The sequence below is a fragment of the Dermacentor variabilis genome, unplaced genomic scaffold (assembly GCF_050947875.1).
Source record: "Dermacentor variabilis isolate Ectoservices unplaced genomic scaffold, ASM5094787v1 scaffold_18, whole genome shotgun sequence".
NCBI classification, from domain to species: Eukaryota; Metazoa; Arthropoda; class Arachnida; order Ixodida; family Ixodidae; genus Dermacentor; species Dermacentor variabilis.
The window spans coordinates 5,389,565-5,511,460 of NW_027460346.1; the positions used below are offsets into that span (position 1 = coordinate 5,389,565).

Sequence of the window (121,896 nt, forward strand, 5' to 3'; positions counted from 1 at the left end):
GGTCTGAAAATTAATCTGCAGAAAACTAAAGTAATGTTTAACAGGCTCGGAAGAGAACAGCAGTTTACGATAGGTAGCGAAGTACTGGAAGGGGTAATGGAATACATCTACTTAGGGCAGGTAGTGACCACGGATCCGGATCATGAGACTGAAATAACCAGAAGAATAAGAATGGGCTGGGGTGCGTTTGGCAGGCATTCTCAAATCATGAACAGCAGGTTGCCACTATCCCTCAAAAGGAAAGTGTATAACAGCTGTGTGTTACCAGTACTCACATATGGGGCAGAAACCTGGAGGCTTACGAAAAGGGTTCTGCTGAAATTGAGGACGACGCAACGAGCTATGGAAAGAAGAATGATGGGTGTGACGTTAAGGGATAAGAAAAGAGCAGATTGGGTGAGGCAACAAACGCGGGTAAACGACATCTTAGTTGAAATCAAGAAAAAGAAATGGGCATGGGCCGGACATGTAATGAGGAGGGAAGATAACCGATGGTCACTAAGGGTTACGGACTGGATTCCAAGGGAAGGGATGCGTAGCAGGGGGCGGCAGAAAGTTAGGTGGGCGGATGACATTAAGACGTTTGCAGGGACAACATGGCCACAATTAGTACATGACCGGGGTAGTTGGAGAAGTATGGGAGAGGCCTTTGCCCTGCAGTGGGCGTAACTAGGCTGATGATGATGATGATGATGATGATGATGATGATGATGATGATGATGATGATGCTTAAATTACTGCCTGAGCGCGTCTTCTGCCATGATATGAGCGCCCGGGACGAAAAAAAAGCCGCTCATGGAGCTTGCGGCGGTATCAGACCAAAAAAAAAAAAACAATCTGGGATTTTAAGAGCCAGAACCGCGATACGATTATGAAGCACGCCGTAGTAGGGGACTCAGGATTAATTTTCACCACCTGGGATCCTTTAAAATGCACCTTAATTTAAATAAACCGGTGTTTTGCATTTCGCCCCCGTCGAAATGCGTCCGCTTCACACGGTCGGGCGGTCTCGGTCCAGATTTCTTCATCATCGCCGTTCACCTCAACGCTTCGGTGGGCTCCGCTTTTTAATATTTGCCTAAAATTAAACACCGCGCATTCGCAGCAAAGCGCCAGTGGTCCCACTTATCACCAGATGCAAACATATGGGCTGTTGCACCCCCGCTTACCCGTACGTAAGCGCCAACTCTCCGTTGCGCATAGCGCCAGATTGTTCGCCGAGCACAGCTGTTCACTTTCTGTTAAACTGTGGCAGAGAAGGACTCTGACTGTGGGAAGTATCTTATAACGAGATCAAAAGAATGAAATTTTATTGCAAAGGGCTGCTACCGTAGAATACTTAATGACAAAGAAAAGGAAATTGAGCTGCCCCGTGCGCTTAAGATTTCTCTGCAAAGCGATGCCATTTCTCAATGAGATTTAGGTAGGATTAATGCAAGGCAAACTTCGCTACTAAATGTCTTCGGTGCGGCTTTTAGCAACGGATAAAGGCGAACGTGAAGTGTTAGGACCTTGAAACTAGCTGTGTTAGGACCTTGCACAGTTGAAACTAGCTGTATTGTAATTAGGCAATTGCCTTAGCAAGCAGTCGTTTAGAAGAGTCAGTAAGTCCAGAACTTATTCACGCTGCTCGTGGTTCCGACGCAGAAACTACGGGACTAGGTATTTTGGTTCTTAATGCGCAACTATTTACAATATGTTAAAATGCTGCAATCACCGGTCCTGATATTCTTATCATGGTCGAAAAATGAAAAAAAAAACTTTAAAATTCGATTAAGAAAAGAAATAAAACGTGTTGATGCAAAAAAAAACATGCAAACACGATCATTTATTTATCATGTAAATAAGTGGAGCGAAATACAGACATCACAGAGGCGTCCGGTCACGAATGGTCCACCATTCACAATGCAAATTTGTTAAAAGCACGACATTGATAAATAACAATAAAGAAATAACATCAAACGTGAGAGATATGCATTGGGGGGCAGGAAACAAACACCACCAAACGAATAGCATTAAATACAGAATGCATAATCGATTGTTTCTATAAACAAGAAAGTGTAAAACATAAGCATTTCATAACACATGGCAAAACAACTCTCAAATGAACACAAGTAGCCACATCACAAATACAGCAATTTTTTTTAATGGTTTGTTAGAGATACCACCATTCTACTTCTTCAGCTGTTACTTGCAACACGTGTTCGGCATCGTTGTCCCACCCCGCCACATCAACTGAACAGCCCAGCACTCCAAAAATAGCGCGGCACATGTACAGAACGCACCCGATCACTCGGCTCGCCTCGCACTGCACACGCGTTTCGGTACGCGAACGATGCCCCATGGATGCCCTCTGTGGCACAGTGGCGCCGCGTCGCGGCACCTTTGGGCAGCTTATGAACCTCTCCCATAGCATGACGGCGGAGTTTCGTGACCATAAAAACATGGACGGACTCTGGTGAGACGTATCGTGCAGGCAATCACTCGATCGGTGGTTTCTGAAGGTGCTCTACAAATTTGCGCAGCATACTTGGGGTCCTCAGCCAATAATGAAAAAAGTTGGGTAATTAACCTATTTATTAGTGAGTTACGGGGAAAAGAAACAGAAATGTCTGAGTTACTATAGGCCAGTGCGAATAGTATGTATTCGGTTCAATTCACTTCCGACACGCCTTTCATGTTTAAGACCTTGGCTCAAGTTACGTGGGACCCCTTGTATATTTATGGCCTCTGCAGGCAAGTGACGATGTTTCCATCCCTAATAAATGTTGTAAATTATTAGAAGTGTTCTTTTATAGAGTCGTTAGCTTTGCTTACTGGAAAGGCAAGCGATACTGAGACACAAATCATTCACGTGCATTTCACACGTCGTTCATAAAATACTCTGCCGAAGGGCTCACTAATGTCTTCAGGTTTTTTTTCAAAGTCAAAAAAGTACGCAAAGCATTTTGAAGCGAGGGGAACATACAGCAACATATTCATTTTCTAGACGTAAGCTATTCATACCTTTATAAATAATTGTTAATTGGCTTCTTCCTTCTCTTTAAAAATGCAATAAACTTTCTGCTGTGTATATTGTTAAGTATATTGTGTATCTCCTTGGTGTTTACAGTGGAAATTTAAACCAATGTGGAAGTGAGAAAATACGGATGAGGCAGCCGCCGCTGGTACTTCTAATGCGCTTGTTCTTCTGTTGCCAGGATTTCAGAAGCAAAGCAAAGTGTGAATTAAAATCCGTGCACGTTCGCGCCAACAGTGATGCAGTAAGCTATTAGCCACAATAAAATTTTAAGTGAAAAGATCGAGGCAACCGAAAAGAAACCTCAAATGGTGTGGGTGACAAAAATTCTGGCAATGACATGGTAGATGGAGGTGGGGGGGGGGGGGGGGGAGCTAGGCTTCGGCATCGTGGGGGCGGCGGCTCTGCCCCCCCCCCACCCCGGAAAACTCCGGAGGGCGCTCTGTTCTACACGCCCCCCCCCCCCCCCCCCCCGTCGTCGGCGCCTATGCATGGACAAGTTTCGGCACTCCCGGTTTAGCCAGAACCAAGCAGACAATTTTTTTTGTTCAAAGGTATAGCTTTACAGAACCTCATATACGCAGCTGTTTGGGCAAAGGCTTCTGATATTTTCTTTTTGGTTTTCGGTGGCCCAACTTTGGAAATATCTTACAAAGTTACTATTCTACCTAATGTGAACAGAAATATTATTGCAGCGAACTGATTTTCAGTTCTAATTAGAGTGGTTGTTGTTTCAGAGAAGCTCCGAGTGGACATTGACATCACTAGGCCGTCCCCGAGCAGCTGGTACTCACCTGTGCGAATGGTCCCCAAGAAAAGACTGAGGGCTCTGCGGAGGTTACCACGCGCTTAATCTGGCAACAATTCATGATTGTTACATTTTGCTGCGTGACTGCTATAGTAGGTACTGACTGCAGAGAACACAAAAAACACTCACGAGACGAAGTGCACGGTGTCTAGAAGCACTGAAGTTGAGGCACGGTGAATATTAATCTACAGTGCAGAAAAAGGTGGTGAAGTTGATCCTATGTATAGTTAAAAAAATCGTAGGATAGATGCGCCCTTTGGCGACACATGGGCGGTATGGCAGGGTTGAGGCTAACATTAGATGGTCCAATCAATATGTGGTGGCTGTAATAGTGCAGCACATGCCAAACAATTGCAGATGCAAGGCAGTTTATGCAAAGCTGGCTCATGCTGTATCAGCCGTAATTTTTCATCAAAGGCAAATCGTGTGCATCTATCTGGGCTCGTTGAGACAGCAGAGAGATTGAGTAGGATAGTTTTATGTCAGAGGGTAATCGTGTACATTTTATGTGCGCTATTGAAAGACAACCGAAAGATTGAATAAATAATAATGATGAGAAATACAGTCTCAGTATCTAGCAAGTTCTTATTCCACATTTTTCATCAATCTTTAATGCAAGTCAGATACCATCTTAAAGGACGCTGACAAAAACTTGGCTTATTACTACCGACCGATGTTACTAACGTGCATATGTTGTAAAATGATGGAACATATTATTGCATCTCACGTTTACCATCATCTAGAATCGAAGAACTTCTTTTTTCATAATCAACATGGTTTCGGAGAGGTTTGTCGTGCGGAACGCGACTGCTTGAATTTACGACAAATTTACATTTTAACGTGGGCTCAAACCTTCAAACTAACAGCATCTTTCTGGATTTTTCGAAAGCTTTTGACCGCGTAGCCTATTGTCGCCTGTTTTTGAAGCTATCATCATTACAACTTGATTCACTAACTCTATCCTGGCTTCGAAATTTTCTTTATAACAGGAAGCAGTTTACTTTCGCTAACAGCTTCTCCTCGCCCCCATCAGATGTTCCATCCGGGGTAGCACAAGGAAGCGTTCTTGGTCCCTTATTCTTTCTGATATACATTAATGGCATACCCAATAAATCATCATCATGCATGCGCATTTTCGCTGACGACTGCATTATCTATCGCTCTATTACAGCTGATCCTCCAAAATGATCCTAACCAAATTACTAATTGGTGTGACACCTGGCTAATCGCTCTAAATTCATCAAAATGTGACGTGATGTCCTTCACCCACAAACGCACTAACTTGGACTATTCCTACTGTGTTAAAAATGTACCATTATCTCGGACCTCATAATTTAAATATGTAAGTGTAAATCTTTCAAGAAACCTCTCCTGGACTTCTCACTGGGTTACCTGCGACGTAACCTTCGAAACTCACCTACACTTGTCCGCAAACTGGCATTTCAAGCATTTGTTCGTCCTCGGCATGAGTTCGCCACTGCAGTCTGGTCTCCCCACCAAAATTACTTAATTAACATGCTGAAATCAATCCAAAATAGAGCCGCACGTTTCATTTCCCGGAATTATGACAACCGTTCTAGCATAACTCAAATAAAGATTCACCTTTCACTTCAGCTGCTAAGTAATCGTCGCGACATAGCCCTTTTGTGATTATTTCTTAAATACGCCCACCACACTAACCAACGCTCCCCTACATCTAGAAACGTGATCGCACACGTCGCACAGATTACACAGGCATCGCAGTTTCACGCGCATCTATGGTAAAAGACAAGCATTTAACTTGCCTGCAATCCCACGTGCCATTCGACTCTGGAATAGTCTCCCCGATAACACAGTCGCGGAAACTGACCGCGAAAAAGTCAGGCACTCACTCAACTCCCTTAACCCTTGTTAACCATTGATATCGCACTGACTGTTTCGTGGTAGTTTTCCTACCTTTTTTTTGCATTGTAATACGTTTGTTACAAACTTGTAGAGAAGCTTTTTATTCTACTCACTGTATACAGCTGTATGTAGCTAATATGTTTCTCTAATTTCTAGGTTGTACACTTCGCTGGTGTTTTTTTTTCTCATATTGTTACTAAATTGTACGTGCTTACTTGATCCTATGCCCCCCTTACTCAATCCCCACGTAGGGGCTTTGTGAGGTTTTTTACAAGTAAATAAATAAATAAGTAAATAAACTACTTCATGCTGTTGGCGACTAAATTGATCCCGATAACGTGCTCGAAGGGCTGGGCTGGAAATAATTAGCGATACATGTATTCCAGCCTATTTAGTTTCTTATTGTAAGACATATGGACTGAATCAGGGTGTTGACCCGGTCTAGACGATACGTGTTGTAGTTGAAACAGCACAAAAACACAGGATAAGTCAAGACCAAGGATGGCAAAGCACTGCTCGAAAGCTATGGTTATTGTGTGCTGCTCGTGGTACTCTAGCTGCTGCTGTTATTGCACTTTTTAAATATGTGAACATTTTTAGTGGGCTTCGAGCATGAAGCTTTCTGTGGTGTAAGTATCTCTGTAGCTGTCTATATATGTTTACATCTAACCATTTTCCCGCCTACCTGGGTCGGTAAGTGACAATGTGTGTATACGTGCTGCTGTTGAACGAACCTCTTTCGTACTGACATAGGTGACAGTAGATGCGGGACTGGGTAGGTAGGTACCACTGTTCGAAAAAAATTTTTGATGCTCACTTGGAACACTGGGTATGTGCCACTCAGTCTGTGCTGGTCTTCAGTAAATCTCTTTGGTGTCAACTTGGATTCTGGTATGTACCAGTGGGTGCGTGTCGCTCTTTTATGAGCATCTTTGACGCCAACATGGGTAACGAGGTGTGTGCCACTTGGGAATGTGCAGCTCTACAATGATGAAAAACATCCTTTAATTTCTCCCATGCGGAGCAGAATCGAACCTCGTCGCGACGTTGCTCAAGAACAGCAACCCGACGCTTCAGGAGGCCGCGCCATAACTGCACTGGATACGTGCCGCTTTTCAATGAACGTCTGTCACGGCAACGCTTTAATGTGTCGGATCTATAGCTCCTGTTGGCTTGCACTCTGTGCCGAGTTGGTTATTGGCATCGGGTAGTTTTCGTCAGTTTGCTGATTACTGTATTTACTCCTTTTTAGAGCGCAGCTGTTAGGCGGCTATTCGTGCGTTGAGCGTCGGCGCGCCGTCGGCAGGGTACCGTGAGATGGAAAGGGTTACGTTCGTCCGCGGCGTCAGTGCTGCAGTCAGCCCACAATACCAGCGCATGTGACGGCTATCGCTGCGTCTGCAAGGGCTGATGGCATGCGGCTATAAGTAACGCTCGACGTGAGGCTCCCTTGGCTGTTGTTGCCGCTGACGCTGGTGGCACGATTTCCCCGCGACTAAGTGCCGCATCGTCGTTCGTAGAACGAAAGCGTGAGAACAAAAGCGTATCGCCATGGCGACGGTGGGTACAAGATGGCGCCAGAGTAGCGCGCGCCGTCTGTATGGAAACAAACGCTGCATGAGCAGCGGTCTGTCTGCGGCGGCTGCTATGAATCGCGCCCATGCGTCACCCACACGCGTGTCGCGATCTCCCGATTAGCATGTGCTCTTAGAAAGTGTACGCAGGAGTCGATATCGAACCAGCTTATTTTTACTTAATATCTACAGTGCACCTAAATCGCGACGAGACAACTTCCGACATCTTTTTTCGGTCGCCAGCAAACAAGCCCGAAAATTGATTATTCTGGGAGATTACAATGCGTCCCACCCAGCCTAGGGGTACCAGACAGAAACTCCAAAAGGCCGCCGTCTAGCCCATGCCATAAGCCTTCATCGATTCCCTCTGCTGACAGAACCTGACGCACCAACCTGAACGGGTAACAGCGTAAGCAGGGATACTTGCCCCGACCTATCTATCGTCAAAGGGTTGACTCAATGCTCCTGGAACAATCTAGCGAAGAACCTAGAATCTAGTGGAACATTATAGCCACAGGAGTCCAACTGGTGGTCATACGCACCCAACAACTGCAATTAAGGTAACCAACTGGGACGCTTTCCGGCGCAACAGAACCAAGTCTCAACAACACATCACACCATCTCTACATGAGTGGATATAACAGCTACAAGAAAACTTAGCGCTGCCACCACACAACTCACTGCAAAAACGCAGACACAGGATGTTGACAGACATCTGCTCCACCTCTGGGATGCCCGAAGAGGCCTGACCAAACGATGCAAGAGGCAGCGGCACAGCCATAAGCTGAAACATGAAATTGTCCGGATCACAGCGGAAGCGGAAGAATACGCCACCCACCTCACTAATAACAATTGGCGCAACCTGTGCAGCCATCTTAATGGCAAACTATGTACATAGTAAACGTGGTCCCTCCGCAGAGCACTGCTCAACCCAACGCACACAACACGGTTCGCACTATCATCCACAAAGTACAAATGGATGATGACGCTCTCCTTCAAAGACTGCAACAACGACATATTACTACAGGTCACCGACCAGAGTACGAAGACTATCCCCACGAGGAAGGAACCCTATTGGACGGTGATATTACAGAGACAGAATTGATGGCAGCCCTACACGGCATAAGACGTAACACGGCGCCCGAAGCAGGCGGCATTCATTATGCACTACTACGATACCTCGGCGATCAGGCCGTACGACAACTCACTGCATATTACAACGACAAGTGGAAAACGGAACGCTTCCACAGAAATGGCGACACGCCGATATTACCTTAATTTCGAAACCCGGGAAACCATTGTCTCTCCAAAATCTCAAACCCGTTTCCCTGACTTCGTGTATCGGCAAACACTTCTAGCACGTAGTTCTTATGTGCTTCGTGCCTTACCTCGAAGCGAACCAATTCTTCCTTATTCGGCTATCGACCAGGTCTGTCTGCACAGGACATAGTCGATCCTACAACTTAAGGAGGATATTGTGGATGGTCCAAGTACAGCTGAAACAAGAGCAATTCTGGCGTTGGACCTGTGGCGCTGGACTTCGACAACGTCTCACATGACATCATTCTAAACAATCTTGTATCCTCCCGATGTGAAAAACAAATCTACGATTATGTCCGAGCCTTTTTGTCTGACTGCACGGGCACCATCAGCCTAGGTGAGATTCTTTCAGATATTGTTACGTGAAACGACACGAGGCGTGACTATTTACAGTGTATTTACAATGAGGTACACAGCAGCAACCAAGATGGTGGACAGCCTGCACACCAGACAGGCCTGTCTTCATCGTCGTCTGCACCAAGCAGGATGTCGCTCTCCGAATGAGCTGGCTTCGTAACATTAACCCCGGCGGTAAGAGCGCCGTCTCGGTGCACGTTTAACAGTGATTTCAGGAGGGCGGTATGCTTTCAGTCTGCTGACTTGAACTATGTCACTGGGAGCGATCGTAGGTGGCACATTGAGCGAGAGGGGAACAATCTCATAGGTGATGAACGTGACCTGGCGGACGATCCGGTAAGAGCCCATGTACCGGATTACAACTCTGACAAGTCAGCACGACGGAATGGACACCACATTAGAACTAAGGCACTGGTGTAATGTTTGGGGTTGGGCATGAAATAGACGGTAGCTGGCCCATGCCGTCGTTCCAACTCATTCACGCTGAGGACGTTGCTGAAGGGAGAGACTTGTTCTCATCGAGAACGAGGAATATGGGATTTATTTACAGTATCTACATGGAGAACTTTACAGTTCATCAGTCTAGCATGATTGAAAGAGGAATGCATACTCAACAGCCACGCCACGGCTGCTTATAAACACTCTGTCCTCCCTGGATCCCTAGGTAAGGGAAAACGGCCGTTCAACCGTCGACCAATTCGGAGCGTCCAAAGTCATCTTAACCGACCCGCCGTTGAGGGGGAGGGTTTACACACTCACTTCCGCACAGGTTTCACTAACCACACCGACGTGAGAGGGTTTTTGCAGACACGGGTCTTGCCCTGCGCAGGCACCTCTTGGTCCCAAAGTTGACCCCGCAGACAGTGGCCGCCGCCGCGTCTCTCCATTGACTGACGACTTCTAAGATCCGTGAGACGGCGCCGCAAAACACCTTCTTCTAGGAGTTCCAACGCTTCAAACAACCCGTGACAATGACGGCGAATCCACTAACAATACCTGGTCCGCCGACTGCGTGTATACATCCCGGCGCCGTTCGGTTCGGGACTGTCGTATTGTCGTCCTTAGAAAACGAGTCGCCGGCGTAGACATGGTGCCGCCGTTCGGATGCGGACTGTCGTATTGTCGTCCTTAGAAAGCGAGTCGCCGCAGTAGACATGGTGGTGCCGTTCGGTTGGGGACTGTCGCTTCCCCGATGATCGCCAGCTTCCGCAGGTCGAACGTAACAGCTCCTCCATGGCCCGGAAAATCTCGGCTGGTCAGAGCTCATAACCGCTGGGCAGGAAGAGAATGGCTGGTGGCAAGGGGAGGGGATTCCTTGGCTTGCAGCGACCAGCTGTGAAATGATGACACCGCTTCAAAACCTCCAACAAGGATAGGCAACTGCGAAATGAACGCCACAACACGGCTCTGCGCCAAGATGACGTATCTTAGATCTCACTTTAGACCTGCTAGGCTTCAAAAAAAAAAAAACATAAGTGCGGAGACAACAAATGCTGCTCTTCGCTACGCCACTTTTTGAAGGAATATCGTGCTGACAAATTGAGCACTCATGGAGGTAATCCTGCTTAGTGAGAGGGGATCTTCTTGGCTTAAAAAAATTAACAATAAAAACCCCAAAATTTAGGTGGGGTCCCTTAACGCAGAATTCAAATTAGCCTGCTCAAACCATCCGCATTGCTATGCAACTTTCCCTCCTTATATCTAACGGAGAAGTTGTACTCTTGGAGAGTGAGGCTCCATCGGAGCAAGCGGCCATTTTTGTGTGACATTTGATTGAGCCACCTCAGAGGGGTCGGTCTAAAAGATGAACCTCGCTGCGTACAAGTAACACGACAAGTTCTGGGCTGCCCAAACTAAACAAGCACATTCTTTCTCTGAAGAGATGTAGGCTTCCTCTCTTAAAGTTAGTTTACTGCTAGCGGAGAGGATAGAATGTTCCTCATTATCGTCGCCGGCATGACTAAGTGCCATCCCCATACCTCGTCGCTTGCGTCGCACTGAACTATGAATTCCTTTGCGTAGTCCGGTGCGCGAAGCACAAGAGAAGAAACCAATAACACCCGCCGTGGTTGCTCAGTGGCTATGGTGTTGGGCTGCTGAGCACGTGGTCGCAGGATCGAATCCCGGCCGCGGCGGCCGCATTTGGTTGGGGGCGAAATGCGAAAACGCCCGTGTACTTAGATTTATGTGCACGTTAAAGAACCGCAGGTGGTCCAAATTTCCGGAGTCCTCCACTACGCCGTGCCTCATAATCAGAGAGTGGTTTTGGCACGTTAAACCCCATAATTTAATTTTAAGAAAGCAATAGTGTTTTCACATTTTGGAAAGCGTTCTCTTTGTCCTTATCCCAGTGCACGCTATTCGATGCTCCATTTCGGAGGGCGTCCATTAAAGGACTCGCCATTTGCGAGTAATTCGGAATGTACCGTTGCTAGTACTCCACAAGTCCCAATAAATGAATGTATGTCTGTTTTTGCGCGTGGCTGCGAAAATTCTCCAATCGTAGTTGTATTAAGCTCGGCCGGCCGTCTCGTGCCCTGGCCGACAACATGGCCCAGATAATTAACCTGCGAACAGCCAAACCTACACTTTTCCGCCTTCATCGTTAAGCCGGCTTCCCTCAACCGTGAGAACACCTGTTTAAGGTGCGATAAGTGCTGTTCCCAGCTGTCCAAAAAAATTGCTACATCATCAATATATGGCAAGGCGAGCTCCTACAAGTCTTTTAGGACAATATCCATTAACTTTCCGTTGAGGGAGACGGTTTACACACTCACTTCCGCATAGGTTTCACCAACCACACCGAGGTGAGAGGGTTTTCGCAGACACGGGTCTTGCCCTGAGCAGGCGCCTCTTGGTCCCAGAGTTGACCCCGCAGACAGTGGCCGCCGCGTCTGTATATTGACGGACGACTGATAAGACCCGCGAGACGGCGCCGCAAAGTACCTTCTTCCAGGAGTTCCATCGCTTCAAACAAACCGTGACTGTGACATCGAATCCACTAACAATACCTGGTCCACCGACTGCGTGTATACATCCCGGCGCCGTTCGGTTGGGGACTGTCGTATTGTCGTCCTTAGAAAGCGAGTCACCACAGTAGACATTGTGGCGCCGTTCGGTTTTGGACTGTCGCTTCCGCGAAGATCGCCAGCCTCAGCAGGTCGAACGTAACACCGGGGGAGAAACAAATGTCGTGATGCCGGCTGTCATAAAGGCACTTCTGGGTTGCTTGCGAGGCCGACAGCTGAGTGCGGGTGATCTGGCGCGCGTCATCAGCACGAGCGATGGCATCACGTGCATATTCGCTAGGCGGCGCTGTAGCACCCAGACGGAGGGTGTCCAGTGGTAACGTCGGTTTACGACGATAGAGCATATAAAAAGATTAATAACCGGTGGTGTCTTGACGCGATGAATTGTAGGTGAATGTTACATAAGGTAGCGCGAGGTCCCAGTCACGGCGGTCAGATGAAATATACATTGAGAACATCTCCGTGAGGGCGCTATTTAGGCGCTCGGTGAGGCCATTTGTTTGGGGATGGCAGGAAGCGGCCCAATTGTGCTGGATTGAGGAGGAGCGCAAAATATCGTCGATTACACGGGATAAAAATTTGCGGCCTCGATCTGTGAGAAATTGACGAGGGGCGCCGTAGTGTAGAATAACATCGTGTAGTAAAAAAAATGGCAATGTCAGTAGCAGTGCTGATGGGGAGCGCTCGAGTGATTGCATACCTGGTCGCATAAACTATAGCAACGGCGACACACTTGTTGCCGGATTTGGACTTAGGAAAAGGACCGAGAACGTTTAAACCAACACGGAAGAATGATTCGGTCGGGATGGAGAGCGGTTTAGGCAGTCCAGCAGGGACTTCGGCAGGTCGTTTCCGACGTTGGCATTTGTCGCAGGAGGTCACGCAACGTAGCACAGACCGGGCGAGACCACGCCAAAAGAAGCGGCGCCGGACATGGTCGCACGTGCGCGATACGCCAAGGTGACCAGCAGTTGGTTCGCCGTGAAGCTCATGCAGGATCGCGGAACGCAGATGTTTAGGTACAACGACAAGCAGCTCAGGGCCACCTTGCTGAACGTTACGACGGTAAAGTGAGCCATTTATGAGGACGAACATGCGCAGTGACACGTTGTAGATGTCGATTCGAGACGGTCAATGAGCGATCGCACGGAAGCATCACAACCTTATTTTTCACCAATCTGGAGAAACTTAGACATAGACATGATGCAGAGAGTAGGCTCGATGTATGATATATCTGGTGGGTCAACAGGATAGCGGGACAAGCAGTCCGCGTCCAGATAGAGGTGGCCAGACTGGTAGGCAACGGAGTAAAAATACTTCTGAAGGCGCAGCGCCCAACGACCGAGTCGTCCCTGCAGTCGTTTAGTGAAGAAAGCCAACACAGAGCGTGATTGTCTGTGACAACAAGGAAAGGTCGGCCATACAAGTAAGGGCGGAATTTCGAAACCGCGCAGACAAGGGCAAGGCATTCCCATTCTGTAATAGAGTAGCTGCGTTCAGATTTCGAATGGAGACGACTGGCGTTCGCAATAACACGCTCAATAATCAATTAATATAAAAGTGGTTAACGGCAACTGAATGAAACCAACGACATATGGTCTGCCGTCATGTGGCGTTCCTTAGGATATTTTTCATATGGCGCTTAACTAGTTACATAAATAAGATCAATTATGCAAAAATATTAATATTCCTTTTAGGGCGCGAAGTGCGTTTCCTTACGTTGTAGAGGGCATTCCAGAACGACAGATCCTTTTTTTTTTGTGTGGGAACGCACACGCTGCGTGGTGATATTTTCCCGGCGTTTAAAGAAAGCCCGGAAAATATGAAACAAAACCACGTGACTGCCCTCGTGCGCTATTCTATAGCGGCGTGCTCCACCGTGCGTTGAACATGTTGCTTAGTGGGGAACACGGCACTTCCTTTCCGTGCCTAGACCTATACATCAGGGGGGGGGGGCAAGGGGGAACACTTGCCCTCTTCCCCCACAGAGTATGTGATTTGCCCCCACCCCACCACTTTTGAAAACAGGCACTTTCGGCTGCACGCTGGAATGTCCAACAAACCTACAACTGCAGCTAAATATGCTTTCCCAATTGAGTGACTACATAAGTAGTGCTTTTCTTTGCTGCGAGGATTGTTATTGAGGATTGTTATTTTTGTCTTCTCGGGAGGCTGTGTAGCGGACGACAAGCGGGATTCCCCATATACGCTTGCGTTGTCAAGAACGCTGGGAGCTGGGCAGTAACCGCCCTAAGAAACTGCCAGCTTGCGCAACTTGCATCATGTCCAGTTTTTTGGGAACACTATATCGGTATTTGAAAACACAATCAGCTTTCTGCCATTTACATGCGGGTGAGGGGTAGATCCAGATAAAGTATTATAATCAGCCCCGTCCTATGTCTGGTGTGCCGTACGGCATTATAATCAGCCCCGTCCTATGTATGGTGTGCCGTACGGCATGAAATCGGCAGATTATCAAACGCTGGAATTATTTAATCTGTGTGCACACCTAGTCTACACAGTGTTGCAGCACCAGCATCTTATCACGATAAAAAATCTAATTAAACCTCTTACAGGTGTAACTGTGGAATTTCATTGTGTAATCTCGGCTTATTGTAGATATGCTCGCGAGAATGACCTTGCCTGGTCGAACGTGCGAGCCATTTCGATCCCAAAAGAACTCTAACATTTTCTAAATTTTCTTCTAAAGGCATATGTCACTTCTGACTCTGGTTATTTTAATTTCAGGCTGTTTCTAAATAGAGACGACACTATTGCTTGTTTCCAGGCAGGAGCATGAAAAACAGATATTTCGCATTTTGAAAAAAAAAATGAGGGCCACTTTTTGGGCGCGTGTACCGAAAATTTGCGCTGTGTAGATTGCTGATGTGATGTGAAAACTGTTGCTGAATAGTCGCTTTCTCCAAATTTTTATGCACTATGCATGGACGGCCTTTGGGTGTTTTCCTCCCGTACGCTCGGTAAAATATGCGAGGCACGGTGTTTATATTTATTCGAAGTACTAGGCAATATTCTGAGTGACGAGCTATATGTTTATTCCGTGTAGGTTCATCGCAAGCTTTGTAGAAAGTTACTAATTCAAGCGTTGCAGAGTGTTTAGAAATCGAAGTGTTTCCCAGACTCCTAAAACAACAGCACGAGTGAAGGTTGAAATTCCGTGAAAATAACGAGAATTTTAAACAAAATCCGTTGCGGTATACTCACTTTCTTGCTTTAAATGCAAGTGTTGGGAAGAATGAGCTGCTCATCGCCGTCGTCCGGCACTTTATCGGCGCGCCAAGGGGCGAGTATGAGATAAACGGGATGATGTTCTGAACGGGCGTTTTAAGAAGGCGTGTCCTGAATGGGAGAAATAAAAGAAAGTGTGAAGAAGGCAAAGACGAGAAGTTACGCGCCGTGGAGCAAGCGATGGGAGAGACAAAGTTTGTTTTAAGGTGGTTACGCTGATATGTCTTGAATATTGTGACGCAATGAAGCGAGCAGAGCGGTTTTCTATGGCTTCTAAGTCATCGGCGAGATAAGCTTGTGAGGGATGCCAGATGGATGATGCGTACTCAAGTTTTGGTCGCACATACGTTAAATATGCTAGTTTTTTTTTATTTCAGACGATGCAGATTTTAAGTTACGTCGTAAATACCCTAGTGTACGTGAAGCTTCGCAGCGTATTGTTTGGATATATGTTTCACCCATGAAAGTGATGGCGTCATTTGAACTCCTAAATATTTGTTCCAAATATATGTTCCAAATGAGTGAGTTAAATGCGCATTTTCCAGTAGAATACGCATGCAAGTGGTCAATAGGGTTATTATTCTGTTTTATGAGCAGAGTGAAACTTAGACGGCTGGGCTGGCATAACTACAACTGAGGTCAAATTTTTGCCAAAATAATGGGAACAATACGCCAAGTTTAGGTGCGATTGTAAATGCATGTTGATCAAATACAGCGTATAAAAAATTGTAAGCAGGTGTTGGAAAGTACCACGCTGCTGCTCTTAGCTAGCTTTTCCAATGTCCCAAGAGAACTCTGCGTTTCAGATATTTTAAACTTTGAAGGAATAGGCAGCATTTTAAGTGCAATGTTTAGCGCAGTTTTAACGTTTCTGGCTTATTTAGAGGCGTTACGAATAATTACTGATCCCTCATATTTAAATTTTTATTTTTTCCACGCGTGATATTTCAGGTTCGCCTGGTGCCCTCACTGAACTAAAGGAGGTAGCTTCCGTATGCTTGCTGACTGTAAGGACACTATAATGGGTGTTCTGGAGGTAAAGTTTGAAGGTGATAGGTAATTGGGGCTCTCGCAATAAATTACGCATGCAAGCTCTCTAGAGTGTTGTGAGTGCATCTAACGAGCGGGGCAGAAGTCAGCCCGCTGTCCTGAGAGAACATTAAAAGCCACCAAGACCAAATTTAGGGAAAATTGGTCGTACGCTATGGAAACTCTCTGTGCGAAGTTGAATACGGTTGCATAAAACACAAAGTTTAAAAAAAATGCTTATTGAAGCGTTAGAGCGTGTGATATGGCCGCTATCAGTTATGCTTCCCAGTTTCCCGACATAGCTGTAGATGACAACAGGTGTACATTTCATGGAAAGGGGGATGGGGATCATGGTAATTTTGCAATGTTCGACAAAATTTTTATATTCCTGGGCCAGTTAGAAGTGTTGCAAATAATTACCGAGCCATTGATTTTCTTCCTGTGTTTTCAGGCGTCATAACAAGTTCCGACTTGGTTTCAGCGATGTCCTCGGTGAACTAAACAAAACATTTTGGTTATATTTGGCGAATATAAAGGGCGCGCTATGGGCAATATGTGAATAAACTTCATAGACAGCGGACTGATTATGACATTTGTAGTAAATTACACATGCAGGCGACCCGGAGCTTTAGGAATGTGTTTTGCGAGCAAGGAACTTATCTCGTTGCCCTGAGAGAACTCTGAACGTATCCAGCTTTTCTGGACACGAGTGTTTAGTTCGCGTGAGTGCCACCACGTGGCGCACTGACCTTAAACTTTTCAAGCTTCCCGCGGTGACGCGTGGTGACGTCAACAAAACAAAAATAATATAATTAAAAGCTATCCCTGCGCGTTGAACTTCGCCACAATGCTGGTTCCGCCGGCGTTATCAGTGTTCTTGATTAAGCGTAGGCGATCGTCGCCTGGAAATGACGTATCATTCTATGAGCGTTTCGTCGCGATGAGCGATGATTGATTCTGGGCTTTTGATACGGTTCCTCTTTTTTTCTTTTCCTTTTTTCTTTTTAATGCAACGAAGTAAACAAGCTAGGGTAACCGTCAGAAACACTTCGTGGCAGCCTTTCTTCAGTCGGCACACATTCTTAATATCCGAACATCGCACAGCGTTTACGAGAGGTGCCGTCGTGGGCAGCTTTTGCTTTTGACCTATCGATTTCGTTAAGGTGCCCCCAATTATTTCCCCAGCGACTTTGCTATCCGCACTCATGGGCTACCGCAGCAGCTGCAAATCGAGATGTGCATAAGTATTAAGACATATACATGGATATGTTGGTTCTGCACGTTGACGCAAATGTCACCACACAAGAGTCGAGCAAACTGCCTGTGTGTCGTCGTCCGTTAACATGCTATGGCCGAAGCTGCTCGCATTATAACGCCACATTTACTGGCCGCCAGTAAATGTGGCGGCCAGTAAATACACCCTTGGGTGTACACCCTTGGGTATGACACACACAGTACTTACAGTTAGTTGGCAAAGTAGTCTCCTAGTTGTCGCGGTTATTCACATGCGTGAAGGAAGACCGCTATTTAAAATTATTGTGTGCGGGAAATCCCGCATATAAATTATATATGCGGGATTTGTTCTCAATATTGCCTACCATGTTGCCGTTTCGCCTTTATAATATAGCGGCAATGTAGACTAGCAGGTATCAAACGCCATGAAGGCTACCCACATACTCAAAGACCTCGCGCACAACTCCTGACACTTACTTGTATCCAAGAGTTGTGCCAAGGACATCCTTAACGAATGTTACACAATACATTATGGGGTTTTACGTGCCAAAACCACGATCTCATTATGAGGCACGCCGTAGTGGGGAATTCCGGAAGAATTTGGACCATGCACTTGGGATTATTGAACGTGCGCCTAACCCTAAGTGCACGGGTGTTTCCCATTTCACACCCCTCGAAATACGGCTGCCATGGCTGGGATTCGATCCTGCGACCTCGTGATTAGCAGCAGAACCCACTAAAAGCTAAGCAACTACGGAGGGGAAGGAATGTTGGCAGCTCGAGGAAGGTGACAGTCGGCACGTGAGACAACTTGTTCCCATTCTCATTGCGCGAGAATCGGTACCAGTCGTCGAAGAATGACGCCGTAGAGTGCACTGTCTTTAATGTGATGGAGTCCGCGTCCAATATTTCAAACCCGAATCACACTACAACGACTGACGCTCTGGCATCTCGCTTATACGTGCAGTCGCCTGACAGCTGCCGGGCGCTGGCATCGGCCACAGGACCTACGTACTTGACCTCTCTTCAACACTTGCCGATATTCTCGCCTCATTTCGCACCATCGCGTTTCTGCTGAACTGCCTCAACAGCCAATTTATTTGTGCCAAAATTTGGCCACCCTGTCAACATTAGGGTTTCATATTTTTAGGTCATCTTTTATATTTAGACTAAAGATGTCCTGAAATTTCCAGTGGTATCACCTTCCCCAAAATGCCCGCATTTTTGTTCGTATTTTGGAGGATTTGTAATAGACGTTGACTCCATTGCATGGCCCCCTGATCACCCTGCTCAAAAAGTCATTTTATTTCTCAGACATTTTATTTCTCAAGTTATTTTATTTCTCTTCTTGCCGTTCAACCTCTGATTTTCCTGTCACTTGTATCCCATTTTGACGACTACAAGCTCACGGAAGTTTGCAACGATATAATAGCCATGGGATTGAAGCCGTTTAAATGAATTCTACCGTGGACACGACAACCGCTTTTGCTCACTGTGCATGCAAATATTGTACTAATGAGCGCCATCCTTAAGCAGAGGGCACGGCACTTGTCAAGCTGGCAGGATAGCTAAACCACCGCTCCTACCTTTGCAGGCATGGCCGTGGATTATTGTCGTGATTTCTTCGAGCAACGTACACGAGCAGTCTACACCCTTGCTGAATCATCTGGGAAACAAGGCATCTGACAGCTCATTAGACGATCTTCGGTGGACGACGGTGACGTCAGCAACCATAAGCCTACTAAAGAACCGACGCGACGATGGGCACAGCAGAAGGCACGGTACTTGTCAAGCTGGCAGGATGGCTAAACCACCGCTCCTACCTTTGCACTTTGGTGTGCAAACGCATGCAGTTTGTTGCAAAAACGACAACAGATTCTTGATTGTCGTGCCGCGCCCTCGCATGTGTTTGTCTATTGTGGTGGACTGTTGGTCGACAGTATTGCTGTTGTTAACTTCAGGGGATGTAGAGGAAAACCCGGGCCCGAAGACTGCTGAATGGTTACAACAAATATTGGATAATCGGAAAGAACCTGATGACAAGATGAACACGATTAGAATAGAAGTCACTGAACTTAATATGAAGGCTGCAAGAGTGAACAGGCATCTCATGACCGTGCAGGAAATGCAAAAGAAAATTGAGAGACTAGAAAACATAGTTCAACAACAAGCTGAACGACTAGTGGATTATGAAAATAGAAGCAGAAGAAATCTACTAGTTTTCGGTGTTCCCGAGGCCAGAACTGAGGCGGAAACAGATTTGCGGAAAGTTGTCGTAGATAACATTCTCAGAAGCTTGTTGGGGGTAGAAACTAAATCGATAGAAAGAATTCATCGCATTGGTAAACAAAGACAAAACCGGGTAAGACCAGTAGTTGTGAAGTTCATAGATTATCGCGAAAAAGAAAAAGTGATGCGCAACTGTAAAAAACTAAAGGGCGCTTCTTTCAGTATCAATAATGACTACTCAAAAGGGACCGTTGATCTGAGAAAGACATTATGGGAAAGTAGTGCGCTGGACCGAGCTTAGGGGGCACGGGTATCACTGGTGTAAACTAAAGATAAATGGACGCATGTTTGTTTGGGATCAAGAGCAAAATGAACGGCGTCTGTACAAAAGCCGGAGTGACAAGATCGATAAAGACGAAACAACTCCAACAGCAAGTGCGCATGACGGACATGAATCCTTTGACTTGGATGATTCTGCCAGCAGTTCAAGAAAACCGCCCCACTCATAGCTACGAATCCTTGTGCAAAATGCCCGTAGCATCGTTCCGAAAAAAAATTAAATTATGGGGTTTTACGTGCCAAAACCACTTTCTGATTATGAGGCACGCCGTAGTGGAGGACTCCGGAAATTTCGACCACCTGGGGTTCATTAACGTGCACCTAAATCTAAGCACACAGGTGTTTTCGCATTTCGCCCCCATCGAAATGCGGCCGCCATGACCGGGATTCGATCCCGCGACCTCGTGCTCAGCAGCCCAACACCATAGCCACTGAGCAACCACGGCGGGTCATCATTACTAAAGTCACAGAACTAGAATATATTCTACTGGTGCTTAGTCCCCATGTAATATTACTTACAGAAACATGGCTGCGTGAGGGAATACGCAGTGATTGCATTGTTCCTTCCGGGTACAAATTCTTTAGGTGGGACAGAGATTCACGAGGTGGTGGTGCTGCCATCATAGTTAAAAATTTCGTCCAAACTTCTACGATTGAATGTAATGTTCCCGAAAGTGTATGGTGTAAGCTTACATTCGAAAACAGAATGTACTTCATTGGCGTAGTATGCAGACTACCTGCGTCTTCACCAGCGTTTCTGGATCTGCTAAGCGAATTCTTGGTTGACCATGTTAACAGGAACACGAGGTTGATAATGGCTGGAGACCTTAATTTGCCGCACATTAACTGGCAAAGTTTATTGCCCGGCGAGACAGAAACAGTTAGCTCAGAAAAGCTCTTGGAAATAAAATTTTGTCATGGCTTGGAACAAACTGTACAAGAACCAACTAGGGTTACAGAAAAGTCAAAGTCATTATTGTATCTTGTTTTCCTATCGCACAACATAATAGAATATGCATTAGATATATTGGAGGGCATATCAGATCATAAAATGTTGTCTTTAAACATACAGACCAGTGTGTGCAGTGTAGGGAGACCGTTTCTTCCGGTAAAAGTAAAAGACTTTAAAAATGCAGATGACACCGCCCATCATCGATTTTTTTAGAATTACAGTTTAGTTACTTCGAGCAGGCATCGAAGTGCGAGTCTGTGGAGCAACTGTGGCAAAGATTTAAAAGTAGCATCATAGCTTGCGTCAAGCGCTTTGTTCCAAGTCGCATTAAGAAAACGCGCAAACGAAACCCCTGGATAACACGCAGCATTATCCATATGAAACGGAAAATCAAAAGACTACGAAAACAGAAAGTGAGAGCGATGGAAGTTGCAGCTATAAAAATTGAGATGAAAGAAGCTCTTGTGAAATTGAAAATACAGTTCTTTGATCACACGCTTTCCAACTTTCTTAAAAGTTCACCACACAAATTTTTGCGTTACTTCAGTGAAAGAAAGGAAAAAAATTAAACAGCTCGTACATGAAGGAAAAGTCCTGACACGAGTTGAAGACTTAGCAGATACTTTCAATCGCTTCTTTCAGTCTGTTTATACAGCAGACAAAAGTGATAAGATAGGCAAATACATGAACGGCGACATGAGGACCGCAATGGAACCAATTATTAACAGCAGTGAAGGTATTTTATAATTGCTGCTTGAAGTAGACGCGAAGAAGGGAAGCGGACCGGATGGTCTACGAACTGAATTTTTGAAACGATATGCCGAATGGGTTTCCTTTTACTTAGAAATAATATTTGCGAAGTCAACTGAAACTCATTCACTTCTAAAAGACTGGCGCAATGCAATAGTAATCCCTGTTTTTAAAGGGGTGGAGACATCAGAATTTTCGTTCATGCATTTGTTGTTTCAAACGTTGCGTCATGCTTCAGGGAGCACGATACACACAGCGGGATTCATATATAGCCGATAAATAATTTAATAATAGCATTATTATACCGAGCGATTTCGGTTTCTGGGCTCCGGGTGATGCTATGACGTCACAGAGGAGGAAACGCAACATGGCTTGGTCACGTGGCCCACAAAAAATAGTGACGTAAAACTATGCTGCGTCGTCTGCTCGCGCATACGCGTGCTCTGCCAGCAGTGGTCAACCACTGGCGATTCGAAGTGCATGTCGCGATGATTATAATTATTGCGAAGAGCGACAACAACGGTAAGAAAATATTGCGGCTTGTGAGAGTCGGTGATTCATTCCGAAGCGCCGTAAGCTTTAGCTTTGAAGTGAACCGGAAAAGGCCTAGCGACGATATCGGCGGCGCCGAACGATCAGAGGCGGTGAAGCTGCCGTCGATGCCAGAGTGACCACTCCTCGGTCGCTGATTGGCCGCTTCGCCGTACGGCTGCCGCACAAATGGGTCCCGGGCCCGTCCTCTCAACGGCAAGGAAATCTCGCCGTTCGCGAGCAAAATCGCCGTCGCATGGGGGCCCGCGAACGGCAAACGGCGTGCGGCGAGTTTCCGTGCCGGTAACGTGGACGGGCCGGTAACGTGGAAAGGCCAAGCGAAGGAGAGTCCGCTCCGAGCTGCCGAACTACGCGACTATGCGAGGAGAGAAGCAGACAACACGAACGCCGCATATCCTGGTCCCTTTCGGAGTCGGCCGGCTCATCTTGTGTTCTAGCTCTAATTAGAACATGACGTCTCCTTGCTCTCCATGCCCGCCAGCCTCCCACGACCGCGCCATCGAGCGTAGCCCTTTTTAGGGCTCCCAAGGGAGCGGGCCTTAGCTTTATTATTTTCGCTACATTCGATGTGTAGCATATCAACTTCGCGCTTCTTCATCATGGAAGCCAACGACACCTCATCCGTCAACATCGGAGCAAGTGACCTTGTCCGTTCCCGGAACTTCGAGGCACTTCTCAAAGAAAGCGGCAGGATTTTACGATCCCGCCAACCCTGCTTATCCTCCACGGTTAAGCGAGCGCGAAAACCTCGAGTTTCAAGCTCCGGCCGTGGACGCGCACCTCCCAGAAGGATCCTGGCTACAACTTCATTTGCAGAAGCGCCAGGAAATCCCACAGCCCATTCTCAGTCTCCTGTTACTGAAGAACCAGCACAAATGCAACCGCCTCAGAGTTTCCCCACTGGTGAACCTCTCAGCATCCCTGAGGCGGAGGACATAACCCCAGTAGTGAGCTTCTACTTTGTCTCACCCGTCACTGCGGAACACCTCACTTCAGAGACGCAACATTCCACCCCTGACTCACGCCTTCCTCTCACTCCAGAGGACGTCCTTCCGGCCTCCTCCAACAGTGACAGGAAGCGCGAAGAAAGCGGGGAAAGTAACGTAACAAGTCCCGGCACATCCACGAGCGGTGCCAGCACATCGCCGGTTTCATCACTTCACGAAACCGCCTCCCCAGAACCATCACCTTCTGCTGACAGTTGCGAACTTACGTCCACCACAACCAGTGACGAAAGCTCGACTTCAACCTACGTCAGTGAAGACACATCATCCCCACTGGCCTCTGAACTTTGCGCCGAGAACGCAACCCATCACGCAGCTAGTCCCGCCACGGAATGCCACGATGGCTTGCACGTAAGATGCGACGAACAAGTATCTTCGCCCTCCTCCAACGCGGCAAGCACTGCAGTGGAAGAAAAAGTGCTGCACATCAGCTCAGCTTGCGATCGTAATTCACCATGTCTCGTGGATTACGAGGCAACAGACTCTTCCGCAAACGCGGGCGACTCACCTCGAGCGCGCCCCGCGAAACGCATCGGAGCGTCGTCTGCTAGCGGCGCCCCCGCGCATGCGTGTGGCTCGTTACGACAGCTCGCGGCGGCCTCCCCCGCTCCGCGCCTCGTCGCCGTGTCGTCTGCTACGGACATTGCCGCGCCGCATGTAAACACGGAAGTCACCGCGCTTCCGTGTTCGTCACTGCTTGCGCGTACGGCGGTCTCCCCTCCACAGGGCTGTCCTCCTCTCAACGGCGCGCCTCCTGCTACTACTAGTCCCGCCTCTGTGCCGGAAAATCTGAATGACAATGACGCTCCCACCCACGCGACTGACTCGGAGCATAATCACGCTGGGGAGCCCCGCCTTTCATACGCCTCTCACCCCGCACAAGCCTACGCGACGGGAAGGAGGGACGCTCCTTTCGGCCGGCCCCTGAAGGCCCAAACAGCTGGCGGTGGCTCTCGCGACGAGCGCAATGGACAGTGTAAACGCAATTCTGTCCTCGGGCCGCTTCGCCCATTGATTCAGGACGCCTTCACGCAGGCCGACTACGACCAGATGCCCTCCTGGGGAGCCGCAAAAAGCAAGCGCACCGTTCTACAAAAACGCGCCCTTGCTCCTTCGATACGGAACGACAGCGACCAAACCTTGATAAAAGAGGTTGCTTCGTCCGTCACAGAACAGGCCCCTACAATCAAGGTCGCCTCCAAAGGGCCCAAACGACGTCGGCGCTTACGGAATTGGGTCCCGCCGGATCAACCTTCTGCTCCGAGAAATGTGGCCGCTGAAACAATCCTCTTCAGACCAAAAGGGAAAACGGCCAACTTCCTCTCCATGACAAGGGATGCCATTGCTACCCAGCTATCCAAGATACCTGGCAGCCAACGCGTACGTGTTAACCACCGGGGCAACGTTGTGGCCGTGGACTGCCTTCCGGGTGCCGACCTCACGCTACTTTTGGCCGTTTCCACTGTCGGCGGAGTCGAGGTGAAATAAAAAATCGCGTCGAGAAACACCTGCACCGGTGTCGTTTTCGGCGTCGACCCTGCCCTCGACTGCGACACCATCGCCCAGAACATCGAATGCGCGGCCCCAGTCGTGGGCTGTTCTCGAAGCGGCCGCAACATAGTGGTAAAGTTCGCCGGAAGTACGGCACCAAGCGAACTCGCCATTTTCAAGCAGCGTCGCCCTGTTCGCGCCCGCCGCCCTCGACCTGTGCAGTGCATCAACTGTGGGAGGTACGGACACGTTACAGCCGCGTGCACTTGGCAGACACGCTGCCTCCGTTGCGGTGGCGCTCATGAGTCGGCACAGCTAGTGCAATGCGGCTCACCCTAAGTGCTCCAACTGCGGCGATCGTCATCTCGCCACTGAGCCTCGCTGCCCCCGCTGGCAGCAAGAGAGAAGGATTGCTGAATTCATGGTCTCCTCTCAGCATCCCGTCAGTCGTCGCGAGGCTGAAAAGGCGGTCAAGAGCGCATCGAGTGTCGCCCCAAAACGCCAACTCGCAGTTCGCTCGAGCGCTGTGACGCAACCGGGGCGCTCTTACAGTCAAGCCCTCACTGGCATGCCTGCCCCACCTCGCGCGCCTCAGCCTACCGAGCCTGCCAACACGGAATCGCAAAAGGATGTCGTGATTGCTGCCCTTGCTGCCGCGGTCAAGGCCCTGCTCGGTTCCGTGACAGCCAACTCGCCAGTCCAGAAATTGTGCACCGCGGCTTTAGCCACTCACGAAGCCCTGTCCCATCATGGCTAATCACATTTTGCCTAGGCCGCGCATACTCCAGTGGAACGTTCGTTCCCTGCGCCGCCGTCACGCGGAATTGGTAGACGAGCTCTTTCTGAACGAATACGACGTTCTCGCCCTACAAGAGACGCATATTCGCGAAGGGGAGCTCTCTCTACCCGGATACTTGTCGTATCACAGTGCCACGAACTGCGAACTCAGCACGTGTACTGCCCACCCGTGCGTCGACCCGTCTCACCCACCGGGTCGCTCCCGTGCTTCGCTGTTTATCCGCACTCAACTGGCACACGTCATTGTGCCCACTTCTAGTGTTCAGTGCACCGGAGTGGAATGCGTGGCCGCCACTGTTCGCGTTGGTTCCGTCGACACCACCGTGGCCAGTGTGTATGTGCACCCTCCTCGAAGATGGGACACTCGCTTCGTAACTCGCCTGTGCAAGCACATTCACGGCGAACACGTCGTTTGCGGTGACTTTAATTCCCATCACACCTCGTGGGGAAGCAGTCACACCGATGCAAACGGGCGCGATCTCCTCGACGCCATTCACGCCGCCGGCCTACTAATAAACACAGGGGAGCCGACTTTCGCAAGAAGAGGTGTGAAACGCAGCGTAATAGACCTCTCTCTCATCTCCAACCGCTGCCAGTACGAATGGCATCGAAAGCCCGACACGCAGGGATCCGACCATTTTCCCATCCTGCTCGAGCCCCTTCTCAACGTGCGCCGACAGGTGCGATCGTACAGTGTAGTGAACTGGCCCCGCTTTCGCGAACTTTGTGCTGCTGTGCCAGTCGCGTCGGACCTTCTTGCGCACATCGCCGATTGTGCCGGTCGTGCGTCCGTGACATGTGAGGTGCCTGTCAACACCCCTGTGCCGGACATCAAACAGCTCAACCTGCGCGCTTCTCGACGCAGAGCTCAGCGAAAGGCTATCGGCACGGATAATCCCGAACATTGGACCGTCTACAATCGGATCGACGCCGTTTGCCGCAGACATTCAAAACATCGCCGCAACGAAAGTTGGGACAGTCTGTGTGTCAGCCTCGATGACCCACGAAACCAATCGCGCTGCTGGCGCATTCTCGGCGCCATGCTGCGTCCCAAAGTGCCACGCTGCCCTGTGCTATCGCTCGCTATTGCTCGTCACATCACTGCGGTTGAAGCTGCTGAACTGCTGGCGGACAACTTCCTTGCCCCAGTGCGAACTATTTCCCACTCTAATCTTGCAGAATTAGCTCCGCCTGAACAGAACAGGTGCGAGCTTTTTGCACCGTTCCTTTTTTTTCCCGACGCAACGCATTAGAGATGAAATCCGCGCCCTGTGCAGCGCTGAATTCACTGTCGGAGAACTCACGCACGTTCTTCAAAGTCGCAAACGGCGCTCTGCACCAGGAAGAGACGGCATAACGTACCAAATGTTACGCAATCTCGACCGCTCGCAGCTCCCACAACTTCTTGAAGAATACAACAAGGTTTGGCGTGCCGGAGCTTTACCACCCTCATGGAAGGAAGCCATCGTTGTCCCCCTTCTCAAGAGAGGCAAACCCTCACGCGAACTCTCCTCCTACCGGCCCGTGTCACTTACATCCGCCGCTGGAAAAGTTTTCGAGGCCATGGCCCTCCGTCGCCTCGAATGGATCTGTGCCGCTTTGGACTTCTTGCCTCCTGAACTCAGTGGCTTTCGACGACAACGATCGACAGCCGACTGCCTCGCCGACGTCATCGCCACCCTCGAGGACGCCATGGCACCACGGAGAAGCAGGGTATCTTGTTTTATTGGACGTGCAGAACGCTTTTGACTCTCTGCCGCACGTTTCAATTGCAAATGCCCTTCGCGCAGTGAGTGTCACTGGCCGCCTCCTCTCCTATGTTGCCGCTTTTTGAATGGTCGCAGTTTCCGTGTACGAATAGGCGGCACATTAAGTGCGCTCCGTCCCGTCACCACCGGAGTCCCCCAAGGCAGCGTACTTAGCCCTTTCTTGTTTAATCTGGATCTCGCTCGCATCAGGGATTTCGTTCCGCGCGCTCTTCCTCACGAGGTCCGCGCATCGCGGTTTATGCTGACGACATTGCCCTTTTCGCCACCGGACCCACTTCCCCCGGCCGGCAGGTTCGAGAAAGCATTCAATGCACCCTCAATGCTGTCGAAGGCTTCCTTTCCGGCATAGGCCTCAATCTTTCGCCCACCAAAACCGAGGCCCTACTCGTACACCCTCGTCTGGGAGCGCGCTTCGAGATTCCTCGACTCAGCCTGCGCGGCGCTTCCCTCCCGTGGGCTCGCAGAGTTCGGTACCTTGGCGTCCTTTTAGACCACCGCCTTAGCTTTAGGCCGGCTGTTACCGCTCTTCGCAAGAGCGCCACCAAAGTTGCCAGTGCCGCGCGCTCGCTCCTCGCTCGAGGCCGCGGCTGCTCTCCGCAACTCGCCCTCAGAGTGTACAATGCGGTCGCGTCCTCGAGAATCCTCTACGGTCTTCCCTCGGCTTCTCTCAAACCTGTTCTGTGGCGGTCACTCGACCTGCAGCACAGAACCGTCATCCGCCAGATTTATGGTCTCCCGCGCACTTCGCCAATAGGTCCCACTCTGGCTGAAGCCAAAGACTTCCCCCTCTCACTCAGAGCGGAAAAGCGCGCCCTAGACCATGTCGAGCGCCTTCAACGCACTCCGCAGGGGCAAAAACTAGTCACGCGCTTTCACTCTCTCCCGCACTCCGGCATGGGACGGCGAGCAATTGACTTTCACTCTCTTGTGAAAATTCCGCCCGCCTGTGGCTGGCTCCCGCCCCTCCCCTATCGTTACCGCCCGCTTGTCATCCGCACGACAGTGCCGGGGGTGAAAAGCAAGCGGGGCACTCCCACTTGCGCGATTCTTCAGGAGGTCGCCGCTACCTTTGATGAGCGACTGGCGGGTCGCGTGTTAGTTTTCACCGACGGCTCCGTTCTTAATGACGGCTCCTCATCCGCGGCATGTGTGGTTCCGGAACTTTCGCTGCATAGCGCGTGCCGCCTCTGCCGCGGCTGTTCTTCAACCCTCGCCGAACTCGCCGCCCTTAATCTGGCTGCAGATCTGCTTATCGAGCGGCTCCCCCCGTCAGTCGCCGTACTCACGGACTCCCACGCGGCGCTACTCACGCTCGCCAAAGCGGAGAGAGGCCCCCTCATCGCGCGACGTCTTTCCTTAAAGTTTAATTACGCGCAAGAAATTGGCTGTGATCTCATTTTCCAATGGGTTCCCTCACACGTCGGAATCGAAGGTAACGAGCAAGCAGATCACCTCGCCAAGGAGGCTCACTCTCGTGTTACGCCTGTTTCCAACTTCGTCTCGCTGTTTGACACTGCACGCCAACTGGTAGCAAATGCAGTCAGAATCAAACATCCGGACTCTCGCGTCGCCGCCGGCGATCCGCCCCGGCCGCTACCAAAACTCGGACTTCCTCGCGCCGATAGGGCCCTTTTGCTCCGCCCTCGCGTCGGTTGCTTTAACACAGCAGAACGGATCTCTCGCCATTCAGGCGTAATTAGTCCTGTTTGCCAGAATTGTACTGCTGGTGTGAACGAAACTCTTAGTCACATCCTTCTCGATTGCGCGGCATAGCTCCGCTCGTGATGACCTAATCGCCTCCTATCGTCGCCTTGGTCTTCCCACAGCCCGCCCCGAGGACTTCCTGTTCCCCAAGGGTTTCGCTGGCTTGCTCAAAAGAGCCTTTCCGGCTCTCATAGATTTCTTTGAGGCCTCAAACCTCTACACGCGGCCATAGGCCCCGTTTTTCGCTTCTTCTTTTATTTTGTTCCCTTCGCGGACTTACGCTCGACTTCTTCCATCTTTATTTCTCGACACTCTTTTATTCCCATTACCCTTCCCCGTGCAGTACTGTTGAGGTGACCTCCTAAGCGAGAGACAGTTACGGTACTGCACTTATCTCTTCTTTTCTCATTCTAAAATCACTTACTACTAGTCGGCCGGCTAGTGTTACACTCAAACGTGTAAAGGCCCGTCCGCAGGGCCACTCGCCGCACGCAGTTTGCCGTTCGCGGGCCGGCGTGCGGCGTTCGTGTTGTCCACTTCTCTCCTCTTGTGTCCGTGTCTGCACGCCTTACCCCTTCTTTGCATTAAGAAAGGATTTCTATATGCCTGTAGCTCGGTCGTAGTGGAGGCTATGCTCGGTTGCTCGGCTCAGCAGGCTCCGTAATCGGCATTTCATCGCTACTCATCATACGTCACGTTGTTGTGCTGGTGTGCTATGACGTCAATATTTTCGTTCCTCCTCTGTGACGTAGTAACTGCCGCGCTAGCGATGGGTCTCGACTACGAGGAGGAGTTTTTAATGACTCTTTGGAGCTGAATTAAAATTATTTTGAAATGTTTGCAGCGTCCAATACCTCGTTCTGGGTGTCCTTGCATACGGAAGCAGCCTACAACATGCTTTCTATAGCCTCAAAATTTGGTGTCCCAACCCCTTTAAAGATGGCCACCGTACGCAAGTAAATAATTACCACCCATATCCTTGACGTCAGTTTGCTGCAAGGCCCTAGCTAGAACACGTTATTGCAAAACATATTATTAGTTTTCTTGACACTAACGAGTTACTTTCCATAATCCAGCATGAATTTAGGAGCGGTCTTTCTACGGTGACACAGTTAACAGAAACACTGCATGATTTCTACTTGAACATGGATGCACACCTACAAACAGACGTAATAAACGTTGATTTTAGGAAAGCTTTCGATAAGGTTTCTTCCCGTAAATTGATTTTTAAGCTGGATAAAATAGGAGTAGGTAAAGAAGTAATACAATGGATACAGACCTATTTATCTATGCGCCAACAGTCTGTAAGGATTGAGGATTGCATTTTAAAGCCATTGCGTGTGTACTCTAGGGTTCCCCAAGGTTCCGTTTTGGGACCAATATTGTTTTTGTTGTTTGTTAATGATATTGGTCCACTAGTTGAACCGCCTGTTAAAATGAAACTTTTTGCCGATGATTGTTTGATTTCTTCCCCAATAGGTTGCGAAGGTGACCAAAATAATCTGAATAGACGTTTACAGGCATTAGATGAGTGGTGTTTAAAATGGGGACATGGAAATAAACTATAGCAAAACAACATTTACGCATATTCGCTCAAGTAGGAGCGAACTTTCCTTCATATACCACATCGGAAACCATCCTCTGAACAATGTAGCTTCTTTCAAATACTTCGGAGTCAGTATTATGCACACATTGCAATGACACACATTGATAATATATGTTCCAAGGCAAACCAAAAACTATACTTTTTAAAGAAAAAACTGGAATGCGCTACACGGGACGTAAAATTAACAGCTTCCAGAACTTTTGTATGACCAGTCTTGGAGTACGCTTGTGTTGTGTGGTCCCCTCATCAGAATGTCCTGAAAGCAAATATAGAAAGCATAAAAGATTGGCAGTCCGTTTAATATGCGGTAAATACCGACGCACGGAGTCTGTTACAGCCTTGTCAGAATCTTGTTAACTAGAGCCTCTGGAGGAACGCAGACGTAAGCATAGGCTAAGGTTTCTTTTTAAAATCATAAGTGGGCGAACAAAAATAAACAAGGATCTATATCTACAACCTCCAGGAAGGAGATGCGATCGTCTAAACAATAGCAGAGCTATTCAACCTTATTTAACACGTACGGATGCTTTTCGTTTCTCCTTTTTTCTTGACACGATTGAAATGTGGAACAGATTGCCTAATGCAGTTGTGAGCAACGAGGGCTCTGCCGAATTTGAAAATGCGTTAGATACTTTCTTTTGCGAGGATGTATACTAAATTTTTGCTACGACCATTTTTGTTGACTTTTCTTTGTATAACTACTGTTCTTTGCTCCTTTTTTTTTCTCGTTGTTGCTGTTGTTAACTACCAAGAGCGCCAGTGAACTTGTATGTTACATAGAAAGAAAATATGTATCATGTATTCTTGACACATCACCCTCCCTGTAATGACCCCAAGAACGGGGTTGACAGTATCAAATAAATAAATAAATAGATAAATAAACGAAATATAAATTGATAGTAAAAAAAATATGCGGATCCAACGTATGTGCGAATCGATGTAACCGAAGTTTTCTATCTTGTTTGTTGTCATTGTCATACGTAATCTCTACAGAGTAGTCAGGCATTTTCTAATGAAATGCTGTCAATGTTTGCCTGATTCCGCCCACCATTGTGATGCAAATAAACGTAACTACAACTCATTTTCTCAGAAATAAGCGCTGAATGAAACGCTGACGTCACGTTGAACAAGTCAACAAGCGCCGCAGTGCTCGATCTTATGATATGCCCCTATTCGCAAGCTTATATTCGTGTTTTCTTATTTTTTTTTTGGGGGGGGGGCGGGGATGGGGGTGCTCTTGCACCCTAGAAACGTCCCTCGGACGCCTATGATGTGCTCGTTTTTATTCTCAAGCACCAAATGTACACTGTCATCGCCACAACTTCATGATGTCCTGTTGACAGGCCACCATGGCGTGTCGCGCAAGTATGACCACGCTGATTCATTTGGGTTAGCATACACTATTTATATGTATTCATCTCATCTATGGGATCGCATGCGCGCGCTGTTGGTTTTAAAGCGCAACCGTGGTAGGGAAACGGAAGGCGATATAAGCATGCGTGTCCATGATACGCACACGACAAACTGCCTTACAATATTTAGAATTGATATATATATACACACACAAAAGCCAATATAGGCTGCTCGACACTATCTCGCGCGTTTTTATAGCGACGTATCAGAACCGACTCGTCGTTCCACAACAACCATTTCCTGAGTGATCGCCAGATATATGCCGAATAACTTCCTGTCATTCAATAAGAATGTCTCTCTTTCATGCAGCCTACCAATTCGCGCTGTTTCGGTTTAGACAAAACAATTTATCATTCGAGGCGCACTTGCCAAGTTTGCCTCCAATTAAAACTGCCTGCGATGCCTATAGTGCAGCTCTTATCTCACTCAACATACACAGCTCTATATACGTGCATCCGGTGCAATGCTTTCCGTTGTATCAGCAATTTCAATGTCATGGCCGATCATGTAAGCAAAAGTAGCTGTTTACTATTTACAATATCCAGAATTGATCAAACGTGAAGTTGTCACCGGCATTCTGAGTGGTTGGAAGGCATAATTTCTTGGAAAAATGGCCGCCAGAGGAGCAGCGTGAACTCGAGCGGCTTTTAAGGCAGTTTTCCTAGTCTATAAAGCCGCTCGAGTTCACGCTGCTCCTCTGGCGGCCATTTTTCCAAGAAATTATGCCTTCCAACCACTCAAAATCGACTGCCGCGGACAACACCAGTCCCTTTCCACATAAGTATGAGGCTCGGAGCAGGAGCTTTGGCGCTTGAAAGTAACCGTTGGCTTGACGAACCAACCGACTGAGCTACCTTTCCGGGCAACATTGAAGGATCACGAGTTCAAATCACATGTTATGTTCCTTTTTTTCCCTTTTTTTTTCTTTCTTTTAATGTATTTTCCTTCCTTTTATCACTGTACGGAAACCCTGCTAAAAAAAAAAATTATATATCCTCAATTATGTGTGGCCACACATGTGCAGGTCATAAATGCCAGGTTCACTAGCCGAGTGCCATCTATGCGGTATAACCGAGCTCAGATTGGTCCACCTTGACTGATCAAATAGGGCACCACTGTAGGTTAAATGAGGCGTACAACTCCTGCGGGACCCGCCGTGGTTGCTCAGTGGTCATGGTGTTAGACTGCTGAGCACGAGGTCGCGGGATCGGACCCCGGCCACGGCGGCCGCATTTCGATGGGGGCGAAATGCGAAAACACCCGTGTACTTAGAATTAGGTGCACGTTAAAGAACCCCAGGTGGTCGAAATTTTCGGAGTCCTCCACTACGGCGTGCATAATCAGAAAGTGGTTTTTGTCACGCAAAACACCATAATTCAATTTTTAATTTAACTCCTACGGGGACGGTAGAGTATCCGTCTCCAGTGCAAGAGGACCGTGATTCACATCCCGGTGCCGCGCAATTCTCCACCGAAAAAAAAAAAACCGTGTGTTGAGAAAATTGCACAAACAGGCCTGGAGTGCGGCCTGATCCCGGTGACCAGAACCGGTAACGCACTCTCTCACCAGAGCAGGATTGGCCACCCTGGTGCAGTACTTGGCCACAACCTCCTATATGAATACAACAATCAAACCCCGGCCCTCAGTCCCCAGCAGCCGCGAAGCAACTGACCACGGCGGCGGTCAGATCTGTAACGCTGCAGAGGGTGCTAAGAATACCTGGCTCCGGACAGGTCGCCATTGGAATCTGAACCTGGCAACGTTTAACGTTAGAACGCTATCTAGTGAGGCGAGTCTAGCAGTGTTATTGCAGGAATTAGAGGGTAGTAAATGGGATATAATAGGGCTCAGTGAGGTTAGGAGGACAAAAGAAGCATATACAGTGCTAAAAAGCGGGCATGTACTGTGTTACCGGGGCTTAGCGGAGAGACGAGAACTAGGAGTCGGATTCCTGATTAATAAGGAAATAGCTGGGAACATACAAGAATTCTATAGCATTAACGAGAGGGTGGCAGGTCTTGTTGTGAAACTTAATAAGAGGTACAAATTGAAGGTGGTACAAGTCTATGCCCCTACATGCAGTCATGATGACCAGGAAGTCGAAAGCTTTTATGAAGACGTGGAATCGGCGATGGGTAAAGTCAAAACAAAATACACTATACTGATGGGCGACTTCAATTCCAGGGTAGGCAAGAAGCAGGCTGGAGACAAGTCAGTGGGCGAATATGGCATAGGCTCTAGGAATAGCAGAGGAGAAATATTAGTAGAGTTTGCAGAACAGAATAATATGCGGATAATGAACACCTTTTTCCGCAAGCGGGTTAGTCGAAAGTGAACATGGAGGAGCCCGAATGGTGAGACTAGAAATGAAATCGACTTCATACTCTGCGCGAACCCTGGCATCATACAAGATGTAGACGTGCTCGGCAAGGTACGCTGCAGTGACCATAGGATGGTAAGAACTCGAATTAGCCTAGACTTGAGGAGGGAACGGAAGAAACTGGTACACAAGAAGCCAATCAATGAGTTAGCGGTAAGAGGGAAACTAGAGGAATTCCGGATCAAGCTACAGAACAGGTATTCGGCTTTAACTCAGAAAGAGGACCTTAGTGTTGAAACAATGAACGACTATCTCATGGGAACCATTAAGGAGTGCGCAATAGAAGTCGGTGGTAACTCCGTTAGACAGGAAACCTGTAAGCTATCGCAGGAGACGAAAGATCTGATCAAGAAACGCCAATGTATGAAAGCCTCTAACCCTACAGCTAGAATAGAACTGGCAGAACTTTCTAAGTTAATCAACAAGCGTAAGACAGCGGACATCAGGAACTATAATATGGATAGAATTGAACAGGCTCTCAGGAACGGAGGAAGCCTAAAAACAGTGAAGAAGAAACTAGGAATAGGCAAGAATCAGATGTGTGCGTTAAGAGACAAAGCCGGCAATATCGTTACTAATATGGATGAGATAGTTCAAGTGGCTGAGGAGTTCTATAGAGATTTATACAGTACCAGTGGCACCCACGACGATAGTGGAAGAGAGAATAGCCTAGAGGAATTCGAAATCCCACAGGTAACGCCAGAAGAAGTAAAGAAAGCCTTAGGAGCTATGCAAAGGGGGAAGGCAGCTGGGGAGGATCAGGTAACAGCAGATTTGTTGAAGGATGGTGGTCAGATTGTTCTAGAGAAACTGGCCACCCTGTATACGCAATGCCTCATAACCTCGAGCGTACCGGAATGTTGGAAGAACGCTAACATAATCCTAATCCATAAGAAAGGGGACGCCAAAGACTTGAAAAATTACAGACCGATCAGCTTACTGTCCGTTGCCTACAAAGTATTTACTAAGGTAATCGCAAATAGAGTCAGGAACACCTTAGACTTCTGTCAACCAAAGGACCAGGCAGGATTCCGTAAAGGCTACTCAACAATAGACCATATTCACACTATCAATCAAGTGATAGAGAAATGTGCAGAATATAACCAACCCTTATATATAGCTTTCATTGATTACGAGAAAGCGTTTGATTCAGTCGAAACCTCAGCAGTCATGGAGGCATTACGGAATCAGGGTGTAGATGAGCCATATGTAAGGATACTGGAAGATATCTATAGCGGCTCCACAGCCACCGTAGTCCTCCACAAAGAAAGCAACAAAATCCCTATAAAGAAAGGCGTCAGACAGGGAGATACGATATCTCCAATGCTATTCACAGCATGTTTACAGGAGGTATTCAGAGGTCTGGAGTGGGAAGAATTGGGGATAAAAGTTGATGGAGAATACCTTAGCAACTTGCAATTCGCTGATGATATTGCCTTGCTTAGTAACTCAGGAGACCAATTGCAATGCATGCTCACTGACCTGGAGAGTGTTGTAATCGCGCCGCTGGCACGAGTTGTTGGGAACTCGGCGCTGACGCCCGTTGTTGCACCTGGGTCGCAAGCCCCAAGGGTAGCGTTGGCCTGGCGGCCTGGGGTACAACTGGAAGCATCCGAAGGTCCCGGCAAAGCATGAGTCGACTGGTAACAACAAAACAACTTGTTTATTCTAACATCGCAAAGAGTTGGCGGTCAGGTCGACCGAAGTAGAGAGACGGGAGAGCACGTTACTCAACAGAAGAAATCGGAGCCCTCTTTTGGCGTCCGGGGGCAGCTGCTTTTATACTCTCGCAGTTGAGGGCAAGAAGGAACCCCTCTATAGACGAGCACGTGACTGTGCCGCTCGGGCACAATGGGATAAGGTGACGCAGCCGTCGTGCCGGCGCCGTTCGGGCACAATGGGGAGGAGAAGGTGGCTCATACTGTCGTGTCGGCGCCGGTCGGGCACAATGGGGAGGAGAAGGTGGCTCACACTGTCGTGTCGGCGCCGGTCGGGCACAATGGGGAGGAGAAGGTGGCTCATACTGTCGTGTCGGCGCCTGTCAGACCCCCTCGCTTCACAGTTGTTGGGAGCTCCTCTCCCCGGCTGCCGCGCTTCGACAAGCGTGGGCACCAATATGCACATACACTCACACACGCACATGAAGACACGTGGCATCGGAACATGCCTGGACGCGCTTGGCGGGGAGGCGTAGCGGCGGCGCCGAACGGGCCAAAATGTCTGCCGCTTTGAACGAAGCCCTGGCGTCTGTTGCATCCTCGCCGGCTTTACCGCGCGTCGTAGGTGAAACGTAACAAGAGGCAAAGCAGAAGGGTGGGTCTGAAAATTAATCTCCAGAAAACTAAAGCATTGTTTAACAGTCTCGGAAGAGAACAGCAGTTTACGATAGGTAGCGAAGCACTGGAAGGGGTAAGGGAATACATCTACTTAGGGCAGGTAGTGACCACGGATCCGGATCATGAGACTGAAATAACCAGAAGAATAAGAATGGGCTGGGGTGCGTTTGGCAGGCATTCTCAAATCATGAACAGCAGGTTGCCACTATCCCTCAAGAGAAAAGTGTATAAAGGCTGTGTGTTACCAGTACTCACATATGGGGCAGAAACCTGGAGGCTTACGAAAAGGGTTCTGCTGAAATTGAGGACGACGCAACGAGCTATGGAAAGAAGAATGATGGGTGTGACGTTAAGGGATAAGAAAAGAGCAGATTGGGTGAGGCAACAAACGCGGGTAAACGACATCTTAGTTGAAATCAAGAAAAAGAAATGGGCATGGGGCGGACATGCAATGAGGAGGGAAGATAACCGGTGGTCACTAAGGGTTACGGACTGGATTCCAAGGGAAGGGATGCGGAGCAGGGGGCGGCAGAAAGTTAGGTGGGCGGATGACATTAAGACGTTTGCAGGGACAACATGGCCACAATTAGTACATGACCGGGGTAGTTGGAGAAGTATGGGAGAGGCCTTTGCCCTGCAGTGGGCGTAACTAGGCTGATGATGATGATGATGACACTATTTCGTGCGTCATACATCGCCACATTCATTTTTCAAACAATGCCAGAGCTTGAAAATGCTGGCCAATTCACTAGGTCCCTTTCCTCTGTTTACTTCCGCAAAGTGTGTGTCTATCGCTGTGGTTACCAAATACGCCCAGTGGTATGCTACCACACAAGCCTTTCTGGCGACCTGAGCAACTGAAGTCGCAGGCTTTCTTCAACGCGGCGTTGACGTTCAATATGGCTATCCATAAGTACTTTTCGCGGGCTTCGGTCATCGCTTTCTCTCCATTGTCGTCTCTTACACTACTCACTCATACGGGACACAACATAAACGCGCAACTACCTTAATGAATTATCAATTACACGCTAGTTGACATGCTGTCTGTACATTTCCGCTGATCACCGGGATAGGAGCTTGGTCGTGTCTTTGTAGACATTATCGGCTCAACAACACTGCTCGTTACTCAGCACTTTTTTGTCGACAGCCCCCCCCCCCCCCCCAGCATACTGTATTTCCTCTGAATATACTTTCGGCTTTAGGTGTGGCCTTGCGCGCCCGCTTATTTTGTTACGCTGAAGGCGACCGTTGTCGTCAGGCTGCCGCCTCATTCTGAGCTTCGCCGTCACCAGAGAGCACAGAAAGTCGTCTTCAAAAACAAACCACCAGGATTCAAACCCGCGCATTTGCAGCATTCTGCATTTGAGAACTGGGCCCGGTTAAATCTGAAATATTTAAATATACGACACATGCTAGCCCGCATTCACATTTACACGCGTCCATGCGCAGGCACACACACACAAAATTGTATACGCACGCACGCACGTTCGCACATACTCACACAAACGCACACACGCAGATACGACACCTGATCGCCCGCATTCACATTTACACGCGTCCACGCGTGCACACACGCTCAAAAATGTGCACGCACACGGGAATGCACGCACATACAAACACGGGTATGCTCACACACGCATACATGCACTTGTGCGCACGCACGTTCAAATACTGACACACAAACACGAGCGCACACACATATGCAAGTACACACGCGCGCATGCTCAAGGTGTCCACACCCATATACACTCCCTCTCCTTCCCTGTTGCCTCACAAAAACATGCGCCTGCCAACAGACTGAATGACGCTCGCTCTGCAATTATCGTTCAAAACTCTAGCTGTAATAAATCGCTTTATGGTTTAAATTTCGCGCTTCTTCAAGTCGATGTGCCCTCTACTGTGAGCGTGCAAGGCCATTTGCTCCTTTCGTGACATCACCGTCAATCCCCGACCAAAACAGTGCTTTAACGCAGCGCCAATGTTCCGACTAAGCGCCATAAATGCATATGTCCTTACAAAAGACCACCCTCATGGCGCAGACAGTTGAAACTTGTTGATACTCGGCTATTATGTTATGTTGTCCAAGGAATAAAATCTGATAATAAAAGTGATGACTTAACAAATGAGCAACCCATTCCGACGTTTTAGGAAGTAAAAATAGAATATATAATATTTGAGGAGCTCTCTCGAAAAAAACAAAACTGAAACCAAATCTTGAGTTTTGTGTTTCGGCCATCTGGTGGAAGACTGTCGAACTCAGTCCTACGTAGCGTTTAAAGAAAAGAAAGCATCACGGCATCGCACTGCTGCCTGCATGACGTGGAGCGATAAGTGCGAGCGATTCAAGGACTTGGCCACGGCTTCGAACGTTTCCGTAAAGGATGCGCTTGGGTTTATACAGGTACCACGTGAACTAGTCCACGACTGTGTTTCAAAAATTGCTTTTGGGAACAGTGTTACGCCATGTGTAGAGAGTCGAGATACGCATCCATCGAAAGCTGAGTCTCCGGACTACATACGCTGCAATGACTTTTATCACAGCTTCCGTTTTCGTCTCGAAAATCGAGTACAAATTTTCGTCGTTCCCATAGGCTTCCATTGTTTAATCTTTAACCGCTCTTTGAACAAAACTCTTGCGTGCCAGAGAGGGATCACTGCATTTGACTCGTGTGGATTGTCTTCCAGAACATGCCTGTCACCTGCCTTTTTCAATAATCCACCTGCAGTTTTTGTTATTCGCGAAAAATCCGCTCGTTCCATTGAAAACGCGATAGTTCGTGACGGGGCGGCTTCGGGCGCTATAGTTGGTACGTGTCCAGAAAAGCTATATATGTTTCCAGCGTTTCGTGATGTGCGTTGGCAAAAACGATAGCGACGTCTATAGAGTTTTACTCTATAGACGTTGCTTAAGCATAGGGCAAAATTGTCGCAGTGTGTGTGTGAATTCCAGCTGCGTTTGGGGCCAGATGTGTCAAAAAAATTCAATTATGTGGTTTAACGTGCCGAAACCACGATCTGATTATGAGGCATGCCATAGTGGAGGACATACGGTAATTTGGACAACCTGGCGTTCTTTAATGGGCACTTAAATCGATGTACCTGGCTGTCTTTCCACTTCGCCCCCATCCAAATGCGGCCGACGTGTCCGGGAGTCGATCTCAAGATCTCGTGCTTAGCAGCCCAAGACTATAGCCACTAAGCAACCACGGCGGGTCGACAGATGTGCCAAAACCGGTGATTGATGATGGTTTCATGCGTTGCGATCTACGCAAACAACGACAGCGCGGCCGTTGCGCCCTGTGCCTTGCAGACGACGAGCGAGAGCCTTGCCGTGGAATGTGCCGACGCTTGCGACGTACCGATTGGGGACGGAACCGTTGCCGACACCGTATGCGTTCATCCTGGAACGTCAAAGACGAACCTTGAAGTCTTTATGATCGACACATTTGGATGGATCCTCTCGCTGGACCCCAATCCCAGTGCCATTGTAGGTGACCTTAACGTCGATGTGTCTCTTCCCGACGGAAAGTGGTCCTTTGCGTTTCTATTGGAAACGTTCGGCCTTCAATATTACACCAAGACCAATGTATCTAGAACGCACCATCGGTCGTGGGTAGGCCTAACGTTCGCTAAGAACATCTCCAATGTCGTCAAAGAGCTCATGGCCGTCTATCATAGCGGCCATAAAGCCACCATTACTGTGGTCACGAAATAAACGTGAATCCAAATAAACATAACGGGAATATTTGTGTTATATATTTGTAGTTTTAATTTATTTCATTTTATTTATAGTTATATACATCTCCGCTGGTCATCCACCATCATAGAGTGGAACGGCTCAGAATCTTTTGCGTATGGACAGCGACGGGGCTATCGCTTTAAAACCCACCGCACCTCTACCCGCTATATGAATATTTGAGGTAAACCATCGCGGTATTAGCGATTACAATCCAACGTTGAAATCCGCCAAGTTTGGCGACGCCATAGAGCACTGCAGCTATCACTTTATAAGTAACTGTTCTTTCAATTCGACGCCAACCTCCGCGCGCGTCCAATAACCCTCGCTTTGCAAGGGCATCCACCGTTGGGTTTGGCTGCCTTTCAAAGAAGCAATGGCATAGCCAATAGGATGCACAAGGCGACAGCTATCGCCTCGAAATTTTTAAAATAGCGGCGCGCATTTACACAAGTAATCAAGTTTTAGTGTAGACCATAATGGCAACTCGTGCCACGTCATATCGGCTCATTGTCTTCCAGCGTGTCTTCACCAAATCTGATAGAGCTATGAGCTTGAGATGCACCACCAACCAACACGAAACCGCAGGTTAGAGGCTACTAGAGATATTCGCGTTAAAAGCGTTTACATCCAGAATTAAGCATTCGCACGAAATAAACGAAGTGCGTGGAATAAAGAAAAACGTAGACGATAGAAACGATACGGCATGCATCCCCCGCCACGTCGGAGTTGCACACCCACCGGCCGTACTTCAGCCGGCCTCATGCTGCTGCCAGCACTGTCATTGCTTGAAGCGCCTGGTGCGTAACCGCGCGAGGCGAGTTTTACCCCTCACCAGAAACCGTCGTGATTCCTGCGCGCTAGGAGTGTATTTTTCCTTTCCTATTAACCACTATCATTAGCAACATCTAAGTGGTGTTGTTATTTGTGGTAGTTGGAGTGCCTTCACCGCAACACTTGAAACAAAGTGGCAGGCCTTCGCGCAACTCTGCGAATCATATACAGATGCACTGTTGAGAGGGACTTATCAGCGTCACTTGGTTTCGATTATGCAAACTACAGGTTTTCCCGCTCAAGTTAATCGAAACGCCAGCCGATATATTCCCAGCGCCAGTGACTTTAAGCAGAACGTCCTTCAAGAACCTTCTACTTCTGAGGCAAGCAAATGTTTGTGAAAATGTTTGGAGTTGAAATTCTTTGTTCTAAAAAAAATCGCAGTTCCGCCAGGAAGCCGAGGCATCGGTTACGATAGCAAATTAGCAGACAGCCATACATAGTAACGATAGCACTTTTATCGGCCCTATCAATTTGCAAGCATTCGCTTGCTAGACACATTAACAAGCATGGTGTCAGCGCGCACAGCAAACATGAACACATGACACTCGACGACCGCGGACACTCGCTGTCGAAACCCTGGCGTGAGCAAGCGCGGCAACAGCAGCGAGCGAAGTCGCCTTCGTGCTGTCTCTCGCTTCAACGCAAACTTAGCGCCGAGAACCCACAACACGCACAAAGCTACGACCCGTCGACAGACTCTGCCCCCAACGCAGAGCGCTCTCAAGACGCGGCCGCGCGACAGCGCGCAGCCGCCTCATGCGCCCTTGCAGCCGGAGTGAAAGCCTCTCCCTCCCCCCTGGTACTTCGCAACGTTGGGTGGCTCGCGCACGACGGAAGACGGCGCGCTTCCTTCCCGCTTTCCCCGCTTTCGCGCGGGCGAGATTGAGCCGCCGATCGCCGGCTCCCCTCGCACGCTTTCACTCGCACATACAGCGTAGGGCGCGCGGTGACGGCGTTATCGCCCTTGGGCTTTATACGGAACATCACTGCCACATGACGGCATAAATGCGCCTGGAGTGTGCATATAATTGCTATCGCAATAATAAAGAAAGAGCCAGATGGAAGACCAGTAGATTTCCTCCCGTGTGACAAACCAAATGTTCAGAGTTTCTTTTTTTCCATTCTTTTTTTGCGAGAGCGGCAGACATGTCGATTCGAGCATACAATTACGAGAAAATGCTAGCACGAGATTGTTAAAAAAGGGGGATGACGCACGGCTGATGTCGTCGTGGCTCTCAACCGAAACAGAGTGATTCAATGATCGCTAGGCACTAGTAGGCTTTGGTCACTAGTGAATAGAAATAACTTTTCCTACTTGGCTATCTGTAGCCTCCAATCGAGCACGCCATCATGAAAACCAATCAGTAATGAGCAAATAAGCAATAATGAGCAAATAACTAAGCTACTATGCATACTTATACTTGTATGCTTATACTATGTATACTTATTGGAGCACAGTAACTAGTTACTAACATGCTATGCTAAGATCCCCCTGTTTTACACACCATAATGTCATTGAAATCAAATGAGATGTCATAAAATGAGTGATTTCACTATGCTTAGTGGGAAGTGGTAGTATTAAGTCAATGAAATGAATCATTTATTTTACTGGTACAAAGTTAACTTTCATCGTGAAAGTCGCCATTGATATCAATCAAAAAGCCATTAAATGGGTGCTTCCTTAGTTAGTGCTGGTAACTGATTACGCCCAATGGTTAGTGATCACTTGTAATACGCTCAGTTCGATGTTCTCGTATTTTCGTATAGCTTAGCGTCATAGATACAAAATGAAATGTCATACAAATGATTCATTTATAGTAAGTAGGACATGGTAAAGTTGATAAAGTAGTTATCATTAGTCCCCTTGTTTATTACTACAATGGTAGCTTTCATTCGTGGACGTCATCATTGCTATAAATCAAAAAGTGATTACGTCAGTATTTATATTGTTACCATTGCTAACGCATAACGCGTATGCATTAGTGATCACTAGTGATCATCATCATACTCCTCATCATCATCATCAGCCTGGCTACGCCTACTGCAGGGCAAAGGCCTCTCCCATACTTCTCCAACTACCCCGGTCATGTACTGATTGTGGCCATGTTGTCCCTGCAAAGTTCTTAATCTAATCCACCCACCTAACTTTCTGCCGCCCCCTGCTACGCTTCCCTTCCCTTGGAATCTAGTCCGTAACCCTTAATGACCATTGGTTATCTTCCCTCCTCATTACATGCCCTGGCCATGCCCATTTTTTTTCTTGATTTCAACTAAGATGTCATTAACTATATTCTTATTAATCAGGAATCCGACTCCTAGTTCTAGTCTCTCCGCTAAGCCCCGGTAGCACAGGACGTGCCCGCTTTTTAGCACTGTATATGCTTCTTTTGGCCTCCTAACTTCACTGAGCCCTACTATATCCCATTTACTGCCCTCTAATTCCTCCAATAGCACTGCTAGACTCGCCTCACTAGATAGCGTTCTATCGTTAAACGTTGCCAGGTTCATATTCCAATGGCGGCCTGTCCGGAGAATTGAACATGCTCTCAGGAACGGAGGAAGCCTAAAAGCAGTGAAGAAGAAACTAGGAATTGGCAAGAATCAGGTGTATTAGTTAAGAGACAAAGCCGGCAATATCATTACTAATATGGATGAGATAGTTCAAGTGGCTGAGGAGTTCTATAGAGATTTATACAGTACCAGTGGCACCCACGACGATAATGGATAAAAAATAGTCTAGAGGAATTCGAAATCCCACAGGCAACGCTGGAAGGCGTAAAGAAAGCCTTGGGAGATATGCAAAAGGGGAAGGCAGCTGGGGAGGATCAGGTAACAGCAGATTTGTTGAAGGATGGTGGACAGATTGTTCTAGAGAAACTGGCCACCCTGAATACGCAATGCCTCATGACCTCGAGCGTACCGTAATCATGGAAGAACGCTAACACAATCCTAATCCATAAGAAAGGGGACGCCAAAGACTTGAACAATTATAGACGGATAAGCTTACTGTCAGTTGCCTACAAACTATTTGCTAAGGTAATCGCAAATAGAATCAGGAACGCCTTAGACTTCTGTCAAGCAAAGGACCAGGCAGGATTCCTTAAGGGCTACTCAACAAGAGACCATATTCACACTATCAATCAGGTGATAGAGAAATGTGCGGAATATAACCAACCCTTATATATAGCTTTCATTGATTAGGAGAAAGCGTTTGAGTCTGTCGAAACCTCAGCAGTCATGGAGGCATTACGGAACCAGGGTGTAGACGAGCCGTATGTAAAAATATTGAAGGATATCTATAGCGGCTCTACAGCCACCGTAGTCATCCATAAAGAAAGCAACAAAATCCCAATAAAGAAAGGCGTCAGGCAGGGAGATACGATCTCTCCAATGCTATTCACAGCGTGTTTACAGGAGGTATTCAGAGACCTGGATTGGGAAAAATTGGGCATAAAAGTTAATGGAGAATACCTTAGTAACTTGCGATTCGCTGATGATATTGCCTTGCTTAGTAACTCAGGGGACCAATTGCAATGCATGCTCACTGACCTGGAGAGGCAAAGCAGAAGAGTGGGTCTAAAATTTAATCTGCAGAAAACTAAAGTAATATTTAACAGTCTCGGAAGGGAACAGCAATTTACAAGAGGTAGCGAGGCACTGGAAGTGGTAAGGGAATACATCTACTTAGGGCAGGTAGTGACGGCGGATCCGGATCATGAGACGGAAATAATCAGAAGAATAAGAATGGGCTGAAGTGCGTTTGGCACGCATTCTCAGATCATGAACAGCAGGTTGCCATTATCCCTCAAGAGAAAAGTGTATGATAGCTGTGTCTTACCATTACTCACCTACGGGTCAGAAACCTGGAGGCTTACGAAAAAGGTTCTACTCAAATTGAGGGCGACGCAACGAGCTATAGAAAGAAGAATGATAGGTGTAACGTTAAGGGATAAGGAAAGAGCAGATTGGGTGAGGGAACAAACGCGAGTTAGTGACATCTTAGTTGAAATCAAGAAAAAGAAATGGGGGGGCATGGGCAGGACATGTAATGAGGAGGGAAGATAACCGATGGTCATTAAGGGTTACGGACTGGATTCCAAGGGAAGGGAAGCGTAGCAGGGGGCGGCAGAAAGTTAGGTTGGCGGATGAGATTAAGAAGTTTGCAGGGACGACATGGCCACAATTAGTACATGACCGGGGTTGTTGGAGAAGTATGGGAGAGGCCTTTGCCCTGCAGTGGGCGTAACCAGGCTGATGATGATGATGATGATGATAATGATGATGATGTCATTAATCGCGCTTGTTCCCTCACCCCAATCTGCTTTTTCTTATCCCTTAACGTTACACCCAACAAAAAGAACGGCGCACATCCAGTAACTTCGTGCTTGGCACTATTGTACGCGTACGTTACAAAAGGCAAGACGGCGTCCCAATTCTTGTGGTCAGCAGCGACATACATTGATAACATGTTGGTAAAGGTTCGATTAGTCCGCTCTGTGAGGCCATTGGTTTGCGGGTGGTAAGGAGTGGAATGACGATATGCAGAACCACAAAGCCGTAAAAGTTCTTGAACGACGTCGGCGGTGAATTGCCGTCCACGGCCACTGATGACAACCCGGGGAGCGCCGTGACGGAGTATGACGTGATGCAACAAAAATGGAGACATCTGCTGCAGTGGCAGATGGAAGTGCCGCCGTTTCCGTGTAGTGAGTAAGGTAATCTACGCATACTATAATCCAGCGGTAGCCAGCTGACGTCTTTGGCAGTGGGCCAAGCAAGTCGATGCCGACTTTTTCAAGGGTAACGTCAGTGGCCTAACTGGTTGCAAATAGCGTGCTGGAGCCGTCGTCGTTTGCTTGTGGCGCTGGCAAACAGTACAGCTGGCGACATACCGTTTCGTTGTTTTCCAGAGCTTGGGCCAGAAAAATCTCTGTCGAAGTAGGTGTAGTGTGCGGGCAAAGCCGAGGTGCCCGGACGTGATATCGGCATGCATGGAACGAAGGACAGCAGCGTGCAGGTTTTCGGGCACAACTAGAAGCAATGGGGGACCATCAGCCGAGTATTTTTTTTTTGTACAGCAAACCGTTACGAAAAGTAAACAGTGTTGTTCCTGCTGGCTCACGTGCAGCTGCCCGACTTTTTAATTTCCATTGACTGCTCTTTTGATGTCTTCGTTCTGGAAACAAAGAAAGCGGTAGAAACGATTGAGAAGTGCTTGTTCCCCTTCAAGCTACTCATGAGTTGCCGGTATTCGCTTTCTTGATCTTCGCCTGAGCTTTCAGGACAGCCACACGTGTTGGTCGTATGAGCCGCGAGCCAACAAGCTACTTTTGCCATATACATCCGCACATTCTAAGCTTGTTAAACGGGCCATGATCAGTTTTTGCTTCAAGAATGCCCTTAGCAAGTCTTGCTGCCATGTAGTGTATGTAAGTTTTGAAAAGCAAACTCGACGTCTGTCACTGGCTGGGTATCCTAAGGTGGTGCAAGTGTCTGTCGCGGAACGCATTTTAAGAGAAGCGCGATCCAGCACGCAGAAGCCAGTTGCCGACGCCCCTTCCGGCAAATGCCCTAAATTAAGTGTTGCACCTTACATGCACGGGATATCCCATAACTCGAAAAAGATGGCCCGAAGGGTAAATGTAAGAGTTGTCTTTTCTTCTCCCAACAAGCTCGGCAAGCTTTGCAAGTTGACGGATCCTAATGCCGTCCCGTCCGATAAGTATACAAAGCATCACCGCAAAAAGTTCGTCGAGTGTTTTCACCGAGTGGTTTACAACCTCCCGCTTTCATGTGGGAAGCAATATATCGGGCAAAGTGGGCGTTGCCTCAATGATCGGCTCCGCGAACACCGCAACAACGTAAAAAGTGGCACAGGTGCGCTCTTGGCGATTCATTGTCGCGATCATGGCTGCAAACCTATAGAGAACGAATGCATGATTGTGTCCCGTGGGAGGACGCAGCTCATCCGTGAAATAACTGAAGCGCAGATGATTGCAAAATTGGGTGATAAATGTGTTAGTATCCCTTCCCTGGCTCTCACCGAAAAAGAACCAAGTTTCTTGGAGGCGGCATCACATGACTCATAACTATATGCTAAACGAATGCGCAGTTAGTCTTCATGTAAGCGCATGCGCAGTCTATACTGCTTCACATGTATAACCCCCCCCCCCCCCCCCGATTCATTGGTACAATAAATTTAGTTCAAAGTTTGCGCTTGGTGCGTCTTCTCTTACGTCCGTGTCTTTTTTGTTGCGCAATAATACTTGAGTAATGGATTACCAACTTGGGGCCCGGAACGCTTCTCTTATGCGCGTCTGAGTTCTCGTGATCGCATAGTATGGAAGCCAATATGTTTTGAGAGAGATTACGAATGCACGAACAATCTGTCGGATTTCTCGTTACTTCACACCACGCGTCCTGCTTGACATGCGACGGAGTGCATGGAGTATTTGCGTGCACGACCATACGGCTCGCCTGTGCCATCTATTGCAGTTGTCATCCAGGTACATTACTAGGTTTGCACGGTTTCTCTGAATTTTATGCAGGGCTTTTGCGCGAGCGAATACAGACACCTCTGTAGCATTCTGCGTACTGTTATTGGAGCTGACATTTAGTGTTGGCAATTTATTCAACACATGAACCCGCCACTCCGCACTCTAGCTCATAAAGGCTTTTAAGGCTATTCAGCAACATCATTTCTTCATTCTTTGCATGAAATGACCTCACAAAGCCTAGTTCTACAGCGGCTGTTCGTACATCTTGCTTAATGTTATTTCGTGTAGCAAATAAAGCCAAATAAGTAGCAAGACAAGTCGTCGAAGTATTGCACACAATATAATGACAAATTTCTTATCAATGATAGGCACGTATGCTACTTCCGTGCCAATACATACCAGCTCTTTCAGATGGTCGCTGAGTGTTGACTATGATGATGATTTCAATACGATAGTACATACCCACAACGAGGAATTAGTCAAGAATCGGCCGGTATATATCGTGCCAGCGAAAACTTGTTCTTCCAGATGATGGACACGTGTTGATGATTATGATTCCCACACTATGGGAAAATGTCCACAACTGGGGATCGGTCAGAAAGCATGTCCGCGTGCTGACATGCGATGATGATTTCTATACTATGCACACACCCGCAACGGGGGATTGGCCAAGAAGTGGGCGGTACATATCGCGCCACTAACTATCTTCTTCAGATGTTGCTCCGTGTTTATGATGAATATGATTTCCATACCACGGCACGTGTCTACTACAGTGAATCGGCCACGATGCGTGCCCACGTGTTGATTATAATCATGATTTCCATACTATTGCTCATAAGAACAACAGGGGATCGGCAAAGAAGCACGTCCACGTGTTGATAATGGTGACGATGATATCCATGAAATGGTACAACGGTGGATTGGCCAAAAAGTGGCAGGCACATCTGAAATAAATAACAAGAAATGGAGACATACTTCTTTTGTATTGTGTGCGTGCATTATTTTAATTAACTCTGTGTAATTCCTCCTTTGTTTATATGCCCATCGCGGTCTAAATCATGGCCGCTTATGTGTATTTTGACCTTGTTGTAATGTGTCGAGTCATTGTGGTGCAACTTGTATTTGTCTTTTATACTGATATGCTCATCGGTGTACAGGACTGTGTGCTGTGGATTTTCGACCCTGTGACGTGGTTTCTTTTCATTTTCCGAAATATCTTTTTTAACTTCTTGTTTCCGCTATGCGAAAAGGCGACTACGTGTTTTTCTTTTATTTTCACTTCAATAAAGAGGAAGAGACATACAAGCCAATATAAGGTCTGTGACATTGCGTATCACGGGTGCGCGAAAGAACAAGCGGGCGCCGGTTTCCCTTTTGTCAAAGACCTAGGGAAAAAAAAGTACAGACTAAGAAAAATTTATTAACCGCTTCACATAGATTCCAACGTGTACGTTGAATGTGCATATTCTTGTTCATTTCTTTCTTCTGCAGGTGGATTTAGGTCTACGAAAAGAGCCAGAACATTGCCGTTAAGCACAGTTTAAAATCCGAAAATGTATTGACGTGTCAAGTGCGTCATCATTGAGAAGTGCAGGAGACAGCCGAATACCATATCGAGGGTTCGATACCCAGCCCCTGTGGCCACATGTCTATGGAGGTGGCGTGAACGCTTCTGTATGCTTAGGGTTAGGCGTACGTTAAGGAACTCCAGCTGTCAAAATTAATTCGGAGTCCTCCACTGTGGTGTCTAGCGCCAGCCTAAATGGGCGTTAAACCTCGTGAATCAACGAATCAGTAGTTCGGGAAACTATCTGCACCACATCCCCAAGAAATGAGTATTTATCACGCAGTGCTCGAGTCCTCAGACGAGCAGTGTAAGTCACGTGATTCAGTTTCGTTGCCCAGATTCTGGATTGCGCTGTTTCGCCACACTACGTCATTCATTGCTGGGCCGCTGAGTTGCCCTCTCTTATGCACTTCTTTTTTTAATATGGTACATCAGTATCGCTCACGATAGCAAAATGACATGGCACTACATGACGCTACCTGAGAAGCAGGCTATAAATACGCGTGTTTCGTGACCCGCCCCACCACATGGCAATCAGACTGCTCCGAGACAGCCAGGAGTGTCCCGTGCGTACTTATCATGAAGAAAGCAGCTGCCCAGAAAATGCCTGGCAAGACGAAGACAGACGGAGTGCGTACGTCTGCAAAGCCTGCTGGCGGGGCTGTCAGCCGTCCAGTACCCAGCCATCCTATCTCGCCTCCGTGCACCAGGTCGCAGAAAGAACGCTTCGAGAAACAGACGGAACACCAGAAGCCACTACCTGAGCGCCGACGACAGCAACAGGGCACCAGCCGCTCAGCCCTGACGAACGTTGGGAACGCGCTACCGCGGACCGGTGGGGCAGCGGCACCGGAACTCGTCGGCGCACCCGTGGCTGAGCCGCTTTCGACATCGGGCGCCAGGGCAACACCTCGCACCGTCGTTTCAGCACTGAAGAAGCAAGCCCTCGCGCCCGCTCGAAACAAGAAGGTTCGGTGAGATCCAGAGAACAAGCGCAAGAGAAACGCTTGAGTAGACGTGGGCGCTTCGTCAGCTGAGGAAAAAAAAAGTTCAACTTTGCGGCGAGGAGACGTCCAGTAGCTGTCTCGCGACGGGGATTTCATTCGTTCTACGGGCGCAACAAGCGTGCAGCTCTTCTGTTGCGGTCATGGTAAGATGAACACAACCGGAGCGACATGGCTTGGTGTCTCTACCCCTTCGTGTGCTCGTATCAACCACTCAAGCTTTTACCTTCTGCACGGATCCGTTTTGAAGACTCGTTATAATATGTGGCTGTGTTTGCGATAATTTTTAGACTCGACGTGATTTTACCCCCTACATTTATGACTTTTAAATAAACCGTCATAAAACAGCTTTACGTTATGGCGTCCGTGATTTGCAGACGGCGCATTCTGCGCTTCCTGCGGTCTTTGAATGAGAACGGAACAGTGGCGTGCAATGGCAACAGCTGGACACGTACGCCGCTTAGCAGAAGAGATATTTTGACAGACGCAATGTACCGCACTGACATACCTTCGTTAATATTATTTGGGAAAAGAAGTTACGCAGATGGGAAGCAAATCGTGGAATCTGTGAAATGAAGCTTTCTTGAAGTGGTTAAGCAAATTATATATACCCAGGTTCATTTCGTTGCTGCGTCTTCGACGTGCAGGTAACTGGCGCGCGCACCCATCTGCTTTCGCGCATCCGTGCTACGCAGTGCGACACGTGCGGTGACCGTCTGGAAGCGTTACTTAGCGTTGGCGCGATAGGATTGTGCGTACGATTGTTCTGCCAAGGATCGATGAACCATTAGGCACGTGATTCATTTTTTTAGTATGAGCTATTCAGCATGACAGCAGCCGCGGTCAGGGAAGTGTGAGCGCGTTCGCAAAGAAAGTTTCGCTTTAGTACGCCGACCCCCCAGGGGTGAAACTCCGCATGGCTGCCATTGAATGTTTTTAAGCAGACAATCTTTTCAACGCTAGCGCCAAAGTCCTCTTCAGTTACGGCCCTAGCAGGAGGGCGATACTTTGGCAAAATCGCGGCGCAGACAATTGTTTACGTCGTCATGGCAAGAGGGACAGCAGCCGCGTGGCACCTCCTCACCCTAGCGCTCTTTTTTTTTTCTTTTTGTTTTTATTATCACGACCCGCTCCGCTCCCTCTCCACCCTTCTCCATGCACCTTCACTTTTGCTTTCTTTTTGCCTGGCGGCGGCGCGTACCTATATCGCGCGCTACCTCGGACATTATTTGTGAACAAGGCGCGTGGTGCGCCATGGGTTCTTTCTGCGTTAGCACACGCGCAGTCTTGTTCATACGTTGAGTATGCAAGCATATGCCAGAACATATAAATTCCACTTCCAACACAACAGATGATTGGCCTCGTTTTATTGACTTCCGTTTCCTAAAACAAATATTTTCGCACAAGTTGGTATGACACGCTCAGAAAATAAAAGTGAAAAATGCATGACATGTACATGACTACTAAACAACACAAAAGTTCAGACAGTGAAATAAAAAAAAAAGTTAAGAAAACGCGGTGGCCGTCTCATGTACACACATAAGAAATTTTTTTTATATAATGCCCTAAAGACCAAAGTATAGAAGAGCTTCTGCTATACTCATTGAGATATTGCACAAAACTGGACGACGTGTATGACATAGAAGAGCAGCTTGGGCTTGTTAGTTTTCCATCCTGGTGTTAACAGCGCAAAACGTAAACGAGAAGAGGACACCACAATGGCAGCGTTTGTGGTGTCGTCTTCTCGTCTCGTGTCTCGTCTACGTTTTGCGCTGTTAACACGAGGGTGTATGACATAGTCATGACAACTAAAGAAAGAGAAAATTCACTAGTAATGGCAAAAACAATGACACGCAAAATACCTAAAAAATAAAATAAAATGCTAAGATTGTTTTATTGACAGCCATACCAAAAAAGAAAACAAGCGCTTACCTATAAACCTGCACTAAAGTATGTGTAATGCGTGACATGTTCATTACTACTGAACAAATTGAAAAAGACATGGCAGAACAAAAATAACGTACTAAAAACGGAAATGTTCATTATCACATTATTTTGCACTTGGCCACAACTTGCGTAACGTTGGCAAGGAGCAGCAGAAGGTATTCAACTTTTGCCGCAGCACATAGAAAACAATCGCAGGAAGGCCTATTCTTCAATCAAAGACCATGTGAAATACGTTAACACGACTTTTCTTTCACCACGAATGCAATTCTTAGCAGTAAAATTATGTCACTTAAGGCGCTAAGTCCGCTCAGTTGACATGACGTGTCATGTCAACACACGGCGCTAAATAGTGTACCGGGCACTATTTTGTGTAATAAACACGAACTGCAAATATATGCATATAGGGCATTTGCAATGCTGAAGCTTTCCAGAAGAAAAAAAAACCGTTTCATGCCTACACATGAAGAATGTTCGCGCGGTTTCCCCATCGGCAATTACTGAGATAATACAGAAACACGAACAACGTTTCAGCTGTTAGTACGTTTGTAGAACGGTGACACATAGAAAAAAGCACTGAGGGCGAAATGGAAAGCTGGGCGAGTTACTTAAGTTGCAGAATGAGACTTGGCACAGAAAAACACAAGTCATAGATCAGGTGACAATGAGGAGGAACATGTATTTGTAAGCTTTCTCTACCGGCGAGAGGGAAGTGCAGCACAATCAATGCGCAACGACATCCGGAGCGTCATGGAGCACACACATGCACAGGTACGTGTTCGTGTACATGCGTCTTACGTCCTTGGGTATGCACGCTCATCTGTTGTCTTTAGGCACCCGGAAGAACCTTGCAGGACTTGCTTTTGAGGTATTCGTGCACCACTGAACGATTCACGAGCGGTGCGAGTCGTGAAACGGGTGAAACATCGCGGAGCACAAGCACACAGCTATCGAGGACCACGAAACTGACGAAACTGCCCACGCCGGTCAACGCATAGCAGCGCACGCTTCCCCATAAAAGCAGATAACGAAAAATGAAACTTTATGCAGCGGGCTAAGCTGGCGCCGGGCGGGCGCGCGCGCGCGGAGACAGTCGAAAGCGAGGGAGTTGCGAGGGAGGGCAAGGGGAGAGGAGTTGTGAGGAGGGGCGAAAGGGCACGGCCTCCTGGATCGGCGCATGCCTGTGCGCGCCAATCTAGGAAGCCGTGCAAAAGAAGCGGAATTGCTTTCCCGCCCTTCTGGTGGATGGCACCAATTACTTCTGCCATCGAAGCGGCGTAGTTTCCGAGGCCGGACCGACCTACAATGACCGGTCAGGCTGCTGATCGGGTATCGAAGACGTAGGAGGCTAATTAGCCTTGCGCGTCGGAAACACTACGGCCCTACAAGGCAGTCATCCCTCGTTCCAGTACAAAACACACCATGTGGGTCATCTACGAAACGTCTTTACATGTAAATGGCTATGCGTTTGGAACCAAATGAGACCAGCAGAAACTATGTAGCTACAGTCTATAGCGCTTGATTCCAGTTGAAATTTCACTTTCAATACTGTCACTTACCGATTTATCAGCTGTCCTGTAAGGTTCAGCTCTTGCGTGAGCGCGTTCGCCATACTTCATCTCTTCACTAATGTTTAATCTGCTGTATGATTCGACCATGATAAACTCATGATCCGTGCTCGGAGAACATTCTCGAATCAATGCTGTCCCCACCAACTGTTGGAACGTATATAAATAACTCATGTTGAAATAACGGATCCAGTCGAGCAACCGCATTCCATTCGCCAACCTTGCCCTCAGTACCGTTGCGGTCTCTGCCGAGTTGTACTTTCAATTGTGCGCAAACATCATCTTGGACGGTCATCGTCCCCTGGCCTTAGTAACTGAATTACTCGTGGCATTAAGGTAATCTTTTTACCAGTTACGACTCGTCAACAAGTTCAGACCTGATAGCAAATTCTGCCTTTATCAAAGAATGGGCGCTATAACGCAAAACTATTCCAAACTTTTCTATTCCAATTCTGCAATCAACCCTCCGCGATTGGTCAAAAACTTTTTCAAAGGATTGGTCAAAAAGCTGTCGCTACCGTCAGCGTGACGTGGCATGGGGGATCACGTGGACACAGCGGCCGCGTCGGCTGCTTCGGAAGCGCCGAAGCGAGCTGAAAACGAAAGTTTTAAATCCCACCTGCGCTGCGGTTCGGATTAAGCGGTGAGGCTTTCTCGCCTTGGGTGTCTGGTTGACAACACTTGAAAGTACTATAATAGGTAGTGGCTGCCTTTGGAGGCGTGCAGCATGGTAGGCTACTGCTCGGTGCCACAGTGCCGGACGTGCGCTAGGGAGCCCGGCGTCAGCCTTATTCACACGTAGCCACAGGACAAGAAGCTGCCTGAAACTTGGCTCGCGAAACTTAGAACCGGCAGACACCCGTCGGCTACAACTCGAATGTGCAGCAAGCACACACGCGAGGAAGATTTCTGCTATACGGCGTCGGGGCTGCGATGTTCGGTGAGTAGCACAAAGCGCGCACTGCCCCGCTAATGTCATGAAGTTTTGGTCAATGAACTTGTTGATGCTAGATACTGGCAAGCTCACAGTAATGGAAAGGGAACCATAAAAAGCACATAAAAAAAGGCATGACATGCTCAAGCTTGTGTAGCACCAAACAATGAAATGTACTGCATTAAATAAACGAAGTAGTGAGTAATTGCTCGCTGAGAAGACCGATAAACATACAATGCGAGGCAACTTGATGAATAATGGTATTTAAACGTCCAAGACCTTAGAAAAGAAATATCCAGTCATCGCGACGGGACATCCCAAGTTGCCGTGTCGAAGTCCGTAGTTATAACGAAATTATTTTTGAACAGCTCTGATAGTTTCCACGCAACACTGGTTGCTTGCGTGCTGTCAAATGCTCATATGCTGCTGCCTAAAGCTCGCGGCACGATGCGAAAACGCGCTCGCAGCGAAAGGGAAACACTGTGAGCGTACATGGATGCAGGCGCGCAGTCGGTCACCGCGAAACCGTGCAATCGCTGCGCTGAGGCATTATTCTGTTATACTCCATTTAGTTATACAGACAGCCTACTAAAAGAACATATTTCACATGCTTTGCTCTCAGCGTTTGCCTACCTTTCACGCAAGAAGCCGGTTCGGGAGACTTCATCGCGGCGGCCGCGCGCAGTGGCGTTCACTGTACGTATTCGGCAAGGAGATAGCGTCTGTAAACGATTCTCTGCTTTCAGTTTGCCCAAGATTATTATTTCGACAGTAAAAAACTTCCCTCGTTCTGAGAGTACTTACAGACATGTCCAGGTGGGCTGCCGCGTGGAGTTTTTATTGAGCGCCGTAAGTCAAACGTGTGAGGAGCAGGCCGCGTGATCCCTCATACTACTCGAGGGAGGCGCTTCCAACAGATGGCGACTCCGCAAGTCCTCGCCCCCAATACCCCTTGCGCAATGTTTACTGTAACGGCATTGATGCAGTAACGTGCGCTTTTTTGTACATTTGATCATTTGGAGTTGTACGCTGTCTTTTGCCGTCTCACTGCTGTCTCATCTATGACTGGGATGTAGGCATCGTCTTGCCTGTATGCAACTGCCCCACCTCGTTAGCAGGTTGTACTGCGTTGTGTACGTGTCTGCAAAATTCCAAAGTTAAGTGTGATCCGTTATTGCGCCTAAATGGCCGACTCCGCGAGCATGGTTACAAGAGCGCACAAGTAAGTGCAATGGAAGCCACGTGGGCACCTAATAGGTTTGCTGAAGACCAGCACAGACTGAGTGGCACATACCCAGTGTTTCATGTCAGCATCAAAAATTTTCTTCGAACTTGCCTACCCAGTCCTGCATCTACTGTGACCTATGTCGGTACGAAAGAGGTTCGTTGAAGAGCAGCACGTATTTACACATTGTCATTTACTCAGTAATCCAAGCTTTCTGAGGGTTGTTTTCGAATCCTGTTCCTTCAGAACAGCAGCCTGATGCACTACCCAATTGGCCACACAACTACCCAGTGACCCAGGTAGGCGGGAAAATGGTTAGATATAAACATACATACATAGCTAGAGAGATACTTACCGCACAGAAAGCTTCATGATCGAAGCCCACTAAAAATGCTAACAGATTTAAAAAGGGCAATAACAGCAGCAGCTAGAGTACCACGAGCAGCACATGATAACCATGGCTTTAGAGCAGTGCTTTATAATCCTTGGTCTTCACTTATCCTTTGTTCTTGCGCTGTTTCAACTCCAACACGTATCGTCTAGATCGTGTCGGCACCCTGATTCAGTCCGTATATATAATAATAAGAAACTAAATAGGCTGGAATACATGTATCGCTAATAATTTCCAGCCCAGTCCTTCGAGCACCTTATCAGGACCAATTCAGTCGCCCACAGCATGAAGTAGTTTATTTATTTGTTTATTTATTTATTTGTAGTATACCTTACAAGGCCCCTACACAGGAATTGAGTAAGGGGAGCATAGAATCAAGTAAGTATCTAACATCTAGTAACAATATGAAAAAAAAAATACTAGCCAAGTGCACAGCCTAATAATTAAAGAAACATATTAGCTACATACAGCTGTATATGAGTGCAATAAAAAGGAACCCTCTAAGTTTGTAACAAACTTATTGCAGTGGAAGAAAAAGATAGGACACATAACAGTGAGTGTGATATCAATGGTTAACAAGGGTTAAGCGAGTTGAGTGAGTGTCTTAATTTTTTGCGGTCACTTTCCGCAACTACGTTATCGGGGAGGCTGTTCCAGGGCCGAATGGCACGTGGAATTGCAGACGAGTTAAATGCTCCTATTTTACCATAGATGGGCAAGAAGCTGTGGTGATTGTATAATCTGTGCGACTTGTGCGATGACGTTAAATAATTAAATATGGGCTTTTACGTGCCAAAACCACTTTCTGATTATGAGGCACGCCGTAGTGGAGGACTCCGGAAATTTGGACCACCTGGGGTTCTTTAACATGCACCTATATCGAAGTACACGGGTGTTTTCGCATTTCGCCCCCACCGAAATGCGGCCGCCGTGGTCGGGATTCGATCCCGCGACCTCGTGTTCAGCAGCCCAACACCATTGCCACTGAGCAACCACGGCAGGTTTGCGCGATGCCGTTTCTAGGTGAAAGGAGCGTTTGTTAGTGTGGTGGGCATATTTATGAAATAATTACAAAAGGGCCATGCCACGACGATTACTTAGCAGCTGAAGTGAAAAATCAATCTTTATTTGAGTTACGCTAGAACGTTAGTCAGGAAAGCTTTAGAAAAATCCAGACAGATGCTGTCAGTTGGAAGGTATGAGTCCATCTCAAGATGTAAATCTGTCGTAAATTCAATCAGTTGCGTTTCGCACGACAAACATCTCCTGAAACTATGTTGATTACGAAAAAAGAAGTTGTTCGATACCAGATTATGGTAAACATGAGATGCAATAATAAGTTCCAACATTTTACAGCATGTGCACGTTAGTGATATCGGTCGGTAGTTCTCAGCCAAGTTTATCAGCGTCTTTGAAGATGGGTATGACTTTCCCTGTTTTTCAATCTTGGGGTATCTGACCTGTCATTAAACATTGATGAAAAATTTGGAATAAAAACTTGCTAGATACTGAGACAGTATTTTCCCCCATGAATATTTATTCAATCTTTCCGCTGTCTTTCAATGGGGGCGCACCGAAAAATGCGCACGATTAGCCTCTGACATAAAACTCTCATACACAATATCTCTGCTCTCTCAACTAGCCAAGAAATATGCACACGATTTGCCTTTGATGAAAAATTACCGCTGCTGCAGCATGAGCCAGCCTTGCATAAACTGCCTTGCATCTGCAATTGTTTGGGATGTTCTGCACTATCACCGCCACCGCATGTTGATTGCACCATCCAATATTAGCCTCAGCCCTGCCATTCCTCCCATGTGTTGCCAAAGGGTGCATCTATCCTACGATTTTTTTTAACTATACATAGGATCAACTTCACCACCTTTTTCTGCACTGTGGATCACGTTCCACAGCGATTCAACTTCAATGCTTCTAAACACCGTGCACTTCGCCTCGTGAGTGTTTCTTTTTTTTTTTTGTTCACTGCAGTCAGTACCAGCTATTGCAGTCACGCAGCAAAATGTAACGATCATGAATTGTTGCCAGATTAAGCGAGTGGTAACCTCGGCAGAGCCCTCAGTCACTAGTTTTCTTGGGGACCATTTGCACAGGTGAGTACCAGCTGCTCGAGGACGGCCTGGCGATGCCAATGTCCACTCGGAGCTTCTCTGAAGCAACCACCATTCTAAGTAGAACTTAAAATCCGTTCGCTGAAATAATAGTTCTGTTTACCTTAGATTGAATAGCAACTTTGTAAGATAATAACAAAGTTGGCCCGCTCAGAACAAAAGAAATATCAGGAACCTTTGCTCAATCAGCTGCGTACATGAGGTTCCATAAAGCTATACCTTTGAACAAAAAAAATTTGTCTGCTTGGATCTGGCTAAACCTGGAGTGCAGAAGTTGGGCCATGCATATGCGCCTACTACGGGGGAGCTCTGGGGCCCGAGCCCCCTCCGGAGTTTACGGTGGGGGGGGGGGGGTGGGGGGGGCTGAGCACCCACCCCGGCGATGCCGAAGCCTACCCCGCCTCCACCTACCATGTCATTGCCAGAATTTCCCCTCGACCTTTTCACTTAAAATTTTATTGTGGCTAATAGCTCACTACATCACTGTTGGCGCGGATGTGCACGGATTTTAATTCATACTTTGCTTTATTTCTGCAAATCCTGACAATAGGAGAACAAGCGCATTAGAAGTACACGGCGGTAATAGTTTTATTAAGTAGTATTAAGTAGTTTTCTAACATCTCGTGTGAACCATGTAGCATCTGTTATGGTTTTAATGGTTATTTTAGGCATACAAGCGAGTTCAATTTCTTTCATTTTATCGCGGAAGACGATCCAGTTCTCATTTGTTGTCCGGGTATTGATGGTGACTTCGAGTATGAGGGCGAACTCATCCAATATTCGGTTCATTTTAGTGGTGCCAGCGCTGGAATAGTTTAGTATCTGCTCTGTGACAGTAGCTTTTGCTTCGAGGGACAGTGGAAGTGTACAGTGAACGAGTCTGTGGTCGCTGATTTCCTGAGGTACACTTGTATGAGCTTTGCCTGGAGTGTTTGTGAATAGCAAATCAAGAGTATGTTCGCCTCTAGTCGGCTCGTGACCAGCTGGACCAAATCGAACGTGCTTATTGTGTGAAGAAAGTGAGAACACTCGTGACGATTGGTCGAAGAGTTCACAGAGGACGTTGTCCAATTTATACCGGGGTAATCAAAATCGCCGCCCAATATTACAATGCATTGTGGATGTACTCTGAACACGAATTCTAATGAGTCATACAAATAATCAATGAAGTCCGACTGGCTGCTAGGGGGGCGGTAACACGCACCTACGATGTACGTGATACCTTTATGTCCAAACATAACATACAGTAGTTCAAGCGGCGCGTCAATGGGCATAGGTGACGACTGATAATCGTTCCGTATAGCGATCATTACACCTCCTCCCCTGCAATCACTCCTATCTTTGCGAAAATCTTTCGAGTTACTCGGGAAGGATAGTTCACCGTTCCGGATATCAGCAGTGAGAGCTGTTTCGGTGCCGATAATAATATCTGCGGTACATGTGTGTATCATACATTTCACTGTGTCTAGTTTAGGAAGAATACTGCGGAGATTTGCGAGCAGCACAGAAAGAGGACGATTTCCGTCTGGCTTTGAATTGCGCGGCGGCCCTTCTCATTTAGCAAGACGCACCTCCTGTACAGCTCGCATGATTACCCTGCCCAAGACTGCGTTGTATTTGAACGCCTTACCATGTAGCTGAAGTTTGTTAAACCTGATTGTGAAGCGTTCGTTTTCCTTGCATGTGGTTTTAGCGAAATCCCTCAGCTTTTTGCGGGACAATTGTACTTTCGGTGAGAAGTCGTCCTCTAGCCATACGTTGGGCTCGACATTCTCTAGTTTGCTGACATTGCGCAGTACTTCTTCCTTCAACTTGAAGTTTAAGAACTTGATGATAATGGGGCGATATTGTGCGGTTCGACGTATACCAATGCGGTGAGCTCGTTCAATGTCGTTATCCTGTAATTGCAAACCTAATTGAGCTGAAATAAAATCTCTTATTTTCCTTTCACTGAATGCGTAGTCCTCTTTCTCTGTCTCTGGTAGACCGTTTATAAACAAGTTGTTACGGCTCGATCTGTTGTTAAGATCATCTGCAACGTCGCCCAGCTCCTCATTTGTCTTTGATACGGAATGCCTTATGTCGTTTATTGTGCCATGGACAGAACCGACATCATCCCCGATTTCGCGGATGACACCAATGTCGCGCTCGATGCTACTAAGTTGCGCTCCTAAGTCTGCGATATTTTTGTTTATTTCGATTAGGGTAGCCGTCGTTTTCTTGAATTTTGCCCGATTGTCATCCATGAACTCTCTGAGGAGGATAAGAACGTCCTCAGTCTTAGGCCCTGGCTTGGCCTCGACATCAACAGCACAAAGGAGGAGCAAGGCAAAGCACAAGGAAGCAAGCGCAAGAGGTCTCGGTAAAAGTACATTGATGCCATTTACATGGTTGGTAGCTAAACATCGGTGTCCTGAGCATGGGCAGAAAGTGCGAGTACGAGCACGATACATGCTGAGATCAATGCCCATGACTCGGGTTTCATTCGCATTAACAAAACACTTCAAACAGCCAAAGGGGATCAACGGCCACTCAAGTACAACGATACTATTCAAAAAGAAATGAATGCCTACCTATAACAAAGCAGAACAGCAGCTTAGTGCTTGTAGCCTGCGGCTGCAAATCCCGGAGATTCCGTGCCGTTCCGCTGTTTTGATACCGATGTGGCCTCGGCAGCAACGCTCGCATCACCAATGAGCGAAGGCAGTGTCACCGGCCGTGACCGTGGCTTGGGCAAGGCAGGAAGCCGGCCAGGGAGCAAGCTAAACACAGAGACAAGCGAAAAAAAATTATTTGGTTGGGTTTGTGGCATTTTTATCTCTTCATTTTTCTATGTTGGTTACATTACTTTCAACTCTAGATCCCCAGTGCTGTACTTGAGTAATTTTTTTCAATACGCAAAGAATAGACATCTGTGTCATTTGCTACTGTGACCAGCCGAAAGCGCGTGACACGTCCAATGTGCGTCGAGCATGATACTCCCATACACCACGAAAGAAAGCAGTGAAAAGGTGGCATCGCTAGCCGCTCACGCGATCAGAGCTATACGTGTTATCCCGTTGTACTTTTATCGTGTGTGTTCTATTAAATGTGTGATTTTGGCACCTGGTATTGATGGTGAAGCATCAAACATAGCCAAGTGCGCGAGTTCACAATTGAATTCTTAATTTGCCGAATTTGGTGCCCCACCCACCCCAACAAAAGGGGAAAAAAAGCAACACATTAAAGGGCCCCTGAAACGGTTCCGACAAATTTTGTAGACGCGTAGGGTACAGCTAAAGTTAATCATTCGCACCAGAATTTGTGTGAAACGTCTCACATTAAGAGAGCTACAGACAATTACAAGTTACCCTCCTCCATAGTCATGCATTTTCGCAACGTTGGGCTGCCTTCTGTGAGTCGCTAGATCCACGCAAGCCTTTATCGCAACTATGGAGAACGGTGCCGACAAATTTTGTAGACGCGTAGGGTACAGCTAAAGTTAATCATTCGCACCAGAATTTGTGTGAAACGTCTCACATTAAGAGAGCTACAGACAATTACAAGTTACCCTCCTCCATAGTCATGCATTTTCGCAACGTTGGGCTGCCTTCTGTGAGTCGCTAGATCCACGCAAGCCTTCATCGCAACTATGGAGAACGGTGCGAGGACTGCGGACACTTCCCGTACAGCGATTCCCATTCAAGGCACTTGCCCTCTCTCAAAAGAGATCGGAGATTGACGTGGCAGAGGATTTCTGTGCCAGATTATCCGGCCAACTCACAGCTACCAACATTCCATCGCCTTCGAGCAGCTGTCCGCCACCACGTGATCACCGGTTGGATCTACCATTCTCGATCCACGAACTTAAGGCAGCATTAGCTTTGTGTAGCCGCACATCAGCGCCAGGACCTGACGGAATTTCCTACCGAGCTCTGTGTCACCTGGGGGAGCGAGCGAGAGGGGTTCTTCTTGAGGTGTACAATGAATCTTGGAGAAATGGCACGCTACCAACAACCTGGAAGACAAGTCGCCTTGTTCCACTGCTAAAGCCTGGCAAGTCGCCGTTGGATCTCTCATCATATCGCCCGATCGCTTTGGCGAGCTGTGTGGGCAAAGTAATGGAGAGGATGGTCCTAGGACGCCTGGAGTGGTACTTGGAGTACCACAACACCTACCCAGATGCCATGGCGGGCTTCCGACGCGGTCGATCATCGATCGATAACGTCGTCGACCTGGTGACCTACATTCAACATGAGAAACGCCGTAAGCGTCTCTGCGCATCCTTATTCCTCGACGTTAAAGGGGCGTATGACAACGTTACGCATGAAGCCATCCTCTCTGCTCTCGCAGAGGTAGGAGTGGGTGGTCGGATGTTTCAATGGATACGGAGCTATCTATCCATGCGATCCTTCTTTGTAAGCACCGAGGAAGGCCATACTTCTCTACATTATAGCTACCGCGGCGTCCCCCAGGGCGGTGTACTTAGCCCCGTGTTATTTAATCTAACACTAATTGCTCTCCTTGAGCACGTGCCAACCACAGTCAGGCTATCAATGTACGCGGATGACATCTGCATATGGACATCTGCAGTAACACGCCTTCAGCTGCGAGCGAGGATTCAGAAAGCCGCGACACAAACTGCTATCTACCTCCGTAATCGAGGCCTGGAAATTTCCTCCGAGAAATGCGCACTTGTGCCATTTACGCGCAAACCCATGGCAAACTACAGTGTAACGATAAATGGCCAAATAATACGACGGGTCCGATCGTACAAGTTTCTAGGTGTCATAATCGACAGGGACTTGTCATGGAGCCCACACATATCTTACGTGAAAAAACGGTTGACAGGCATTTGCCACCTGTTCAAGTTTTTCGCTGGCAAGACCTGGGGAATGTCGCCTAGTGCCATGTTACAACTGTACAGGGTGCTTTTTCTGGGATTTCTGCGATACAGCTTGCCAGCAATAAACAACACAGGCAAAACGAATCTACGCACAATACAAAGTCTTCAGGGTCAAGCGCTCCGGATCTGTCTAGGCCTGCCTCAGAGTGCTTCAACAGTGGCGACGATAGCAATCGCTAGAGACCACCTTGTCAAGACCCACATTGAAATTGAAGTACTCAGGACCCATATAAGGCATCTAGCCAGGACTCCTCATCACCATTTAGCCTCTCTACCAGCGGACAGGCCACACACATCTTTCAGCCAAACGATAACTGCATATGATGAATCATTGCCAGCTTGTTTCACTCCGGCTGCGAGACCTTCGATCCCTCCATGGTGCCTCGCTCAACCAAAAGTCAACCTCGCAATACCTGCTATCTCGAAAAAAGCTGATCTGTCATCACCAGCCCTTAGACAGCTCACGCTACTATATTTGTACGAGAACTACCGTGACTCTACGCATATTTACACTGATGGATCTGTCCTTCCAAGCAGCTCCGCGGCGGCAATCGTCATACCAGCGAAAGCTACAACAATCAAATTTAAGACGACCCACGCGACAACATCGACGGCAGCAGAGCTCGCAGCGCTCTTTACTGCTCTTCATCACATTGGTGATGAACCGCCACACAAATGGACAATATTCTGCGATTCGAAGGCGGCACTGCAGTCTCTACTGTCACCTTTACGACGCGGACCGCACGAACAACTAATATTCCATATTACAGAGACATTACACCATATAAGTGATGCAGGCCACGAAATAACCTTTCAGTGGCTTCCAAGTCACTGCGGGATCAGCGGCAATGAACGGGCGGATCACGCTGCCCGCTCAGCCCATACTGAGGAGTGCCATGTCCCAATTCCCCTTTCTAGAACTGACGCGGCACGGAAGCTCCGCCTACTTGCTCGGCAGTGCACCGCGTCGCAATGGAATGAGCGACATTTAAGAAATCCGCGACTGTACTCACTTGATCCAACATTAAGTCTTCGAGCACCCTCACAGCTTCGCCGTAGAGACGCCACGCTTTTATATCGACTTTGGTTGGGCGTTGCCTTTACTAAAGCCTATGCCTTCCGCATAGGGATGACCGACACCCCAACCTGTGACCACTGCGGCCATGAAGAATCAATTGGTCATATTTTGTGCACCTGCCCGCAGTACAGTCCACAGAGGGCATGCCTTAGCCACGAACTTGAACAACTGGACGACCAACCGCTATCCGAAAAAAGAATTCTGCAACATCGAAAGGACCTACCGTCACAGAAGAAGGCCGTGCAAGCGCTTTTGCGCTTTTTGCGATCTACCGGCCTGTGTGAACGACTTTAACTGGAACGCCTTTTGTGTGTGTGTCTCCAGGTGTGCGCGTTCGTTTTTTTTTGCGTTTTCCTCTCTGTCATCTTTCTAACCCCTATCCCCCATCCCCAGTGTAGGGTAGCAAACCGGAGACTCATATCTGGTTAACCTCCCTGCCTTTCCTCTTCATTCTCTCTCTCTTCTCCTCAACTCGTTCGCCGAGTGATCGGGTCTAAGCTCCGCCTTCACTGATTCTGCGTCATGATGGCACGTCGTGTCGTCGACTTCCGGTTCTCTAGGAGCGAGCGCGCGAAGCCTCTCCAAACTCTCCGCCAGCTGCTTGGCAGTTGACGCCAAGCGAGAGCTATCGAAGCCGCGTGCGTTGCGAGCATTCTGTCGCAGCGCCGAACGTGTCTGGTATTCGGGTAATCACACACTACCTGAATATTTCGACGGAACGGTGGAGGCATAAACTCAAGCTGATGAAGGAACTTGAGCATAGGCCTACCTGATCGGTCTCCACAGTCCAGCCAACCGTTGGCGCGGAGCTTAACCAGCCACACCAAAAGCTAATATTGCTCTAACCAAGTGTAAAACATCTTAAACATTTACAAAGACAACGTGCTAGCGATTACACTCCTGCGAAAAATTTACACCAGCTGCAAAGAATACATTTCATTTCGTTGCTGCTACTGTGTGTGGTTGAGCTCTGTGCCATCAGGTGACTGCACCGTGCAGGCCATTCACATTTGCGCTTCTGCTCATCCCGTGAACGACACGGTCAAACGTCCAGGCCCTCTTCCCTTGCGCTTGCGCTTACCCCACGGAGCAAGAAATATTTAGGAGTGGAAACTCCGCTGTTTGCGGCGACCAGAAAAGGTCACAAGCCCGCGGAGCCGATATCGTGCTGGCGGCGCCTGGCGGCCTGGAAAGAAATTACCGCTGTTGAGAGCGCGCCGGAGTGGCTGGAGCCGCCTGCCCGGGCGCTGCATATTTTTTTTTTTTGGCTGCGGCTTCTACGACGTGCCGCATGGCGCCGCCACTGTATATGGCCCCGTCGGCGCATACAACAATTGTGACTTTATCTGGTCGCCAGCGCTCGCTTGCGCTGACGGGAGTTTCACCTCCTATATGTCTTACTCCGTGGCTTACCCTAATACCGGACTCGCGAAACGCTATTGCGTTAGTAATCTTCAGGTGTAAAGTGACGGCCACAAACGCGCAAATCCTGGCGCCGATCGGATAGCAGCAGTCTGATGCGCTGCAGCCAGTCCGCTCGTCTGCTGCCTTGCAGAGGGGCACGATGTCGCAGCTTGACATATTGCATGTCGCTACGTTTGCAGTCCGCAACTGAACAAAGTCGAATCATGGTGCTCACGAAAAGGCAGGCCATCACTGACCGCGGAGCTCTCGTCAAAATGGAGCACGTTGTAACACAAGCAGACGACGCTTGCTGTGTGCCGGAAGTGCTTAAGCGTAGTGAGAAATTGTTCTTGTGCATTCTCTTTGTTGCTTTCTTTTTATAGAAACAAATTAACTCACCTTCCAACTATTACGAACACCCGCCGCGGTTGTTCAGTGGCTATGGTGTTGGGCTGCTGAGCACGAGGTCGCGGTATCGAATCCCGGCCACGGCGGCCGCATTTCGATGGGGGCGAAAACACCCGTGTATATATATGTAGGCGCACGTTAAAGAACCCCAGGTGGTCGTAATTTCCGGAGTCCTCCACTACGGCGTGCCTCATTATCAGAAAGTGGTTATGGCACGTAAAACCGCATAATTTAATTTTTTTAAACTATTACGAACATAATTTGTTCACCATAAAGGTGGAAAAATTATCTATGACATGTCCTGTGCAGCCAATTGGATAGCTCGCCCTACTGCCGTCAATTGGGTTATTTACGTTATATGGATAGGGGCGGCTGAAAATTCCGCCGAACAGTGTGCTGGGGTCGGCAGCGATGTACATTTTTGAAACCTTATAATAAATTACACGCTTTACGCGGAGCACTTAGGTACGTCAATTAATGATCAGAAGGACCTACTCTAACGACTCCGTACGCTTGTACAAAATCGTCAAAATTGTGTCAGGGTCCCTTTAAGCAAAACGATAGCGGCAAGCAAACATTTCCAACGAAATCCGCGCAGCAGAAAGAGAAGACGCGTAACGGTGCAGAATATTCGCTGACTTGCGGTACGTGCACTAGTATATTGAGCGAAAAAGAGGCGTACGCCAGCGCACGTACGCCGCGTCGCTGTCAGTGCGACCAGAATGTGTGAAAGAACTGCACGAGCAACGTATACGCAATGCACCAAGTAGCAATTCTCGGTATTACTATTCTTTTGTTTTATCAAAATGACTCCCCCCACCATTAGATATTACATATAATATGGTTCTTATAATTTTCACTGATAGCGTTCGTTGCAAGCCGGCTGCCGGAAAGAAGCAAACGCTCACACCCGCATAGCCCTGTAGTATCACTTCCGGAAACTTATTTGAATAATTGTGATACAAAATTTGCAGGACGCACAAGCTTCGCCTTTGGGAGAGGAACGCGATAGCGTCAAGAGATCCCCGACTGCTTGTCAGTTTTCCCGGGAAGCGCAGCTTCCTTGCGCATGCGCGGAGGCGACCGCGATGGTGTTGCAAGGAACCGTGCGCGCCGCGTCCATCTATGAATGGTAGAAACGCTGGAAAAGAGTTCGTGTTTGAGCATCCGCGTAACAGAATTATGTTTCCTGGTATATTAAAACTAAACTCCGACGCTATCGTGTCTGTAGGTTATGTTCAGGCAGTCCTTTACGATTTCAGTGAAGCATTTTACGTTGAGGAATTCAATTAGTTCAGCAAAGCCCCTGCGCCACGGGGAAGGGCTGCGTGGTTGTGGTTCGGAATGATATTTCGCTAAACGGTGTCCGACGCCGGCACCTGATTTTCTGCGACGCGGGGCTCTTAACGCTATCGCGTTAATAATAGAGTGGCATCGTGCTCAAAAGAATTTTAAAAAATATCAGGCGAGATTCCACCCAGAGATTCCAGATGGGAGGGGGAGAGTGAACCACTGTACTAAATACAAGGGAAATATGACGGCTCCTTAGCAAAAAATTTGTCGCTTGGTCGGGCACATTGAATAATCTTGGCAACACTATATGCCAACTATGCCCAATTTGGTCTTTTTAAAATGCATTCAAACTTGTCATTTTAGGTAAATTATGGTCAAAACTCGTTCCTTGACTTAACCAGGACCTGCATCCGCTGCTAAGAGCGCCTGTTTTGTTCTTTTTGTGCCAATTTCGAAGAATTGCTATGTTGACATTGGAAGTCGTGGAGAAGTGCGGTGAATCACTGCTTCGAGATCAAACTCGATAATATGTGATTCCTTGTTGGCTGAGTAGCGTTGAAGTTACATGCGCAGTAAGTTATAGCGCATCCTTTTTAGGCTTGCGAGAAAGCAGGATGCTGGAGAGTAGTGTACGATTTTAATATGTAAGTACAATCAATAAATTTTACAAGGACAGTGAATGATAAATTTATTTCTACTCAGAAAGAAGATAAACGCGAAAAACAAACCATGAACTGTCAATCAATATAGGGCAACTCATAAAAGAAAAAGCGCATGATAATACAATTAGCATGACCTACAATATGGTGCTCATACAGTGCGCCTACAATATAATAGAATACTAATGCATGATAATAAAAATAAGTTAAGCATACCAATGACACTTACGATGAAAAAAAAAGTATTTCAATGCATATGCATTGAAATAATGCATATGCATTATGCAATGATATGCATTATGCAATGCATATGCATTGAAAATGAAAAGTAACCTAGAACAAAAAAGTGTGGGCGAGTATTTAGATTTAGCCGTTTTTCTGGAGCAGGTATGTAAGCGCACTTGAAAATCATTTTTTTTTTTTACGTGCCGTGGTATCTCGTTCCAGACTTTCACTCCATTAAATTGCAGTAGTCGGTCTCCATAAACATTGTTAGTCGGCGGAAGATTGAAATTGTGTAATGTGACGCTTGTAGTTAGGCGGGGATGAAGAAGATTGTTAAATTAAATGTTTGTTGTGTTCAGTGACGCCATGAATGGTAAAATCAGTTTGACGTTGTCTAAAGATGTCAAAGGGTAAAATTTCCATTTCACGAAACAACGGCGCGCTGTGTTGATCATATCCAGTATTGGTTATTAATCTAAGTCTCCGCTTCTGTAGCTTCCGTAAGGGTTCAACGTATGTTTTAAACGTCCATCCCCCTGGATCGAAGCAATATGACAGGTGACTATAAAACAACTCGAAATAAAGAACTCCGAGAATATTACCATTAGAAAAATTTCTATCCATTAGCAACATACTCCACCTAGACTCTAATTTAGCGCGTACTGAGTTGATATTACTTTGTCAATTTGGGTGGCCGTCGAAAATTGCACAAAATATTTGAAATCTGTCATGCGCTCAAGCAGTCAGTTGTTTATTGTTGAGCGAAAATATTCAACACAAAAGTGTGCAAGGGGAGTGAAAAATTGTGTATTTAGTTTTCTTTACGTTAATTGTACATCAATTTCCCTGAAAACCACTTACAAATCTTTTTTTAAGTCTGGGTTTGTGTTATGCATGTTCCAGTTCACATAAGTTGTTAGCAGTAACCATGAGCGCCGTAACGTCTGCGTGTCTCCGCGGAATTTATTATCTTTAGTCGGTCATTCACCGTACACGGTCGACCGATTCTTTACAAGTACCGCGCGAGCGTCGACTGGTCATCCGGTCAGCGCCTTCTGACCGCGCGAAGCAACGAAATGAACAAGAGTAGCGCATGAGCACCAATTTCACTGGAGGCGCAAGTTTCGTCTGCTAGGCCCTTTCCACTAGCAGGACACAGTCTCTGGCATGATTAACTCGGTGCAAGCTCCCCTGATCATCGGAAATAACGGTTTCCAGTGAACTTGGTGCGCACAGGTGCGCATGCGCTACTCTTGCTTATCTCGTCGCTTCGCGCGGTTAGAAGAGGCTGACCGGCCGGCCAGTCGACGCTCGAGTGGTACTGTTAAAAAGTCGGTCGACTGTACAGCGAAAACATCGAGGGTACGCGAACGGATCCCTGCAGTACCCCTCTTTTTATGTTTAGTAAAGATGATGAAGTATTGCGCATTACGACCACTTGTTTGCGACTGCTTATGTAAATATATATAAAGTCGGAAATTTTGACGTGCAAAGCCTAGTGTTTTAACTTCGTTAGCGAAATCCGGTGTTCTACTGTATCGAAAGCTTTCTTTAGGCCAACGAAAACTACGCAGCTGCAAGCAGGTTATTGTTTAATGCCGTGGTAATTTCTTCTGCTAAAGTTAGCACAGCTGATGAAGTGGAGTGATGCTACACTCTAAAAACTAGGAAGGGTATCGCAGGAGTGAAGCTGCCGGTTCACTCTTCAAAGCGTCGTTTTACTCTCGCAAAATGTCGAGGAGAGTGAAATGCATTGTTCACTCTGTCACCAAGGAGAGAGTGAAATGTGCTTTTCACTCTCCCCTTCAGAGAGAGAGAGTGAAAAGACTCTTGCGATATTAGAAAAGAGAGACTCTTGCGGCAATAGAAAACAAAACGTAGCGTAATCTTCTGCTTCAACTGTAGGTGGCTGGCCCCGAACAAGGCAATGTATCATTCATGCACGCTGAGCAAAGAACACATCGTTTTGCTTCTAAGTGAACAGGCCGCCGCAGTTCAACGGAACGCTAGCGAGCGCTCTACTTTTTCACTCGGAGTTGCTCCACCGCGCGCGCGCGCGCTCAAGATCGCGGAACAACACAGCACCGGAGAAAGATGACCGTCCGCCGAGCAGCACAGCAGCAGCCAATGCCTTTCAGCAGCAAAGGCCAGCCAAGGGAGATCGTATGTCAGCCATCTCGCGTTGCCACGAAAACACGACTGTCGTTCGTCATGCCTTGGATATAACAGCAAATCCTCCACGGTAAGTGAATTCTAACTTAGGTGCACATTGTCCGTATATGTCATGCTATCGCCAGGAAGTCGTCGCTGCGCTTAGCCGACGCGATTGACAAAGGACTAGGCATACGCGCTGTGTCTCTCGATGTCAATCGAAAAAGCCAGTCGTCGCGATAACTGCATGTGATTTTATCACTTTGCCGTTGTCCGTAAGAGCTTTAAAAATCGCAAACGCTGCCAGAACTATGGTATGTTCAATAAGACGCCAGGCGAGAGGACGCTTAAAATGGTTAGTTCACCAGCCCGTGATTCCGAGCCTATGCGGAGCGTGATTAGCGTGCGTTTTGTGTGTTTGAATTTATTGAGTTTGGCAGTCTACTGTGTACAGAACGCTGTTGAACTAAGGAATCACATAACAGAAAACGTCATATTTCCGGCAGCATGCTTTTTTTTATAAATAAACCGCGCGCTTGACGGTGTCTCGCGCAGGGGGAATCTGCGACCACTGAAGTTACGTGCAGCACCAGTGCTAGTTAGAAACTTTGCCGCAGGCATTCAGCTGCGTGCTGCAAGAGGTCAGTTGGGCGCGTTATCTTGAACTTACTGAAAAGGCTTGAGGAATCCATGTTTTATGCTGAAAAAAGTATAAACCCCATATAAGCGATCTTGCGCGCGGCAGCTACAAGCGACGCGACGGAGATTGCTGTCGCGTTCGCTCGTCGCCTACAAGTCGTACTCCGTGCGAGCGACGATTTTGAGCGACGCCTCCCCGGTGTTGCCGGCATGAGGGCTGCAGTCACGCGTGACGCGTGCTTTAGTAATTTACGTTGATGTATTTTACTATAAAAAGTAGCATAAAATATTTCCGGAGGTCTTGCAGTACGTTCTTATCCTTGCACGTATAAAAATTGAATCATTTGCTCGTTCCGCGCGACAATCGGTAGTATTTGAGCGATGTATGTACATCCAGTTCCGGCTTCGCGCTATTGGCTAGTCGTTCATAGCACTTCTGGGCGACGAGCGACGATTTCTAGATTTCCAGAACTGAGCCATCTGTTCAAGCGACGGCCCGTTTTGTCGCTCGAAGCCGTCGCTCGTCGCCGTCGCGCACTAAATCGCTCTCACAGTGTTTATCCCTAAGACTGAACTGTTTTTGCTCATGTTGAAATGGTGCGATTATAGGTCTGGTTTTGTCTCCTGTTGCGGTTTTCGTGCACGGTGCGAAACTGAAAGGATGCTTATGTCTACGAACTCGGTGAATTGTCGAGCAGCTAGTTACGCATCGGCATCGAATATAACGGCTGCTGTGTGGAAAAACAATTGCAGGGGCGCTTTGCATACGCTTATTGTTTTGGACATGCCTGTGCATTTGCTAATATGAGTTGGCGTGTCAGAGTTATGTCATATGAACAGCTAAATCAGCCTTCCTCTGGGGGTTACAAGCGTAATGTGTGCATTTTGCTATAGCATGGCAGATCAAGATGTGTTTATCGCTTGAGTATTTTTAGTAGAGAAATAAAATATCAAAATAAAATGTTGCTTTAATTCCGTGTTACCAGTCTGTCGTACACAGAACAATAGGTTTGTGTAATAAACTAATAACTGCGGTTTAACTGCAACTTTTACATGCCTACAAGAATCTAAAATGCTAGATTTCAAACTGCAGCAGTAGTCGGGTCTGTCAAAAATGAACTCCACTGCGCACCTCATGCATGAAAATAAGTTCATGCCTTTTAGTAAGCTTAGATGCAGGCCGCAGTGAACTTGTTAGTATTGAAATGTGGGTAAGCTTGCCATAACAAGCCTTGTTGCCCTTTTTTATAGGCACATCTATATATCCATTGAGCTGAAGGACAATATTTTCATCCCTACTGAGCATCATGTTTGCAGCTATAATCCTCAAATTATGGCTTCAGCAGTGGCACAACCAGGGATGGTGCGGGGGGGGGGGGCACACTGGGCACGTGCTTAGGATGTGTCACAAGTGGTGTTTGCGATACACCAGACTCATGACAGACCTATGACGTCTGAAAATGACCAATATCCTATTCATTAGCAGAAGTATTCTAACATTCATGAAAAACAAGGATGAACTGTGGTTTATTTGTTTTTTTGCTTAAATCTAAAAATTGAAGTTAGTTTAGCAGTTGACTGTTGCAGTCATTTGGATGTTTTGCATGCATTTCACTAGGAAGACTAAGAGCTAAGACTTTTTTATTGCCATGGCCTTGACTGTCTTGATGTTGTTTTGCACCATGCCCTTGTGTTGACTTTTGCATACGATATTTTTCAGGCACCCGCTTTATATAACGCAAGAAGGCAGCTGCAAGGACACGAGGATGTGAAAGAGCCAGTGCAGCGCGACTTCACGTTGTGCAGAGGAGCCAATGCCAAAAAATCAAAATACATTGGCATGTTATTTGGACAAGAAAACTAGTATGTGGGTATATTGGGTGTACCATTTGACCAAATGTCAACAAAAATCAAGATACAGTATGTTACACGAAGATGAAAATTCTCACGTGCTCCAGGCAGTCATCTTAACATGGTATATTTATGTAATGTCTCTGATTGGAAAGTCAAATCAAGTATGCTCTCTGGAGACAAACACATAGCAGCAAGTGTCATTGAAAAGTTAAAAATGTGTTTTAAGAAAGCTGATTAGTTCTGAGAAGTGACTGCTTTTTGTCTTGCCTCTCAACAGATATATCCATGTGATAAAAAAATAGTGGTACAATGAAATTGCATATTTGCTTAGCGACATGATACATACTTGCAATGAGCACGGTGCCTGTGTTTACTATAAAAAGCAACAGCCCATGCTTGGTTAGGGTAGGCCCACTACAACATGCAGGCATGGGTGATTGGCGCTTTTTTTATTTCTGTGTCGTGAGGTTTATTGACGTGCGTATAGGTGCAGTGGCACGCAGTATGGCTAGTACAAAAAAGGGGGGTGGGGCAGATATATGTAGCTCACTGTACGCGACACAGGGCAAAGGAAATCTGTGTTCAGCAACTATGTTAAATGCCATGTATGTAAATTTTACAACACTACTCGTTCGAAGCGCGCACAGGTGCATATTGAAGAAAAGTTTCCAGGGTAGATAATTTAGTTCGTAATTTACACTAATTTTGCTCTAACCACGAGACATAATAATTTGAATATACTGCATGGAAAAACCTAGAGCGAATTAAATTGTGTGTCAGTTTCGTGTATATACATATAGTCGTTCCTATGCATCAGGTTTTTTGCGTAATGCATTAACAGTTGACAGCCTATCTTATGATGTGTACTCTGTTTACATTACAATTGTTTATTAGTTTACTCGTTTGTTTTGCGACTGATGAAATGCCGGCATATATATATTTTCAACATTTGACATAACCCTGTATGTTTTGCAGGGACAACCCAGGACGTGCATTTCTCAGCACCCAGTCAACTGCCAAAAGTGACTCAAACACAGGCCACCAGTAAGTGGACATCAGTTGCAATTTCACATTATGCAGTTGGCGGCTGCCTTGTACGGAGGCTTTTTTTTTAATGAGATGGTGATGTCGTTCTAATGTACATTTTGACCACAAAGGTGCGATCATGTCTCACAGAGGCATATATGGTTGCTATTCTCTGCGAGGGACGTGTTCTCGTGTTCGTGAAGCATTTGTGTTTGGCAGTATTGTCGCCCAATGAGTCAGATATAAACACTAACTCGCCACTGCCGGCAAGTAGTTGCGAGAAACGCATTATGACGCTGTAAAGTTATTTCATTAATTCGAAGGAAAGTTTTGCAGCAGGAAAAAAGGTTGCTATTCCAGGTAAACATGTCTTTTTCTCACAGGTTATTTAGCCAAACTGTGGATGCATGAAATTCGTGACTTATGAATAGATTTTAATTTATTCTTTAGTAATGCTTCTAAAAGAGACTAGAAATAGCATGTGACTACCTCTGCAATCAGCAGACCATACATTTACAGTCATAAGTGGCAGTTCCATGCAGTCTCGCACTTTATATAACCTTTCCTTTCAGCAACATTGGAACTGGTGGCTGCGTTTTCAGAAGGAGAAGTGCACTTGACACTGTATATGTATGTGTGAATTCGGTTTTCTTCGTATGTGTCGGCTCACTGACAAACAGTGCAAAAATCTGTTGTACCATGAGCCTGACGACGCCTTCTGCTGCTAGAAATGCGGCACTTCGTATTTTATAGTACTGCATGACATTTAAATCAAAGCTACCACATAAAATGATCAAGAAAACTAACCGCTGTTATAGCTGTTTTCCTCAAAGAACGCTTGTCCTTTATGGGCTGTGTTAATCTGAGCTCTCCACCGATGTTTGAGTAGTATTATCCCTTAGTGAGTGAGAGATTGGGGGCAATTAATCGTGTTAGTGTTTAAGTGGTGTCCTAATTATGTGCATTTGTTCCAACAAAGTTGTCTAGATTACTTTATTGTGTAGTGTAAAGCTTATGAAACCATCAGCAACTACTGAGTTGCTAACACGCATATGGATTTGTCGCTATACAGGTGGAACTCGGCTGTACCACTGCAGTGCTGCAGAAATTGCCTTCACCAGCGGCTTTGCAACAGCTGTTTCGCAGCATGTCGGTATGTGTTAATTTATAATTATGTTGGGATGGGCTAGTATTATGGACCACTGCTACTCTGTATTGTGACAGATCCATATGATAAGGGATGTAATGGGCACAGCGAAAACCTTTGAATTTTTTACTATGGTACATAAACAGGCTCTCCTTTTCGTCACGAGCAGGAGAGAAGGGCATGCAGGCACTCCTGAATGTACATATATTTCAAAACATGAGAGAGACATACACACACACACACACACACACACACACACACAATTAAACTAAAGGCAGGGACGTTCCATCTTTCATCTTGAATTGAATTGTGCAGCGCAAAAATACAACACAGACCACAGAGAAGCACACATGTTAACAGGTTTGATACACACGTTAGTTCAACAGATTTGATATTTCAAGTGTGCTATTTTACACAAGGGGAAGGGAAAGGGGAGAAAATCTGAAAAAAAAGTGGAGTGGAAAAAAAGGAATCGTGCCAAAAAGCATGAGAAGCATCGCGCAGCCAGGATCACCAGCAGGACATCTAAAAAGCACTCTGATAAAATTACATACAGGACAACCTTAGGTATAGTTTGTTTCAATCAACTCAGATCACATGCAGCCATTACTGCAATCAAGTTGTTTCCTTATGTCATATGAGGGAATGATGTGGGCCCAAAAAACTGTTTAGAGCTGAAGGATTATGTTCCATTCTAGCCTCATTGCCTGCTTTTTTATCATATTGTTATCAGCTGCCTATGTTAGGGACAAAAAGTAAAAGTACGAACTGTTTCCCGATTCGCCATTCCACACAACATGTCTTTGTGACTATATGTACATGCAGATGATCCATAGTTGAAAAATATTCAGTACAGTAGAATCTCATTACAAGATGCACTTGGTTGTAAGAGACATCTGAAAATGGCTTGGTTGGTTTTCCGATGTTTGCCACGTTAACAATACTGTATACAAGAGACACCTTTGTTACTAAGGATGACTTTTTAAGTATCCACTACTTCGAAGGGACACAACCCAGACACATTCACTTTGTGCACCTTGTGTGCTCCGAAGGGCGTAAAGATCACGCAATCCTTACACAAGTCAATCGCGCATGTCTCTTTTAGCATGAACCAGAAAAGGAGGGCAACGAGGACAGTGCAGGGCAGAAAGCGTCGGCAGTTGAAGCTGACGAGCGTCTAAGAGCACCTCAAAGGTACTGCGAGCAACAAGGCTTGCAAAGTGAAGTGTTCAAATTCCAGAAGTTGGGAAGGAAGCTAACACAATCTACAGTCACTAAAAAGCTGTGAATGTCTTCTTTAAAGGGCCCCTAAACTACCGAGGTTGAAATTTAGTTGCGGTGTTGCAGGTCTACACAATAAGGCAATGAACAGGTAGCCACGAGAATTTTTCGAAACGGTGCAGTAATAGTGGAGCTACGTGTGTTTGATTATCGAAAAGTAGTCCCCACTCATTTTACTCTTTCATCTGGTACATGCCATATGGACAGTATCGTCTTTTCCTTGCCTAGTACACCTCCAAATGTTACGGGACAGGCCAACACCAACAAGCTCTGTTGCTGCCGCGCTGGCCCGTCGTCCTGCGAGGGGTGGCGCTAATACAACGGAACTATATGGTGACTCGTGTTGAAGAGCCTCGTAGGGAGACCCTTCTGTTGGCATTTCTGTTCTTTGCCCCATTGGCTGCCCACAATGGCATCGCGCGCAACGCGACGAGGAAGAAGGAGTGTGTGTATTTGCTTGCAGGCCTTGCCGGCAGTCGTACACTTTCGTTCAACCAATCGACAGCACCGGAAACTGGTGACATCATCAGAGACAGCCTGGTGACGTCAGGGCAAACTGGGGGGTGCAGGATAGGTCCAGAGAGGCGCACGGGGTCATTTTCTTCATATTGTGGTGCTCCAGCAGTGCTACGCACTCTGGCATTTGGCTTCGTCGATCGTGACGGCATTCTGATTTCGATACGCGTGTTTACTTGAAATGTTCAAAAAATGTCGAGAAGTGGTTTAGGGGCCCTTTAAGCCACCCTGAGCATTTATTCCTTCAGATATATCAAAACATACTTTAGTGATGATGCATAATAAAGTGATCTAGTCTGGCTCCTCAGTGTCTTAAAATTTTTGGTTTCGAGAGACATGTTTCCCGTGCCTCTTGAATATCTTCTGATGAGGCTTTACTGTAATATACACAAACAATTGTAACTCCTCCTGCAAGTGTTATTCATTAAGCCCGGTCACTTATGTGCAAAGCTTGTGGTTGAGTCTTGGTGTCCGTACTTTTTAGAGCTATGTTTATTAATTCATGCTGTTCTTATTGGTTCTTCGATGCAGGAGACAATGCCTACGAAATTATTGGCCCTGATCATGAGAGCCCTCAAGGGGCAAACAACATCTCTGTTGCAGAAGTGAGCCCGGTACCACTTGGAAGTTACCATGACAGATGACACGGCAGCAATAGATACAGAGACTGCCACGTCTACTGCAGCTGCAACAGTGTACGAGGCAAGCAGCAGCGCGTCAGCATCAGCAGCAGTGTCAGAAGGAACCACACCAGGCCTGGTAGAGCAACATGTGTGCTATCACTGACTTTTTTTGTAGTGGATACAACTCATTTGCTCAACATACAAAAGCTTTTCACCACGACTGTGAACCAGTGTTATTGTGCAGCAAGTGCAAGACTAAGTTAGGTGTTATAACACAGTACAAGCATCACTTTAATATATGCAAATGCAAACATATTACAGTTGTTGCCTCCCCAGCCAGCCCACATAGTGACAACAATGTGGAACACATGGTGGGACACACCTCTCCCCCATTACAAGATAGTAGAGACTGTCAGTGTTGTTGCTAGATTGACTGGTCTTTGTAGGCAACTAGAAGGACAACACAGGTGTCATAAGATTGTTGTTGATGTTGTTGTTGAAGAGGTAAAAAAGAAGTTTGATGCAGCTGAAGTGCCAACTGATATTGAGCAAATCAAAAGCAACCACCTGAGAAAGCAACACTATCGAAATTTGGGTATCTAATGTGCCGCCAACTCTGGTAAGAATGGCATAGGACAGAAGTGTGATGAAAATCACACAGACACTGCTGTTGCATCACTGGCCACAGAGAGCAGCGACTTGTAGGGCAAGAGAGTCAACTGAAACTAACATTATGATATAGTGTCATGCTCCCATGTGACCACTTTTCAAGTTATTTTGCAAGATACAGCTCAACCTCCAGAAACGAGACTGCAACTTGTCTGTAAAAAAGCTTTCACAAAAAATTATTCATAACACTATTAACATAGCAGTATCTTTTTTTTGTGTCGGTTCGAGGTTCCCGGCTGTCCATTAATGCAAAAATTGAGGAAAAAAAGAACATGTGTCGTACTTACACCTTTTTAACAAGTACGAGGGGGACAGAACTTTTCTAGTCATGCATCTTCCTCATACTATCAAGTTTTTAAATGCCTTTTATAATTATTATTACCAGTTATATCTGAGTGCATTGTATGCATGTAGCAGGTGTAAAATCAGGTCAGTTGGATCAGATGCCTTATCTGCAAGCGAGCCCTATATTCAAGAAATGTGAATTAAAATAGTTACGTTAGAGACGCAGTCTTTCAGCACTTTATTGCCTGTGGTTTAAGCATTGCTCAATACTTTTGTGGGTGGCAATTTCAACCGGCACAGCACTGCGCTTTGCCACAGTCACATTTGTCTTCAAAGCGGTGTTTACCATTTGTGTTGATCTGTTTGTGTATGCATAGAGCAAGTTTTTAATTTATATTTTTCTGCATTCTTCTGCTTGCACTAAGCTTGTATAAGGCAGTTACAAAATGTGCGTCCCTATAACGAACTGTTCTGTTGAGCTTACACTTGCAAATAATCGTGTTCAGATGGCCGTACTTCTATGCGGGTGCACCGCTAGCTTTGTGTATGTTCTCATGTTTGTATGAAGCTTATATAAGCTAGTTAGAAAATGTATGTCACTAAGCACTGTGATATTCTTTAAAGAACTGCTTGGTTGGTTTTACACTTGTGAATTAGTATTGAGGCGGTGGTATTCCCATGTATGCCCACTGCTAGCTTTCTGTGTCCTCACGTGTTTGTATTAAGTTTCTACAAGGGAGTTACAGCATGTACGTCACTAAGCGCTGTGATATTTTTTAAAGAACTGCTTTGTTGGTTTTACACCTGTGAGTAATAGTACTCGGGTGGCACTAGTCGTGTAGGTACACAGGGACCATTTGTATACATTATGCTCATGTAAAGCAGTTACAAAGTGTATGTCACTAATTACTGTGATATTTGTTGAATTGCTGTGATGGTTTTACACATGTGAATAATAGTGGTCAGGACACAGTACTTGCGGTGTATAGTTGAATTTATACACTGCCAAGACATGGGCTGTATACGTACCAAAAGAAATGTATGTCATTATATTGTTGTGATTATTACTGTTTGGATTTTATTAAACTGTAATAAAATTGTTTCTTGTATCTATTGAGGTATGGCAATTTGTCATGCAACCAAACTGAGGACCTGAACTTGTGCATACAAATAAACAGCTAATTTAAGAGTATACTGCTCATATTCTGCTAAACCAGTTTAACAAATCTTGTACTACAATGCTGGAAAAATGACAGAGCTGACTCGGATGTACAGAAAAAGTTCTGCACTGGCTGAAGGACTGCCCCACACTGGAGTTCGTAATGTTGCGTTTATTGGAGTAGAACAGAAAGTGCACTTCTATTAAAAATGCGACAGTCGGTGCAGAAACATAAAGCAGACGAGCGGATGTGGCACATTTTTTTCAGGGCCCTCCATGCCTACTACTGCATTTCTAGTCTTCCTGTGCTCTGCGTATAAGCCCCTGTTCAGCCAAGGTTTTTACTCCATGACAGTTGTTCTACTGGGTTCGTAGCAATATTGAAGAAAAAAAATTCTGTGGTGTTCAAGGACTTTCGAGGCCCCGACACAGTAACTTCAAGGACCTCGTGCAATGTGTGTAGTAGTTTGGACAGGCAATAACTTGTTCAAGAACACCGTTAACTTTAATGCAAACAAAAGAAAACAAAACAAATCGCATTTCAGTGATTTCAAACATTTGAAAGACTGCTAATTTGCCTTTCACCGCCCACCACTAAACGCACACAAGGAAGCATTTCAAGAAAGCGCTCAGTTTTTCTGCAATAGCACAATTAACTACTTGGACCTGCAACATTTGCAGTTTTTGAATACTGTTTGGTTTGACAGTGTATGTGATGTCATCTGTTGCCTCAGCTTTTTTCAGCATCAAATAAGCAATAGTCATTTCTAATTTCTTTTTATTGTGTCTGTCGCTCTCAATTTACTCTTCACGGCTTCTCTTCGAATGCCTCAACTGTTGAGCTTCCTGCTTCTGCTCCTCCAAGCACATTTGTCGCCGGTTCCATGTGCATAAAACTGGTATCTGCAGCTCCTTTGTAATTTCAACTTTAAGGATGTCGCTTTCCTTTTATTACCTCCAGAGACAATTTTCTGTGACATGCGAAAGAGTGTCACAGATGGGAAAAAAAGCGCTTGGCAATGTCTGCTAAGTCTAGCCAAGTGTACAAGTTTAAGGACTTTCCAGTACTTCTAAAAATTCAAGGGTTTTCAATGCCTTGAAAATGGCATTTTAGAAATAAAGGATTTTCAAGGATCGCTACAAACCCTGGATTCTAGCACCTAAATAATTTTACAAGCTTATTTTGGCATGGAGTTAGGAAATTCATGCTTTCTAGCTAACGCTGCACTATCTCTGTACAGTGAAGCCACGAGAGCGCAACTATTTTGGAGTAAAGAAAAATACTGAAAGCTTTTAATACCACTCTTCTTTTTTTCTATGGAGCTTCGTATTGCCTAGTTAAGTTTACGAATGTGCCTGGTTTTGGAGGGCGTTTCTTCGACATTTTCTGGAAGAAGCAGATGTCTAGCCCCCGTATTCAGAAATGTATCTTAATACAAAGCTCATGCTTGACTTGATATAAACGACGCCTGGTGCGAACGTCCCCCAAGACGCTCACTGCCTTTCTTTTGGTGCGTTCACGACTTGCGTCGTTTAGATCAAGTCAAGCATCGGCTTCAAGTTATGATGCATTTCTGCATATGGGGGTAAGCGTGCACAATTCCGGGCAACGCACTGTGCCATTGACACCGAGAGAAAACGGGGAAAACAGAGTTAACCACTTATGCTCCTAAACTTTCGCGTACCTGTGATGTGCGTGTATCGTGGAAGAAGAAACAGCGCAAACACAAGGACGAAAAAAAGCATCAACCACACCAGCGCTTCGTGGTGTGGCATGTTTTCGCGTCGTCCTTGTGTTGCGCTGTTTCTTCTAAAATGTTCAACCAACTAGCCGGCAAGTCCATCCTGTGCATATATAAATTGAACACACGCATGAATGTAGATGGTCTTCGAAGCTTTTAGAACGAGCACTGCCACAGGATACGAGCAGTGCACGCGTAACAAGTGGACACATTAGTCATTTAAACATGCGTGCCAATGCATTTGACGCGGCTATCGGCATAAGCAGTCTCCAAATGTTGGATTGCATGCGCTTCAAAACGCTAACGATCCGCTGCTAATGCAGGACAACAGCTCACAGGGACTGAACCAAACTCTAAACTAATGCACTTGAAAAGAACGCCTACACGGCAGCGTGAGTAACGTCGAAATGCCTGGTACTGGCGTCGCAGTTGCTCACCAGTATACGCGCGAATTAAATTCACATACGTGGATGGTTGGCGCAATACTTTGTATACGCGTATTTTGGAGAACATGGACTGGAGAAGCACTCGATCATGAGCTGAACGGCACATTTGTTATTTTCCTGCGGTGACGACAAGCCGTGAATAGTTCTCACGTTGTCGTCTACGTTGTCTTCCTTCGTTAGTCGTAGCAAGGAATGAAAATGATGCAAACGCACACGTATTCCAGTACACAACAGCACAGCACACTGCAGAGAAACCCCACCCACCACAGCCGATTCATCAAATACGTTTGGTATATATATAACCTCTAAAAGAACACGACTTCGCGTGGCGGCGCTGTGGTGTAATGGTTATGATGTGTGGTTTGAATTGTACAAGTGCGAGTGTACGCGGGTTCGAATTCACATGATGTATAGAGCATTGTGATTCTTGATAAGTATGTGATTCCCTTGACAATTGTATTCTAATTAGATTGTGTGACTCCTGATTGTGAAATTTGCGAAGATATTTGCAGATTAAGTGTTAATTCGCTTTTTTTTCTCCTCAGTGGCGTTCGTGACGCATACGCATAGGCCGCTTCAGAGCAGTCACGCCTCACGGTAGGCAGCAAATAGCCAGGAAAAATGACTTTAAAATCCTGCATAACTTTGCTCACGCCTATTCTGAAGGCCGCTTGGAATCGGGCCAGTGTCTCTGAGGAGCCGCCTAGGGAACAGTATATCAGCGGCCCTAATTTCATCTGATTTCCTGCCTGCATGCGTGACCAGGACTTGGCTAAGAGGGTATTGGGAAGAGTACTAGCACTCTGTTCTGAAGGAGTACAAGCACTCTGTTCTGAAGGAGTACAAGCACTCTGTTTGGGGGAGTAGAAGTACTCGGTCTGGCGGTGTACTATTAACCCTGCGGGGAGAGTATTAGCACTCTGCGGAAGAGTACTAGCACTCCCTGTGGGAAGAGTATTATCACTCTGCGGAAGAGTACTAGCAATCCCTTGCGGTGGAGTAACAAAACTCTGTCAGGAGGAGTTGACCTACTCTCTCTCAAAGAGGGTCGATCTACTCTGGAAAAGAGAGTGAAATATGGGACAAGCAGCTACTCCCTCAAAGAGAGTGCCCGGCACTCCCTTAGTTTTTAGAGTGTACCCGAATGCATGTTGGTCAGGCCAGATTGCATGGTGTTTGTCAAGAAATATGTGTACATGTTTTGCAATAATTTTCATAAGGACGGTGCGTTGCACACGTTGGTATTCTATACTGAAACTATTGATAGCGCGAAATGGCACGAACTAAACAAGAAAGATGCACGGACTAGCGCAGACAACTGCTGCCTCACATGCCAGGAAGCGGTCCTTGCACGGCACACGAAAAAACAACATTTAGGTATGTCGATGATTTAGGTATACTGGTGGACGCGAATAGTTCTGTTACAACGCGAGCCGATATGCTTAAGCTTTTCACAGCGCTTGGCCGTGTATCGTATTTGTCTAGTTCGTACCGTTCCGCGCTGTACCCGCCGTGGTTGCTCAGTGGCTATGGTGTTAGGCTGCTGAGCACGAGGTCGCGGGATCGAATCCCGGTCATGGCGGCCGCATTTCGATGGGGGCGAAAACATCCGTGTACATAGATTTAGGTGCACGTTAGAGAACCCCAGGCGGTCAAAATTTCTGGAGTCCTCCACTACGGCGTGCCTCATAATCAGAAAGTGGTTTTGGCACGCAAAACACCGTAATTTTTTTTTCCGCGCTGTCAATAGTTTTAATTTGCAATAACTTTTTCGAAAATGTTATTGCTAGTGCTCAAAACAGATATAGGTCTGTACCTTTAGGGATCAGAGCGATTGCTGCCTTTGTATGCCGGTACGACTCTGGCTTTTTTTGAACAAAAGGGATACTTTGATGTACGCAACGAACGGTAAAATGCGTTACATAAGACGTGGCCCACGATATCAATATCATCTTTCACTAATTAACAACAGTATGTTGAATTTCCTCTAATGTTGTGAACAGCAAATCAACGTATTCGATAAATAGTGTGAAATATATTGGTTTCTATTAGAAGAGAACTGCGCCGCTAATACTGACCCAATTTCAGCGAAATATTAATTAGCGTTAATCACAGTGCGTTGTGAAGTTACATTTCCAAACAATACCTTTACGATCCCTCAAGTTCTTCTACAATTACTTTGAGCTTGTTCAGTAAGAGTGGTATACTATTCCTTCTTTCGTGCTCTTATGAAAGATAGGGGTTTCTTTTCCTCAGTTACAAACTGGCCTAAATATTACACATTATGTTTATGCAGCCCACCATTTGTCGAAGCAGAAATATTTTTTGCTTCAGCAATGCAAGCATCTCATTCGTCATCCAGGGCCTCGAAGGAGTATTGTATGAACGTACGTTTCAAAATCTATCGTCGTCGGCACAGGAGACAATTTTCATTACATTCTGAAATTCAATATTGACGCGAGAAGGGACAGACAAGACTAACAACCAAATGTTGATCCTTTCAAGCAGCATAGACAGTGTGCCACTTTGCAAGAAAAATAAAAGATGGAAGGGGAGAATGTGTGGAAGTAACATGGAATGTAATCACTCCAATAGAAACGATATCTCATTCGGATGGAGCGCTTACCTGGAATTGCGCACCCGAGATGCGAGAGCAGGAAAAGAACCGGAAAGATTGGGGGGGAAAAAACGTTTTTTTTTTCTTTTTCTATGGTGTTAGGCTGCTGAGCACGAGGTCGCGGGATCGAATCCCGGTCATGGCGGCCGCATTTCGATGGGGGCGAAAGCACCCGTGTACTTAGATTTAGGTGCACGTTAAAGAACCCCAGGTGGTCGAAATCTCCGGAGTCCTCCACTACGGCGTGCCTCATAATCAGAAAGTGGTTTTGGCACGTAAAACCCCATAATTTAATTTAATTTTTTTGCCATTTTAACATTGTTTTGTTGAGCTGTTTTCCTGCTGAGATGTGAAACTACTGCTTATCTTATACTTATATAGTTTTGTTTATACCCTTGAGCCGGTACTACGCTTTTACCCCACTGGGTTCAATCGTAATCAAACGGTGTAAGCTTTATCGAAAAATATGGACAGGACTTGCTTACAGTGCTTCGTCACTCTTAGCTGTGGAAGGTTTCAGATATCACTCGTGCGTGCTGATCATGGTATTTTTACAGTATGGCGCATTCTTTAAAAAGTTCCTCGCAGCCACATTCAACTCAATGAAACCACTGATGTCTATCTCTTGCTTGCTTTCGGACCGCGTATGAGTCTATATCACGCTTGCGGCCATTCGCACTGAGCCCCGTTCGTTCGACACAGAAACGACCCGCTATGTTTTGCGCTGTGAAGTCATGCGCCTAACAGCCGAAATTCGTACGCTTCTGACGAGAGCTAGTTGCCTTGCTGCTCTCGGCGGGAAAAAAGAAAAACCCTTATCCTGACAATCAGTTGCGTCGCAGGAGGAGGAGACAATCTTTTCATGTCGACACTGCCGCCAACTAATGCGAAGCTTGTATAATGAGCGTCAAATGTTATTGTGTGTGTCTGGGAACAGACGCATCTCCGGAAGTATAAAACCAAATTGAGTTCCATTGCAATAGGATTTTCGTAGTTTCTGATATAAACGTATATCATAACCGCAACAGTTTAAAAGGGTAATCAGCCATATTTTGTTAATAGTGATTTTGTTGACTTCTTTGCAAAGGTTGTACCTGCCAGAGCGCATAAAGCTTCACCTGCGGAAGCAGCATTTACGTGCCCTTAACCAGTATCGAGGGTAGATTGGCTGCTGCCATTCCCACCGTATTCGACCGCATCCCGGGCATGATAGTGGCCCAGCTGCCCCAAATTGTTTCCAGCACCCGTCGACCCACCCCCAAGCTTAAACGGGTCAATAAATCTCGGATGCAACGGCCACTACCTCATATGGCCGAGCCTGATCGGCAGCCTGTCAGTTTGACTGCTACGCCGGATAACAGCACCAGAACGAGCAGCGGAGCGCCTATGGGCCTCTCTGCTCTAATAGAGGCTACCCAAAATTCTAATCCCCAAGATGGCGGGCTACGGCCCCAAATCACGCCGCACCCGTGCTAATTCAGACCCTCTTACAATCCTTCAGTGGAATTGGCGGAGATTTCCAGCCCGTACTAATGGGCTGCTCTCCGGCTCCACCTAGAAACCCATCATGATTTACCCGCGGTAGTTGCTCTCCAGGAGTCAGGCGAGCAGGCCACCCTTACAATTTATACCGTGTATCAAATGGATGCAAAAACCGCAATATGCGTGCACCGAAATTACACCGCCAACTTGGTGGATCTAGAATGCGACCCACCTTACTCGTATGCTATGGTGACCCTCCTCCCACTTAGGAAGCAGGACCCATCCATACACATTCTTAACATTTACAGATCACCTAAACTGCCCAACATAATTTACACCGACACCTTTAGCAAAGCACGCGTGGTGGCAGGCAAGGAACCACTGGCCATAGTAGGTGACTTTAATGCCCCCAGCACCCATTGGGGTTACTATCGGGAGGGACGACATGGCAGAAAATTGGCGGGACTCATTTCTACCATGGGCTTTACCCTCCTGACGGACCCTACACAACCAACACGCATTGGCAACTCTGTGACTCGTGACACATGTCCCGACGTCACACTGATCAAAAACATCAGACACGCAGATTAGCTCAACACCGAGGAAACCCTCGGCAGTGACCACTGCATTGTCCTCACCACAAACCGAACACACCCCCTCACCCGTCCTTACCAACAGGCAAAACTCCCCGACTGGACTAAATTCCGATCGGAGTATACCAATTCGATCCCCATAGCCCAACAAGGTTACGCCACCTGGTCTCAACACCTCGTGTCGTCACACCGAGAAGACGGTTCAACTCTCAGAGGCCACACCTGCAGTGGACACCCACCTCCTGCACCTCTGGGAGGTTCGGCACCGCCTAGTCCGCCGATGGCGCCGACAGAAACACAACCGAAAACTGAAACTACGAATCGCAGCCCTCACCCAAGAAGCGCACGAGTACGCGGCCGAGCTCGCCGATTCTAACTGGGTGGAACGCTGCAACACTGCCGCTACGCAGATGTCAACGTAACAACTGGCGTCTTTTCAGGGCTCTCATAGACCCTAGCCAAACACGCACAAAAACACAAAACATTTACAGCGTGCACTTCACGCATACGCGGGAGACGTGGAGAAATTGGCTCAAGCATTCAGTGATAAATATCTCGGTCGCCAACAGGACCCCCACGTACCGGCGTACTCCTATGCAGGCACGGAGAACGCTAACCTGGATCGTTGTTTTCAACTCCACGATCTGAAAGCGGCCCTGTCCAAAATGAAACGAGGAACTGCGCCAGGCAGGGATCGAGTGACGGTTAGGCTTTTAGCCAACCTCCCTGACTCGGCGTACCTTCACCTCTTCGACTATTTCAATCAGATCTGGGAGGAGCGTGAGCCCCTACCGATTGATTGGAAAACGCCCTTGGTTACTTTCATACCCAAACCAGGCAAATCCATTAACATAAAAAATCTCAGACCCATTTCCTTAACCTCCTGTGTGGGGAAACTTATGGAATGTATGGTCTGAGATAGGCTCTCTGAATATCTGGAAGCCCAACACACCTTTGCGTACACCATTTACGGTTTTCGCCAACATCGCTCGGCACAGGACATTCTGCTGCAACTACACCGAGACCTTATCGAACCAGTTGAACACCCCAGTGATGACAAGGTAGTCCTCGCCTTAGACCTCAAGGGAGCTTTCGATAACGTCACTCATGACCTCATTCTTACCCACCTCTCACAGCCGAACTGCGGGCATAATGCTTTCAGGTATGTTCGCCAATTCCTCATGGAACGGCAGACATACCTCCGTATTCAAGACAAGGAGCATGGCCCGTACCCCCTCGGTACGCGGGGAACACCACAAGGAGCGGTCCTCTCTCCTCTCCTGTTCAACCTTGCCATGGCTCACCTCTCCCCATCGCTCAATGGCGTCCCAGGCGTGCAGCATGCTATGTACGCTGACGACATCACGCTATGGGAAACCTGGGGACCTTTTGGCAGCATTGAGACGTGGCTGCAACAAGCAGTGTCGGTAGTAGACTACTGCGCCCGTATCTGCGCTCTCGAATGCTAACCTGCCAAATCAGAATACGTGCATCTTCGCCCCAAACCAAAGGACACTGCACAAATTGAACTTTCCCTGCTTACCGGGCCTATCCCGGAACGTGATGAAATCAGAGTCCTTGACCTCTTCATCCACACACACCACAAGATCGACACCACCCTGCGTAAACTGCGCACGGTAGGGGATTAGGTGGGCCGTATGGTTTGCCGGGTTTTGAATAAATTGGGAGGCCTCCTGAGCAGGGATACTTTGCGCCTCGCCAACGCTATCGTGACCAGCCGGATCCTGTAATCGACCCCTACCTGCGTCTGCGTAAATGATGAGAATACACTCGACTGTATACTCCGCAAAATCTACAAACGTGCCCTTGACCTCCCCATGTCGACATCTAACCAACGTCTCGCAGACCTAGGCATGACAAACACATACGGGGAACTTAAAGAGGCTCATCTCAACAACCAGTACCTGCGACTTCGTACGTCGCAGGCTGGGAGAGACCTCCTACACCGTTTACACATCTCCTACACCTACACGGTAGAAGAGCGGACGACGATCTCTGACGACTGGCGTGGTACCCTGATCATTTCGCCTCTGCCCCAAAACATGACTAAGGGGACCCCCGATGGTAGGCGTACAGCGCGGGCTAACGCCCTACAGGAACGCTATAGCTCACGCACGAGGGGGTCTTCTACACGGACGCATCCGGCCAGCATCATGGCGGGTGGTACACGGCCGCTGTTGTTCACCAAAACGTACCTATTCAATGGCTCACTTTTCCAGCACCCGACATCACACACGCGGAGGAAGTCGCCATAGCACTCGCCACAGCGGACCCCACATCTCGGATCATCATTACCGACTCGCGGGCTGCGTGACAAAATCTCATCCGGGGTTGCATCACTGAACACACAGCCCAAATTCATAAACGATGCTACTATCTAGATCGCCTGAACCCGCGTACAATCATCTGGACCCCTGGCCATACAGGGCTAGGTGGAAACGAGGCTGCCGATGCCTCAGTCCGCGCACTAAATTACCGGGATCCACCTTGTCCTCCATCGCCTGATGTTCCAGCACCCAATCCGGCTACATCCTTCAAAGAAATCATGGCCCTGTATAAATTGCACAGGCTCAGATTCCCACTCCCTGCATCGGGCCTAAACAAGACGGACGAGCGCTGGCTCCTCCGTCCCTGCACCAACATGGTATTGTGCCCAGCAATACTCAAACACTTTAACCCGGCATTCTCCGGGGCCTGCCCACACTGCGCCCATCCGTTCGCGGACCCGTGCCCCATGGTGTGGGCCTGCCCCTTAAACCCGGTGGTCCCGCCACACCCCTTCCCTTTCCCCCCCTACCCGAGAAAGCTGGGAGGCTGCCCTGCTCGGCTGCTCGACCCTGGAGGATCAACGTGCCCTAGTGGCCCGAGCGCGTGCTGCAGCAGAAGCCACAGGGGTTCCAGACTAGGGGGCCCTCCTAGATTTTGTGTGTGGCCGGCCCTTAAGGCCATCCTCAACTCTCTCCTGTCATTACTCAATAAAGTTTTTCAGCACCATCAAAACCTAGCGTAGCCTTTTTACAAAACTTCCTTAATACTTTTCTCCTTCGGGACTTGACAGATCCCGTTATTTCTTCTGAAACCTCGACTCAGAGATCAAGCCATAGCGATGTTTGCTTCTCTCGGGCCGATGATTGTGTGCGCATGCTTGTCATATTCCCGAGCAGAAAAGACAACGCTTAGACACACAGGTAAAAAAAAAATGATTCGGTCGGTATGTTATAACGATGGAAAAACGCCCGTTTAACCCCAGGTGGTCCAACGTAATCCGCAATCCGCCACTACGGCATGCCTCATAATGGTATCGTGGTTTTGGAACTTAAAAGCCAAGAACTTTTTCATAATAACATTGAGAATAGTAGCGAACTGGGCGAGTTTGTGTCGGCTCATTTTGGAAAAAGCGCGTAGAACGAGGAACAAGGTGAAAAAGAAAGATACGTGCGATGTGCGATGTTACAGTAACATTTAAAAGCTGTACGAAGCTGCATCGGACCGAGTGAAGTATAATAGCTGTGCTTCGTTGTGAAGAATCTGGGGTTCGACGACACTAAGGCGGTTGTTTTCATTTCCTGAATTACACCAAGGAATCCTTTAATGCAAGTAGGATAGCTTCGGCGAACATTCCTGGCCTGAATTGCGTCACTTGCTGAACGCAAGAGCAGCCCAGATGTTTCATATTTTCAATATTAATGCTTACTTGCTTAAATCACTCGCACTCTGCATACAACATACATAATATATGCAATGTGAGGGATGACGCTGTCATAACAAATAGCGCTAACTATATATATTGATGGTAAAATTATCTAGCAACTCGATAAATATTTTAATACGCAGGTCATAAGCGCTCTCGTCAGAGAGGACATGACCACGTGAAGCTGGTGAAATAGTTCCCGCAAAACGAGGCGGCCAATAAGCCTTATTGAAAGCATATGGCCGGAGAAAGAGACTATAATGCCGGTAACAGTACGAAAGAAAAAGCGTGCCGCAACATTTTGCTGGCGTTTTACTGGAAAATTGCCTCTTCGCGTTGTTTCTTTAGTCTGTTTTACAGATGTCTCGCCAGGAATTTGCACAACGAGGACTGATCTAATCACCTTGCAGAGGTCAAATGACGCTGAAGACGCGGTGTTAAAATAAAAGTATGGTGTTTTACGTGCCAAAACCACTTTCTGATTACGAGGCACGCCGCAGTGGAGGACTCCGAAAATTTCGACCACCTGGGGATCTTTAACGTGCACCTAAATCTAAGTACACGGGCGTTTTCGCCCCCATCGAAATGGGGCCACCGTGGCCGGGATTCGATCTCGCGACCTCGTGACCAGCAGCCCAACACCATAGCCACTGAGCAACCACGGCGGGTAAGACGCGGCGTAAGGACACGTATGGTATACCCGTGAGCAAAAGTATACGGACCACAGGGTCACCGAAAAAACTGAAGTTCTTCGTAAGTAAAACGCATAAGCGGACGCTAACGATTGCATTATAAAATTCGTAATGCCAAGTTTGGATTGCAACTTAAGTTTAAAGTTGCATTCACAGACAGAGGAGAAAATTAACTTTATCGCGTAATCCATGGTCTGTATACTTTTGCTCACGGGCGTACGTACTACAGTCGCGCTCCAAATTTCATTGATGAGTTAATATACCGCAGTAGCTTTATAGACGTTGACACTTCTCGAACACGGGTATTTATGTCAGAAAGCGAAAGCGACGAAGGTGCTCTCCTGAACCCCTCGCGCCCTCTCTTTGCACCCGCAGTATTGAGAGCCAACCATGCCAAACCACAAACCAAGCGCATGCACTTTTGCGCACAATCACGTTCCTTTTTCGCAGACGATAAACGCTGCAGTTCACAGCCTCATGGGTTTCATTCATAGACGGTAGCGCATGGTAGCGCTGGAATTAGTCGTACATCAAAGAAAATGTTTTGAGGGGACTGTATACACCGATAGTGATAACGGCTTAAGCGAATTGCCAAACGGGAGGTGAAAGTTGCTTTATATCAGCGTTGCCTCACCATAAGGTACCCGACAGGAGGCGCTGCACGAACTTTTTCGTCGGTGCTCACGCGGTCAGTGCGATCCCCTACATAAATTCAGGGACTTGCCTGGACTTGCTTGCACGCGCAGAAGGACGGCGTCATGCCTAACGACCGGTACAAGGCTCTTGCCGAAGACGCGCCGGCACAAGCACGAGCTGCCACCGCACCATCTGGGACGGGTGCTCACTGTCCGCGACTGCGGCAACTTGCCGTCCGAATACCGCGCAGCCGTGCGTGTCGAAAAAGGAGCTCTCGAGAGGGCGACAGCAAGGCTCCCATACTCGACGAAGAGCAGTACTGTCACTTTCCCTGGTCGTCATCGTCTCCTTCGCCGTCTCCAGAGCCCCGCCGTTCCAACCGGATCGAACTGCCCTCCGACATCGAGCCTTCTCCATCTTTCACGCCCGAGGGTTGCCTTGTCTTTGTTGATTCGAGCCCCGAACGCAAAGGAAAGAACGAGAAAACAGTTATCGTGCCCCCTGCGGACGTTCTTCAGGCCTGTTCTCCAAGCTCGAACCAAAGTAGCGACTTCGAAAGCGACCAGAAGTGGACTGGCAGCCCTCCACAGACACTGGCCAGTTCTTTGAACGTTACGGCGAGCAGCGGACCCATATGCCGCATTTGCCACGAGGGAGACCAACAGGACCCGCTTGTGTCGCTGTGCAGGTGCTCGGGCACCATGGGCCTCGTGCACGTCACCTGCCTAGAGCGCTGGCTGAACGCTCGGAACATAGACCATTGCGAACTTTGCCACCACCGCTTTCCTACCGCGAGCCAAGCCACTTGCCTGCGCCAGTTCTTCCACTGGGCGATGCACGGCGATTCGCAGCGGGCGGTGCTGGGAGACTTGTTTTGTTTCGCGCTCCTGACGCCGGTGGCCGTGCTTAGCTGTTTCATGTGCACCCACAGCGCCTCGAAGCAAGCGCTCGAAGGCCGCATCATTGAGGCGGCCGGCCTAGTCACTATGGCCGGCCTCTTGGTCACAGCCTACGCGGCATGGTCGTTCCTCACGGTTCGCTTCCAATACCGAGCTTTCGCGGCATGGCAGGCAAGGAATCCGATGCGCAGAATCCTGGCACCGCCTTTAGCCAGGGGAGCAGCTGCAGGCGGACAAGACAGGACGACGGACGGACAATCGGCGGGCGTGCGAGAGCTGGTGAACGTCGTCGCTGGAAGTGTCAACGAGACCGGCCACACGTCCACGGCACAGGGCCAAGGCGGCGACCGACGAGTGGCTTTGGAACCTTCGCCGAACGTTTTGCCGGAAGACCTGCCTTCTGCGCTGCAGCAGCCAGCCTACACACTCGGCCCATTTGCAGGCTTCGTGTTTTGGTAGATCTGTTGCAGTTTCCATAGACGTTCTTATTCCTCTTAGCGTCTAAGCAATATGCGTTAAGTATTCCTTTTAATTTAAACATTATTGGCGAACTGTTAGCGCTGTGCAACATCGCCTATTTTAACTTTTTACTCTATACTTTTCCGAAAATAAAGACAGTTTGCTCGTATTTTAAAACAGCTAGTCTTGATATCAACTCGTTTTTCCAATATCTTTTTCAGTGTTATAAATGATTTCCAGTCTACACCATTAGCGCTTGCGGCGGCGTAGTTTCTTTGCCGTTGCGCTACTAAGCCAGAGGGCACAGGAGCGCATCCCGGCAGAGATGGCCGGCCGCATTTTGATTGGGACTAAATGCAAAAACGTCCGTGTACCGCGCAGTGGGCGCACGTTAAAGAATCTCAGGGGGTCAAAATGAATCTGGAATCCCACACTGGCATGCCTTATAATATTGTGGTTTGGGCATGTAAAACCACAGGATTTATTTTATAGCAGTTAGAGGTTTACATACCTTAAACGTTATTTGCAACATTTTGCAGTATCCGCGGTGTTACAGGATATTCTCAGTGCATACCAAAGTAGAAAGCTTTTATAGAGTTTTCACCTGACAATACAGAGGCGATTATCACCGTGTTAGTACCACAACAAGGCGGCCATGTTGACGTCGGTGTGCCATATCACACGTACTTTGTTTCACTTTCTCACGGTGGCCGTCCTAAAGTGCTTTATCGCTGTTATCGTTTTGTTGCTCGGCGCCTGTCATATTGTGACCTTTCGTGTTTACCCAGCTTCTGGAAACGCTAGTAGCGAACAATTGCGGCCACGATAACGTAATGTACACCATATATATATTTGTGATGTTGCCCTTGCCTTTGATTGCTACGTGCTTCCAATGGCATGACAAAGAGGGGATACGGTTCAAACATTGCGAATTGTGCTATAATACTGAGGCTCGTAGTAAAAAACTCGGCGCCCTTTCACTCTGTCAAGGATGGCCAGCGAAGCTGTGTATGTGGGCCCCTTAATCGCGAACTGCACCGCCACCGCGCGTCGCCCGCCATTGCACTATCCTCGGGATCGGCCCACGTATGGGGAGTGCTTAACGCCTGCTTCACCTCCGCCACGGGTCAGCCCGCCATTGCACAATCTTCGGGATATGCCCACGTATGTTGAGTGCTTTACGCCTGCTTCACCTCCGCCGCGGCTCAGGCCGGTACTCCACTATCTTCGGTATAAGCCCACGTATGGGGAGTGCTTAACGCCTGCTTCACCTCCGCCGCGGGTCGGCCCGGCATTGCACAATCTTCGGGATAGGCCCACGTATGGGGAGTGCATAACGCCTGCTTCGCCTCCGCCGGAGCTCGGGCCGGTACTACACTATATTCGGGATCGGCCCACGTATGGGGAGTGCTTAACGCCTGCTTCACCTCCGCCGCGGGTCGGCCCGGCATTGCATTATCTCCGGGATCGGCCCACGTATAAGCAGATTTTTGCTTACAACGACACGAATATTTCCTTGCACGGTAGAGGTATACAGCTTCGCTGTAAAAAAGAATTGCAACTCAGCTTTCAAGCGAGGACGTGCGCACTTCGTCGAACTTAACCTTAACTCATGACCCTCTCCAGGCGTAATTGACGATTTAATTAGCTCGTCAAAGTATCTACACGAATCCTCACACGGCAGCTGAGGACGGATACGTCGTCTGATAAACGCGTAAATTCCATAAACAAATGACGCTTGCAATGAACCTTGTAGCGCGAGCGGGAACTGCTTCTGCCAGCGAAGTTTCAACTCTTTCGTTTATGCAAACTCCTGCAGACTTGAGTGATCTTTCTGAAGACTCAACAATCAATAAGGACTTTTAGGGGCTTGTTATGATTTGAAGCTGTCAGTGTATAGATGCTAATAATTTTCATATACCCGTTCAAAATCTTTTCTTCGTATTTTTTCCGTTTCATTTTTCCTCACGTCGAGTGAGAATTGGACAGAAACTAGTTCATCCTCGTGCAAATTTGTGAGAAATTCGCACGACAAACTGTAATAGTTGCAATTTATCACGCTGCAGTTGAATGGCCACGACATGTGAAGAGCCATTCCGTCTACGCTGTTCTGATTTCGCCTACTCGCGGTCGTAATCGTCCAGTGTTGTCCACGCTCTGTTAACATTATTTCTGTTTTTTAATTGATTTGTTTGAAAGACAGATGAGAAGTTTAGCGCGCAACTGCGGTTCTGGTCCACCGAGAAAACGAAGACCTAGTCGTCAGCTTTGTCTGGAAGTTAAGATGTCCACGCGGTGCCCTTATGACACCCGCCTGCCACACTTCAAGGGTAGTAAGTCTACGTGCAGTAATATGTGACTGAGGCTCCCGCGGCCAGCTGTGTATAGGCAGGTGGAAAATCTCAAAATACCCGGGGAGTATTTAGCGAAGCAGCCGCACGCCATGCAGGTGGGAAACTCTTCCTTACTCAGTATGTAGTGTTCGATGTGGGGGATGGCAGATAATGTATTTGCGCATTACTCAACATGATTAGCTTCTGTCGCGTCATGAAGCGGGATGGATGATAAATAAAGCCTGTAGTTCGTACGCAACTCGTCCAATCTCTTGTCCGCTGGTCCGAACGCGCTAGACCTAATAGTTAAGGCGCCAATACACTTCGACGTGACCCGGCGCGCATGCGCGCGGTGGTTGCGCTACGTCACGCGAGGTCGGCTACGCCGCGTCAGGCGTAAATCCGTCCCCCTACAGTACAACGCCGCGCCCCTGCCACAGCCGGGTAGCGCATGCGCAGAACACCGCGCCGCTCCGTGGCGCCTGTCGTGGAACATCGAAACAAATCTTTCGCGCGCTTTCTCTGTCGGTAGCGATTGCGACCGCGGACCGGACTGTTGCTAACGATTCGGCGTCCGATCCGACGTGCGGCGCCACATGCTCCGGGATGCGGCATACGACGATTCGGGGCACACGGTGCGTGCATCCGAAAGATTGAGCGGCGCGTAAGCTCCGCCCAGATACAGCCCCCCCGCTTCACTTCATATCCACATCGAGAAACACAATCCAAACAACTCTGCACAACACTGCTTCGCTTTACGCGAATACTGTCGATAAAATTATACCCCTGCGAGTGACGGACACTTCACAACGGCGCGTTGTCTACTGACGGCTGCCAACAACCAGTGATAGGGCCGGTAGGCCTAGCTAGGCGGACGCTGCGGCCGACGGCGCTGGCGATCCAACGCGAGCTCGTCAAAGAGCGCTTATTTTTGCCAAAACAATTAACACTTTACATTTGGGTCGCCCGTAATTAAATACAATTCGTTTACTCGACGCAGTCGTTGCGAAGGGCAAACGTGCAAGCGAAGCGAGCAGCCTCGCTCAGACGGTCGCTGTGTGCTGTCTGCCCGCGAGATAGTTTCGCGTCACGGCTCCCGATCTCGCCAGTAGCTTGGTGCTAGTGTATTAGGCGCTGCTTTGCATAACAGGCACACGTTCGAGATAATTTTACTGAACTGTTAACTATTTCGTGTCGGAAACAAACTGCAGCAGGCAAGGAAAAAAAAAAAAGACTGCGAGAAACCGGCCAGCCAGCGCCGCCTCCGTGGAGGGAACGTCAGAGAACGTCACATGCCAGCCACGCTGTCATTGGCTCCGGCCAAACGACGGTGCGTCGGACGCCGGACCGGACACCGAATCGGACCGTGTGTCGCGTGGTCTACGTCGCAAGGGGAACAGGTCTCTCTACATAACATAGACACGTAGCCGCTGCCGCTCCTTTTCGTCGCTTCAACAGCTTTCAGTTCACGAGCATAGCGGTCCCTCAGCCGCTTCCATAGTTTCAGGCACTCTTCGACTGAAACAGGGAAAACAAGACAAACAAACAGGCGCTGAATGAATAGCATATCCGGAGACGTATACACACACGTGCATAGCATTGACGCTCCTGTTGAGAGGCCAGAGTACATGCGTATCTGCTCCCGCGCGTTGTTTTCCCGCTCCGCATCCCAGTAGTCCATTCTTTGTGTCGTAGACACACGGGTGTTGCTGGACGACGTCCAGAAACCTTTCGATTCTGGAGCCGCACAGGTCGGGCACGCTTTCTTGCGAAGAGGCCATCTCGTTCTGGCTCAGCCTGCCAAGTAGTGAGTCTCTACCTCGACGAGAGAGGGCGCTAGGCGCTAACTTGCTCGGCGCGGTCGGCGCGAAATGCAGTCGGTTGCATTCGGCGCCGGACGACGTCCGAGCGCGCCGAATGGCGCCGGTCGCGTCGGCGCCAGATGCCGCCGGACTGTAGCGGGTCGTGTTTTCGCCAACGTAACGTCGCCATGACGAGCGCGCGCGCGCGCGCGCGTTACGTCGGAGTGTATTGGCGCCTTTAGGTACGCTTCAGTGAATCTGGCCATCACAGGGAAAGAGTCCGGGGTGATCAATCGCAGCTAATGGAGGGTGACGAAGGCAGCTTCTACAGTTCTTCAGAGGAAGCTGCGTATGGCTAACCTTACGTAGTTTTTTCGGCGTCCGGCAACAGAAACGGACATAGCGATTTTATTATTATTATTATTAATGGGTTTTACGTGCCAAAACCACTTTCTGATTATGAGGCACGCCGTAGTGGGGGACTCCGGAAATTTAGACCACCTGGGGTTCTTTAACGTGCACCTAAATCTAAGCACACGGGTGTTTTCGCATTTCACCCCCATCGAAATGCGGCCGCCATGGCCGGGATTCGATCCCGCGACCTCGTGCTCAGCAGCCCAACACCATCGCCACTGAGCAACCACGGCGGGTCATAGCGATTTCCAACAAACCCATACGGGCGCAGTGCGGCGGCGCGGATGTCAAAATGCGGAACAGATTAGAACGCTAGCCGTGAACAATAGCGTGACGTCAAGGTTATCGCAGTATATAAGAAGAAGGGCTATCGACGCTAAAAACAGCTGTGTTATCGATGTGACCGACACGTATATTTCGTACATCCGAAGAACAACATGCGTACGAGGAGCGTCGGAAGGAACAGCAAAGAGAATGTAAACGGCGCTGGCGCGAAACGACCACCGAGCAAGAACGTCCCCGCGATGCTGAATGAAAACTACAATCGCGAGCCCGGGCACCTTCGAACGAGCAATGACGCCAGCCTCGCAACGCAAAAAAATGACAACCATTCCACTCTGTGACGATGGAATCGCAGCGAAAACACTTTGCTTTTCGCTTGAGAGCTTCGACTATCGTCTGCTTTCGCTTCCATTCCAAATCTTCACAGTGTAGAATGGTTTTCATTTTTTTAGTGGCAAGACCATCCAGTTGAAACCTTATTTCTTGCGCAGCACTTCCGGATCACCTACTGAGGCGACCGGGGAGGTAATAAAAAATTAGTAAGAAGAAAATAGAAAAGATAGTACAGTACGAAATTCATGGATTTCATTATAGATATGACATCATAGCATAAGTTCAGTTAGAAGTTGAGGTACTGAAATGTCTGGAATAATTAGAATTAGAAATCACTGGTTACCGCGTACTAAAGCACAGAACCGTCTATTTTAGAGACCCGCCACGTAAGGACAACTTTGGCGAAATTCCTGGAAACCCAGAAGTAGAAAGCGGACGTAATGACGTCACTAATGGGGTCCCACAAAAGAAAGTGGCACGATATTTAACCGGCTAATTAATGAAAAATAGTAGCCTCCGTGTTCGATTCGTGCGTTGCGTTCGGCTAAAGTTAACCTAAGGAACACCAACGCCGACGTGCGAGTGCCAGAGACACTTAAGTCAGAGATTACGGTCGCCTACAATTTTTTTAAGACCTGCACAAGCGGCTGTATCCTGAATTGGTGTTCGCTGGGCTGCACGTGATCCAGTGCTGCGGTAATCTGCGGTGATAGTCACTGGCTGCGATCGTGTGCCCGTGCTCCCTTTCAAGCTCTCTTTCTTTCTCTACTTCCTTACCTTTCTACCTCCCCACTCGCTTTCCTCAGTGTAGGGTAACAAACTGGATTTTGCAGCCTGACTTACCCCGTCTTTCTGTCTCTCTCGCTTTATACGTGGGACGTGGCGTGTGCTACTACATTCCATCTGATACCCGAAAGACTATAGGCATACACTGAATTGGCATCCGCCTATGGAAGCATATTGGCCTCGAGGGCCACCACTGGAGAGACCAGCGCTGCTATCGCTATTACGTACGAAGTGGCACCGCGAGACTCACGTTCGCTTCTCGGCCGCAGCCAAAGCTGCTGTCTGGCTGGGTCAATGAAACCTTGACTGTAGGGTTGTAGATAATGCAAGGTATATGTACGTATGGTAAAGAAACTCCCATCGCGGCCCGACGTGCTGCGATGGAGGTCTGTGGGGGCACGGCAGTGCCATCTACATTTCGAGCTGCCGACTTCTCTGTGGAAAAAACTCAACGTATCGCCGTTCTAGACTTGTGCTAAGTCGTGCACTGGCGCCAACTCTCATCACACCGCATTTACTACATACACAGAGCACACAACAGTACAAATCAAGCGTAAGTCAGAATATCCGCCACAACATCGCGTCACAATCCAGCACCAGTTATTTACTGTCCCATTTGTATTTATACGGTATGATATGGCAAACTTTATTGAGGTCCTGCAGATCGTGAGTCATGCCTAAGCGGGCAGCTCCCGCGAGGGAACCGGAGGGCCAACCCTCTCGGCCGCATCGTCGGCCTACTGGACAGCCGAGAGTTGGTCAGCCATAAGAGGGCTGTGAAGAACTGCCTCCCAGCTGGCCGAGCTGTTATCGATGATAGAGCGTGACCGCGTACACCGCGAGAGCGTGTGTTCTAACGTAGCTAGTTCTCGGCAATCACTGCGAGTACCATCGGTGTAAGTATCCGGACAGATTGTATGTAAGAGCGACGGATTGGTACACGTATTCGTTTGCAGTAGACGGAGCGTTAGTGCTTGAGCTCTATTGAGCCGCGGATGAGGAACGAATAGGCTCTACGGCTGAGACAGTAGTGTTTAGTAATCTCGTTGTAGATTGAGCGCATGTACGTACCTGTTCTCTGGGGAGTCGTCTACCAATTGGTCGGGAGTAGCGCGGTGGGCAAGTGCGCGCGCAGCCCCGTGAGCCGGCTCGTTGATGTTGGGAGGAGCACCCTCTATCTGACCTTTATGTGAGGGAAACCAATAAATGAAGTGATGCGTGATTATCTTGGCCTCAAGAAGTCTGGGGGCCTGTTTAGCAACGCGGTGCCTTCTTCAAATGCTCTAACTGCAGACCTTGAATCGCTAAAGATAACATCCCGTGAGCCATAGGCGCCGAACACGGGGGGGGGGGGGGGGCGCTCCGGAGCCCAAGCCCCCTACAGAGTTTTCCGGAAAGGGGAGGTGGCTGAGCCTCCCGCCCCCCCGGGTGCCGAAGCCCCCTTCCCCTACTCCCCAAACAAACGCAGATCTAAAGTCCCATTACCAGAGCTTCTCCACCCGCATCACTTGACGTTTCTTTTGACTTTACCTTTTCACTTGGAATTTTACTGGGCTAATAGCTTACTGCATCAATGTTGACGCGGACGTGCACGGCTTTTAATTCATACTTTCGCTTTATTTCTCCAAATCCTGACAATAGGAGGACACGCGGATTAGAAGCACTAGCGGTGGCTGCCTCATCCGTATTTTCTCACTTGAACATTGTTTTAAATTTCCACTCTAAACTCAATACACAATATATTTAAATATACACACAGGACAAAGTTTATATTTTTGAAAGAGATGCCGCTGGTCAATTAAAAATTATTTCTAAAGGTATAGATGGCCTGTGCCTAGAGAACGAATATGTTGCTGGTATGTTCACCAAGCTTCAAATTGCATTTCGTGCTTTTTTCGCCATGAAAAAAAATAAACTACAGAACTCAGTGACCCCTTAGTCAGAGTCTTCTATCAATGGCATGTGAAATGCACGTGAATGTTGTGTGCACCGGTATTGCTTCTCTTTCGAGTAAGCAATGCTAACGGCTCATGATAGATAATAGTTCTAATAGTTTTCACATTTATTAGGGATGGAAACATCGTCACTTGCATGCAACGTCATAAATATATACAGGGTGTCCCAGTTAATAATCATGCACCAAGATTTTAAAGAAGAGCAATGCGTTACTTGAAGAAAACCTAGTACATATTGTTTGCAGTACAGTGGAGTAGCTGCCAGTAATTGTTTCGTTACTGAGATTTAATTAGGTAGTTGTAATTATTTAAATCGAGGCGTACTGTACTAATTATCAAACTGTCAATGAGGCATTTGTAGGCACAGCCAAGGGTAATCTAACTGCGGTATATTCAGCGACGTACTAATTGCGCACTAATTTTTACTGACTGATAGATAAATCCCGCGAAACATGGAGAATACCACGTCACTGCGCTCCCACCCGGATGAGGTGCGAGCAAAGCCGGGATTTTGAAACATTCTGTGCCTATTACATTGAAATTGAGCGGCGCTTCGGCCGCGTTATCAAGGGGCTTTTGTTATCAGTGTGATCAGTCGGCTTTGAGAGACGGATAATAAGTGTGACTTATAGAAGTGTGAGGAAGGAATAGCTGCGAAGCCACGAAACCTGCTGTTGGTACTCCTTTCGTAGCATTGTAATTAAGTGATGCGCTGCTTGGTGCAGGCTTGCGACCAGGCAGAGCAGTTGCTTTCAATCAGCTTATTTGAGGGTGCTGCTTTATGATGGTGGAGTGAGCGCACTCATGTGGTATTTTCCATATTTCGTGAGGTTTCTTTGCCAGTGTAAAAAATTGTACACAATTTTAGTTAGTCGGCTGAAAACACCGCAGTTAGATGCCATTTCGGGTGCCTACAAATGAGTCATTGACACTTTGAAAATTAGGAAACTACTTCTCGAGTAAGATAATTAACTACAAATACGGAATTGAATATCAGTAACGAAAGAATTACAGGCGGCTACTCCATTATGCTGGACACACTTTGCACTAGGTTTTCTTCGAGTACCGCTACTGCTTTATTTTTAAGTCTTGGTGCATGATATTTTAAGTCTTGGTCTTGGTGCATGAGAGAGGGTTGCAGTTTCGCCGGAAATACGAAACCGTACTAGTGATAGTCAAGTATGCGACAATTAGACGAAGGAAGATTACACTACCGGGAAGGCTCACGCTGTGAAATTGTATTATCTCCTACTATGAGGTCTTGTACGTATATACTCATACAACGCCGTCACTTCAGCGCTCAATTCCTCGAGGTCACACGAAGTTTCTTTAAGTGCATGATATATATATATATGGAATCCATATAATAATTTATGTATTAATTATATATAATTTACGAACCCCATATATATGTATATATGGCGTTCAGAAAGTTCACCCCCCCTCACCCCCCCCCCCCGAAATATTAAAAATCTCGGCCAATTCCATGAGCTCTCCAGCAGGGCTATGGCAATAGCCATTTTTTCTGCATTTCCGAGCCCGTCGTCCGAACCGAGGAAGCATTGGTTATTTTCCGATCATCCACAGTGACGATTGTAAATGTCCGATGTCCCTTACAAGAGGCAGCATCCACAAAGCTGACTATAGCAGACTGTCTATAGACAGTCTATAGACTTATGGTCATACACTTTTTATAGACTAGTCTATAAGAGTCTTGAGTCTATAGACTGTGTATATATTGTCTATAGATTAACGAAAATTCATGCTTGTAGACAATTGTCTGCAGAATGTCTATAGACAAGTGTATAGGCTTATAGTTCTACTTTTGTAGACCGAAGTCTATAGAATGTTCATAGACAAATGTATATAGACTATCTATTGAATATTCCTATAGACCAGTCTATAGACAATCTATAGACTTATAATCATACACTTTTTATAGACTAGTATATAAAAAGTCTGAGTCTATAAACTGTCTATAGATTAATGAAAATTCACGTTTGTAGACAAATGTCCGCAGAATGTTTATGGACAACTATATAGGGTTATACAGTTCTATTTTTGTAGACTGAAGTCTATTGAATGTCTATAGACAAATGTCTATTGATAGTCTATAGACATTCCATAGACTTCAGTCTACAAAAATAGAACTATATACAGTTCTACTTTTGTAGACTGAAGTCTATAAAATGTCTATAAGCAAATGTCTATATACTACCCATAGACATTTGTCCATAGACATTCTATAGACTTCAGTCTACAAAAACAGAACGACATAATCCTATACACTTTCTTCTATGACATTCTGCAGACATTTATCAACAAACATGAATTTTCATTAATCTATAGACAGTCTATAGACACAGACATTTTATAGACAAGTCTACAAAGACTGTATAAGGCCATAAGTCCATAGCTATCTGCTATCTACAAGTTAGTTTACATTTTTGTTTACATGTGGTAGCAAAAAATTTTAAATGTATTTATGCATGTGCACCTGTTACTTTTCATCTGCACTTATGCATTAACGTTAGTAGATTAATAATGCTCATGAAGCAGCTGTACTCTCATATATGTTGCATAAACAAAAAGAATTGAAGTGCTGAATCATGCAGTGCAAAAAAAAAAAGAAAACAAATGCACTGTCATTGAATTAGCTATTTTTATAGCACGATGTAAAGATGAATTTCTTAAAATACACGTCTTATGCTATTATGGAAAGAGACTAAATAGTTACACTACTTCCCCTTGGCAAGCATGGTCGCCAGGCTGGCCTTGACCTTTGTGTCATTAGACCCAAATATGCTGCAGGTGCATGCTGCAAATAAGTAGGTGCAGCAATGTGAGGCAAAAATAACAAGTGTGTATTCTTTATATGTTCATTAAGCAGCTTAATATATTTGCTCAAACCATCTAAGTCAATACTTAATATGGTTTAGCTATGACTAATGACTGCTTGTCAATACAAATCAGTACCATTATACAACGTTTTATTTTATGGTATGGTGAACAATTAAACAGTGACAACTGCTGCTAGTGCCAGCAACGGTATGTTCCCCTTTTATGACTTAACCCATGTACTTAACCCAAATTATTTCTATATTTATTGCTGAAACGTTACCCAGTTGGACTGTCTGTACATTATTTTTGGCTGGTAGGTAAATATGCCCGTGTAGAGGGATATGCGCAGAAGACGTGACTGGAGTATCCACAGTATCATGCGAAAGTTTGTAATTTATTTTGCTTAGTACACATTTAAATGTCTTTCTCAGACTATTAAATGAATGGGTCATTGGCCATAACTTCAACAGAAGGCAGATGGATTGATTGTATTGATATGGTCACTTAGTTTCTTACAGGTAATGAGGCCTCTTGGGCATGCTAACAGGTTTCCAAGTTAGGTATACCACATGAGCACCTGCAATAACACGCAACCACTTTGTGTCATGGCACGACAGATATGCACCTCCTAGGAAACAATACTGATACGATAGTTCGAATGAATGCTATTACAGTAAATTATTTAAGGTGCTCTCAAAGATGAAAAATTTTTCTAGGGTTTCGAGGTTCAGGACTTTTAGTTAACGCAAAAAAACAAAACAAATTGAGTAAGAAATGCCATGTCAGTATGCTTGACTTTCATTTTTTTAATAAATGGGGCCAATTTCCCTCAACTTTTTATGAGGTGAAACGTTTTAAAAATATATTTAAGAGAGATTCTCTGGAAATATTGTATGACATATAACAAGACAGCATACCTATGTGGTCATTTTAAAATTCGCCGATCTTTTTCCAAGCCTTCTCTTGCTGCTTTCATCAAAATTTTCTGGCAATCTATTACATCGGCATCTTAAGTGCAACAAAAAAATATTGTGGTTTAATGCTTGCCAAGTACTGCCAGTCCATAATATTTAGATAAAACGAATAGCACGTCAGTCACTTGACATGCAGTATTAGATTCAACTGAATTGAATCCCTTGTTTAATAAAGCTGACAAGTCTTGGGCAAGTTCGTAATTGATGGCCACACGAGTACAGCACGGAAGACAAGGGCACAGAGACACACACGTAAAGCAAATGCAACAATGTGAGGGAAAACTATTCAATTAGTTATTTTTACGGTTCAATAGTAATTTTCTATATGATTTGCTCTCATCACTTATGACTCTAGTTAACTTTGTTTACCTCTGACTATAGACTACATGGCAATATAAATCAGCACCAGTATTATCAGTACCAGTATCAGTATTATGATGTTTCGTTATGTTGCAGTATGATTAGCAGTTAGACAACCATAATGGTCGCCGGTACCAACAACGATACGTTTCGTTTCAAGACAGGTTCATGTGACACACCAGTGTACTTATAAAAATAAAAGAAATGCGAGAATCCGAAGCAATTCCTATAATAATAATTGCTGAAACAAAGATACCCGGCTGGACTGTGCACATTTTCCAGGTGTTAATGCAATATGCCCGTGCCGAACGAACATGCTCAGCATAGTGACTGCAGTTATGAACAATCACGTTAAGAATTGCAATTTATTTCCGCTTAGAACAGTCTGCAATGTCTCTTTTCTCATACTTCGAGATGAATACATTTGCCACATTTTCAGTAGAATGCCCGTGAATGGGGGCGTATTGATAAGGTTACTTATCAACTAAAACATGTTACGATCTCTTAGGTGTGTTAATAAGGGTAGAACAAGTGTAATGTTCACTACATTATTTGAATAATCTGTGCGTTATCTACTAAAAAAATGCCACCAAATGGATATCTGGCTTTTTTTTTCTTTTGTACAGCGCATATATTATACAGTCTATCGAAGACGACGGCACTAAATGCAACAGTAATGAAAACCGGAACACTTATTACGCACGACAAGGGCTTCATACCATGCACGATTGGCACAATGCGAATCTGCGCCAGCAGCTGCCTAGTGATTAACAGCACGTAAACTGCATAACGCCGAAGCATCGAAAGGTGCTTAATGCTTTTCAAATAGCCCGAAAGATAACTTCTGCTGCTAAGCTGTTTATAAAAGAGACAAAAAAATCTTCCAACTACCGTCAAACGCAATGCCTTCAGTTTGAAACGTTAAAGGGACTAGGACACCAAATTTTGACGCTATAGACCATTTCATCGGGCGAGGAGGGTAGGGCGCGCGGAGAGCCTTTCCTCCTCTCATGGCTTGGGCGATCCGGCGCGGCGCTGCTTGAAAGTATTGCTGTCGCGTGCTGCGGAACGATTTCGAGATGTTTTAGATGGTACTTTGTGAAATATACGCCATGTCCGTTCATATAAGGTTTTCAGGGAAGCCTTTCGGTGCATCGGTAACTACAGTAGGCGGAAATATCTTTTGGGGGCGCAAGAATGTGACGCGCTTTATCAGCCGCGGTGTACGCACATTATGAGTCGCGGTGTGTGTATATGTGTTGTGAACTATTTTGCTTATATCGGTTTTAATTCAACAAAGAAAACCGGTGTCTCTGTATTAGCAGCATGAAATGGTAAATCTGCTCACTATCTGATCGCTTAGCGGAGGGAGTAAAACATAAATCATAAGAGCGCATGCTCGTGCACGGCCAACCTAAGGCAACCATGAAACATCTAAGCGGCAGGCGCTATCAAATATTTGTGATGCACCGGCATCGTTCTCGCGCATTTCAAGTGTAGTAGGCTTGAAATTACCATATGTCTACGCTAGCCTTCCTGCATGAGGCCGATGGCGCTGCTCAACACAGCGATCACTGCGGTTGGTGAACCAGCACGATACATATGTAAGCTGTGCGCTTCGCATTGCCTTTTTGGTCTGTATACAGCCATAATATATGAGAGGGATCGCATAAAAAGAATGCGATGCTTATTTTTGAGGACAATATTTCAGTAATACGTGTGAATGCGTCGTAGAGAACGGAACGTACAAAACCGAAAAAAAATTCGGTTATCATCCTCTTTCTCGAAAAAGCAAGAGAAAGCGGCTAAAGCCGCACAACGTCTATAAATATATAACCGCTGATGCCGTATGCTTGGACCATGCGGTATATAGAACAAAGATATCTGCAATCCAGCACCTACCACTGCTTATAGGACGCTCGCGCAGTTCGTAAACAATCCCTTTGCTGGACAAGCTTAATTCAGACTGTAAGGTATGCTGCTATTACTTGCCAAAACTATTTTATTCAGGGGCGGAAACCTCATCCATCGAACCAAGTAGTCACGCAATGTAACCTGCAGCGAACACTTTGAACGCTTGTCAAAGTATAACATCACAGCTTCTATCGTAGCAGAACGGTACCCACGCTGTTACGATTGTCGCGTATGTTTCATGGCTCCTAAACCGCAGCTTAGAAATAGAGGATAACACTGCAATAAGGTCACATTAGTGATTCAAACATTCAGAAATACACAATTGATCTCCGAGGCTGATTGTAGGCTCAAATATGCGCGCACACATCGCACTGCGTGTTCCGTCCACCTCAACGCCAGCAGAAATTCCGGCCATGACGCCTTAAACCACTTCAGCACGTCTCACAGAACCGTTTACCACGTACAAGACGCACGTCATACTAAACAGACCGCACGACCGCGAAAACAAACGCCAAAACCTACCGCCGAGCGTATACCTGCCATGCAAAAGACCGCTTTCACCCAAGCCAGTATGGCGCTGCTCATAGGCGGCGCCACTGCGTTCACAATATGGCGACGCCTACGAAAAAACGGTCTATAAAAAGCGTGTTGTAGGCTGCTTCCGTATGCAAGGACACCCAGAACGAGGTATTGGACGCTGCAAACATTTCAAAATAATTTTAATTCAGCTCCAAAAAGCCATTAAAAACTCCTTCTCGTAGTCGAGACCCATCGCTAGCGCGCGGCAGTTTCTACGTCACAGAGGAGGAACGAAAATATTGACGTCATAGCACACTAGCACAAAAACGTGACGTATGATGAGTAGCGATGAAATGCCGATTACGAAGCCTGCTGAGCCGAGCGACCGAGCATAGCCTGCACTATGACCGAGCTACAGGCATATAGAAATCCTTTCTTAATGCAAAGAAGGGGTAACGCGCGCAGACACGGACACAAGAGGAGAGAAGTGGACAACACGAACGCCGCACGCCGGCCCGCGAACGGCAAACTGCGTGCGGCGAGTTGCTGTGCGGACTATACACGTTTGAGTGTAACATTAGCCAGCCGACTCCGAAAGGGACCAGTATATGCGGCGTTCGTGTTGTGCGCTTCTCTCCTCGCATAGTCGCATAGTTCGGCGGCAGCTCGGAGCAGTGTCTCGTTCACTTGGCCTTTCTCAATCTGAGGGCCCGTCCGCGGTACCGACACGGCAACTCGCCGCACACCGTTTGCCATTCGCGGGCACCCGTGCGACGGCGGTTTTGCTCGCGAACGGCGAGATTTCCTTGCCGTAGAGAGGACGGGCCCGGGACCCATTTGTGCAGTGGCCGTACGGCGAAGCGGCCAATCAGCGACCGAGGAGTGGTCACTCTGGCACCGACGGCAGCTTCACCGCCTCTGATCGTTCGGCGCCGCCGATATCGTCGCTAGGCCTTTTCCGGTTCACTTCAAAGCTAAAGCTTACGGCGCTTCGGAATGAATCACCGACTCTCACAAGCAGCAATATTTTCTTACCGTTGTTGTCGCTCTTCGCAATAATTATAATAATCGCGACATGCACTTCGAATCGCCAGTTGTTGACCTCTGCTGGCAGAGCACGCGTGTGCGCGAGCAGACGACGCAGCATAGCTTTACGTCACTATTTTTGTGGCCCACGTGACCAAGCCATGTTGCGCTTCCTCCACTGTGACGTCATAGCATCCCCCGGAACCCAGAAACCGAAACCGAAATCGCTCGGTATAATAATGCTATCATTAAAGGGCCCCTGAAACGGTTCGGACAAATTTTGTAGACGCGTAGGGTACAGCTTAAGTAGAACATTCGCACCACAATTTAAGTGAAGCGTTACGTATTAATGGAGCTACAAGCGATTAGAAGTTACCCTCCTCCCCGTCCACGCTTTTCCTCCTCAACTCGTTCGCCGAGCGAGCGGGGCTACGCACCGCCTTCACTGGTCCTGCGTCACGATGCGACGTCACATCGTCCACTTCCGGTTGTTTTGGAGCCCGCCCCCGCCCGCGCGAGACATCTCCGCTAGCCGCTTGGCTGTCGACCCCAAGCGAGAGCTATCGAAGCAGCGTGCGTTGCGAGCATTCTGTCGTAGCGCCGAACGTGTCTGGTATTCCGTTAACCACAGGCAAGCTGGTCATTTCGGCAAATCAATGGAGGCATAAACTCAAGCTGATGAAGGAACTTTGGCGTAGACGTACGTGAGCGGCGTGATCGGTCTACACGGTCCAGACACTTGTTGGCGCAGCGCTTAACCAGCCAAAGAAAGCGCTAATATATTGCTCTAACCAAGTGTAAAACATTTTAAACATTTATAAAAACAACGTGTCGATGATTACATTCCTGCGAAAAATACGCACCAGCAGCAAAGAAGAATACGCTTCGTTGCTGCTACTGTGTATGGTTGCGCTCTATGCCACCAGGTGGCTGCACCGTGCAGACCATTCACATTTGCCCTTCTGCTCATCTCGGCTCATCCCGTTACGGCACAGTCAAGCGGCCAGACCCTGTCCCCTTTAGCTTACGTTTGCCCTAATACGGGACTCGCGAAACGCTGTTGCGTCAGTAATCTGCCGGTGTAAAGTGACGGCCACAAACGCGCAAATCCTGGCGCCGATCGGATAGCGGTAGTCCGATGCGCAGCAGCCAGTTCGCTCGTACGCTGCCTTGCAGAGGGACACGATGTCGCAGCTTGACATATTGCCAGTCGCTACGTTTGCAGTCCACAAGGCAACAAAGTCGAATCATAGTGCTCGCGAAAAGACTGAGACCAACTGTGACCGCGGAGCTCTCGTCAAAATGGAGTACGTTGTAACACAAGCAGACGACACTTGCTGCCCAGACGACACAATGACATCCTAAGGATGTCATAAGGATGTCCGACTTGGGATATAGGTACATCCCAAGGATGTCCCATTTACATCCCGATAACATCCCAAGTGATACAAAAAGAGACTTTTCTGGGATGTCCCAGACTAGGAGGTTATTGGGATCTTCATGGGAGGTATTTGGGACCTTCCTGGGAGGTTATTGGGATGTCCCAGATTGCACCATTTTTGGGAGGTTATTGGGATCTCTTGTAGCTTTATTTTCTTTTGTTAACTGCTTCACACTCTTATGGGACGGCAGTTATGTGAAATCTATTTACTTCAGAAACCAAAAAAACAAAAATACAACAGGAAGTGATCACCAAAAGTATTTATTTCACAGTAAAGCAGTAATTTAGGTGCACTTTCTCAAGAAATGAGAGCGTTGTTGTCCTGTGCTGAAGTTTTGTTCAGTTGCCTTTGTTGCCCTGCTGCTGCCCGTTCTGCGGCATGGCGGAACCAAGACATCGCTGCTTTTTCTATGTTTTTCAGAGTAGCCTCCTCCTGGTTCTGCTTGATATTTTCTATCAGGCAGGCTGCATAAGAAAATAAGTGTCAATGATGCGACGAAAATGACCTATGACAATGCAGACAACGAAAGTGATAATATTGTAGCAGAAGACTTACTGCACAGTAGCTTGCAAATATTCAGCTCACAAAACTTCATTTTGCCTTTTGCACCATACCAACTGAATTGTTTTGCCACATCCCACGACATCACACTCTTTAAGATGCGTGCCGTCTTCTGGTTGATGGTGTCACCACCTTGGACAACCATGTGTCTTTTCTGGCAGAAAATGAAATCAGGAATAATCAGTAAATCACTCGCATGTTAGAATAACGCTCTGTGAAAAAAAAAACGAGCTTGCCCCCCGTTTCGCGGAAAACAGTAAGAAAATTAAGGCAAACAGCTTCATTACCATTCGAAGCTTTGCTTCCTTGTTCACCCCAAGTTCAGCATCCCAATCAAGCATGTCTCTTGGGGTCAAAAATGGCAGCTGATCCGGAAGGTTTTGGTTCTCCGGGCATGCTTCTTCAGCATTATTCTTCAGCTGTGCCAAGAGCTGTGTGTGTGCCTGTTGCACAACCTTAATTGTATTAAGGGTGGACAATATCCTCTCCATAAAGGCTGAAAAAATATTTTCTCATCAAGATCAGTTATGTCAACATATCTGCGATGCTCATACAGAACTATTGAAAGTCAGCAGTGCCTCATTTAGCAATGCATGTGTATTGAAAAAGTGAAGAAGTATGCTGGCAAGAAATCGCTCATTACAAACAGCAGAATGTTGAACAGTGCCACATGACACAAAACAAGCCCAGGCGGCATTTCATCCTATGCGTCTTATCTGTGTGCTGTGTCACACTGCTCAAAATTTAGGTGTTTGACAAGATCTACCAACCACGCCATTTAAAGCAAACATGAGAGGTCAAACATTGACATCATACCAAGCAGTTGCGGATCCGTTCTTGATCCTGAGGAAGTGGTAGATGGGCCTGAAATTGAGTGACACCATGCATGAATTACCCTTATTGCAAGCTCCAGAAAGATAACTCTGGAAGCATGCAAGGTGACTGTCCTGGAAAGTACAAATGCATATTTGAACAATTCCAATAAAAGTGTCGTGAAAGAATTGGCATTCACCAGCTTGAAGACTCGATGGCACACTTTCGGTTTCGTGTTCACCAGCTCTTCCGAACGAAGGCCTAGGACTCGCAGATGCACCTGAAATCACGGGAAAAAAGGCTGCATCTATGCATACGCTCAACACACAATAAAAAAAGTGGTGAGCAGCACTAACATATCACGACTGAGCTGTTGCGTGCATCCTTGTGGCGAATGAGTCAAATTTACTTTGTGATGCATTAGGAAACATATACACAAGTTGCTTTGCCAAGAGCAATATCGTGCTTACAGTGAAGACAAAGGATTTGGTATTTAGCATTAACATAGGGGAACTCAAGGTTACTTTCTTGCAACAATAATGCTTCATATTGGCAACACATTAGAAACTTAAATCAAAATCTACTTGGCATACTTTGCCATGTCAGTTTTTTTTTACATTTTTAAGTTGAAGTGAAAAAGATGCACAATACCTGCAGAGCGTTTCTTTCTGTGTCGTCCAGGCATCTTGAATGACGCGTGGGCAGCAGCTGAGTCGTAGCCACCTGAAATTGTCATTTCAATACAATGCTTTTAACCTATCCCCACACACAGCTTTGTGCTGGGACGCGTGTTTGTAAGTGCTTATACTATGCTAAGTTTTGGTTAAGATGGTAGACTCCCAGTTTATAGCACAATGTAACTGCCCAAGAAGAACAGACAGTTGATATGCTTAAGGTTTCTGAACTCATAACTCAATCTCTGCCTTGAGGCAGCTTTGGGGAAGTGTGAATTTGGGAAAGTGTGTGTGTATTTCATGTGCGCGCACTTGCACACAAACAAATTAAGAAAACTTCTTTCGTACCAATGTTTGTTACCAGTTGAGGTGGTGTTGGCGGCCTAGGAGGGTGATAGTTCGAGTCATCACCCGAGTCGTCAGTAGTGTCTTGCTCACTACTGTAATCAGAAGCCAAGGCACTTCGTTTTTTTCTTTTTCCGCGTCCCAGTTCTTCTTCGCAGCTCATGTCCGAATGATATTGCAGGAAATTCTGCTTCTCACATGCCTTTTCGTAAGTGTCTGAAAAAGGAAACCTTTACAATAGGAAATCCCACAAGCAATTGTGCGACCTTACCAGCCCAGGATTTCACCACACAGTTGGCTTGTGTCCAACTAGGAGTAGGTGCAGCACCCTCAACAGTGGCTCTACGCCGCTGCGATGAATTTTTCAACGTAGGCCAATATGTCCTATTTCTTTTTGGATTCAACCACGAACCGTGAACAACTGCCAAGCTGCAGTCCTCCTCAGGGAACTCTACGACGGCAAACCTGTCAACTTAAAGGAAAAAGTGAAGTACAGTATCCTCCCATAGCTCAAAGACATCAAAGGAAAGACAACGAACATACACAACTGAATATATCGGCCTGTTTTACAAGTTGAGCATATACAAAGTTGTGAACGTACAATTGATTCCGATTTTGACATAATTAAGAGATCAGGAATACATTTCTCACATTAGTACAAGCAAAGCGAATGAATTTTTTTAAATGGCAATAAAAGCAAACATTGAACGGTTAAAACAGAAACAGAAAAATAGTAAATAGAAGTGTAAGAAATCACTGCAGGTGTCGCATTGGAAATACGGCATGCTTTCTGCCAAAAGGAAGTCTCACACATTTCAGTGTGATATCCGAAACAGGCCAAAAGTGTATGTCTGAAAGATTAGAAGCCAAAAATATGTTAATGAGAGAGGATTTGCATGGATAAGTATAAAGGTCTTCCAATTTCTGGTACTTCCTCCCAACAAGCACAGGCATGTGGCTCACAGCACACACTGCAAAGTTTTCAACTTTGACAATGCTACCATCATTTAGCATGCATGTGCAGTCCCTCTTGTTCACTTTTATGGTGGCATCTTGAGAAAATAGGAAACCTTTGTACTGAGGTCCTACACAACCTAGTGGAAGTGGCCCATTATCATGCCTCATCAGCAGTTTTTCCTTTTCTGTGAAGCATACAGAGCCTGAATCAAGAGCAATACAAGTTTCTGGTCTGCTGGACATGCTACCCAATGCCCGCTCTTCCATAATTCGATTGTAAAGTTGCTGAAGAGGCTTTTCAGGCTTTCTAACATACTTCTTTAGCCTAGGCATGTAATTTTCGAAGGGGAATGCACTGTAACCATGCAGAGGTCCATGAACTCTAACATCGTCTACGACATGAACCAAACAGTGGACATTGAGTGAAACAGCATGCTCACCATATATTTCAATGAACACTTTAACAAAATGCACAAGCAACCTTTCTGCATACTCCAAGTTCCGAGTGCATGACAGCGGGCTACACAGAATGCTCATGGCGACGTGCAACACCATAAAATTGTCTGCCAGATTATCAGGTATCCTTGACTTCAGGACCACAGGGCCAGTGTACAGCATAAGAAGCCGGAACTCTGAAGCCTTCCACCTGTCAATGTCTGACAAGCTTCTCGGCTTTCGAGACATCTCTGATGGCACATAGTGCCGTATTTCAGTACTTGCTCCTGACACAGACTCTCTTGATCGTTTTCCTATTCTATAGGTCTTTTCTCCTTTAATCCAGAGCAGCAGAAGTTTACGAACAACACCTAAGCAAGTCAGGTGCATATAGTCAAGTGGAACCTGCCTAATCAAGTCAATGGGAAGATCCTTGAGGATTGTGTCCATAATATGGTGATCTTCCTGATCTACATTACGAAAGCTTGCATCTGTTCGCAATGGGGCATCGAGTTCAGGGAAGCACATACGACCATGCTTATGATTCCCTTCGGTAGTGCATTTCGGACAGCTGAAGTATCCACTGTGACCCTTAATGCCCAGAATATAAGCCTTAGCAGGTGCATCACAGATTATTGCACCAAGTTCTACATGGATCAGTTGGCTTCCAACAGTAACACCATGATGCAGGGCTATTTTCAAGTCAAACACAAACTGCTGTAGGAATGTGTTAGGCTGCAAAGCCTTAGACTGGCCATAATAAATGCCAATTGGAAATGGCTTACTGCTTTCACAATTTGCTGCTCTGCAGAGAATAGGCCAGAACTGGTCTCGTGTGCTTTTTGTCAAAGGTAGTCCATCTACATTCACATGGAGTATGAGTGGGTCAGGTACAGGCAGAACATTTTTCAATGCCTCCTGAAGGCCCTCAGTTAAACCAAAATGACAATACTGGCCTGAACCCATTGGTTTAACACCATATGCTAACCTTGGCGTTGACAAGAGAGCTCTGGCAGATTTCGGGAGGCCAGAAAAGCAAGCATGTGAGTGCATAACCTGCAATAAATGTGTGATGGTAACATGGGGCACATCTCTCTCTATGCACCAGACCTGCAGCTTTTCTTTGAAGGAAACTGTGTTTGGCTGGTCTCCTTGGGACAATGCATTATCACCTAGGGAGCACATTTGTTCAACAGTTGAATTACAAGGCCCACCATCTCTCGGAGGGCTGTCAAGACATGCACGAACTTCGTCGGTGCTCACATCTGCCTCCGGAAGTTCAAGTGGAGTAAGAATATCGCAACTAGGCCCACCACCACTCTCGGACAATGAATGCTGAAACGACTCGGCAGCGGGCCTTACCACACCGTCTGTAGTGGAATAGGTACCCGGGGCTTCAGTTAGGCACGAATCTGCTACTTCAGCAGATAATATTAAGTTAAGGTCTTCCTGCACGGCGCGGCGCACGCGCCGGTATACAGTCATTCTGGGCAGTGCAGCCATATGTTCAAGATAGCTGTGTCAAACGTACACACGTGTCCAAGAACACCCAGTGGAATCTCTATTGGGCTAACAGTTTCAACAATGCACAGACATTAATCGGATGCTATAATTTCCGCGGAAGGCAAAGCAAAGAATGACATCACCTAAACTTACTCCCACTGGCCATTTTGCCGTCCACGTGTCCACAATCAGCATGCGCCAACACTAGAAAAGGAAAACAAAGAAAACGTGTGAAAGATGCTAATAATGCATACTAATGCCCGTGCATTAATCACTAGGGTTCAATACATAAAGCACTTACCTCGAAGCTGAAGAACGCAGGGACTCAGTTCCAAAAACCTTGTTGCGATACTGGATATGTTAGCACTAATGAAACACGTACTGTAGTGCTGTTTGCGTGCGGCCTAACCCGATCCAAACGTCAAACGCCGCGGAATGTACCAGCAGTGTTGCCTAAAGTCCCTCAGTGTTGCCATGGCGTCGCGATGATAGCGATGGCGCTGGTCATTACACGCCGAACTCGCACCTTAAAAATAAATATTGCAATGTTATTACTTTTGCTATGTAACTACCTATACTTCTATAAAGAATAATTTATTTTGGAGCTTAAAATATGTTTTTCTTTCTTTTTTTGACTTTTAGTAATGCGAAACCACGGCCTGTTCAGCCGTTTCTATGCTTTGAGTATGCGGCGCGTGTGCAAAACACGTACGGCTGCCAGCGGCAGCACTATCGGTGTAGCAATTCATTGTAGGAAGAAACAAATGAGCACAATATATTTGCATTTAACCACATTCGCGGAGTTTATACTTCGCGTAAAATTATATTCCACATTTTTGCATGACCGCTGCGCCGCGCGCGCGCCAGCGCCACGTCGAAGCCGGGAAATATTGGAGTTCCAGATAAACAATGACAATTAGGTATGCAAACATCAATTGTCACTGCTTTCTGACATTACTGCACTAATGTAATGGTGGTGCACTCCCATATACACGAGGGCACTAGTTTGAAGTCCCAATTAAAGCCCACCATGGATATTTTTGGGATGATCCCAACGTCTACGTCCCTAGGATGTTCTCGGGAGCTCCATGTTTGGACGTGGGATGTTTGGATGTTTTTGGGACATCCCTGGGATATCGTGTGTCGTCTGGGTGTGTGCCGGAAGTGCTTAAGTGTACTGAAAAATTGTTCTTGTGCATTCTCTTTATGCTACTTTCTTTTCATAAAAACAAATTAACTAACATTCCAACTATTACGAAGATCATTTGTTTACCATAAAGTTGGAAAAATTATCGATCACGCGCCCTGGTCAGCCAATCGGATAGCTCGCCCCACTGACGTCGTATGGGTGATTTCGGTCATATGGGTAGGGGCGGCTTAAAATTCCGCCGAGCACTGCGCTGCGATCGGCAGCGATGTGCATTTTTAAAACCTTATAATAAATTACACGTTTTACGCAGAGCACTTAGATGTGTCAATTAATGATCAGAAGGACCTACTCTAACGACTCAGTACGTTTGTAGAAAATCGTCAAAAGCGTTTCAGGGTCCCTTTAAGTTATTTATCGGATGTATATGAATCCCGCTGTGTGTATCGTGCTCCCTGAAGCATGACGCAACGTTTGAATCAACAAACGCATGAACGAAAATTTTGATGTCTCCACCCCTTTAAAGGTGCTTCCCGGAGCGACTAATTTATTGTTTTCTAATTCTTTTGGCTAAGTTGCGAGTGCCTGAGCTTATCGCAGGTTTCATGCTCCAAAAGCGATTGTGGTGGCATATATTTAGATTGGGTGAATTTAGATATTTCTTCAAGCCTCGTGTTTTGCTTGCGGTAACTTCCCAAAATTATTTAGATTGGTTGCCAGGAACCTTAAAGATACTGCTACTTTTAAACTATACGAAAACGGCAGCGCACACACTGCTGATGCATGCCCCGCAAACATGGCCTTTCATCCGAGTACGCGAGCAGTTATTCAACTATACGTCTCTGTTTGAAAATTCTTCATGCTAACACAATTTCGAGATATATACGTAAAGCGTGTCACGAGAATTTCACTACACATGCGGCGCAGCATTCATCGCGGCCAGATCGAGCGCCACGAAATGATATCTACCACACTGGCTGCTCAACACACACAATCTGCTTAGTGGCAGCTAATTATCAAGTTAAAACATGGTGTACTTCCTTTCTTTACGCACATCAACTATGCCGCTAAAATCAACAAGCCCGTGCGATCGCTCGCCGTAAAACATTCCGTATAGTAGAAGCGAGAACAAGAGCGCGTTATCAAATCATGTCAACGACAAACCGACACTATACACGAGTCGCCTGCGCTACATGCAGCCGGTTCGCGCTACGAAATGCGCTCACCTAACCATGAGCTATTGACGCAAAACATCTTTGCTAAAGCTTACCGTTCAATGTAGTTGACGTGTGATGCCACAAAGAAGACACGCATACACAGACACCAACGTTCAGGCAGACACCGCACACCGCTACAAGCGTTTGCGTGGCTGGCACACTCGTTGAGAATTCAAATTGACGCGGACAGATGGCGCTCCGCGATTGCGCAGGCTAAAGACCCTCAATGATTTTAGCGCAGGCTAAAGCCCCTTAATAATTTGAAAGTAGTGACACTCTCCTCCTCGCGGCACTTTCCTCCTCGATTCTCCTCGCCCGCCGACTGCGCACGACACGCTTTTTCTCCTGAGCTCCCGCGGACGGACCACAGCATTATACGGACGCGTGTTATATTGGGCCAGTTGCGCGCCCCAGTGGTGTTGAAAATTTTTAGAAATGCTGATAACTGCATCGATAATGCTGAAGGCAACATTTATGAGGAGGTTCGTTTTTTCTGAAAGCCGTATGAACGGGACATACTGATGTAAAAGAAGCTTTGAGGCGAGTTCTCCAGAATTCTTTTCTGCCACATGATGAGATGCTTTACTTCGTGCGTTTGACCTAGTATTGCTTGTGGCATATCCCTTTGTGTGGGGCTTATAAACGAAAGCGCTCGATCTCCGTTTCAAGGTCGCGTAGTGAGCTACAGAAAATATCACGTGAACGAAGGAATGCCGGAAGCGAACGAAAGCATGCGCAGCCATGTATAAGAGATTAGTACTGATTAGCAAAGTAATGGTTGATTAGTGATTGAATTAAAGCGTATTGAGGAGGATTAAGGTGTATTAAAGAGAATTGAGGTGCATTAAAGTCTATTGAAGTGGATTAGGGTGAATGAAGGTGGGTTAAGGTGCATTAGGGAGAATTATGGTGGATTAGGTTGGATTAAACTGAATGAAGAAGGATTATGGTGGATTAAGGGGTATTAAGGTGCATTAAGGAGGATTAGGGTGAATTAAGGTCGATGAAGGAGGGTTAAGGTGGATTAAGGTCGATTAAGGTGCATTAAGGGGGATTAGGTAGACTAGGGTGAATTAAAGTGAATGAAGGAGGATTAGGGTGGATTAAAGTCGGTGAAGGTGGATTGGGGTGGATTATGAATAATTGAGGAGGATTACGGTGGATTAAGGTCAATTAAGGAGTATGAAGGTGGATTAAGGCACATTAGGGAGGATTAGGGCCGATTAAGAGAGACGATTGATTATTGTGGAATAAGGTTTATTACACTAGGATTTACAATCTTAATCCTTCTTAATCCGTGTTCATGCACCTTAATTCACGTTAATCCTTCTTAATACACCCTAATTCACCTCCATCAACCTTAATCTATCCGAATCCATCCTAATCGGTCTTAATCCTCCTTCATCAACCCTAATTCACCCTAATCGACATTAATCCTTCTTCATCCACCTTAATCCTCCCCAATACTTGTTCATGCACCATAATCCACTTAATACACTCTAATCCACCTTACTCCTCCTAAGACACTGTAATGCACCTGAATCTTCCTTAATCCACCCTAATTCAATCACTAATTAATCATTAATTAATTTGGCTAATCATTCTCTTATGCAGGGGTGGACATGCTTTGGGTCGCCTCTGGCCATCCTTGGGTCACGTGATATTTTCTGTTCACAGCGCGACTTTGAAACAGATCTAAAGGCTTTCGCCTTAAAATTTTAAAGAAACGCAATGTGGACTAGCTAGTGCTCATCACCTGCAAACCACGGGTATACTTGCCACTAATTTTTTCAGGGCTTGCATTTACTGCATCCGATCGACGTAAGCTAGAAATAATAGCTCCTCTACAAGCTGCTATTTCAGTTTTCAGTAAAAGTGGAAAGGAGGATCTATAGTGCTGCGTTTCCGGAATAACAACAGTTGGCGACGTGCAAGGTGATGGAGCCGCTGCAGAATATTAAGCATACTGAGGACAATCGCATTTTTATTCAACGTACAAATTGCCGCAACAAAACGCTGGTGAGAAGGCCGAAAGAATGAAAAAAATGCGGCATTACAGAATGCTTTGCTACTAGCAATAAGAAAGACACTTCTCCTCGCAAACAACGCTGTTCTTTGTCGGAACAAAGTTTTTTCGGCCAGTGTTATGCAGCCACTGCTTCCTGCGCAAGCCCTAACGCTTTCCTTGTGGTATCAAAAAACGGCATAACCATCTTCAGGCTTCTTGCTGCAGTTATATGCGCAACAGCACGGCATAGCGCTAGCACAAAGAGCAGGAAACACAGTGTACAACGTTCGTTACGCCGAGCTAAAGCACCGAGCCAGCCGAGCCGAGGAGAAAAATGGCGCGAACGAAAAAGAAAGAAACATAAGCAAAACGCAAGGTCCGCGCGTTTCCAAGGGCAACGGCAGGGAGACCAATCGTCGTGTAGAAAAGCGGGGGCAAAACTGGCTGCCGCGGAGGGGACGCGCAAGGGGTGAGGAGGAGGCGAGGAGGTCGCGCGGCGGCGGCAGAGTTCCAAAGAGTGGCGCTACTTTCAAATTATCAAGGGACTTTAGCGCAGGCTAGTGTTCCTGTATATGCTGCCGCAGGGAGCAGAGTTGCGCATAGGTCCGCCGTCGTGCTCCAGCTCTGCAGCGAAGCCCCTCCTCGCGCGCGCAGGAGACAAATGCCGCGCGGTGTTCCGCCTTTTTTCTCTAGTGGTCGCGAGCTACAAGCGCCAATTGTTCGCAGGCGCCTAGCAAAGGGCACTTCTTGATGCAGGCTACGCTCGAACGAGTCATTCGTGCAGCCGGAGGGGGTGGGGTTCCAACCATATACAAACACACGCACGAACGTACAAATAGGGGGTAGGACCGCCTTCGAGTCCCTAAAATAAAATACTCCCGTGGCTCGAACAGCTCCAAAGTTCGCTTGCAAACGCGCATTACGTTGCCACAAAAAGTGGTGCAATGATGTTCAGCATGCATATGAAGTTGTCTTGTCATTGTCAGAAGGCAAGAAATGTTTTAAACGATGTTTAAAGAAAACTCCACACACGTAAGGTGGACACTTAGCGCATTTTGGCTGCCGAAACCAGCCGATTAATGACCGTCGCCAAGAGAGCTATCGTGCCTGCAGTTACGTCAGTGACCGTTAACAGAGCGTCATTTATCACTAACCATCGTTCACAACAGCTGCACGTTTTCGATACATGCGGTGCAGACACAGATTTAAGCGCATTTCAAATGTTCACATGCGCACATTTTAAGCAAAGCTTACTTTTACGATTCATTCATACCGCAGACTAATCAGCTATTTAGTTGCAGCAAATCTGCAAGTAGAAAAAGATTCAAGATGCAAGAGCTTCTAGATCAAATTTATTTCATACAAGAGAATGGATGAACAACGGCTGCTGGCGGCAGGCCAAGTGTGCTGGTTCTTGGAACCCTGGGGGGCAGAATTCAAAGCAACTGGAAAGGCAACGAGCTATTAAGAGTAACAACAGGTTATTTTTATTGCACTAATCACATCAAGATGGCAAACTTGTAGAGTAATTATGCACACAGTGCAGATTGTAATATGACAAGACATTTTTCTTGATCTCTTGCCACTCAGAGGAGAGCCAGTAGTTGAAGACACTGTAGCAAGTCAATGAAATCATTGAAGCAGGCTTTGGGCAAAAATCCAGGTTACAAAGCTTTGTGACCTATCGCATCAGATGCAAGGAAAGTTTACGTCATTGAACAGTGCATTCACTCCACTCACGCCCACAGGAAACAGCATTCACCAAAGCACAACGTAGATTTCCAGCGTGTTTAATTGAACGACAAGTTTTTGTTCCACTGGCTGATACTTGATACAAGCTAGCACACATACTATTCCGGCTTAGCTTCTATGGCAGCAATTAGTTAACAAAACAAATAAGCCTATGCACTTCAAGACAATAAATTGACTAGAATCAATTTTACTGTTCTCAAAACTTCACACGCAGAAGGAATATATCACAATTATCACAGCTAGAGAGCTAAATATGCATATGCCAA

The 121,896-nt window shown here is 46.9% G+C and overlaps 3 protein-coding genes across 5 annotated transcripts; 2 read left to right on the forward strand and 1 right to left on the reverse strand.

Moving 5' to 3' along the window:
• The first annotated feature begins 70,715 nt into the window (after positions 1–70,715).
• LOC142568374 (uncharacterized) lies at positions 70,716–79,909 on the forward strand. 2 transcript variants are annotated; one of them, XM_075678374.1, is made up of 5 exons: positions 70,716–70,851; positions 73,120–73,262; positions 74,229–74,297; positions 75,352–75,432; positions 77,755–79,909. In XM_075678374.1, the coding sequence occupies exons 2-5, from the start codon at positions 73,214–73,216 to the stop codon at positions 77,865–77,867; spliced, it is 312 nt and encodes a 103-aa protein (XP_075534489.1). In that variant the 5' UTR covers positions 70,716–70,851; positions 73,120–73,213; the 3' UTR covers positions 77,868–79,909. The 2 variants fall into 2 exon arrangements, 1 of the variants encoding a protein (XP_075534489.1); XR_012825421.1 differs by lacking the exons at positions 70,716–70,851; positions 73,120–73,262; positions 75,352–75,432 and having other exon boundaries at positions 73,271–74,297.
• Positions 79,910–91,927: 12,018 nt separating this feature from the next.
• Positions 91,928–93,405, forward strand: LOC142568371 (uncharacterized). Its single transcript, XM_075678371.1, has one exon. It carries the CDS (start codon positions 92,002–92,004, stop codon positions 93,235–93,237), a length of 1,236 nt encoding a protein of 411 aa, XP_075534486.1. The 5' UTR covers positions 91,928–92,001; the 3' UTR covers positions 93,238–93,405.
• A 17,053-nt stretch (positions 93,406–110,458) lies between these two features.
• LOC142568328 (uncharacterized) lies at positions 110,459–116,081 on the reverse strand. Of its 2 annotated transcripts, XM_075678335.1 has the most exons (10): positions 115,808–116,053; positions 115,660–115,710; positions 112,883–113,083; positions 112,615–112,827; positions 112,244–112,315; positions 111,792–111,872; positions 111,596–111,643; positions 111,067–111,275; positions 110,774–110,933; positions 110,459–110,682 (listed from the first exon to the last, which is right to left on the reverse strand). In XM_075678335.1, exons 2-10 carry the CDS (start codon positions 115,670–115,672, stop codon positions 110,516–110,518), a joined length of 1,164 nt encoding a protein of 387 aa, XP_075534450.1. In that variant the 5' UTR covers positions 115,673–115,710; positions 115,808–116,053; the 3' UTR covers positions 110,459–110,515. The 2 variants fall into 2 exon arrangements, with proteins under 2 accessions (XP_075534450.1, XP_075534449.1); XM_075678334.1 differs by lacking the exons at positions 110,459–110,682; positions 110,774–110,933; positions 111,067–111,275; ... (2 more) ...; positions 112,244–112,315; positions 112,615–112,827 and having other exon boundaries at positions 112,964–115,710; positions 115,808–116,081.
• Positions 116,082–121,896: the final 5,815 nt, after the last annotated feature.

Excerpts from the sequence above, each read along its gene's own strand:
- LOC142568374 (XM_075678374.1), top strand. The coding sequence starts at position 73,214 with ATGCCAAAAAATCAAAATACATTGGCATGTTATTTGGACAAGAAAACT. Across the intron at positions 73,263-74,228 it reads TTATTTGGACAAGAAAACTA|GGACAACCCAGGACGTGCAT; the intron begins GTATGTGGGTAT and ends TATGTTTTGCAG. Across the intron at positions 74,298-75,351 it reads GACTCAAACACAGGCCACCA|GTGGAACTCGGCTGTACCAC; the intron begins GTAAGTGGACAT and ends GTCGCTATACAG.
- LOC142568371 (XM_075678371.1), top strand. The coding sequence starts at position 92,002 with ATGCCTAACGACCGGTACAAGGCTCTTGCCGAAGACGCGCCGGCACAA.
- LOC142568328 (XM_075678334.1), bottom strand. The coding sequence starts at position 115,506 with ATGGCTGCACTGCCCAGAATGACTGTATACCGGCGCGTGCGCCGCGCC.